The 144,179-nt window shown below is 46.7% G+C and overlaps 1 protein-coding gene across 1 annotated transcript; it reads right to left on the bottom strand.

Annotated features, from left to right (window-relative positions):
* Positions 1–27,788: 27,788 nt before the first annotated feature.
* Positions 27,789–109,943, bottom strand: LOC138732431 (DDB1- and CUL4-associated factor 11-like). The gene is made up of 18 exons (XM_069879046.1): positions 109,918–109,943; positions 108,428–108,547; positions 108,226–108,241; positions 107,600–107,734; positions 104,659–104,841; positions 85,139–85,303; positions 82,300–82,351; positions 82,110–82,204; positions 81,250–81,302; positions 81,059–81,159; positions 80,171–80,317; positions 79,941–79,995; positions 79,636–79,762; positions 32,261–32,441; positions 31,377–31,534; positions 29,859–29,961; positions 28,293–28,399; positions 27,789–27,881 (listed from the first exon to the last, which is right to left on the bottom strand). Exons 1-18 carry the CDS (start codon positions 109,941–109,943, stop codon positions 27,789–27,791), a joined length of 1,917 nt encoding a protein of 638 aa, XP_069735147.1.
* Between the last annotated feature and the right edge of the window lie 34,236 nt (positions 109,944–144,179).

The following is a 144,179-nucleotide window of genomic DNA, read 5'->3' on the forward strand; positions in this document are numbered from 1 at the left end:
GAGACCTAAATATGTCTTCTCTTTTTAAGCCTGGAGTAAACCAGATTCTTGCAGTCTTTTTTGCATGTGTTTTCCTCGCTTATGACATACTTAGACCTGAATCACTCTCCCTGCTGTCCTCTAGATACTCTCCATGTTTCTCCTGACATACAATATCCAAAATCATCCCTGCAAAAACTTTACTGAATAGCTTGGAGGAATTACTTTGTGTCTGGGTACTATACTGATGCCTTTCTAGCTAAATAGACTGTTTATCCATCTCACAACAATATGCTAAGTGTGTTTTAGAAAACCTACACAAAAGGAATTGAAACTGTATTTTAGATTCTCAGTTTGTGAGAAAACAATACATTAAAACTGACTTCTTAAAGAAACGAACGGTAATTTCATACTTCCTCTACTCCAATCTTTTTCCCAGTATTAACTATTTATGCTAGCTTTTTATTTGCTAGTTAAAGCAAACTTGACTTGTTCTTAAAGGCCAGTTATTCCAATACTTCATGTGTTTGAATAGTACTGTAGGATATTTACTGTAGAACAAAGATCTTGAACTTTTAACACAGGAGAAAGGAGGCCACCTGCTGAGGAGTGACAGGAAGTAGTGTACTGGTATAAATGCTTTGTAGAAGGGACAGTTTTATGGTAGAGATAATGTACAAGAAGAAATTCCATATTTAAGTGCAGTCGGGAGTAAATTTGTTATACCCATGCTACAGGAACCACAGTGCTTGATATGATCTTCCAGAAGATTGATGTACTGTGAGTTCAGTTTCTCGTGATGATATCATAGAATCCTAGAATAACCAGGTTGGAAGAGACCCACCGGATCATCGAGTCCAACCATTCCTACCAAACACTAAACCATGTCCCTTAGCACCTCGTCCACCCGTGCCTTAAACCCCTCCAGGGCAGGTGACTCAACCACCTCCCTGGGTAGCCTATTCCAGTGCCCAATGACCCTTTCTGTCATGAAAAGTCATGATTAAATCCGCAACAGAGTGCTAACAGACTTTGTTTTGTTTCCCGGTCCCACCGAGAACATAGACAAGTTCCCACTGCATATAACCATGACTTCAGTATTTGGCCACAGGCAAGGCTACTGTCACAAACCTTCCACATTTCCAGTAAAATCACCAGAAAGCACTTGTATTTTCTGGGCAAATCAAGTTCGCTATGGTAATGCAGAAGCTGTTTCATGCTGTTACACCCCAGAAATATATTATACGTTTGTGTACTGGACCCACTCAGTCACTTAATTGCAAAGCTGAAAAATCAAGATTACAGCTAATTATGGACTCCGATGGAATATATTGGCAACTGGTATTTGTTCTTGATCATGATATTGAGGCAGAGTACTAAGTCATAAAGCACTTTGTAGGCTCAGAGGGGCTCTTGGGCAGGTCATTTTATACCTTTCCCAGTTTGGGTTGCTGTGTACCACACAACCTTCACTTGCATGGTGCTAGGCGGTGTCTCCAGCTCGTGCCTGCATGCAGCGACCAACCGCCACCTCCACCCCAAGATGAACTTCTGTGGAGTGCTGATTTGCTGCCTTTGTGGTTTCAGCGGCTCTTGCGTTACAACCTGGCAGTGGTTTTCGACAATCTTTGAGACAGGATTTCCCAATTTGGCTCCTTACACAAGCCTATCAGCTTTCTTGGAGTTCTTAATGGAACGACTCTGGACAGCTCGTAATCCAAGAAAGAGCTGCTGGAAGAGGGAAGTCTCTACCACTGCACGCCAACAATGACCATTCACAGGAATACTGGTAACCAGAGTGCCCTCCTAAAGCTAACAAAAATAATCATTCCTTATCGCAGTGCAATCTCTGTAATACTACAGGGATCTTCCTTCCTGTGTAGCTTGATTTTTTTCTATCAAATAAAGGCCATCCTCACACTTAAGAGCAAGGGCTTTCCCTGTCCTCTTACTCAGAAAAGAAACCTCAGTCACTCACCAAAGGGCAAACATCAGCCCTAGGTCTTCTGCACTTCCAATGACAGTCAGATAAACCCCAATTAAATTAATATGTTCTGGCTCTTGGGAGGCATATAGAGTAGAAGGTGCTCTTGTCCACATGAGAAAAGTGTCCTGAGATATTGTTTTACTGGAGAAACACAACCGGGCTCATCAGTATCTTTTTCTTAAATTTTATTCCGACAAATGAATTTGAATTCAGCATCAATAACTAAATACGTAACATACACACAGAAACAAACCGCACTTAACATAGTTTACGTTTCTTTACAGACAGACAGAGAAGCTCATCTGCCTCAGCACTAGGAGTCTATGTGCTATTTTGCTGCTTCAGCGGGAGGAAGAAAGGATGTTCCAGAGCTTCTTCCAGAGTAATGCGCTTCTCTGGGTCATACTCCAGCATCTTTTTGATCAGATCAAAGAGGTTCTCATGGTCACAATCGTAGCACATCATGTATTCCTTTGTGAAGAAAACAACAAAACACAGGCTTCCAGTCTTAGAATTGCACTTGGAGCTCCTCTGCCAAGAAGCATCTTCCCCCTGTAATCTTACCTTCAAGGGTTTACAGCACCCTGAGACGTGTTGCCTAGCAGCACTGTATTCATCCCAGAGCAGCCGGCCCTTATAAAAATAATTCTGTTTCCTTAATGAAACAACTCTGTTAATCATTTGCTCTGGCAAAGGCCCCAGCAATCGCTCCATCATCACCAGGTGTTCTATGTCTTCATCAGTCTGGAGAGAAGTCAAGAGAGACATTTTTCATTCTTGGTTATGTGGAAGTTATCAAGAAGCACACACCAGCCTGACTTCATTTTTGACTGTACCCTGCAAGCAATAAGCTGAACTTGGTCAAGGAAAAAGGTGAGGCTCAAGTTCTCTATTTCCTGAAAGAAGTTACTATCTACTGGAGTTTATTCCCCTTCCCCTTCCCCTTGCCTTGGTGGGCTTTTTCTTTTCTTTCTTCAAGTTCAACTTCAGCAATGCTGTTAAGAGGACAGGATTGAGGTGTTTGAGTAGTATTTGCTGATGGTGATAGATGAAGCCACATCTGGTATTTAGGGTACTGTAGGACAGGATTTGGCTAGCTTCAGGAAGACCCCCAGCAGGGACCAGTTGATAAAGGAGGATGTGCTGGATGTGCTGGAACTTGTCGCCGCAGGCCTTGGGAAGAGCGAGATAAGGCTTTTGTTTAGAAGGAACAAAAGAGTCTGGCTATGTGAGGATGAGCACAGGTGTCTGTGGTTGCGAGACAGCTACCTTGATAAGAGGAACTATTGTTGTTGCTGAAGGAAGTAAATGTTTGAAAAAAGCTTCTTTGTATTAACCGATCTGTGATTGCCTAGTTTGGTGTGGGGACCAATCGGTTTGAGACACGCTTCTTGTAGCTAGTATAAATATGTCTGAAGAACACAATAAAATTGACACTTTTTGCTTGTATCAAGTATTGTCCCGTCTCTCAATCGCGGCAATCCACAATACTTTATTATTTCCCAATATGATATTTAGGAAAGCGGTGAAACAGACCACAAGGATAAGAGATGGTATCTACCACGTTCTACAGAAGGAGTGATGTCCACAACCCAGAGCACTGGATCCAAATGTAGATGAGAAACTATGTACTGTAAAGACTACTTATTTTTTAACAAACTGAAAAAAGAAGTTAGCCAGGCGTACTTCTTGCAAGTTGAAATATGCTTTTACTAGCAACTTTTCTTTGTCAGCTCATTTGTTGAAGATATTTTATAAAATTGACTAATCGAGTCAGCATTGTGTGTAGACTTCACAGTCTATCATCAGAAAGAAACAGAACTGAAAATCTCCTCTGTCTGCATTACTTTTAAGTTACCTGGTTTTGCAGTCTGGACAGGAAAGAGTCGTCTTTTGTCATTGTTACGTGTATACATACACTTTTCTAATCTTTAATCACAAATCAGTCAATTAAATCTTGGCACATCGTGTTTCTGTGAAGCTCCCACATTCTTAAAGATACGCATTAATTTCTAAACATGTACCTCCACTTCATTTGTTTTCACATAAAACGAGGTGACAGTTGCTAATCTAGTTCTATATTACACTTCTGCGACAAGCTTAATTGAAAACCCATCTCGCTCAATCAGCAAGAATCAGCAGCAGGGATAGTAAATTCTGCAGCTGGGCACTAGATTGAAGCTAGAAGGCGGTTGCCTGAGCAGGGGAAGCCCAGGAAACCCATGAGAGAGCAAGGGGCAGGTGACTGACTCTTAGAGTGACAGCTGCCGTGTGGTGACTGACGAGGCAGGGGAGTGGGCAAACAATTGTGGGGTGCATCAGAAAAGTAGGGTGCCACAGTTTGTATGGGCAGTGAAGGTGAAGGGGCTGGAGAACAAGTCTTACGAGGAACGGCTGAGGGAACTGGAGAACAGGAGGCTGAAGGGTGACTGTCTACAATTACCTGAAAGGATGTTGTAGAGAGGAGGGTGTTGGTCTCTTCACCCAAGTGATAGGCAATAGGATGAGAGGGAAGGCCTCAAACTGCTCCAGGGAAGGTTTAGAATGGATGTTAGGAAAATTTCCTTCACTGAAAGAGTTATCAAGCACTAAAACTGGGTGCCCAGGCGATTGAGTCACCATCCATGGAGGTATTTAAAAGATGGGTAGATGAAGTGCTTAGGGATATGGTTTAGTAGTGGACAGTTACGGTTGGACTTGATCTCAAAGATCTTTCCCAACCTAGGGATCCTATGATTTCTATGATTCAATGATTTCATTCTTCCTTATAAATGGAGGTCTTTCAAACAAAATCGGTATAACATTTCTTACAATTATAATAACTCTTCTGATGTCATTAATAGGTTGGCGTAACAATAATTGCTGGCTTTGTCACTGCAAACTGTGATGCTTACTTTGGATAACATTTTTATTTAACCGTATTTGTGTCGTATATCATTTGAAAGTGAAAATTCGTGCTACTTATCATGCTAATTATTTTTTTTTCACTGTTTATTCTATTTTAGACTATACTGTGAAATTTAAGATGGAATAAAAGCAAATTCAAGCATATTTGTTGAGTTCAGAAGGAGATGTAAAGCAGCAACACCTGCTGCTAGTATCAACCAAACACTTGCCCAGGTGACTGTCAAATATACAGCTCAATACTGGATCAAAAAATCTTCATAATGGAAATATATTGAAGATAACAAGTGTTGCGGCCATCTTTCTGCAATAGACAACAGCCATTATTGAAGCGGACACATATAAAACAACTTGAGGGGTTGCAGAATAACTAGACATTGACCATTTAACAGTTGACCAACATTTGTACAAAATTTGGAAATCAAAAAAGCTCAGCTAATGAGTGCTACATGAGCTAAATAAAACCAAAAAGAATCACCATTACTTAATCTGCTCTTCATTTCTTTTGCACAATAAATTGATCCATTAGATCATGCTGTGACACATGATGAAAAAGAGATTCTATATGACAACCAATTACTTTCTGCACAGTAGTTGGAAGAGACCCATCGGATCATCGAGTCCAACCATTCCTACCAAAATGACTTCACATCAAACCCCATAATAAAATCACAGCCGAGGGAGGCAAATCGAACTGCAGCACAGACCCCCTTTCTGGCTCCCTACCAAAGGCAGCTCCCGTGAGCTAATCCACGAAGTTGCCATTAACTTATTGTGAAACTAGAAAAAATATCCTCCCTGGTATCCAGTGACAGGACAGGCAAAAGGTTCAAAGCTGAATCAGGGGAAGTTTATACTGGGCATTAGGAAACAATTCTTTATCAACAAAGTGGTTAAACACTAAGACAGGCTTCCTAGAGAGGTGGTCTGTGCCTCAGACCTGCAAGTATTTAAGAGCAACTTGGACAATGCCCTTAACAATATAATTTAATTTATGATCAGCCCTGAGTTGGTCAAGCAGCAGGACTAGATGATTGCTGTAAGTCCCTTCCAAATGATCCATTCTATTCCAATCCATTCTATTCCTTTCCATTCCATCTTAAAAATATATGTATACATTTGGACTGCATTTGAAGGCGTAGAGGATTATAAAATCCCAAACAACCCAAATTAACTAATTGCTACAGCTACATCTTGGTTTAGATAACTCATATGATTAAAAAATTAATTTTTCTTTCTTTGATTTCTAGTATTTAATTTCTGCTTTATTTTTCAGAGTTTAAACCTAGCTTTGCTTTCCAAATTAAGGTTAGATAGTCTCTTCTTCTATGAGAGGTCACTGAATTAAACATTTTAATTTCACCATCCTCCCCATCAATACAATCAATTAAGATGTATTTTTGTTAGGTTTAAATTAATAAACAGCATTAAAAATGAGGTTATAAATCTTACTCTGTTATTTTCTAAGCTAAACAGTAATGAATGACATGATCAAGTTCAGCTATCAAATTCTAAAATAAATAATCTTGGCACTTGTTCCCTACAGAGGAATACATCTTTATTTTTTATATTGCTAAATGATGAATATAGATTGTATTATTTAACTGATTCATGAGAAAAGTCTTCCACTGCTAAAATTGTAATTTCTATTTCTTCAAGTGGCAAATAAATAAAAAAGAATTGCCAGTTTTCATGGACTGTGATTGTTAAGAATGGAAGAACATTTTGTAAATAGATGTAAATACATACTTTTGAGATCTTAAAAAATTGCAACTCAGACTTGTAACTGTTAAATAGCTTATTATTTTTGTTGTTGCTTTGGGTTTTTTGTTTTTTTTTACTGAAAAGTAAAATAACATCTATATATTCTAGAGGAAAAAATCTAAAACACTGGGATTTGATGAAAAGTGATCTAGATCTTGCATCAATTTGCTGATCTCCTTGAGCATCGTTTTTGAAGAGTTACATTTGTTTTCTGAGCAGAACTAGTAAGTAACATTCAAATGTTGCAGCTATCTTCTCCTAATTTTGCAGTTTGTTGGGCTTGCTTTTCCCTATAATTTCCCTAGTTCAAATCTTAAACTGCTTGCTTTCCTATCAGTTTTCTTCTTTGAGTTTAGAAACAATGTGAAAGAAAAAGAATGAAAAGAAATTATTATGCCAGACAGCAGATATAACAAGACCACTGGAGCATCTTCTTTAAATGAGTGTGTAACTATTTTCCTAAAGGAATTAAAAAAACTAAAGATCATACTGGTATCAAGAACAAAGTCTTTAAATTAGTGAGAAAACCAAAACAAACAGGCGGATAATAACAGAACCTGTATGTTCAAGTACCATTTAACTGGATTTTCAAACTCTACTAATTGATTGCCAAATACAATTCTTGACCACCTCATTCTTTACTCTATAAGGCTAATGAAGTAATACAGGTCATTAAACCACACTCTGATAGATGCTGAGCACAATTACTAAGAAAATGCTCTTTTGTTTGTTTTTTTTGGCTAAAGTGTCAGACATTACAGAAACATGCATTTATAGAAACGAAATGGAAAACAATAAAGTAAAATTAAAAATTATTATCTACCTCAGACTATTTAAGCATGCCATTGGATTTGAATGAAAACTATGAAAATATAAGAAGCTACTTACCAGTTGATGACTAACAAAAAGCTCAGAAATATGTAGTCTGTCAGCCTCGGGAGTCTCCACTGAAGATATCAGAAGCCTGACAGTTCAGCAGCTTTCACTGAAACAGAACAACAAACTTTTGAATATGTTCAGATAATAACGTTTTTCTTTGCATGATACTCAATTAAACAAACAACAATGTAGGCATTGGACTGTCCTTTGCAAGAGTATATGAAGACATTAACACGTTTATCCGGACAAGTCAGTACTTCAGTAACGTAAGAATTTTTGTTTGCAAACAGCTGCTCAAAATCAAAACTTTACTTGGAATAACTAAATGTACAGCAATGGTATTTTCAAGGATTGTAACTAGCTTGGGAGTTTCTAATGATTTTATGTCTTTAGCTAAATTTAGGAAAATAAACTGATTTCAATACATTTTCATTTTAGAACAATAATTATTTTCTGCCATAGAAAAACAAGGGAGTATATATTCTGAAAGAAACTAGTAAGTAAACAAGAAAAATACTCAAAAAACAGCAAAAAGTTCTAGTCTTGACCTTGTACAAATTTAGAACCAGATCTGGTTCTGAGAATACTTCATCTATGTGCGTTAGTTCCTCACCAGTCATTCTCAGATATGTAGTACATTGAGTTTTTACTTTTAATAAGTATTGTCACCCAACTAATCTCAGAGTTTTACACAATCAGCTTTATTTTCTGTCACACTAGAAGAGTATGGCATATATGGAAGACTAATGAGTTAAAGGAAAGCATTTGAGAAAGACCACCACTCAACGTACCGTAAATTCTACCAGTAAAATATAGTTATATTTGAACTTCATTTGCAAAGATGGTTTGTTAGCTTTTTTAAATGCTCTCTTCACTTTAAACTACTCATGAATCATTCATGATAAGAAACATGAAAACCACGAGCAAGCCTAGACCTCTGTTCCACGCTCAGATAATTTGGGGTTTTTTGTCATATAAGATGTCATTTCCCAAGTCAAGAAACCTTCTTGCTTTTGACAGGAAATTCATCAGATATGCCACAATGTCTTTGAACAAGTGTTTGGGTCAAAGTATTAGCAGGAGTTGCAGAAATATGTCCAGTATTATGTAATTTTTACTGCTCTCCATTTGCTTCCTTGTAATTTAAACGGTAAGTAACACAGCTCTCTGGTCACCCCAGAGGAGCTATAAACAGGAACAGACTTTACTGAAAACAGTAACAAAAACCCCAGCACTAGAGGTGTTGCACTGTGTAGAAAATAACAGATAAAGTGACAACTGTCCTAGAACCAGGGTTCTGATTCTTGGTTAGGATCAGTGACCTGAGTTTTGCCTGGAACACTTTCATATAGCAGAAACAGCTTTGTTGAGCTTACCCTTTACAAATATTATAATGCTCACAGTCCTACCTATTCTGTTCTGTTTTCACATGATTCTTCAGAATCAGAAAACTTCCTCATTGCTAAATTCTCTGGCTTCATCTTTGTTAACTTTTTATGGGTCAGTTCCACTGATCTTGCCCTTAACCATTCTCCTGCAGTAACATAGCAAGAGGACAGATTTGCTTTCAATATCCCACTGGGATAATTGTTCTCTGTCTGCTCTTGGAGAAACCATCATGAATCATTATACTGTCAGTATGAATGACAGCAGTGCTGTTCTTTGTAAGCATGATTCTGATGTTATGATCATATAAGCATGATCATGATATCAAGGTTCTATTTATACACTGAGATTTGTTAAAGTCATTATGGTTATTATTACTGCCATGCTGATCCTCGGTTGCTATTGTCATTGTGAATACATTCTGTCACATTTTCTACTTCTGGTTTCAGAGCTTGTTTTCCCTAAGCTAAAGGTTTCACATTCAGTGGAACACCAAACATTAAACTTTTGTATTATTTTTTATTCTGTATTTCTGTTGGTGTGTTTTATTGAAGTTGCAAAATTGCCCAGGATTTTTTCTTACTCCTATACACTATCTCTTGGAAACCAAAGATCCAACTTCTGTTCTCGATGAGATGCATAATTACCTGATATTGGACTGATTGTGATCTGTAACAATCTAGTTTTTTCAGGGCTTGCAAGTGTTAAGCTCAATGGTGTTAAAAATAAGCCCAGCACAGATAATAAATTCTGACAAGTATCATGATGGAGAAAAGCTGTCAGTACATGAGAAATTACAGAGTTTTGGTTGAAAAGACTGAGAGACATTAGTGGTCAGCTACCATCTTCCTTTAAACAGAGCAAATTCCAAATTCCAATTAGACATTTCTGTCTGTAAACTTGATTTACTTTTGGCGAGTTTCATCTCTAGCCACCACAGACCTGTAATGGAGTGTTGTCTTTGCTAGTTAGAGGCCATAACCTCTCCACAGAGGCTGTGCAGCCTCCATCCCTCAAAGCTTTTCAAGTCTTGAAAGACAAAGCCTTCTCCTTGATATTAATACAAATAAAACGTGCACATAGACCAGACAATAGAGTCTATCCTCTTTGTCATTATTTCTTTATTAGGGATAACAATAAAAATTCAAATTTGTTCCTGTTTTTTGTTTCATGAAATATTACTGCTGAATTATTGATTCCATGAAACTGGATGGAAAAAATCATAGTAAGTTCGATGTGGAGAATTTTTATCTAGTATGTATTGGACAAAGTCTAGGAGTTACCAATTACAAATGGAAGTCAGTATTCTTTACATATGATACCATGTGTTCATGTGACTATGATTTTAAGCAAATGCCTCCATATACACTGAAAGAGAGAAGCACAAGCCTATTCTGAAACATGTGGGTGCCTACCATTGGAGACACTGCTGGCATGCTCAGCATTAGCTATGGGATAAATTTAGTTTCAGCAGCAGATGATTCAGAAGTTTAAGGATCAAAAATAGACAATATTTAATTAGAAAGCAGAGGAATTACCTTACCAGTAATATCACAAAATATTTCAAATGTTTCTGGTCTCAATCCTGTATCACATATGAAACTGTGAAAAAGTCAGCAAGGACAAAATCAAAAGTTATTGACAGCTATATCTACTAATGCTTTATTAGGATTTTCATTTCTACCTTCTCAAAAGTAAGTCATCTATTAAATCAATATTAGAACTCAGATCTCAGTTAGAGGTCTTTGTTTTATAGCTTAGAATTAAATTGGCCAGAACACAAGCTACTGTATCTTCAGGGCCCAGGAAGGAATTCTCAGTAACTTCAGAGCATTAACACTGTACAAGGAATGTACTGCCATCTTTCAAACTTTCAGTGTCAAAGTTCTACTAAAGCAAACGCTGTCTATAATGGATTTCTACATTCATTATGTTTTAACTCTCCATCAAGATTATTCTTTTATGTGGGCAATACTGTCGACTTGACATCTTAAATAGTGCCGAAACGATGTGGTGGAGAGTGTTAGACAGCTTGACAATCAGAAGAGAACAAAGCAGGAGTGCTCAGGAAGCTTGCTAGAATATTTGGATTGATTTTTTTTTTGTTTTTAGAAGACTTATAAGAACAGTTTACTGAGGGAGAGAAAAAAAGCCTAAAAATGGAGAAAATGGCAAAAGTTGGAGCAGAAGCTGCCCCCATCTACAATACATAAATTCTCCTTCAGTGGATAACTGATGAAAATTATTTTGGAATGGAATTGAACATGATTGAGCCTACATACATGTTTATGTCAATCTTATCATGAGAATGTTTCTCAAATGATGATCTGAGAATTGAGAAGAAGAGAGGAAAGATTTGTTGTAAAAAAAAACCCAAAAAGCAGCAAAGCAGCTCCAGAAAAAGGAAATCCTGCTCAAAAAGTAATAATTGGTTAAACTACACAGTAAATCTAGAAGAAGAGGAGGTGCTTTGCTAAGAATGTGTAATAATAATTTAAAAACAAATTTAAGAAATTTAAAAAAGGAAGGTCTAGGACTCATATAAATTATAAGTGTATTAAGCAGGGAAAAAACTAATAAAAGAATGCCTTAAATTGAAGAGGAAGCACAATAAAACTGTACAACCAGTAGTATATTCATATCTTGTAACACTGGGATGGTGTAATCACAAAATATACTAGAGAAGAGGAGGCTGAGGGGAGACCTTATTGCTCTCTACATCTACCTGAAATGAGGTTGTGGAGAGGAGAGAGCTGTTTTTTTCTCCCAAGTGACAGGGGACAGGACAAGAGGAAATGGCTTCAAGCTTCGCCAGGGGAGGTTCAGGTTTCACATCAGAAAAAATAATTTCACAGAAAGGATCATTGGGCACTGGAACAGGCTGCCCAGGGAGGTGGTTGAGTCACCATCCTTGAGGTATTTAAGAGACAGGTGGATGAGGTGCTGAGGGGCATGGTTTAGTGATTGATAGGAATGGTCAATGATCCTGTGGGTCTTTTCCAACCTAGTGATTCTGTGAATCTGTGAATGCAGTTAATGAAGCTGACAAAACAGCAAAACAGGTAACAAGAATTAGCAGGAATTACCATTTTCAAGATGAAAAGAATACTGAATTTATCAGGCACTCCCATTTCCATTCCAGATTTCTGAAATAAATAGTATGTTAACACATAAAGTATACGCTGAGTTATTTTATCTTGATAGTTCTTTGATAAGGTAATAGATTTTTTAAATGGAACCACCTATCTAGACTTTGGTGGTTCACATCATACAATATGGCATGAGAAATTCTTACTTAAATGGAAGAATATGTGAATTAGTGCAAGAATTTAAAATTAGTAGGGAACTAGTAAAAGAAGAGAATAATGGACTAGTGGTGAAAATGAAGATTAAAGAAAAATTCCTACTAAAGCATCTGAAGGACTTCTATTGGGATTTTTGTATTTCATTAACCTTGCCTAAAAATGCAGTGCTGTTTTAATGAAAAGTACAAATGACACAATTAGGAGTTACTGTCAGTGGGCTGGAATATCATACCTGAAGAACTACACAACCTTGAGAAAGATACTAGACTGCTGTCTACTGCAGACTTGCTTGTTCCTTTCATTGTTTTATCTTCAGCTTGGTATTCTTGCATGAGAACGAACAAAACCCCCAGCAACTGGCTTACACTGCCTCTCTAAATCCTATCTCCATATTTGCCACATATCCCCAAGAGTTTACTTGTATTTTGTGGTATCTGTATACCAAAATCTATGCTGTTCTTTGTCCAGCAATGAAATGTCTCCAGAAGTATGACAATGTTATACACAATGTTATACAGACTACACAGGTACCTAGATACGTAACGTGACAGGCACACATTCTTAGGGAGATCTGTCAACAGTACTCTTCATTTCATTTCACAGGCCCTTAAAATAAAAAACTAACATGAAAAAAGACTACAAAAGGGATGGTATCCATGCACGACATTGCGATTTTATTAAATATCTTTTGATGTTGTGAAATAAGGTTACTTGGGACAACCATTTGCTTACTCTTGATGCTTTTATTTCAATATGGTAGTGAAATATTTCTGGTGAAATTGCCAGTTATGAATAACAGCAAAGGAAACTCATGATTAATTTTCATTACCAGATTATTTAGCTGCATGCTGCAGAAAATTGTACTTAATTGTATATCTAAAATCAATATTCATCTCAATTAGAAAGGAACAGCAATAAACACCTGCAGCGCATGCTCAAGGACAAATGAGACAAATGTTGAATGTAATGAATATTTGCCTATATACCTAACTGCTTTAACACGTTTCAAATTCAAACTTGTATGTGAAAGCAGTATCACTATTTCTCACCAGCAAGATATTTGCTGAGCAAATACAAGAGTGTCTTCTTAAAAACTTAACATCTTTGGTTTTTTACAGTTCTTGGACATAGTCATTAAAAATATAATACAAAATCTATCTGTTAATAAAAATCTGTACCTCACAGTTTCTGAACAATGCAGTAATTTTATTGCTTTTGCCTTTTACCATGAATTTTAGAACATTTTTCCCTATGAAAAACTCTTGATGTCAAAAGAAAGTAATCTTGGGAAACTGAGTTTAAACAGAAGGGAAGGGAGAGCTGAAAACATGATGAGAGTTGGTGTTATCCAAAAGCAAAACCACTGTTCTTCAAAAGTATTTTTCTTTGTCCAACTAGGACCCTCTTTGACATTTTCTGTGCACAGTTCATTTGAGAGTGCTCAGCAGCAGCTGTTTCCAGTAAGCAGATGGATAAATTGCAACCCTGTCCACTCAGAGGGGAAAGGCTGTAGTTGTACAGACGCAAACTGTGCCATGCTGTTTGCTCACAGAATGAGGAAAATGAACCGTAACTTTTTCTTCCACTAATGAAGCCTTCTTAGGAAGCTCATAGCTGAGTTAAGACCGGCCTTAGCTTTTGCCAGCACAACCAAGGAAGCTAACTGAATCTGAATGGACCAGCAACCCGCAACCAACAGACCAGTCTTTTACAGTCAACAAAATCAAGTTCAAGCAGTTCTTTCCTAGTACAATGACACTCCCGACCTACAAATCTCCTAGATTTTTCCCATACACGTGCAAGCTCTTTTCATTCACAGCTGATGTAAAGATGTTAGCAGCACACAGTTACCAAAATAATGCCATAGTTTTTGAGAGGCACTTAGGCTTTATCTTAATACACAAGACAGATGAAGACCCATGAAACAGCCTTATTCACATCTGTAAAGCTCAACTCTCCCCCTTCCAACAAAGTCAGAGAGATGCTGTTCAGCCTGACAGCTGGTAATAGTCTCTGGCCCATGTTATCCCTTGGCCATTCCCATGCACTGGAACAACTGTCTCAGAAATACGCTAATTATTAAAAACTCTGTGAAAACCCTATGCCACTGGTTAAGTCCAGATCGTATTTTGGTAAATTCTATGGACATATTTATTTTAGTTATTAAACTCACCTGTTTTCTGGCAGTGTTATAATTAACTTTTAAATTTTGCCACCTGCCATCTTTATCCTCTGTCAAAAATAATTTCCAATATGAGTGGAAAAGTGAAAAAAATGTCCATTTATTATTTATAGTCTATTATTTGTGTAGATCAGTGATCATGATAAACTTTCTCCCATAATCCACAGACTGTTATCTTCCATAAGAATATAATCATAAAATCAGACTAACTCAGGTTGGAGGACATTTAGGGTGGCACTTCCTAAAAATAACACATTATTCCAGTTCACTGGAAACAAGTAAGTAACAGTTGGTGAAATGGAGAGCTGAAAGAAACAGTGCTGTCACTTCATTGTGTTCAAAATACACAAGCACCTAAAGAGTTTTTACTCATTAATTCAAAGATTGTATTTTCTAGGGATGTCATAGCCACTGCATTCATTTTTCAAGGAGGAAACTGAAATAATGAGAGTATGACTGAATGCTCTTTGCTCACATAATGCTCACATTAGTGCTAAAGTCAAAAGGCTGTAAGAAATAAAGTGATTAATCAGAATGGGCAAGTAGTGTGTGTCCCATGAATAAATTTCTTATATAATTCACCTATATAGTTTAGAAAATAAAGTAACTTAAATTGCTAAAAACTGTTAAAGCTTACAGATTTCTTCCTGTTGGAAAAGGTACAGTATTTTCTTGAAAGGAAAATAGTTCTCTAACTGTGATTTGAAGGAATAGCAGCTGGTTGCCCTCCACATTTTAACATACACTCTAGTGTTTGCTGACCAAGCAATTACCAATAGTTCCGAAAAAATAAAGACATTTGAAATAAATTTACCAAGATACATCTGTTCTTAGAGCTAAGAACATTTTTTCAAAAATATCTCAAGTTTGTTCCATGTCATAAAAGGATGGTTTCAATTTCAGTTCCCTACAGTGTTAACTGCAACCATTTACTTTAAACATTATAGATGTTTTCAAGTTCTTGTTAGCATCAAAAAGAATTGTCATTAACTCATTAAAACATGCAATAAAGTAAGCCATTAGAATGGTATGTGGAAAATAAAACCAACATGAAGAGATGCTAATATGTGTGATAGCTCAAATGAAATAATGAAAAAACTTTGCTCTGGCAGTATGGGCTGATAACTGAGTTCCTCAGTAAGGTCCACTTTCAATTCAATGAGATTCTTAACGCTGATTTTGGTGCTAAGATCATAGCAAAACAGAATATTATGGCTGCAGGGATGACATCATACAGTACACAATATATTATTTTTCATATCACACACATGCTGACAAAAAATCCCAAATCCATAAGAGACGCAAAAACCAAAACAAAACAAAAAAAACCCCACAAAACCCCTCAACACTTTTCCATATTGTTACTATTATGCAATTAAAATGTTTTAGTAAGAAAGTATGAAAACCCTTATTAGGAATCCATAAGATATTAATAACTGCAAAAAAAGTCCTGTAAACTTAAGTAATTTAGCCCTCTATAGACAAAACAGTATTTAAAATACTGGTTTTGGTAGTGAATATGGCTAAAAGACTACAATCCTATCGTCTATATTACACACACACATGCAATTCTTGAAGAAGAAAATGGAGAAATGTTTACTCTTTAAATGCCAATCCTTATATCATTCAAAATGCAATATGTAAACCTGATTAGGTAAATCAAAAGTAGTATGATTAAATGTCCATACTCAGTAACCTAATTACATTAATTAGCAACTCATCAATGCAGAAAGTAACTTGAGTGATCCTACTGTAAAGTTACATAGGATGTAAAGAGAAGAAACCTCACTATTACTTTCCAGCACACTTCTTCCCTGCAGTTCTGAAAGAAAGATCTGGTTACCTGTTTTTTTGAAAAATAAAGAAATCTGGTAGTTGTTAACAAATGTAAAAAGGGGGAAAGAAAGGGAGTTTATCCCTGGAGTCTCTTTCTGCCTTTGAGGACTCTGTTTTAAATGGAAACAAAACCAACAACTTCTTTTGTTAGCTAGTGTTATCTTCATAAAAGTCTATGATAAAATTTTATGCTTTGAAGAAAGAAATTCCTTAGGTAAAATCACAAACATATAGCTAAGTAAACTTTATCAAATGGTCATTTAATATATAGAATTGAATTTAAACTGCACCAAGAGTAATATAAGATCTTGCTTTTCCTCATTCCTCTACCCTGGCTACGACAGTTACCTTCAGGAGTTTCAGGTCAAGTATATTTCTAACTGGATTTTCTAAGTTTTAAATAAAACTGCAATTTCCTTTATAATTTCTATTTTTTTCTATAATTGGTAAGATTTCTGCAACTACTTTTTATCTTACTTAAGGATTCACTGCTACATGCATAGAAATCTGTCCCCTTGTGTAGCAAGCCACAAATCCATCAGCACAGTGTATTATAAGTAAAAACATTAAAACGTAGAGGTCAAAATCATTAGAAAATGAGGCAAGCAGGTTCTTCCATAGTATTGATACTGTCCTGATGTCGGAAACTCAATCTGACTTCAGTGGGGACTGTCATCATTCAGCTCCACTTAAAATTAGGCAAAATAAATTTAATATGGCATCCATTTTAATACATTTTATTATACAATACTTTAGAAAACATGTTACAGCTTCTTCACAAGGCAAAATGCTAACTGGTCCTCCTTAACAACTGAAGAGCCCTCTGGAAGATCATACTCACACTGTAAACATGCACATCTGCTGACTGATCTGTTCTTTTATAGATCTGCAGCTGCTTCACAAATGCTGAGGCAGCAGTTTCATCAGTGCACAGAAGGTCTCCAGAAGTGTTTGCCTGCTCTGATTTTCATGGCAGATTTTATTTTAAAGCGTAGAGAGAGTGCTAGCTGGCACCAAAGTCTATGTCACCGCTCAGTGCTCCTTTCAGATTGTCTTGGCTTTTGCTTTCTGTTATGGCCATCAGGGTGGACAGCCTCGCGAGCCTTCCCACTGTGAAGCCATAGAGAAGCCTAGTGAGTGCTGGTGCTGTAAGCTGCTGATCAAGAAACCTTGCGACCTGCTAACGGACCTTTAGAAATGGCTCTGTTTATTCTCCTCTCTGCATCAGCGTGAACTCTGAAATACAGGATTTCTTGAATGCCTGTGCCTCAGTATCAAGTTTACACCACTTATTACATAAGTGTTCCAAACTCCAAAACAGGAAAGGAAAAGTAAAGCTAAAGTAATTTATTGACCTGTACACACATAAGGGACACGTTTTAAAGCACATGCTGGCTTTGTTTCCTACATTTTATATGACAACCACTTACACAGCTGCAGTTTATTTCCTACAAAGTGTTTATTTACCTGAGAACACTGCCTTCCGCATACGGCACTCCCAACAAGTGCTGCTGGTGGAAGGTTTGGGTCTGAGACGGAAAGCCAGCAAAACTGAAGTCACATCAGAAAACTTCCTGAATGCAATGATTTTCATAGGTAAGCCATTGCTTCCCAATGTTAACAATTTCACTTTCACTCAGTTAAATAAACAATGTGGGTCCCTCTAGTACATCTATTAATTCTTTTTTTCAGAAATTAGCATAAAGAAGCTATTTACAAAATAATTCTCATTCTTCAATGAAAGAAATACTGTAACAGCCAAAGCTCCTATTTTTATAATGGCTAATTATTTTCTCTGTGAAACTCTCATCCACCATCCACCTCTCTGTTGACTTTTGTCCTTCCTCAAAATTACCTTTCTCATTCTTTCTTGTCTGGGATGCTTCATACAGCTCAGCTGATGATATATACTGAGTTTTTATAAAACTCTTCTGAGATAAAACTCAGTATTTACTGGCTGGGGTCTCTTTACCTGTCATACTAATGCGACATCAAATAAAGCCTAAAATAGATGATGTTTGTAAACTGGACAATAAAAGGTCTGTTTATATTGTCTAATTTATTATGTAAGTACACATTTTACACGTCATTTTCAAGTAGCCATCATTTCAGCTTACAGTAAGCTACTGATTACCAACATTAACATTGGGATTAAAATCTCTTCGGAACAGAAAGATTAAAATTTTAATTTGACATGAAAATCATAATCAACTATTGAAGTGTTATCCATTAATATATAGTACTGCTTGGTTTAACAAACTACATGGTGGTATTTTTCCTCTGCTTTACAGCATTTTATTACAGGGAGCAGATAAAATAACACCTTTATGCAATAGTTTGGGGATCCTTTGCTATGAAAGGTGCCACTTAAAGATAAGTAATCTCCTGAAATTAATTTATTGCACTACATTATATCATAAGCATCTAACTAGTTTAAACTGATGTTAATCAGCACAGCTGCCCTTCTCTCCTCCAGTCTCAGTCTGAACTTTTCTACCTTTATAGTGCTCCTTAATTAAAGCTGATGTAAGTTCGTATGATAAACACCATAAACTAGACTAGGCAGCTTTCAGGAAAAACTTTGTTTAAAATTAGTATGTCAACCTCTTCTTTAATCTTCCTGATCAACTAGGAAAACAAAAAAGTTTGTCTTTTTGTCCCACCAGTCAATCCCAATCAAGTTCACTGAGTAGTCATGTGAAAGCTTAGATTAGCTCAAGAGAGAGAGCAAAAAGGAATAAATCGCCATGAGAACAGGCACATCTCATGGTGTCATTACTGGATTAAAGAGGGAGTGAAATAATGGTGTCAGAATGAGTTTAGTCTCGAATGGAAAAAGGAAAATTTCAAAGATAGATAATAAGCAAGATTATCCCAATTTTCCCCTAGGAAAAAGTGGAACACGTGAAGAATTTAATTGTAAGGTCACTTTCTTGATATAATACTATAAAACCTGACTTGACTTTAAAAAAGTAAAACAAAATAAAAAAATAAAGTTTAGGTGAAACATTAGTACAGAAGGGAGAATAGTGAGCCTTGGCCATGGATGAAAGAGACAATTAGTGGTCATAACAAATAGATATAATTAAAAATTCAGTTATATTTTGAACATGGAATTAAAAATAAAGAAAATTAATTAATTTAGTGAAACAAAGAAGAAAAATCTAGAGAAAAAATAACTATAGATATCTGCTAAAAATATAATTTGAAAAGTCTATCAGAGACTACACTACATTGATATTAAATTCCCACAAAAAGCTATAAATTTTAGCACTGAAGTCCTAATTCTTATAAAAGCTTTCTAACATAATAAATGATGATATACTATCACCCACAGAGTTTTGAAGAATATCAATCAACAACATCAAGCAGAGCATTTTAAAGACTTACTAAAGACCTTTCCATTTTTGCCAACATCACAAATCTCTGCAAACTTCTTGACCTTATACACAGCTGATGGCTCATTAGTAAAACAACAAATCGACAAATTTCATGAAAGAACAGAGAAAACTACCAAATCAAATAAACCTATTTTCTTGTTAAACCTAATATTCATACAAGGTTTTGTGTAAATATGCCTTCACAAAACAGAAAAGCAAAAAAGATATAAACTTGCACAATCCAATATCTTTTCAAACAGGTATTCTCCTTTTCACTTGTTTTATATTACTCATAATTGACACAACTAAGCTAAAATTGTTGGATACCTTTGCTATTTTTTCATATTCAGTGTCTCATTTCCAACAAATATTTCTTTTTCCAGAAAATGTAAGAAGCAGTCAAGTATTGGTAAATACAATAAACATAGTCAGGAAATCCAGAAAATTTACCTATCAGTGGGTTATATCCATGTCCCACAACATATTACCACATCCATATTACCATTATGGTCTGCTAGATTATTCAGTGTATAGTTAACACCTTTGTACATAGGTTTTGACAGAAATTCAAATGTCCTGCCAAAACGTATTTTAAAAAAATACTTTAAAATCTAACAAATTAAGGTAAAACAAAATTCATGCTGTCTTGCTAAACACTGCACTTTTCCTGCCTCCATTCTTGTATATTTCTACAGAACTGCTCCAAGAAAAGTATAGTAATGTTAGAAAACCCCCAAACATATCTTTTTCTTCGTTTCTTTCCTTCTTTCTTACACGCACACACATAGCTAGCTAATTTTGGATCATCTTACACAATGACAAAAGATGTCTTCAGTAAACAGAACAAAGTAAACTGGAAGTACTCCTGCAATTATAGATGATGTGGTGGGCAGATCTCTGAAAAGAGACTACATTTCACAGTGAACCCAGTGCTCCCAAGTCTGAAAATATTCCTTAACAACAAAACCTGAGTCCATGAGATATCAGTAATTCATCTTATTAATCTGTGACTTTGTTAGCTACAATTGACCTGGCATGAAATTCACAGTGAAGATAGTAACTATTTCTGCAGCAAATTGTAGGTATATCCAGTGGACAGGTATTCTAATACAGCTACTCTAAATGTAACAAATCTCAGGGACATGTCTGAGACTCCATTCACTGAGTCTGCAGAACCAAAAGGCAATACTGTCAGTTACAATTCTTAACTGCTACAATGAAAACCAGCAGCTTCTCTGCATCCAGACTCCTCATTACTGCCAGAAGTGTACTATGAGATTGTTATATAAAAGCCTTAAGAGTATCTGGGTTTATAACACAAAAAAACCCCTATTACAACTATGGCACTAATTAACTATGTGAAAAAGCCTCCATTATTTCTCCTGCAGCCTCCTTTCCTGGTCTGCCTTTGAGTCAGAGACCTGCCTGACATGTCTTGTGTCTGTGTGAAAGACTATTTCCTTACCTGTTCTTGGCATGGAGACCAGCTAAAAAGTTCATAGACAGAAGTGTCAAGTTTGAAATATCGCAGGACATCTGTGGTGTTGTCTTTAACTATGTTTCTTCTTGACGGCATGAATTAGCCCCAGTCATCATCCTTTTCTGTTTATTATCTTTTATTCTGCAGCATGTGGCATAATAATTCTTGTAGAGATTTGAAACAAGACACAAGGTTCAGAAAGGTCACATTTAATTGCACGCATAGTGAATGTGAAAAATTTCAACCATGAGATTATAAGTGGGGACAAAAGCATCATGGATATCTGGATAAATAAGGACGACCAAAGAGAGTAGAAGAGAAGACACAGTCTATAAAAGCAGTTGAAGCACTAAAATAAGTAAGGCAATAAAATTATTGGGAGTACAAATTAGCTCAGAGAAAATTATCCCTTGCTATGAACCATTTAGAAGAAAGTTAAAACTACGAAAGGTGAAGTAAAATGCAGAAGAAGATCAATTTAATTTCACTTCCAGAATGTGAAGCAACATTTTAAATTGTCATAAACTGCTTGTTGTTAATTGCCATTATTGATCACTTCAGTTAGGCAGTTTCATTCCAAACTCCTCTGTTACTCAGCTGCGCCGAAACATAAGACATTCTTTCATTCATGTATTCTTAAATGGAAACTGAACCCCAAATTTTCAACATCTGCTTACTGTGCCTATCCCACAGTTCAGATTTTCTTAGACCAGATATTCATATTCTCTTCACCCATCTTGAGCAAATTTTGCTATAGCTCATCAGTGAAAAGAAGAAGACATTTGGTTCTCTCTTTCTCCAGGACACTCTGAAGCACCCTGAAGATTGATGCCTGACAAGCAAGCTGACAAGACAGTAATGACATTCATTTAAGAATGTTATTTCTCATGGAAAATGGCTTTGAATTTTTACTTATTTTACTTATTGCTAAACAGTGAGTGAACTGGAGGACTGTAATGCATTTTTCTACTTGATTTTTAGAAAGAAGATAGACTCAGAGGTGTCAGAAATACTGCACACTCAGGGAATTTCTGAATATGTTAACACACAACTCAGACAGAGACTGGTTTTTAAGATATTTAACAGATCATTCTGACAAACAAGAAGTTACTGAGTAGAAATTCAGATATGTATCCAAAGCAGAAACCTACAACAGATATGTGGTAAAGCAAACAGAACTTACTGGACTATTGTAATTTGTGTAAAATTCACACAAAGTATGTTATCATTATACAGACAATGTTTGTGCAAACAGAACACATTGCTGTGTCAGTTATGAAGGTTTTAAATATGTGTTGAGCTACTTGGACAGAAATCCATTCTTGAATTGCAGACAAAAAGCAAAAAGAAAAAGAAACAAAACAAAAAAACCCAGAGACGCTGACACGTGTGCAAAGGAAACGTGACTAAGCGAGGTGCTCATCCAATCAGTAATCTACTGTAGTTACAGAGAAAACATGACATATAGATCCAATTTGACAAAGTAAGACAGTGTCACTTAAGGTAGTACTTAGGACTGCCAATACTGAATATTATTTTTTTTCATATGCAAAATTTAAAATCAAGTGCAACTTGGAGTGACAGGACTGAAAATACAAAGGAAATAGGGAAAAAGAATTACAAATCTCATTTGAAATACTCAGAATTAGGCTGCACTCCAATTCTAGTATTCAAGAGTATTCAAGAAGCAAAATACAAATACTGATCCAAAGATTGGTTTGGGAACTTCTAGCCACCCTTAGCAAGAGAAAAACATGCATTTACTTTTCAAATACTTGAGTAAATATTGTCTCATATTTCTCTAAAGTACAAGAACACATGCATCTGTCTCACAAATCTAAGCGAGGGGAATTTAGCCATTAATTTGGGATGGGTTGACTTCAGGGAAAAGTCAGGTGAGTTTTGGTATATCTTCACAGAATAATTAAAAATTGTGTTATCCCAATATACATCTTCTCTCATGAAATTTCTCAGCAACTCGGTACTGGCATGACACGTCACATGGCTGTTGCGCACTTTAATCTGCCTCCAGTAGCTGGCGAAGAAAGACTCCAGATTAGCCATAAAGTGCTGGGGTGCATATATAGCTTCTGCTTTACAGATGTACTGCATGCAAGATGGCTCATCAGGCTGAGGCAGTCATGAATTTAAGTTGGATATTTCATACTAAAACCACCGAAGATGCTTTTGCCATGAGCATCTGTACATACCTAAAAGCCCAATGTTTCTTCTCCAGCCTAATTTAAAACATACATAACTGAATCCAATTCACAGAAATACATTTTGGAGGAGTAGTAAGGGTACTACTGTAAAAGAAAGGGATTGACAAAGACATTAATTGCCACATTGAAAGAATCTCCCCTCACATCATAAATTCACATTCTGGATTGCAAGGTCCAGAAGAACAGAATTGGAGTTTGCACTTGGGTAACGTTATCACGTTACCTCATTCAGACTTGCAGGTGTTAAGACTAGAAAAATTTTGGAGCCTTGTGACAAGAATTACAAAACAGAAGTAAGCAGAGCATCTCTAGGTGGGTATGGGAAGAAAGAAACGTCTCCATCCCATCTGGAGGCAGATTCTGCCAGGCATCATTCCAAATGACTGCACGTGCAGGGGAGTGAAAATAAAATATTGTCCGATTAAGATCTGTGCTTCGGGCCAGACCGAGATACAGAGATCTGATGGAAAGGTGGCAGAATCCCATGACGCTATTGAACTTTTTTTGGTTTTTCTCAAACTAGCACCTTAAACATATGTGGTTGCTGGACAGCAGGACACGGCATTCAACTTCTTCTCTACAACCCTACCTCCCAAATCAGAGCCAAAAAGCCTAGAACCAGGGCAATAAAGCGTTACAACACAAAAAGCAATTTTCTACTCATTTTGTTTTTTAATTCAGTTTTGTCCTTTTCCAGCTAAGTTAGATTCCTTGGAGCAAATCCAGTAACGCTCTAAGGATAATCAGAAGAGAGTCCTGTAGTCCTGGCCATAGAGCTGTGTCAGTACACGAACAGGAGCCCAAGCGCTGCAAGTCCCCCAGCAGGCAGAGTGCTAACCCACGGTCCTAGGGTGGGAACAAGCATGTGTCGGGGTAGGGGCAGAGTTTAGGGCTCGTTTGTCTGTTTGCTTTTTGTCAATATCTACACGGCTAAAATAACAGAAAAAACAACCCCAAGCACAAACAAACAAACAAACAAAAACCAAACAAAAGCCCACAAAAAGAATACCTGGAAACAGAACATCTGTTCCAGATTGAAATGTTCAAACCTGCGGTCATGTCCTAAAGTTATTGACAGGCCAGCCGTACAACACAGGTAGATCTTTACTGCCTTTTTGGCAGATGCTGCACTTACGTTCTTCTTAATTTGCACTTGTTACATAGTTCTGACAGCTAAATGCCATTGAAATCTTAAGAGACGTGCACCTTTACATTCTTTTCGCAAGCTTCAGTACAAGGCATAAACCCACCTTCTGCACATGTCCAAACAGCTGGGAACATCCACCCTGAGGAAGACTTTGCTAGCATAGATCCATGTTTAGTTTGAACGATCACAACCTCGAACATGGTTCAAGAAGATAAAAAGCCATTCCTGCCTCAACCTGCTTTCAGTGCAGTTCAGGTCACATTCAGGTTCATCGTGATGGCACCTGAAATCCTGCAGCTACTAAATATCGACAGAAGATGCTGCTGCCCTAAGTGTTCCATCAGAGGAGCAGATGAGTCCCAAGTCCTGACAGGACGTTACTGAAAGCAGACCGTATCAAAATACCCTCTAACCACCCGCATGCTCAAGCTCAGGAATGTCTGTGTGGCAGAAAAGATAAGCCAAGACAAACATCCCTTTTTGCGTCATATTTTAAGGCACATCTGATTATAAAAAAGCATACATTATTTAAGAAAAGGGAAAAAATACATGTGTATGCATACCTGCTGTCAAATACACAAACACAAGTAGAAATACATGCTATGAGATATTTAGATCCAAATCACCCCTTTCCACTCACACTTTTTAAGCAATCGTGTTTTTCCCTCAGTTTGTACCCAATGCAACAGAATCAGAAGTAAAATGTCATGATTGCCGTAACGTGGGTTTTGAAATACTGGAGCCAGCTCCTAGCCTTTCTCTGAGGAAACCCTTCTAGTGTCCTGGAGGTCCCAACTGGAAGCTGTGGATACTTTTGAAGAGGACAGGATGCCAGGCAATGGATAAAACACTGACATCTGTTCATCTAATTAATCCAACCCCCCTGACAGTAATCCAGATGGGCAGAACACAGAGTGATTTTGGGGGACAGGAGAATAAAAACCCTAGTACTCCTGAACCACAGATTTCAAACGGCTTTTAGCTTTGCTGCTTTTATACGAGTAAGCTGTTTCCATATGAACCAGCTCGTTAGCAGGTCCCAGCTGCTCCATTAACCAGTACGGGGAGATTTGGTATCACCCTAAGAAAACAATAAACTGCTACAGAAAGAGCTTTCTGGACCAACGGAGCAGCCTCACTGGCCTCTTCCAGAAGGAAACCTACCTCTCAGACTTCTCCGCAGGAAGGTTTAAAGCATTACAAAGTTCACAGCAGAGTTGAATATGTACATAAATACACGTTCAGATGTATTCACTAAAGCAAGAAGGACTAAAAATAAGCTTACTACACAGTTGAGGCTGCAGTGGTCAGGCTCTGTTCTAAAAAGCAAAAAACCAGTTCCATCTGCAATGCCTTTGATAGTTCACTAATTGATGATCAAAAATGCATGTGCTTCAGCATCATTTTATGCTTTTATATGGATATCTTATTTCATTATAATTATCACAGACCATAGAAGTCTATCAGGGCCAATCATTTCTTAATGCAATTAAATTCCCAGGGGAACAATATGAAGTAGTTTATATTGGGGAAATCTAGGAGAGCTTATAACCAAATGGGAGCCTACTAGTCTACTGCAATTATTCCAAACTAGAAAAGTAAAACAAACTGCATGAATTTTTAACAGATTTTCTGGAATACTTGAATTAAAACAATCAGTAGGTGTCAGAAGTTGCAATATGAGCTCATCTTCAGACTCCTCCTACATCCTCTAGCACTCACCTCTTCGGGGAAAGGATTATGCAGCCGCCTTCTCCTCCTGGATGAAATCCCCCACTCTCAAAAGAGCTCTCTGGGCTATTCGTCTGCTTCCCAGTCCTGTTAACACAACAAGTAATCACTGTGAGAACATCTCGTCGCTGCCACTGTTTTAGTTCCATTTGCTCCCCCTCGTAAGAGCCATGTTTGATTTAACATCTTGCATTTATCCAAGATAATACTGAGGTGTTCTAAAAAATGTTGAATTTTGAGAAATAAATCTTCAGCACATCAATCTACATTGGGCAGCAGTTTGCACAGCTCTTTCCAAACAACACACAGTTCCACTATTCCTTACATCATTTGCTTGTCTAAGCATTTTGTAGTTCCATTGAATAAAGCCCAGTACCTGTTATGACGTACAAGGCTAACTTCATAAAGGAACTTCAAAGACAACTTAGTCCTAAAGAAGATATCTTACCTCTTCTTAACAAACACAGACCTAAGAAAATTGTCTGTAGAAGAAGAAAAGGCAGATTAAGGAAACACCAGCCAGCATTAGCTGAAGTGAATAGCCTCTTTCTCCAGGCACCTACGCCAAGTGCAGAAAGCAGCACACCTCTGCTGGGATATTTTCACCAGGGAAGATTTTATAGCAGGAGTTCAGGAGAGCAGGGGCAGACAGTGGGCACTTGGAGCCAGGAGAGCTTCGCTGCTGTCAGCTGCCAAGCGGGAACAGAGTAGGAGAATCACCAGAGAGGTGGAGCAGAAAAAGGTTGGCTTCAATAGAACTCAGCCTTCTCTGATTGTTCCTATGAATTACAGAAGAGAAATATCATAACAGTAAATCATGACTAGCAGTGAACTATTTTCCTAAGTACACTGAAGAGCACAGAATATAAGAATTTCTTCTTGCGTCAATATTCCACGGCAATAGCTTTTCTCCCGAGGCTTAGAGAAATCCTTCCTCCTCTAATCCTGTTTTCCAGTGACAACTTAAGAACTGAAATGGCAACAATTACCCCTTTCTAGTGCTAATTCACAAATTGCCAAGATTTCGTGAGTGGCCCCCCCCCCTGCCCCACAGACCCCCCCTGCCCCATAGATCCCCCCCCCAGCCCCACGGATGCCCCCTAAGTGACCCCCCCCCCCTTCTTAGACCTTCAGCCTCCTTCTCGCCTTCGTCTTCGCCTTCGATGCCTTCGTCACCTGCCGAGCCAAGATGGCACCCGCCGGGGGGCAGGGTGGGTGTGGGGGGGGATCTATGGGGCAGGGAGGGGTCTATGGGGCAGAGGGAGGGATCTATGGGGCAGAGGGAGGGATCTATGGGGCACACCACCCCCTTTCTCCCCCCAGATGCCGACTCCTCCTGAGGCGACGGCCCTGCCCCACGGCGCTGCCCCATAACCAGCCACCCCCCACCCCCCCGCCCAGCCCCATAAGTGTGGGGCGAGCGTCAAGATCTCAAAGCTTCTCCGCGGTCGTGGTCTGTGTGGGGATCTATGGGGCTGGGGAGGGATCTATGGGGCTGGGGAGGGATCTATGGGGCAGAGAGGGGGGATCTATGGGGCAGGGGGCTCACAGGCCGCCGTCTGCCCCCCAATTAAGAGCCCGGGCGCCACTTGTGGGGCAGAGGCCTTTATTGGGGGGCGCCTTCCTCCTCCTCCTCCTCCTCCTCGTCCTCTTCTGCTTGGGGGCTGTGGTAGCCCCAGAGGCGCACGGTGCCGTCCCACTGTGGGGCAGAGCCAGAGGGCCTGCCCCACACATCCCAGCCCTGCCCCATAGATCCTCCCCCTGCCCCATAGGGACCCATAGAACCCAATAGAACCCAATGGGGACCCATAGAACTCAATAGGGACCCATAGAACCCAATGGGGACCCCAATAGGGACCCATAGAACCCAATGGGGACCCCATAGAACCCAATGGGGACCCCATAGAAACCAACAGAACCCAATGGGGACCCACAGAACCCAATGGGGACCCATAAAACCCAATGTGGACCCAATAGAACCCAATAGAACCCAATGGGGACCCCATAGAACCCAATGGGGACCCCATAGAACCCAACGGAAAGCACCGGAAGCCGATGGGGCCCCCCGGCTGCCCCATAGCTGCCCCATGGCGCCCCCCCAGGGGCGCACCGAGGCGCTGGCGAGGCGCCAGGGCTGGGGTCCCCAGCAGACGTCGCGCACGCAGCCGCGGTGCCGGCTGAGCCGCCGCAGCACCCGCCCCGTCAGCACGTCGTACACTGCGGGGGGGGGGCCGGGGGGGGAACGAGGGGGTCAGGGGGTGCCCTCTGCCCTATAGATCCACCCCCCGGACCCATAGAGACCCACCCGGACCCATAGAGACACGCCCCGCCCCCCCTCCATTTTATGCCGTTGCTGCGCTGCGGTCACGTCCTCTGCCCCATAGATTCCCTCCCTCTGCCCCATAGATCCCTCCTTCTGCCCCACAGACCCCTCTTCTGCCCCATAGATCCCTCCCTCTGACCCATAGATCCAATCTGTGACCCATAGACCCCCCTCTCTGCCCCACAGATCCCTCTGTCTGCCCCATAGACCCCTCCCTGCCCCATAGACCCCTCCCTGCCCCATAGACCCCTCTCTCTGCCCCACAGACCCCTCTCTCTGCCCCACAGACCCCTCCCTCTGCCCCACAGACCCCTCCCTCTGCCCCATAGATCCCTCCCTCTGCCCCATAGACCCCTCCCTGCCCCATAGAACCCTCTGTCTGCCCCATAGACCCCTCCCTGCCCCATAGACCCCTCTCTCTGCCCCATAGATCCCTCTCTCTGCCCCATAGATCCCTCTCTCTGCCCCACAGACCCCTCCCTCTGCCCCATAGACCCCTCTCTCTGCCCCACAGACCCCTCTCTCTGCCCCACAGACCCCTCCCTCTGCCCCACAGACCCCTCCCTCTGCCCCATAGACCCCTCCCTCTGCCCCATAGACCCTCTCTCTGCCCCATAGACCCCTCTCTCTGCCCCATAGATCCATCCTTGTGCCCCATAGACCCCTCTCTCTGCCCCATAGACCCTCTCTCTGCCCCATAGACCCTCTCTCTGCCCCATAGACCCCTCCTTGTGCCCCATAGACCCTCTCTCTGCCCCATAGATCCCTCCCTCTGCCCCACAGACCCCTCCCTCTGCCCCACAGACCCCTCCCTCTGCCCCACAGACCCCTCCCTGCCCCATAGACCCCTCTCTCTGCCCCATAGATCCCTCCCTCTGCCCCATAGACCCCTCCCTCTGCCCCATAGACCCCTCCCTGCCCCATAGATCCCTCTCTCTGCCCCACAGATCCCTCCCTCTGCCCCATAGACCCCTCCCTGCCCCATAGATCCCTCTCTCTGCCCCACAGACCTCTCTCTCTGCCCCACAGACCCTCTCTCTGCCCCACAGACGCCTCTCTCTGCCCCACAGACCCTCTCTCTGCCCCACAGACCCCTCTCTCTGCCCCACAGATCCATCCTTGTGCCCCATAGATTCAATCTCTGCCCCATAGATTCCTCCCTCTGCCCCACAGACCCCTCCCTCTGCCCCATAGATCCCTTCCTCTGCCCCATAGATCCCCCCTCAGCCCCTTTTCCCGCGCTTTCCCCTCACACCCTTTTCCCGCGCTTTCCCCTTCCCGCCCGCGTCGCTCCCCGATGACGTCAACCCCCGCGTCGCTCCCCGATGACGTCAACCCCCCCGCGTCGCTCACCGATGACGCCTCCCGAGGCGCACCCCGCCCCCAGCGCGCGCCCCCCGGCGGGCGCCAGGCGGCAGCGCAGCAGCGTGTGCAGCACCACGTGACCCCGGAACGTCTGCAGCGACGGGTCCCCCGGAAGCAGCGCCGCCGCCGCTGGGGGGTGACGTCATCACGTAAAAAGGGGGGCGTGGCCACGCACGCGCGCGCGCCCCCCCCCCCCCCGCGCGCGGCCGCCATGGCAACAAAAAGGGCGGGAAAGGCGAGGCGGGAAATGGAGCGTGAGGAGAGGGGGCGTTAATTAAAGGTAATTAAAGGTAATTAAAGGGGAATGGGGCGGTTGTTGAGGTAATTAAAGGGGTAAATAGGGGGATAGAGGCGGGATATGGGGTAATTAGGGGTGATTAAGGGCGAATTGAGAGGTTATGGGGGTAATTGGGGGGGAAAAGGGTTAATAGAGGTTTAATGAAGGGGTAATTAGTGGAAAAATTAGGGCAATTAAGGGATTAGGAGAGTCATTAAGGGATTAGGGGAGTCATTAAGGGATTATGGGAGTAATTAAGGGTGATTAAGGGAAAATTCAGAGGTTATGGGGGTAATTGGGGGGAAAAGGGTAATAGACGTTTAATGAAGGGGTAATTAGTGGTAAATTGAGAGGTTATTGGGGTAATTAAGGGGTTAGGGGAGTCATTAAGGGATTAGGAGAGTCATTAAGGGATTAGGGGAGTCATTAAGGGTAATTAACGGCGGATTAAGGGCGAATTCAGAGGTTATGGGGGTAATTAAGGTGTCATCGGGGTAAATAGGGGTGAATCCCAGTCCCCCCTTTTCCCCTCCCAGTTCATCCCAGTTCCCCCTTTCCCCTCCCCAGTGACTCCTTTCCCCCTCCCAGTGCCTCCCAATCCCCCCTTTCCCCTCCCATTCCTTCCCAGTGCCCTTCAGTCCCCTTCCCAGTGCCTCCCAGTCCCCCCATTCCCCCTCATTCCCCCCCAGTCCACCCTTTCCCCCTCCCAGTGCCTCCCAGTGCCTCCCAATCCCCGCCCAGTGTCTCCCAGTCCCCTCTTTCCCACTCCCAGTTCTTCCCAGTCCCCTCCCAGTTCTTCCCAGTCCCTCCCAGTCCCCCCTTTCCCCCTCCCAGTTCATCCCAGTCCCCCCTTTCCCCCTCCCAGTGCCTCCCAGTCCCCTCCCAGTTCATCCCAGTCCCCACTTTCCCCCTCCCAGTCCCCTCCCAGTTCATCCCAGTCCCCTCTTTCCCTCTCCCAGTTCTTCCCAGTCCCTCCCAGTCCCCCCTTTCCCCCTCCCAGTTCATCCCAATCCCCCCCAATCCCCTCCCAGTGCCTCCCAATCCCCTCCCAGTTCATCCCAGTCCCCCCTTTCCCCCTCCCAGTGCCTCCCAATCCCCTCCCAGTTCATCCCAGTCCCCCCCAATCCCCTCCCAGTGCCTCCCAATCCCCCCTTTCCCCCTCCCAGTTCATCCCAGTGCCCCCCAATCCCCTCCCAGTGCCTCCCAATCCCTCCCAGTGCTCCCAGTGCGTACGGGGGGGGCGCCTCCTCCCAGCGATAGTCCCAGCTCTGGGTGGCCACAGCCCTCCTGGCGGCGGCCACGGCCCCGTCCCCCGCCGGGCGCCTCAGGTTCCACAGCTTCGCCGTCTGGTCCTTGGAGTTGGACACCAGGTGCCGCCCCCGTCGCCCTTGGTGGGGGGGGACACAAACCAGTATAAACCAGTACAAACCAGTATAAACCCCCTTCACCCCACCCCCCAGGCCCCAAATCCCAGTCCCGAGCTCCCAGTTGCCTCCCCGAGGCCCCTGAAAACCATCCCACCCCCGCTCCTCCCACCCCAGTTGCCTCCCAGTAGCTCCCAGTTCAGCCCAGTCCCCTCGCTCCCCCCGCCCAGTGCCTCCCAGTCCCTCCATACCCCCTCCCAGTGCCCCCAGTTCCCCTCCCAGTTCATCCCAGCACCCTCCTAGGGCCCCCAGTTGCCCCCTCCCCCCCTCCCATTCCCCCTCCCAGTGGCCCCATTCCCCCTCCCAGTGCTCCCAGTGCCCCTCCCAGTGCCCCCATTCCCCTCCCAGTCCCCCCAGTTCTGCTCCCAGTGGCCCCCAACCCCCTCCCAGTGCCCCTCCCAGTGCTCCCAGTCCCCTCCCAGTGCCCCCCAATCCCCTCCCAGTGACCCCAGTCCCTCCCAGTGCCCCCATTCCCCCTCCCAGTCCCTCCCAGTGCCCCTCAGTCCCTCCCAGCGCTCCCTGTGCCCCTCCCAGTCCCCCTCCCAGTGCCCCCAGTCCCCCTCCCAGTGTCCTCCTTCCCCCTCCCAGTGCCCCCCAATCCCCTCCCAGTGCCACTCCCAGTGCTCCCAGTCCCCCCCAGTGCTCCCCAATCCCCTCCCAGTCCCTCCCAGTGCCCCCCCTCACCGGGCTGTGGATGAAGGTGACCCCCCCACGGTGCCCGGCCAGGCGGCAGACGGGGCGGTGGCCGCGGTGGCCAAGGCTCCGTCGGTCCCAGAGCCGCACCAGCCCGTCGTCCCCCCCGCTCAGCACCAGCTGCCCCCCTGCGTCCGCCAGCGCCACCGCGTTCACGTCCGCCTCGTGCACCTCCACCTGACCCCCCCAGTAAGCACCAGTTCACACCAGTTCACCCCAGTCCCCCATAACTACCTCCCAGTCACCCCCAGTCCCCCTCCCAGTGCTCCCAGTAGCTCCTACAGCATCTCCCAAGCTTCTGAAGACCATCCCACCACGGGTTCCTCCTCCCTATCTCCCTCCCAGTAGCTCCCAGTTGCTCCCAGTTCACCCCAGTCCACCCCAGTGCCCCATAACTACCTCCCAGTCCCCCTCCCAGTGCTCCCAGTTCCCCCCCCGGCATCTCCAGACCTTCTGGCCACCATCCCAGTTCCACCATCTCCACATTCTTTGCGTCTTCTTCCCCCCCCGAATTCCCAGATTTTGCTTCAAAATTCCCTGATTTTCCCCCCAATTCCCTGATTTTCCCCCCAATTCCCTGATTTCCCCCCCAAATTTCCCCATTTCCCCCCCAAATTTCCCCAATTTCCCCCCAAATTCCCCAATTTCCCCCCAAATTCCCCAATTTCCCCACAAATTTCCCCATTTTCTCCCCCAAATCCACATTTTCCTCGCAAATTCCCCAATTTCCCCCCCAAATCTCCCCATTTCCCCCCCAAATTTCCCCATTTTCCCCCAAATTTCCCAATTCCCCCCCACAAATTTCCCCATTTTCTCCCCAAAATCCCCATTTTCCTCGCAATTTCCCCATTTTCCCTCCAAATTCCCCATTTTCCCTCCAAATTCCCCATTTTCCCCCCAAATTTCCCCATTTTCTCCCCCAGATTTCCCCATTTTTCCAAATTCCCCATTTTTCTCCCCAAATTTCCCCATTTCCCCCCAAATTTTCTCCAATTTCATCCCAAATTCCCAAATTTTCCCCCTCAAATATCCCCATTTTCCACCCAAATTCCCCATTTTCCACCCAACTTCCCATTTTCATCCCAAACTCCCCAAATTTCCCCCAAATTCCTCAATTTCCCCCCCAAAACTCCCCAAATTTCCCCCCAATTTTGCAATTTTCCCCCTAATTCCCCAAATTTTTCTTGCCAAACCAGAAGGATGGATGCTGACAGGGTTATGGGGGGTCCTGAAAGAGCAAGGTTGTCTTTGAGTTTTTGTTGCGGCGAATGAAGCAAACGGGGGCAGCTTGTATGAAAGTTTTGGAATTCCCACTCCAGAAAGTCCTTAGTTTGTTTTGGCCTGAAGGAGAAACCTCATCCCTTCTCTGGGCAACTTCTTTTCATCTGGCTGTGGAATGGGAATTGTTTTACTCTTGGTATTTTGCACTCTTTGGAAAACGCTTTTGCTTCTCCAGCTGTGTTTCACTTGGGTTCCTCTCTGCTTTCAAGCCTTAAAGTGTCTTGGCAATGGCAGGAAGGGGTATAACCGACTGCAGCCAAATTCCTGATCCAGGTTTAACTTCCAAAGGTGTTCTCGTCTTGGATCTAAACCCATCTAAAATGGGTTTAACGAAACTGGATTTTGTGGGGAGGGGAGAAGGGTGAGGCTGCAGGGTTTGGCTGGTGCAGAAGGAGCCCTCCTGTGCATATCCCCAGCAGCGAGGGGTATTTCTGTGTTTGCTTGCCTCTTCCTTTCTTAAGCCAGGTAGGCTCTGAATTTGGGTACTCAGGAGGCTGTTGGGGGAGCACCGTTTGGATCCTCCATTCTTCCAAAGTGGTCACTTCAGCTTGTGTGCTCTTGGAGTGGAATAAAGTTGAGCTCTGTCAGCTGCGTGCCCTGACCTGGAAATAATCGCTGCAACAGGCAGAAACACAGCAGAGAGCTGAGAGTGCTGCCGAGGGAGGGGCAGCCCAGGAAAGGAACCCTTTCTTGATATTATTTGAGCTCAAAACTGATCATTCTGGCTATCTGTTTTGGGAGAGGGGAAAAGAACCTTTTCGAGTTGAACTTGCTGGTCACTTCAGGCTCCTTGTAACTATTTTTTATTTCTGTTTTCCATGTCGGAATGCTTCTGTTTGGTTTGCATTTTGCCTTTTGAGCTTGTCTTATTGCTTGCCTGGAGAGGGAGTAGAGCTGTGTGCATTTCAGAGCAGGGTGGCTGCACGCTGGGTGCCCGGGCATCACCAGGGATGTGCAGAGAAATGCCCTGGGGAGCCCAGGACCTGGAACACTGGGATTAGCAGGATCAGTGAATGGTGTTTTATGCTGATAGGAAGGTGTTTATCCCAAATTATGCCAATATTGGGAGTTGGAAATATTTTCTTCCTGGCCAAGGCTTCTCTGCCAGCGCTTTTCATTGTATGTGCAATACTGACCATCACTTCTGTGTGGTTGCTTGGGAAGGCTGTGTGTGTGTTTGTTTTAATTCTTAATTTTACTAATAATTTCTCCAGTGGCGAAGGGCTCGGATTGCCGCTTGCAAAATGACCCTCACCTTCCAGCCACCCCATTGACGTGTTTCACACTGCAACCTGCTTCTCTGGGTTGCGCAGCTATTTGTCCATGTGGCAATTTTCTCTCCTCCCGCCCCTTCGTCTGGGTTTGAACGGAGCTTAATCCGCCCCGGTGCTCCAGGAGGAAACTCCCCAGCCCGTGCTGCAGCTCCTGAGCCCAATCCAGGCTGCGCGGAGCCCTCTGCCTCCGATCAGCATCCCTTTCGAGATGATGCCGCGTGGAGCTGCCGATGCAGCCTCGCAGGAGCCTGTGCCGGCAGCGCGTTGCGCTGCGCTCGATGCCGGGCTCGATTCCTGTTTCTATTCTGGTCTCGAGCTGCTCAGCTCTGCTTCCTGCCTGCACGCCTCGCACAGATTCCCCTAACCCCCAGCCTTTCGTTTCCTTAGGAGCGATGTCTGATACGGAGACTACTGAAAAAGAAGACGGCGACCTCCGTGTGGAGGTGGGCAGCAGGGACGCCTGGCAGCTTGCTCGGGAGAGGACGGGCTCGTTTTCTTTTGAGCCTGGCCGGCGTGAGAAGGCGGGTCAGTGTTTAATCAGGAAATTGCTGTAGGGTGACCAGTTCTGGTCTGGGATCCTGAACAATAGCCGTGTGCCCCGTCACACGCATCCCCTGCGCTGCCGCAGCCTGGGAATACGGAGCCACTCCCTGCGCCGTGGCTGCTGAAGCACGCACCTCAGTGGTGACCCTCGCTCTTGAGCAGCTCGTTGTTGTAGAGCAGGGAAATCAGTTTGGCCCTTCCTTTTTGCTGCTCACTTGGTGTCATTGGAGACACTTGAAATGGTGCGGAAGCCTCTTGTCAGTCTGTCGGGCACACTAACCTCGACCTCTTCCCTTTCCATTCAAACTTAACCTGCCAGAGGTCCTGCACCATGTGAGGGAGGGAAAGCCCGTGGTGGTGTGACCTTCAGCTACTGCGTGGGGCAGTCGCAGGGGAAAACAAAGGTGTTTAACTTCAGCTGACAGCACTTCATGTGTGTTAAACGCTGCCACACCTGAGCTTTTGGTTCATGGGAATCATTTTCCTTTTGGCGGGCTGGATTGACTCGTCTTGGAGACGTGCACGATCATAAATGCCCTGGAGAAAACTGCTTCCACATGAAGCTCAAATGTGGGACATGGCAGGGGCCCAGGGCTTGGCTGCTCTGCTCCGTCCTGCAGCGGCTGCGCGGCTCGGATGGGCCGGTGCCTGCGCCCTTGTGGGTCCAAAGTTCATGCCGTGATTTCAAACAAGGCCGCGTAATTGGAGGAGGAGCTGTGTCACTGGGTTTGGTTATGGTTTTGAATAGGATTTTACATGAGAAAATAGAAATGTGTATTGAAAGGAGAAGGGAGCAAGCGGGGCGAAAAAGGAGAAGGGGGAGAAGGGGGCGAAAAAGGAGAAGGGGGAGAAGGGGGCAACTTTTAGGGATTGACTGTTCTGGCACCCTGGCCCAAGGGGTAGCACTGGGCATACATCAATGTCTGGCATGGGCCAGGTTCCCATGGTTGTGCTACCCCTTCCTCTGCGCTGAGGAAGGGTGAAAGGAGAATTCCCTTAGTTCTTTCCTAATGTGTTTGCAGTTTCTCCATGCTCCCTGGGTCAGCAGGTGCATTTTTGCAAGCAGATCCTTGCACACAAATGGTTTTTTCCAGAGCCACCCCAGCTGGCAGTGTCCAGGGTCTCAGCTGTAGCCCCTCAGCTTGCTCCATCACTGCATCCCTGCTTTGGGAGGACTTTGGAAAGGAGCTGCCAGCTTTCAGCTCTCTCCCTAGCAGCTTTTTCCAGCGAAAGGACTGCCCGAGCCATCAGGCTGCAGCACTTGGGCCCAGTCTGGGCTGTGCAGAGCCCTCTGCCACTGCCACCAGTTAATTTCTGGTACCTTCGAAACCTTATTCTCTCCTAAAATCTTTCCTCCTTCTGCTTATTTCAGGAATTCTGTCACTCGGTTGTTTCAAAGAGGCAGGTAACAATACCAAAAGCTGAATTGTCTCAAAATCCCAAGCGTTGCACTGAGCAGACGCCTGTCTAAGTTTGTGATTATTCAGCCTCTTGCCTTTGCTCCGGTACTTTGCCCACCCAAGCTGCTGTGGTTGGCATGGTGGCACCATCACATGCCGAGATAACTCAACGCTTTGGAGTCTAAATTGAACATGTTGGAGATGAAAGTGCCTTCCAGAGGAAGCACTGCTGGGGAGTTGGGAGATCCTTATGGCTGGCAAAAAGAGGGGAGCTTCCTGCCTCTTGGGTGATGTAGCATTGCGAAGGGGCTGGAGTTTGTCCTCAGAGTGAAGCGGGGTACTTAAAAACCTTTAGAAGGAAGAGAAAAGCTCTTTAATAAATAAGTGACTGTAGTCTGTCGTCTCAGACCCACGCTAGTCCCTCACAGGCACTTTCCTTTCCAAGGCCTGATACCTGAGCAGCCTTCCTGATGGATGCGATCGACTCTTTGATCCTGTTCTCCTCAGGTGTCCCTACCACGCTCCCAAAAAGCGGTGCTACTGAGGGCACCCAGAGAGTGCAGGGATAGGACAAGGGGGAATGGTTTTCAGCTGGACGAGGGAAAACTGAGGTGAGATCTTAGGAAGAAATATTTTCCTGTGAGGGTGGGGAGGCCCTGGCCCAGGTTATCTGGATAAGTGGTTGCTGCCCCATCCCTGGAGGGGTTCAAGGCCAGGTTGGATGGGGCTTGGAGCCCCTAATCCAGTGGGAGGTGTCCCTGCCCGTGGCAGGGGTTGGAACTGGATGGGCTTTGAGTTCCCTTCCGACCCAAACTATCCCATGACTCTGTGCTGCTGTGATGTTGCTGCTCATTGTGCCTTGGGTCTTCCCTGCCTCTTCCCTGCAACTTAGTTTAGGGTGAGCGTTCCTGTTGAAGCCTCAGGGTTTACCCTTTCAGGTGCCAACACCACTGCTTGGTGGGCAGGCCAACATTTGGAATCGTAGAATGCTTTGGATTGGAAGGGACCTTGACAGGTCATCTAGTTTACATCTAGTTTACGCCCCTTCTGAAGCTCCTGCTTGGAACACTGAGTTGCATCTGTATTTAGATAACCCTAGGAGTGCTTTTTAGAAGCCAGGCATCTTTCAGAGGGTTAATGATAACTCTTTTCTGGGGAGTTTTGCTGCTGCATCTCCCAGGGTCCTGCAGAAGACCTCGGCGCTCCATGTTCTCCAAGTGGGAACGCCAGCCTTCCACAGGCTGGATTTTCCCTTCAGCGACATCTTGTTCTGTGGATGAATCACGTTGCTCCGTCTGTGCTTAGTGCTGCAACCACAGCGCTTGAATCTCTCCTCTGCACAGAGCAAGAGTACAGAATCTTTCAGTGTTCGGAGCGGGAGGAGAGCCCCCTTCCCCCCCCTTTTTATTTTAAATTTTATTTGGAGGGGAAGCGATGGAGGAGAGCGGCACAGGGCAGGAGCAGGAGATGTGATTAAAGCTTGTGCCGAGCGGATCTGTGGGAGTGGAGTATCGACCTCTGAAAAATCAATGGCTGCTGCGGTAGCAGAGCTGGCTGTTCTGCAAGGTCTCCTCTTGCAGGAAGGTAGTAACGCCAGCAGCGCTTCCTTCTGCCGTCCTCCCTTTTCATCCTGTACCTGCTTTCTGCCAAGCAACCAGACTCATCTCGGTTTACTGAGATGGGTTAGAACAGCAGCTTATTTTTGCAGTCAGAGTGAAATTTCTGGTGTGCCGCTCGGCCCCTCCTCCCAGCAGCCTCCTTCCCAAACGCTCTTTTTCCTGCAGTGCAGCTACAGCCGGCAGCTTCCACCAGGCAAAGCTATGAATGTATATGTTATTTCATAAAGCACAGAAGTGTCCTGTGCAGCAGTGATCTCCTTCCTCAGCACAAGAAGCACATGGGTCTATTAGAGTGAGTCCAGAGGAAGCCATGGAGATGATCCGAGGGCTGGAGAGCCTGCCGTACAAGGACAGCCTGGGAGAGTTTGGGTTGTTCAGCCTGGAGGAGAGAAAGCTTTGGGGAGACCTTAGAGCGGCTTCCAGCGCTGAAAGGAGCTCCAGGGAAGCTAGGGAGGGTCTCTTGATCACGGAGGGCAGGGATAGGACGAGGGGGAAGAGTTTTGGGCTGCAAGAGGGGAGATTGAGATGAGATCTCAGAAAGAAATGTTTTGCTGTGAGGGTGGGGAGGCCCTGGCCCAGGTTATCTGGATAAGTGGTTGCTGCCCCATCCCTGGAGGGGTTGAAGGCCAGGCTGGATGGGACTTGGAGCCCCTGATCCAGTGGGAGGTGTCCCTGCCCGTGGCAGGGGTTGAACTGGATGGGCTTTGAAGTCCCTTCCAACTCAAAGCATTCCATGATCTGTGGAAATGTCAGGTCAGCTTTGCCAGGTGCTGCCTTGGATGAGAAGTTTGGTGCGGACAGAGCATGGCAAGATCTCCAGGTCTCTTTGTGTTTATCTCTAAAGTGTTTTGTGAAGCATGAGATGCAAGATTCTGTTTTCTGTGCCTTAGAAGGAGAAACAGGTCTACCCGTTTCCCCAAAATTGCTGCCAGTCAGCTGTGTAATTTGTGATAGAGGAGATTGAGGTATTTTGGGTGTGGAAATAAAGGGGAAGGAAAGGACAAGCTTGTGATTTCCAAGTGTTGATAGTTCTTGAATTAAGTGGAAAAGAAACTGCAGTGAAAATGAAATTGTAATAGAAAGTAGGTGTTTCAATTAGTCAGAGGCAATGAAGCAGCTTTTTTCCCTTTCAGAAAGAATGAGGGAATAAATTTAGCTATTGTTCTCTGGTTTTGCTTGTGAGCGCCTGTATGGAAACAACCGGCCTTATGGAATTTCTAAGCTCTGCCGCATGCTCGTCTCCTGATCATCATTTCCTTGAGTGCTATCTAGTGATCTGACGGCGTCGTCCGGCTCCTTCCCTCGCCATCCACTCTTAGGCTGGAGATCATAGAATCCTAGAATCTACAGGTTGGAAGATACCCACCGGATGATGGAGTCCAACCATTCCCATCAATCACTAAACCATGTCCCTCAGCACCTTGTCCACCCGTCCCTTAAACCCCTCCAGGGAAGGTGACTCAACCCCCTCCCTGGGCAGCCTCTGCCAGTGCCCAGTGACCCTTTCTGTGAAAATGTCCAGCCTGACCCTCCCCTGGTGGAGCTTGAGGCCATTCCCTCTCATCCTGTCCCCTGTCTCTTGGGAGAAGAGCCCAGCTCCCTCCTCTCCACAACCTCCTTTCAGGTAGTTGGAGAGAGCAATGAGGTCTCCCCTCAGCCTCCTCTTCTCCAATGAGCAGGGAAGGCTGCAAACCCCAGCGAGGAGATCCCTTTGCTTTCTGGTCAGTCTTCCCACTGTTGAGGCTCGGTGGGCTGGGCTGGAGCGGAGCCTTCAATCCCTTCTCCTCAAAGGTTTTGATGTGAAGTGTTTCTTGTTGTTTCATCCCTGTTTAACAAACCAGCTGCTATCACATAGCAAACTGGTGGTTCCTCTTTTCATAGAAAAGAAACGTGGCGGTTTCCAGCATCAGGCTCCCTTGGGCTGGTCATGCCAGGACTTGCAACCCTTTCCCTGAGGCGGAAGAACTCCCTGCCTCCTCCGTTGGGTACCGGATTGTGTGATTCCAGGCATGGTTTTTGTTGTGGTGTGAACAGGAGGCGTTAGCTGCTGAGTCCCTGTTTGTCAGCAGCACTGACAAACCCGTGCTGGCATCAGCCAGCGCTGGGCAACCAATCGCAGCTGGAACGATTATCGTTTCAGGGTCCCCGTGGGCTTCCGCTATCAGGTCACATCCCAAAGTAACACTGGGCAGTATTTCAAGTGAAGAAACTCAGGCTTTGGGGCTGCAGCCAGCCGGGAGTGTGAGATTCTGTGTGAAATAGTTGGAATCCCTCCAGCATTTTTGATCTGCAAATGAGCAATAAAATGCATAGAAACCACATTGGAAACACGTGAGGAAATTCTCCAGCCCCTGACGTTTCCTTCAAGTTGGCAGAGTTACCGCTGTGGAGCCTCACCTCCCGGCTCGGCTCGATTGGCTGCGCTGGCGGGAGGAGGGGAGAGGAGAGCCCTTCTCCTGGGGCCACCGTCTAGTTCCAGGTCCCCTCCTGATGCTCTGTGGGAGGCAAATAAAACCTTGCTGGCCCTCTCCTCTTGGGCTCGATCCAGAACCTGCTGCCGGCAGCGGGACTCCATGACTTCAATGAGATTTGCTCTATTTGAAAGGCTTCTCTGTTTCTCTACAGACCATTTTATGGGTAGCCTTGAGTTCTATTTCCCCTCTTGAGTAGATGGGAGCTGGATGGCACCCGTCAGGTTTGGTTAAAAACTCTACTCTGTGCCTTGACGGTCGGCATCCTGGGAAAATTACTTGATAGATGGGGAAAAAAATGACTTGATAGGTTGAAAAGAGTCCCTTATGGATGTGCTGGTTGCTTTTAGGTGTTCCAGTCCTGGCTTCTCACCTTCCCCTTGCATCAGTCTCGCTTCCAAGAAACTTAGTCCTGCTGGATAACACTTGGTAAACGCTGCTGTGCTGGCATCTTAGCTGGGAAATGGCTTTATTGTTTGAATGTGTAAAACTTACTGATCTTTAGAGGTGAAAGTCACTTCACCAGTTGATTTTGATGGTCCTGTTTGTGATCTCAGAGCTGAAAGGCTGGTGTCTTCCTGGGTACGAGGTCCATGATGGTGCGCTAGCAAGGCAGGGATCCCTCGCTTACACGTCTAAAGCAACCCTATATTAACCTGCTTAATTAAAACAGCGTTTTTAAATGACTCGCAGTACTTAGGTTAAGCCTTGATGCATAGGTGAAGTTGACGAGATCAGCTTTAAAGGTCGTTAGCTGGTGGGTTAGGAGGTAATTTTCAAACTGTTTTTAACATTGTTTGGCTTCACATCTTGCAGATCTTTTCCTGCCTGGCGTTACTAAGCTGTATCCCCTCGTTCTGCCTGGTTCATGTATGAATATTCCTGGTTCCAGTGACCCCTCTCAGATCCTGGAGGCAAACCTTCTCCTTTGCCTCTCGGAGAAGCAGGCTGCTCACTCCTGCTAATGGAAGGGGATATTCACGTTTCACCTTGCACCGTTGCTGTGTATCTGTCCTTTCAGGCTTATATTTTCTTTGGTGTACATTTATATTGTGTTTTTTCCTCTGAGCATAGAAATAGCTCATCTCTGTAGCTTTGGGCTCTGCCCCTCTGGGCTTGAGGATTTGATAGCTCTGAAATGCCACGAGCTCTTGGGGCGGGGATTTTAAAATCTCCTGCAAAGGGGTTTGGCCTCCAGCTTTGTTTCAGTGATGATGAAAACCGCATTTGGCGATTCAGACTAAAAATACCTTAATGTGTTTAAGGGAAATACTGTTTTTTACCGTCTCATCTTAGCTTGGACTGAATTGGCTTCTGGACATTCTGATCCCTTCACTACTCAGAGGGGAGCTGAGAGGTGGGTCTCACACCGGAGGCAGAATTAGGTGCAGCGAGTCCCAGGGAGAGGAGTGTTTTGGTCTCGGTTGTTTGTGTTGGTTGATGCTTTTTAATGCAAAATGTTGAAAATACTGTCTTTTTACTCCCACTTCCAGTGGTTTCCATGGGAGGAATGTGGGTTTTGTCAAAGTTGACCAGGAGGAAAAGAAAACAAGGAGCTGCGTAAATGAGCAACGTTTTTGATGTTACAATGGAAGGCAGTGAAAATTGCAAGAGATCTTAGACGCTATTTTTAGGCTTTTTAGGCATTTTTTTAGCCTTCATTGAAATAAAACGAAGGGTTTTTTTCCAGGAAGGTAATGTTTGAACAAATCTACCTCCAAGATAGCTGTGCAGGAAGTGATCTCTAACAGAGGCAGTAATGGAGAGGAGGAAGGACGGGCGATGTGCTAAGTCACCCCACTGACAGACTGGCATTTTCAGCTCAAACGTAGCATTTGCCGGTGTTTGTAGAAGCATTTTGATCAAATTTCACTGTTAAAATAGACAAGATGGTTCTGCTGCAACCAACAACGGAATGTGATGCAGCTGGTACCCCCCATTTGTCCTTCCCAATGTCACTGTCCAACCTCCCCTCTCCACCAGGGGAGATTTAGGCTGGACATTAGGAAAAAATTCTTCACAGAAAGGGTCATTGGGCACTGGCAGAGGCTGCCCAGGGAGGGGGTTGATTCACCTTCCCTGGAGGTGTTTAAGGCACGGGTGGACGAGGTGCTGAGGGACATGGTTTAGTGTTTGATAGGAATGGTTGGAGTCGATGATCCGGTGGGTCTCTTCCAACCTGGTTATTCTATGATTCTATGATCTCTACAAATAAACTCTTCTCACAGGGCTGAGGTGTTTGCAGGTCTGTTCTTCCCTGTGAAGACAACAACTAGAATGAAGTTTGTTTTACGGGTGCAGCAGAACAAGACCGATGGTGAAAAGGTTCAGAATTGAGCTCCCTCTTGCAAGCTAGTTTACATCCCCTTTTCTGTTGAGAATGAGACTCTAGCGCAGCTGAACTGTCAGGTAGCACCAGTCTTTTGCTGGAGAAGGAAGCTGGGGAAAGTCAGTTCTCCACATCCTTTGTAGACTTCTCTTAGCAAACCTGCTTCTTTTGAGGACAAGATCTTAATGCTCAGTATTTGGAGTGAATGTCTTTTATCCTTGCTTTCTCTAGGCCTCCTGGTTATCCCAACATGAACCAAGGTGGGATGATGGGCACTGGACCTCCTTACGGACAGGGAATTAACAGTATGGCTGGCATGATGAACCCCCAGGGCCCGCCCTATCCGATGGGTGGGAACATGGCTAATAACTCTGCAGGTAAGCCGGTACCATCTGTCAAATGTTGCATTGATTTCGTTGTCCCATATTGAGAATCGGTGTTAAAGATTCTTCTGACTTCCTAGGGATGGCAGCAAGCCCTGAAATGATAGGCCTTGGGGATGTCAAATTAACACCCGCAACTAAATTGAACAATAAGGCAGATGGGACACCCAAAGCAGAATCCAAGTCAAAGGTAAAATGTTTTCGTTTTTCTAATGACTTCCATCCTTGTCAGCATCCAGGGAGATAAAACCATGACACAGTAACTGGAACAGTGCATCTGTCTAGTGGTGACTGTGGTTCCTGAGAGAACACGATTGGGTTCCTCCTCCTTACCCTGGACAGACTTCTCGCTGTAGAGAAGTTGTCCTTGTAGCGTGTGATCCGATTGCTCCTTGCAACCAGGATTTTAACTTGAGTGTGATGAGTGAGTAGGACACTCATTTCAAAGAAATAATTGTCTTGACAAGTGTGTTTTGGAGAGGGCTCTGCAATAAACCACTAAATCCAGGTGTAATAAGTTCTGTGGAGGAGCCTGAATGGTGAGGCTGCCATACCCACCGACCCTCATTAAGGCCAGGAAAGGGACTTCTCTATCAGAATTCTTGTGTCCTCCCCTCTTTGTGACTCAAGAGTTCAAGCCTCTCTAGAATTCCTGATGGATGCCTGGCACACTTTATTTTTACATTCTCGTTGCACTTTTGGGCCTTTGATAAGTGGGGAGAAGGTACCTGCACAGGTGGACCTGTTGGGTCACCTTTCCCAAGTCCCCGGGTCCTTTGAATACCTAATCAGTGTAGTGTGTGGCTTGAATCCAAAGTGTAAAGGTAGAAACCACCTTGTTGAAGTGCTCAGTGTAGGAAAATTGAATTATACTTGATGTGGCCAGCCCTGGCTGGGCTTGAACTGTACCTAGAACAGATCCATCTTGGAACAGTGGTTCAACAGTGTTTACAAGAGGTTTTTTAGGATTTATGAGGGAACAATTGAGAGGTTTGCTTCTGGATTCATAAACCGTTGAGAAATGAAGAGGAGCATTTCCCAGCCCTTTGGGAGCAATCAATTACACTTGCAAAATGATTCAGTATTAGGAATTATCACCTGCCAGAGTGAAACTGCCCAAAGGAGCGTGAACAACGCGGGGTTTGTTTCTGGTGTAGGCTTGGAGCTACTTGGTTCTCATCTCTCAGCTGGGAGGTGGGACTCTAAAGTGTTACAGTTGTTTCCCAAACAAACCTCTTCCTAATCCTGTATTAAAGCCAGAAGAGGGAGGCAAACAGGTTCTTCAGGGAATGTTTTTCTTTGCATTGCTGCTACCAGTCTCAAAAGAGCCAGCAAAACAAGCAGTTTCTGAGCCCATAGTCTCTACTTGAAGGACAGCAAATGCTCTGGAAGTTTGATACTTGTGCTACCAGCTGCCTGCGAGAACGTTGAGAAGATCTCTCACTTCTGCTCGTGTTATGGCTTCTTAGTATCATAGAATCATGGAATAGTTTGGGTTGGAAGGGACCTCAAAGCCCATCCAGTTCCATCTTGTGCCATGGGCAGGGACACCTCTCACTCAAGACCAGGTTGGATGGAGCTTGGAGCCCCTGATGCAGTGGGAGGTGTCCCTGCCCATGGCAGGGGTGGAACTGGAGGGGCTTTGAGGTCACAGGTGCTTCAAATCTTAGCTTTCCTTTGAGGCATGCATCTCCCTCTTGAGTAGGAGAAGAGGCTGACCAGAGGCAGCTCTCACCCTGGCAGGGTGCAGTAGCCAGGGGGAAACTCCTTTGCAGTTGAATTAAATGTTTTCTCCTGTATTTAGCAAATGAGCCCACAAAGGATGCCTCAAAGAGATGGCTCTCTGCAAGGACTCCTTGAGGTTTGTTTGGTTTCTGTGGCATTCCTGAAACCTTTCACTTTTGAAAACTGTGAATTCCTTGAGTAGCAGCTGATTTTTGAGATACCTTTGTCGAATAATGCCTGCCTGATGTTTGTCTGATACAAGTGTGGGTCTAATATAAAGCTGTTCTTGAGCAGAACTTGGAGCTCTTCCCTGACTGCCTTTTTGAAACCCTCTCTGCTGTAAGCCAGCTGGTTTTGTGCTGCTCAGTGCTGGTATCTCTTTCCTTCTCCTAGAAGTCCAGTTCCTCTACTACAGCCAATGAGAAGATCACCAAACTCTACGAGCTGGGTGGTGAGCCCGAGAGGAAGCTCTGGGTCGATCGTTACCTGGCCTTTACTGAAGAGAAGGCCATGGGCATGACAAATCTGCCAGCGGTGGGCAGGAAGCCCTTGGTCCTTTACCGGCTCTGCATCTCAGAGAAGGAGATCAGAGGACTGACTGAGGTGGGTGACCAGGTGTCTGTGGTCAGAGCTGCTTCCTGTCTGGCAGTCACAAGTCAATGGGCCACACGATTCAAAGTAGCTTTGTAGCTCTGGGGTAGCCCTGGCTTCCCACTTACCTGTTTATTTTGCTTTTACTTTTTTAAATAATGCTAATAATAATTTTAAAAATGCTTTTTAATGCTTCCTTAATAGGCTGGGTTGTTCAGCCTGGAGAGAAAAGGCTCCGTGGAGACCTTAGAGCAGCTTCCAGTGCTGAAAGGGGCTCCAGGAAAGCTGGGGAGGGGCTCTTGATCAGGGAGTGCAGAGATAGGACAAGGAGGCATGGTTTTCAGTTGGAAGAGGGGAGATTGAGATGAGATCTTGGAGAAGTGTTTTCCTATGAGGGTGGGGACACCCTTGCCTAGGTTGCCCAGAGCAGTGGTGGCTGCCCCATCCCTGGAGGGGTTGAAGGCAAGGTTGGATGGAGCTTGGAGCCCCTGATCCAGTGGGAGGTGTCCCTGCCCATGGCAGGGGTTGGAACTGGATGGGCTTTGAGGTCCCTTCCAACCTGAACCACCCCATGATTCTATTGACTTTGCATCAGGCTGTCAACTGATCTCATGGCTAATTTGATTTGCAGTCTGTCCCTATTCAAATGATCTCTAGGTGGGGAAGAGAGTTTACTACTAGTTCTGAGTTTGAACACAACTGTGTCTGCCTTGCTTAGCCCTTAGAGCGTCCTTTGTTTTAGCTGGGGAGTGTTGCTTTCTTCCTAGAAAATGTATTGGAGGAGAAGGAACTTGGATATTGAGTTTAGAGCCTCTTGGTTGGTTGTGCAGGTCAGCAAAAACAAGAAGTGGTGTGAGTTAGCCACCAATCTCAACGTGGGCACGTCCAGCAGCGCAGCTAGTTCTTTGAAGAAGCAGTACATCCAGTGTCTCTACGCCTTCAAGTGCAAGATAGAGCGAGGTGAAGACCCCCCTCCGGATATCTTTGCAGCTGCCGATTCAAAGAAATCTCAGACGAAGATCCAGCCTCCGTCTCCAGGTGAGTTCAGACTTGGGTTTAGGGTGTGCAATGGATGCTTGCGCCAGAGGAGACAGTGAGAACTTGGAGGCTTTGTGCCCAGAGAGCTCCACGAGCCTATTACGGGTTGAGTGCTCTAGAATTCAAGCCCTTTCAAATGAACTGCTGTTTCAGATTTGATGGGAGGCTCCGGTTTTGGAATAATTAAGCATAGTGTTCAATGCAGAAGTTAAAGGAGGACGTGAGGTCCAGGCCAACAGTGCCTGCTGTGCATTTTGGTCTTCATGAAGTCTGATCCACTCTGTCTTATTTGCTTTAGGTTCATGACTTGAATCACTGCTGAGCTTGCCAACCCTTTAAGCTTCAGATTTTCCACTTTGTCTTATAAGTAAAACGTTCAGATGCTTTTTTTTCTGGTCAGGAACCTGTTCCTATACGTGAAGTAAGCTTTATCTGCTGTGAAGTTCCTGTAATTTTTGCAAAAAATGCCTTTTTGGTTCAGAAACCCAGCATTACCTTTGTCTGGCTTCTGAGGAAGGGGAATAATGAACCCTTTTTTGATTGTGCTGCAGTTGGGTTTCAGCCCCGCTAAGCCCTTGATCGACAGCGTGCTTGTCCGAATAATCTGTTGGCAACTACATTTATCTGCTCAGTTAGAGTGGTGGTTTTTATAAAGAACTAAATCGTGTTGTTTCGCTCGTCAGGAAGCCTGTCCTGGTGTAGCTCCAAACCTGGTGTATTTTGTGAGATAAAGCAACTTGTGTGTCATTAGAGCGACCTGTCTAAAGCGGTGTCTGAGTTCTGCTTAAACTAGACTACAGATCCATCCCCACCTCCTTCTAAAAACTTTCTTGCCCTCTGAGATGCCAGGAGGTGAACAAAGATGTTCAGAGCATTTGGAGCCTGGGACTTGTAGGATGTCAGCCAAGATGCCTGTCAGGATGGATGAGGTGGTGCATCATATTTTGTTTTGTTTTCGCCGATACAGGAGTGTGTGAAGGTGGTGACTCTGCCTTCAAGGGCCGTGGTGCAGGTGATCTGTGAACTGTTCCCCCACATCCTATCCCTGCACTCCCTGATCAAGAGCCCCTCCCCAGCTTTCCTGCAGCCCCTTTCAGTACTGGAGGGCTGCTCTGATCCTTTAAGCTGTATCAGTCCATGTTCATCCTCCTCTTCTGCTTCCTTTTTCCTCCTTTCTCTCTCGCTCCTCTGGATCAGCCCAAACAGAGGGAGTAGTACACAACACAAATCGCATTCTCAACTTCATCTCCAGACTCCAAAGCCTTCCCTGTTTGAAAGCCAAGTGGACAGCAGCTGAGGCTCTTAATCAGGGAGTGCAGGTATAGCATGAGGAGAAATGGTTTTCAGCTGAAAGAGGGGAGATTGAGATGAGATCTTAGGACGAAATGTTTTGCTGTGAGGGTGAGGAGGCCCTGGAACAGGTTGTCCAGAGCAGTGGTGGTTGCCCCATCCCTGGAGGGGTTCAAGGCCAGGTCGGATGGGGGTTGGAGCCCCTGATCCAGTGGGAGGTGTCCCTGCCCATGGCAGGGGTGGAAGTGGTGGGCTTGGAGGTCCCTTCCAACCCAAACTGTTCCATGATTGTATGATTTTGAAGTCCCGTCACTTGGACAAAGGGCTGAGGCATCCCACGCAGACACCACTTTGTGCTTCTTGCGGACTTTATAATCCATTGGTTTTGATTTTCCTTCGTTCCAGCCTGTTGTGGCCCTTGGAACTTTGTGAATTGAGGATCGCGCGGCATGATTCCACATTGGCTGCTTTTTGAGGCTGCAGAGCATCCAAAGGCCTTGCAGGATAATGCTCTAGGTAGAGGTCTCGGTGCTGGAGCTGTTTTCCATGTAGTGTGCATTCATAACCCTCCAAACCCAAACGTATTCACAGAAGGGCCTTGGCTGGGCCGGGTGGTGCCGCGCAGGCACGTGGCGCGGGTTTCCTGCAGCCCAGCTTGGGTTCCTGCTCACAAACTGCGGCGCATCCCCGGGGTGCGGAATCAGTCTGCCGTTGGGTTTTAATTCCCAGAGTAATGGAACTGGCCTGGCTCCAAGCGTGTGTGAATTTGTGAGTGGGAGGGACAGCAGGGGGTGGGGACAAGCACCAACTGGCAGCGAGGTGGGGAATGTCTCGAGGCCTCTTCCTGCCGATGCCAGCGTTCCAAACGGTGAATTTCTGGGGGAAGCGAGCGGAGCTGAACGGGAAGGAGAACGGCGGGGAGGGCCCATGAATGAAACTCCCCGCTGAGCTTGCCTCTGCTCCTCCTTCTGCCAAGGCCTCCCTGGGCTGGGAGGGAGCCGTGAAGAAGAGGACAGGGTGCCAGGAAGGTGGGGTGTAAACAAACATGGCCTGGACGTGACCTCGGTGGATTTTAATGAAGAGCTGAAATGACTCATCAAGCAGCAGGGCTGAAGCCGAGGGATATCGCGTGCTGGGGATGGTAACTAATGGAAACATTAATGAAGAGTTCAGCTCTTGCCAGCTGCGAGGAGTGTATGAACCTGAGAGCTGGCAGTGTCACAGTAATCTGGGGCAGGGAGAGCTCCTCGAGCCAGTGGCACAGCTGGATCACACATGATGGCCTGAGATTTTTTCATGAAAGCTTACTGTAGTGTAAAGCAACCTGTATGGAGCCAGGGAACTTGCTGGACGGGTTTGGTTGTTCAGTGAAAGATCCATCATCTCCGGCATTCCCTGTTCCAGGAATCCTTGGGAGTGGTGCTTGAATTGACCTGCATGAATTAACCCCTCTGGAAGGGCAGAGCCTTGTTCAGAGTTAACTTGGTGATTTCCGCTTACATCCTGGAGTTTCTATCACTAAAAAGATGGTGAGGCTTCCAGGAGAGGGCTCGCGCTTCCAGGAGAGGGCTCGCGCTTCCAGGAGAGGGCTCAAACCCGCCTTCTTTCTCGATAGAAAGAGAACATGAAGGTGCACTGTAGAGCATCAGCCTTTGGAGTGAGATGTCCTGGGCAGCACAACATGGTGCCATGGTGGTGGCGCCTTGTGTAAAAGAACGTGGTAAAGAATAAAGTCACAATGAGAGCAAACATGTCCTCTCAGCTTTATGCTACTGCACGTGGTTCTTCTGGGAAGTCTGGCCCAGGTTCTCCTTGCAGCGTTTTGCTCCTTGTACTTCTTTGGCCGTGGTTCATCTCTGTCTCTTGGAGGGCTCTCTGCTCATGCGTTTCTGTTCTTGCAGCGGGTTCAGGCTCCATGCAGGGCCCTCAGGTGCCTCAGTCCACCAGCAGCTCCATGGCAGAAGGAGGAGACTTGAAGCCACCAACTCCAGCGTCTACGCCACACAGCCAGATGCCCCCTTTGCCAGGCATCAGGTATGAAACCATCGCTCCCAGTGTGACTGCAAGGGTGCTGCTGGGTCCCTACCACAGATGGCTCTTGTGGTGGGGCTCCCTGGCTTTGCTCCTTCGTTCATGGCTTACAGCAACACCGTTGGCTCTGGATCTGTGTGAGAATAGTGATTCCTTTGGGTTTGGGGTCAAGGACAGTTTTGTAGAAGGGCAGTTCTTTGTGACTTTGTTGGAGGAGTGTGACTGTGATCCTAGGGGACAGCAACACCTGAGAAAAAACATGGGGAAAGGTATCCTGAGGAGCATGGTGGACCTCTATAATCCTGTTGTGGTTTTTTTTTTGGATCAGGAGTAACTTGGTGGGCCTTCAGGATGCCTTTGCTGATGGTAGTGATCCTACGTTCCAAAAGCGGAACTCCATGACTCCAAATCCAGGGTACCAGCCCAGCATGAATACCTCTGACATGATGGGTCACATGTCTTATGAGCCAAATAAAGATCCTTACAGCAGTGTGAGGAAAGGTGAGGAGGTCCTCGTGTGCTCCTTTCCCTCATCTTGAGTACTAATCCCTGTCTGTCTATGCTGGAATTAGGTGTAGGAGACCTTCTGCTTGCCCTCCTTCCCCAGGAGACAGGGCCTGTCTACGTCTGCGTTAGAAAGATGTGTTTACTGGTGGTTCTTTCCGTGTTTCAGCTCCTGGAAGCGATCCCTTCATGTCCTCAGGGCAGGGCCCCAACAGTGGTATGGGTGACCCTTACAATCGTGCTGCAGGTCCAGGGATGGGTAATATGGCCATCGGACAGCGGCAACACTATTCCTACGGAGGTCCTTACGACAGAGTGAGGTGGGTGCTTGAACCTCGTGAAACGATCGCTTTCACTTCCCATTGTGACTTTCCTGATCCATTTGAGGAGCGAGGGTGAATTCAAGTTGGACGTGTGCGGTCTTTGTGTTTGCTTCCCTGTAGGACGGAGCCCGGCAGGGGACCTGAGGGCAACTTAGCAAGCGGAACTCCGCAGCCCAACATCATGCCTTCCAGCCCGGAGTCGGGGATGTATTCTCCCAGCCGCTACCCGCAGCCGCAGCAGCAACAAAGGTCTGTGCGGGGTGTTCCCAGCAGCAGCTCGGCCCGGTTTGGGAGCTCTGGGATTGTGAGAGTGGTCACACAAGTAATGCATCTGTTTCTTCTCCAGACGTGATTCCTATGGCAATCAATTCTCCGCTCAAGGCACATCCTCCGGCAACCCCTTCCCTCGCCAGCAAACCACCATGTATCAACAGCAGCAGCAGGTGAGTTGTTGGCAAGCTTCTCGTTTGCTGGACTGAGGGACAGAAGAATCTGTGAAATTTCTTAGAATCATAGAATCTTGAAGGTTGGAAAAGACGTCACAGCTCATTCAGTCCAATCGTTACCCCAACCCCACTGTGCTGACTAAACCATGGCCCAGGTGCCACATCTACGTGCTTTTTGAACCCCACCAGGGATGGAGGGTCCACCACTGCCCTGAGCAGCCTCTGCCAGGTTTTCACCACCCCTTTGGTAAAGAAATCTTCCCTAATATCCAATCTAAACCTTCCCTGGTGCAGCTTGAGGCCGTTTTCTCTCATCCCATCGCTTCTTACTTGGGAGAAGAGCCCAGCACCCACCTGGCTCCAACCTCCTTTCCAGGAGCTGTAGAGAGCAATGAGGTCTCCTCTCAGCCTCCTCTTCTCCAGGCTAAACAGTCCCCGGTCCCTCAGCTGCTCCTCATAAGACTTGTTCTCCCGACCCTTCCCCAGCTTCGTTCCTGTCTCTGAACTATACGCCAGCCCCTCAATGTCCAACTCAAATTTGTGTTGAGGGGAGGATGAAAAAGCTTGGGACTCTGTGTTTATGAATGTGTAGAACTAAGTACTTTATACAGGAGACGCTTTTTCCTAGTTTCCAGATAGTTTAGATAAGCTTTAATTAGCGTTCCCAGTGCTAGCAAAACAACGTTCTGAGAACGGAGGCTGTGCAGTTGGCAGGTGTGCATGTTCTGGTCAGGCAGCAGGAGATCAGGAAGCTTTACTGGGCTTCCCTTCCCCCCTGGAACATCCCAAACTCCATAACGCTTGGGGCCCAAGTGGTGGGATGAGGTTGGAGTCAGTTCTTGATCATTTGGGGGAGCTGTGGGTCATTCTGCACCACAATGCGGAGCTTTTTGTTGTCTTTGCCTTGCTGAACCTGCAGACAGAGGCTCCAGACCTGCCTCCTCTCCTGACTGCCCTGCTGCCTCCTACTCCTTGTTCCCCAAACCAGCAGGTTTGTTTCAGGACAGAGTTCGAATGAACATAAATCTCTTTCAAGAATCCTTGCGTATGACTTGCTCTCTGTATCCGTGCCGAGACCCGTAAATGTTTTTCTGATAATTTTGAGTCCTCTGGTTTAGGAGAGCATGGAGAGGGCACTTGCTGAGCTGTGCTAAGAATAATTCCAACTGCTCTGCAGTTTGGCTCTGCAACCAGAGCCACAGGGCTCCAAGCCAAGAGTTCGAGTTACTCTGGCGCTCGGCATCTTTGAAGCCCTAGAGCTCCATCTGAAGCCAGTCATGACCGTGGAGCTTCCAAGGAGACTGTGTAGCAGCTTGGTCGACCCTTGGATGCAAGAGAGAGCTCGGGTTTTAATTCTATCTCAGCAACTGACTGTTTTCTCCATTTGCACTTAAAAGGAGGAGGAGGGAAGAATCTTTCTGGTTCCTTTCAGGGTTGTGTGAATAACCCTGAGATCACCTCTTAGAACTGGTTTTAACCTTTAGCCGCAGCCCGAGCGCTGCCACGTGTGTATATATATATGACGTTGTACATTGCACATACCCTGAGATCCCCTGCAGTTTTGTCCCCCTCTCCTCCCCCTTTATAGTATGACGAGTTACCGAGTTGATGACCTGCAAAAGCGAGACACAATTGTTTAATCTCTTGCCAGACATCCCTCCCTGGAGGATGCTGTACCGGTCTCTGTGGATAAAGTCATTGCTGTCTCAGCAGCCAATCAACTTATAGTGTATTTTTTTCCTGTTTTTTGTTTTCTTTCTAATCGAGGTGTGAAAAAGTTGTAGGTTCAGTTGAAGTTCCTGATGAAGAAACGCAATTGAGATTTTTCAGTGATGAATTCTGCATATTTGTATTTCAGACAATGTAGCTAAAAACTTGATGTAAATTCCTCCCTTTTTTCCTTTTTTGGCTTAATGAATATCAGTTATTCAGTATGAAATCTTTAAACTATATGTTCCACGTGTTAAGAATAAATGTACATTAAATCTTGGTAAGATGTTTGTAAGGGTTTTTTTATGAGCAGGACAGGGAGGTGACTTCGGTGCCGGCAGGTCTTGGTGCTGTGATGTTGTAGGTCGGCTCCTTGCACGGAGAACCTTCAAGGTCCTGTGCTTTCCAGCAGCTTTGGAGGCTGATAGCGTGTGGTCTGGCTTTGTTTTCTCCCTTTGGCTTGTTTTGGTGATGGAGGCTTTTGGTTTGTGCTGCGTAGGCTCAGGTAGGAGAGGATTTGTAGCAGGAGATGAAGCTGAGGCAGAGATGTGTGCTGTGCAGGGTGGAAAAGTCTCGGAAGGGAGGTGGTTCCCTCTGAGCTCTATAAAATGGACCATTTCATCTCCTTTGCGTTTTCTTAGAAGCTTGGTGTGGACTCTGACTTGAGAGGAGAGGGGGTTTCAGCAAAGAGCTAAAGTCCAGGTTCTTCCTGTCCAAATCTGCTCATTTCCATGGGTGTTTCATCGAGTCTGGAGCTTTATCCTCAGATAGTTGTAGGAGCCGGCTGGCTGAGCCGTACCAGGTTCGGTTAAAGAAGAAGGAAAAGCTTTTTTTGAAAGGCAAAGGTAATTTTTGTTCAAGCAATGTCCTTCTTTTATCCTGCTAGTCCTCTCCTAGGAAGCTCTTGGTTCCCAGAACCATCATTTGACTGTGTTCCCTAAACTTCAGGTTCCTAGAAGTCATGGTCTTTTTCTGAAGGGCCAGCTGGAAGTTCTGGAGTTCTTTGCCTGGCAACATGAATTTCTGAAGAGGCAGGAATGGTGCTGGGCTTCCTTAGCTTTAAAAATATTGAAACCAAGTTAGGAGATAGGAAGTCTGTGGGCATGTGCCATTCTGCAACAATGTTGATTTAAGCACAACTTCTCTCATCACTTCAGTCTGTACTCTGCGAGCTCTGGTTGATCTGATAATGTGAAAATCTTGTAGTGTGTTTTTTGGTTTTTGTTGTTTTGGTTTCTTTTTAACAGAACCTCAACACCAAGGCTGGAGAATCACAGGATTGTGGAATGGTTTGGGTTAGAAAGGACCTCAAAGCCCATCCAGTTCCACCCCTGCCCTGGGCAGGGACACCTCCCACTGGATCAGGGGCTCCAAGCCCCATCCAGCCTGGCCTTGAACATCTCCAGGGCTGGGGCAGCCACCACTGCTCTGGGCAACCTGGGCCAGGGCCTCCCCACCCTCACAGCACAACATATTTCTCCCTAGGATCTCATCTCAATCTCCCCTCTTTCAGCCCAAACCCTCTCCCCCTTGTCCTATCCCTGCCCTCCCTGATCAAGAGCCCCTCCCCAGCTCTCCTGGAGCCCCTTTCAGTACTGGAAGCTGCTCTGAGGTCTCCCTGCAGCCTTTTCCAGGCTGAGCAGTGCCAACTCTATCTCTGTCCTTATACAGAAATTGCTCCAGCCCTTGGATCATCTTTGTGGCTCCTCTGGGCTCGCTCCGATCAATCTGTTCCCTTGCAATTAGATGCAAGATACTTTGTTTTAATTTAGTTCACACAAAATAATAATCTTGCTTCTTAAGTAATGCTACAATAGCAATTAATGGTTGCAGAGCTCTGGAACAAAGTTTTACCTATTTTTGTATCCTATTAACTAACAGGAGAGGCTGTAGATGAAAAATAAACTCTTTTTCAAGGACTAATGGAAGAAGAAATGGATCGTTGTCAAAGGTGCTTGTCATGGCTTTGGATGAATTAACATCTTACTCTAATAATTGAGCCTGTTTTTAATTTTAAGGATAGTTTAAAAAGCTAACTGATTTCTTTTTACATGTTTTCAATAATAAACAGGACTTCTGTATGACTTGTGTGGTTTTCTCCCTCACTTTTTTCCTCTTGCTTGTTCTCTCTCCAGGTTTTCCTGATTTTTATCCAAACTCTTTAAACTGCACTTGGACAACTGAAGTGTCACCTGGCAAGGGTAAGAATCTAATGGGAGTTGCATCTGCCTACATAATGTCTGTGTTTAAAAAATTGAAACACAGAAACGCAATAAAATCCCTTTTATGTATTAAATTAGTGCTTTCTGCCAGTCTTCTGAGGAAGAATGATTTTGCAAAATAAATATCTTTGAATGCGGTGTTAAAATGTTGTGTTTATTCCGCAAAAGAAACATTCTTTAAATTATTAGCGGAACAAATGTCTTTTAGTCTCTTTTAGGAAAAGTAGAAGAGGTAAAATACATTAAAATAATAGTTACTTATTAAATAGCACAAAAGGTTTGGTGAAAGCTGTGGGGATCCTGTTGGTTGTTCTTCTGCATGATTATTAAGCGTGAAGAAGCAGATTTGATCTGTTGATTAGGAACCTTAGATTTCAGATTTAAATCTGAATTTAAATTATATATATTTAGGCAATACATATAGTAAAGTGGCATTTGGATGCTATTATGTGTGATTATATATATAACTATATATAATAGAATCATAGAATCATGGAATAACCAGGTTGGAAGAGACCCACCGGGTCATCGAGTCCAACCATTCCTATCAATATATATATATAACTATATATGATATATATAACTATATTGGAAGTTTCTGCTGTTTAAAATCTTCTTACAGGCTGGGTTTTTGTTTAAAATGTATATGGCATTTTAAATGTAAATCGTACGAGAAGCCTTTCCATGAAGAACGTTATTCCCTACAGTAAATAATTGTATTTGAAAACCTAATGGAAATTCAAAATTGAAAAAACAGGCATGACTTGAGTAAAAGATTGGTCCCAGAAAATATGAATCTGTATATATGGAAGACTGTTCACAAATCTTGTATCTGTGGGCACTTCCTGGAAGGTTAGAATAAAAGATAGAATTCTGTTGGACAAAAATGCAAAATATAAAACCTGAATACAAAGTCTTAGCCAATTATTAATGTACATCTCCTGGTTTAATAGTAAGACTATGACAGAGGTTATAAATGAAGGAGACATAGAGGAACTTGAATAAAATCTGTACCATACAAATTTGGATTTTCAGAGTGCTGTATACAAATAGCTCTGAATTCCATCAGTCCTCTGAGGGGAGGGATTGATTTACAGCGAGCTAAACAAACGTCCACACTGCACATTTGGATTGGTTAAGCCCGAGTTCTTTCTGCAAGTTTTATTTTCTGCATGTTTTCTTTTCTGTGTGTCATGTTTGGATTCCGTGTGTGACTTTTTCTAAAACTCTTTCTATATACTGTAAGTTTTGCTTTCTGTGTCACCTCTTTATAAAGGAAGAGAAAAAAACTTCCCTTTTAATGCTTGTCTTTTCCCCTTTTTAATATTTTTAAAGGTGTCCAGCTGTTTTTTCACACCTTTGACCTGGAGAGCTCTCATGATTATTTGCTCATTACTGAAAATGCAAATTTTACTGCGCTTTGATTTATATCTGATTTTTCGATTTCTCATGAAGGCTTCAGCATCACATTTTCAGGTAAGAAATTCAATTCTGCTACGTGTCTGGAAACTGTTTTCAGATATTTTTAGTTGTAGATGGCAAAAACTTTATGAAGAATCAGGGAAGAAAAGAGCAATATAAATTATATAGTCCTTACTGTAGAAAATGGGCCAAGGTTTATAGGGTGGCGAACAGATAGACAAGAATGTTTGTTATGACTCTTTTAAGGAAACTCAAGCACATTTTTTGAAAATGTGGTCATATATCTTTTCATTCACCCTTTATTTGACTTCTTGTTACATTTTTCTTCATATATAATTTGTTTTTTTTAACTCATTAGACTTTTTGTTACATCTTTAATAGAATCCTAGAATAACCAGGTTGGAGGAGACCCACCGGATCATCGAGTCCAACCGTTCCTATCAAACACTAACCCATGTCCCTCAGCACCTCGTCCACCCGTGCCTTAAACCCCTCCAGGGAAGGTGACTCAGCCCCCTCCCTGGGCAGCCTCTGCCAGTGCCCAATGACCCTTTCTGTGAAGAATTTTTTCCTACTGTCCAGCCTAAACCTCCCCTGGGGGAGCTTGAGGCCGTTCCCTCTTGTCCTGTGCCCCGTCACTTTCTTCATATATAATTTAGTTTTTTTAACTCTCTCACTTCTAAATCTGTTTGGGGGTTGAAATGAATCACGAGTTATGTGTACAAGGCTTATAAATAATTAAAGAAAATGATAAACTATTAAAACTTTTACAGTACAAGCTGATTGCAGCCCTAGAAAATAAGAAAATAAATGCAATGTTGGTGGGACACAATAGACAGCTAATTACCGTAGATGTAGCCATAAAGACACACAGAAACAGGACTGAGTATCAGTAGAGGAGACAACTCTGAAATGCACATTTTCCAAGTGTTCCGTACTGACACAATGCAACTGGGCTGGTTTTAAGGGTCCTTTTTCATATTGTGTGTTCATTCTTTTAACTCTTACCCGGCTTGTTTTGGTTTGGCTTGTTTTGTTTACATTTTAAAACCTGTAATACAGCGTCGTGAACTACAATATTTAAACATAATGTCTTGTTGTTCAAAGTCAGCTCCAGGTCAGCGAATAGTTCTTTTCTGGGAAAAACCCTGGGGCTGGAAAAAACACCAAGTTTTATGAATCCAGTTTTGGTAGCCTTTGGTAGCCTTTTTTAATCCTTTTTGTTATCTTAAGAGACACTTTATGTAGATTAGTGTGAAAATTCGATTTGAAGTTGTAAGTTTCCTTATAGTGAAGGTGGGAAGGAAATAAAAATGAGAGACCCCTCTCTATAAATATAAATCAATAAGTATTGACTTTATTAGTCTAGACATTCCTAACTTTGTTGTTACACGTGTTCTTTTTAACAAGACTGAATTACACCATGAAAGAAATAAGCAAACCTTTAAGAATCCCCTACGGGATTAGAAAGTTACAGTCAAAAGAACAGCATTTTCTCCATCTTTACCCACAAAATTGTTGATACTAAACACCTCCATGCTTGTGTGGACACAGTGAATTAAACACTGCCAGACCGCGGCCTGTGGTTTTTCTTTTAGATCAAAATGAATTGAGTAAGTGGGCAAAATACGAGGTGTGTATTGTCCCTTGGTCGATATTGTCCCCTCCCGTGGTCTGACAGTGCAGGCAAAGACTTCAACTCCCCACCGAGCTTCTCGGCTGTGGTCCCTCAGGCTGCCAGTAGCTTTGCACGTATGTAGCTCAGTGCACTTGCCCTGATTATAGCAATCGGTAATTTATTGAGGTCACGCAAGCTTGGCCACTGTCTGTGCTCCATCGCCCCTACGGTCCCTCAGGCTCCTGGTGGGTTAAGTTAAGCAGCACTTTGCCGTCTCTTCCACCTGCTGCTACCGTGTTGTCTTTGAAATCTGCTAGTCCTTTAAATTAATTAATGCTGCTAGAAACTTACTCGCTGCCATCAAATCGTGGAAGTTCACTGTGTACTGCATGAAGAAGTCATTGTTTTTATTTCTTTGAAATCCACATTCTTAATTGATTAATGAAACATCCGGTTTCATTAAGTGCCCTTTGCTCTAACAGTGCTGGTTTGATGAACAGTTTTGCAAGCTTGCTCTCCAATACCTTCATGATTTTGTAAACTTCGATCATATCCCTTCTCAGCCTTCTCTTGTCCAAACTGAGTCTCTGCTTCTAAAACATAAACCCCTCAACAATTGCCCGTGTCTGTGATTTCTGCAGCTCTGCTCTGTTCTTCCACACTTGCACAGACAGCTCAAGAAATGGGCACTAAAAGTCAATAAGCAGAGGCAAAGAAATGCCCACCGTTTTGTTTTTAAACCTCATTCCTCTACAAACTCTCATATTTCAGGGCTAAATCATCTTTAGGACTAATTGTCAATTTTGTTTGTACACGTGTGAATTGATGTTTTCTCCTTCATACAAGGTCATGTATTTTTCTTCTTCAGAAATTTATCAGAAGTCACTATTGCGTTCCTTCTCCATTTTGTTTTTTAATTTTTTTTTTGCAAAGAAAGTAGCCTTTTAAATATCAGTTAGGCAAAAGGAAAATGTCTTATGGTCTACAGCACCTAGTTTTTCAGCAAAAACGAGTTCACTCTCAACTGACATAACATAATCCTCCCCTCCCTTTTGGGAGAGCTGTGGGCTTCTGAAGTTTTCTTCCTTACCTTTTTGTATCCTAAATATGGGCACAATATGTTATAAGCCTGAGTTTTCTGTCTTGTGTCTGCACAGGGGAAAGTCCCAAGATGACCTTGCAGGCAACTTGCAAGGGATGCACTAAGGATGCAGAATATTTATAAAACCTCTGAAGGAAAGAAGCGTGAGGAAAGAATCTTGATAACGCCAAGGTCAACTCAACATGAGTGTCTTACGGTGTATATAGCATCGCTATTAGTTTGAGACAGGAGCACTAAGAATTCCGTGAGGACGTAATTAAGAGATTTTGGAATATATATAGGAAGGTGCATAAAAATGTCAGGAGGCTATACAGGAATTATCCCTCAAACCATAAAAGCTTTTAAAATACATTCCCCTTTGGGATGATTTTATGCCATTAAAATCTCTGCAATCAAAGAAAATTGAAAAGTTTATTTGTAAGTAATTTCTCTTTACTGTCAGAATGAGAAACGGGAATTGAAGAAAATCCAGCCAGCCTTTCCCTCTCCTTCAGGGGAGGGTCTGATTTTATATTCTCACAGCAGATGCAGAGAAATTAGCACCGTTACTACCTCAGGAATAATTGTAGCACTGTCCTCGTGCCTACATATTTTGATCCCAGCAGTAGAGCAAGCACTTCCCTTTCAGTTCATCAAAAATAACACTTGCAAGGGTGTTTCTGACCTCAGTAGGAATGTGAGGGGGAGTCAAAACTCATGTTTTCAAGGAGAATTCAGGCAGGTTAATGACTGAGTAGCAGGCAAAGTTTTCTGCAGCTGTGGCAAAGTCTGTACTTGAATTAGCAGGGAAGAAATCTGAACTCAAGTAAAGAAATAGAAACAGAATCACCATTTTGAGGCATATGGCAAAACTGAGTACCTGGATTATCTGTTTATTTTAAACCTTATCCTTTCTCATCACTAACACTTCAGTTTCCCGATCTCCCTGCTGTAATTCCCACTCGAAATTTCATAATTCTTTAAAGTGGCCACTTACAGTGAAATCTTTATAATGCAATCGCTGTGAATTTGTCACAGGTAAGAGGAAAACCAGGATGTTATTCCACGTCTTTCATCTATTTGGCCATATAGACCTTCTCTTTGTGGTCATGACAGAGAAAATAGTAATCGTAACATGTGAATGTCAAATGGATCCTCCTAAATGAGTTAAAAATGTGGGATCTAATAGTGATAATGTCTAGATTCATGTGTTAAATGTGTTCTCCAATTGTCTAATTTACTTTCCCAGGGGTGATTCAAGCTAGTTATCAGTTTAGTCCACGGAGATTCAATGCAATATTATTTCAATTACTAGACTAGACATGTGCCTACTTATATCTGTAATGTTAACAACAACTGGATAAGTGTCCCCAGTTAAAAATTGTTAGGGTTTTTTGCATCTACTGTCATATGATACGTCTTATCTCATTTTTACTTCATCAAACAATGTTTTCATTTGTGTCTGGATTCATCTTGAGAGATGCAGTATTAGAAAACTGTTGGAAGAGGATGTCTAAGGAACAGTGTTAGTCGTCGGCTGATTTGGGGTTTTGTCTTTTCTATTTTAAGGTGAAGAAAAATCACATTTTTAACATAGTTGTGATACTTTATTAATGACTACTAAAAATAGATTATTCCATTCCTCAATCCAAGTAAATTTTCTCTGTGTTTTTGCATAATATGTGTGACCAGGATGTTATTAAACAATAAATCTTACGATGAACAAATGCTTACTTATTTTGTACAGTGGTTTTACAGTTCTGATAAATAAAGTGTAATCAATCCATGAAAGATCTGTAGTTCTGGCCTAGGACAATGGTAGAAGCCAGGAAGCATTTTTTCAGATGCTCTTAGCACAGCTTAAAGTCATATTTCTGCCTACAGGTAGACATTAAATACGTGTTAGTGCTGGCACAAATCTTAAATACAATTGATTGTCTCTTCTGAGAGCTCATCCACGTGGCCTGATATAAGACAATCTTTCCTTAGTAATAAAGACAGAAAGCATTGTTCTATTAATGGCTAGCATCATGTATTATTTTTCAAAAGATTCTTTTATGGAAGGTAGTTATTTATATTTGTTTATGTTAATTAAACTAAATTTAGGCTTTTAGCTTAAAAAAAATCTCTGTGCATGCTGGCTTTATTAGTTTATTTTGCTAGTGTCAGCACTGGAAATGAATTAAGAGCTTAAGATACTGCAGTTGTGTCTTTTATACTAGTTATCTGCGGTCACTCTCACCTGTATGACATCAGGGTAAATTATCTTTTATTTCATATTAGAAGAAAGCTGTTCAGACTGATTCTTTGCTTTTCCATAAGCATTCCCATGATGCATGGTATATGCTTGGAATTATGAAACACACTTCATATTTGTTTATTTTTCCATGATAAAGTACAGGTGATTTATTTAATTTAAAGAAGAAGTTATCTTTTTTTTTTTAATTCATTTTGATTACAAAACAAAAACCCAAACCCAAACAAACAGAAAAACCCTTAGAGGACTGTTTCGGTACTTTATGGCTTTCAAGGTTTTGCAATAAGCAAAACTGAATTGTCAAGCCCTAGCCAATTCTTTGTGCTTGTCGTGTGCTGGTGAACAATCTAAAGAAACTCTTATTCATTCTGTGACTGGAGGTTAATAGTGTTGATTTTGTCTCTCATTGAAAGTTTTTAATAAAATAACATAAGTAAAGGAGATCATCTCTACACTTAGGCTGGAAATAGACTCAAACCTTTATTAAGACCTTTCTTTCTTTATTAAAACCTTTAGTAAGATAAAAAGTTGCTGTAGGTTTAGAGTCTGAAATAAGCAGTGACAGATTGACTTTAATACGTCTCCCTCAGCTCTGGTGTTAATATCTCCGGACACTAGAAAACAGAGCAGTTACTTACTTCAGTGGTGATTTCAGAGGTCATGCTTCTGTCAGCCTTTGTGAATAATCTTGATAAATAATTTGATTTTATGAAACCTCAGAAGGTGGGCTTGCTTATAAATACTAATTCCATTCAAAATGGCCTCACAAAACTGAAAAGGAAAAAAGCCTGGAAAACATCTTAACAGTGACAGAATATTTTATATTTCACTGAACTGCGTAACCAAGCCGTATGTACCTGACACAACGGAAACCGTGATGCTTTTGGAGAAACTATTGGCCATACAGAGCCGACTTTGGAAGTGTTGTATAAGGATAAACTCATATTTTTCAGATATTTAGATAAGATGTCCAGTTCAATGCTATTATTGTTTTCCACAGTGTATGATGGAAAAGACAGTTCTGCGCACTCTCTGGGAGCCTTCACCAAAATGACTTGATGGGAGTTATGCTGAATAGCACCTCTAACTGTTTGTGGATAGAGTAGAATACCAACAGATCTGATACTGCCCAAGGATCTCAGCTCGCTCACACAGTAAGTAGCTCACAAAAATTGTTCTGATCGACTGTTAAGTGGGGAAAGTTGTATTTCCAGCTGCAGTGATTCTCATGGAATGGTAAAGATAATATCCTAGAACGTACTGAAGTTCAGAGTCTGATTTTACTTGTCTACACGTGTGGATAAGTTTCAGTAATTAGAGAGCATTACTAAAGAAAAAATTGTAAGCTTTCACATATAGAAAGCATTGTTAGTTTGAGGATTTAGCAGTGGGGTTTGAATAAGAGTGCATTGTGACATCTGTGGTTGAATATATTAGTGTTGTACTGTAGCAGATGCAGAGCCAGGTATTAAAAATATAACGTTTAATTCCTGCCGACAAATTAAAAAATACAAAAGAACAAATGAGAATAAAAGAATGCAGTGTGCCTGAGTGAACTCTCTGTATGTCTGCTTGTCAGGATCAAGGTGAGTTTGCTGGAAGGAGAGCTGAGTAAAAAAGTTTTGACTAGGGGTGCACTTGTCCTACAGCTTGGATGTAATTAATGAAGTACTTAAGCTGGCAAAACAATGAGTCTTTTGGAAAGGAAACTATGGGGAGAGCTAGTTTGTTTCCATCACACAGAATGAAATTTTGTCCACCTTTCAAGGAATCTTCAAGTTCCCTTTGCATTCAATTTGTCGTCTTTTTTATCAGTTTCCGTGAACCTCTACTAAATCCTTCGGAGTAGAGCAGCACATCATATGTGACATAGAATGGAATCAGGCTGTTTCTAATACTCTGCTGATTTCCCTTTGGATAGGAGCCAGCTGTGAATAAGCGGAAATATTTTAATAATGTGAATAAGCAGAAATAATAAGCAGTGTGCCCAGGTGGCCCAGAAGGCCAGTGCATCTTGGCCTGTATCAGAAGCGGCGTGGCAGCAGGTCCGAGGGAGGTTCTTCTCCCTCTGGACTCGGCACTGGGGAGACCGCTCCTCGAATCGTGTGTTCAGTTCTGGGCCCCTCCCCCAAGAAGGATGTAGGCTCTGGGAGAGTCCAGAGAAAAGCAACAAAGCTGTGAGGGGCTGGAGAACAGGCCTGATGAGGAGCGGCTGAGAGAGCTGGGGTTGTTAGCCTGGAGAAGAGGAGGCTGAGGGAGACCTCATTGCTCTCTACAACTACCTGAAAGGAGCTTGTGAGAGGAGGGTGCTGGCCTCTTCTCCCAAGTGACGGGGGACAGGACAGTGGGATGGCCTCAAGCTCACCAGGGGAGGGTCTGCGTGGACATTAGGAAACAATCTTTCACAGAAAGGGTCACTGGGCACTGCAGAGGCTGCCATGGAGGGAGTTGAGTCACTTCCCTGGAGGTGTTTGAGGGACGGGTGACGAGGTGCTGAGGGACATGGGTTAGTGATTGATGGGATGGTGGACTGGATGATCCGGTGGGTCTCTTCCAACCTGGTTATTCTATCTAAGAATGATTTTTACTGCTATTATAAGCTTCCCAACAGACATATCTCACTGAATTGTACCAGTGTCCTTGTCTGCCCTACTACATTCCTCAGAGAAGGAAAACTATAAACAAAGAAGGGATAACAGGGAGACCCGTCTGCTCAGCACTACTGTAGCTGGCACAAGATGTTCACTTTCCTTAGTGAGAGACTGGCCGAAAAACAGAGGTGTCAGGGAGGTCCAGCCCAAAGCCAGCCTCCAGAACCTGCTTCTGTCTCACAAGAGCCAGCAGGGAGTGTCCTCTTTCTGCCAGGGCTCCCTCAGGGGAGGGTTGGCCTGCAGCTGCAGGAAGCACCATCCCAGGACAATGCCAGAGTGGCCAAGGGATTGTCTCTCCTACATGGGTGCCAGGATCCCTTTATCCTTCCCCACAAGGAAGCTCAAGCCTGCACGACCTTTGAAGGCAATTTTGAGTCCAGCATTTTCAAGGAGCAGAGAGAGACATCCCCCAAGAGGTGGAGGGGAAAGCGGAGGGTGGCCGCTGCCTTCTCCCAAGGGATGAGCTCTGTGGGGCACGCCATCTCCCACAGGCAGAAGTTACCACGTCCAAGTGGTCGCCAAGTCACGTGCACCTTTACTTTTATGTAGAATGCTCCTGGAGCAGAACGAAGGTGCCGAGTCTCGACCTGGACCCCTTGCCCAGGAAAAGACAAACCGGCCGCTGGGGAATACACTGGTTGTTACTGGTGCTTAATTGATGCCAGGAAAAAGACAAACCGGCCGCTGGGGAATACACTGGTTGTTACTGGTGCTTATTATTGTTAGGGTCCAGACTCTTAAGAACGAGACGGCACGGCAAGCTGGTACAAAAATAAAGTACAGTATTTATTCTCTTGCGCAAGAGGTTAAAAAACCAGACTGGCCGCCAGGGATGCTCTTCAAGGGGAGCGACCCCGGCTGTGCCTGTGGAGTTACATTTATAGTAAAAGTAGGCACATACAAAATAGTTAGTTGCAATCTTCTTGGCTGGTCTAGGGGTACATTCGGTGTAGTCGTGTTACATTCTGATGGACTCCAGCAATCTCTTATTGTCTGTGTATTCTTGCCCCAGGGGGTGTGTGCAGCACCCTCCCATCCAAGCATCATCTCAGGGGGCGGAGATGTGCCAGCAGCTGCCAGCCCGGCCGCCCCCTGCCAGAATGGCTTTCACATTCCTGCCTTTTCTTTGCTTAAGGACCCTCACAATTATTTCTCCCGGGCTGCAGGGAATGCCAGAGCCTGTCCCTGAGAAGTGGCAGCAGCAGGCAGAGCGGCTGGGAGAGAGATGGCAACAGGGTGAGAGGCTGGTGGCAGAGCGGCCTGAGGAAGGAGATAAAGCCTGGAGACACAGGGGTGTCCTGTCTGCCACAAATGGGATTCTAGATTGTCACAGTCTCGTTGTTGCTTTTTCCAGGTGACTGAGTCATGGCCGGATTCCCCAGCTTCGAGACGTGAGTGAAGCCTCTTATCACAAGGTGGCCTTTTCCTGCCCTTCTCTTTGCTTTTTGATGTGACGTTTGCAGAAGGTGCCTGCTTGTGACAGGCTTGGCTCCAGCTCCTGCAGACCCCTTGGTGACTGGGCTCTGTGGTCCTTTCAGGCTGCGGGGGGCAGTGGTTTCCTTCTGCTAGGGGACGAAGAAAGCCTATTTTGCCAGTGGGACATTGCAGTCCTGATGTGCACTAGGCTGATAGAAATAACCTTGGCTGAAGGCGGTGGATCTTGCTGGAGTCAGCTCCCATCCCAGTTACCGTGGGTAACCACAGTGCTGGGGGAAGACCAGGGCAGAGCACAAGGGCATGAGGACCCTGCCAGTTTCCATCCTCTTGCTGAACGTGTGAAATGTCTGGAGTCAGGACTCCCTCAGGGGGAGTAGCCCTGGCCTCTGGAGGGGATTGCTGCAGGGACAACTGCCTGAGGAGCAAAGACCTTTATTTAGGCTTAATGGCTCCTTTACATATGTTAACTGGTGAGAACAGGCGATGTATTCTTTACAGTGAGTGGGTTTTGCTACTTGTTCCCCCCCTAGGTCAGGAATATTATTGGCTGAGATGAACTGTTGCTGCGCCGTGGTGTTTCTTCTTGTTACTTTGCTTGTCCTTCTCCCAGCCAAAGTCTTTTCAAGGACAGCCTCCATTTGCCTGTGTCCTTCAGCCTGCAAAAACCTTCACAGCCTCTGAAGGCTGTAGGCCCTGTGATAATTGTTTAAGATTTAACAAAACGAATTGCATGAGTGTTTTGGGTTGGAACAAGGTGTGGGAGCCTTAGAAGGGTGTTCTGGTTGCAGCCTGCGGGATGCTGCCAGCTCTATGGGGGAATCGCCCTGGGCAGAGCGGAGTGGATGTGCTTTATCCCGATCACTGGTTTCTCAGATATCTGTTTAAATCTGCTTTTCTCACATGACTGCTGGGTGTCCAACCGTGTCGATGACTGAGGTGGGCTCTGGAGCAGAAAATTGCCAGCGAAAGACCCGTAACAATTGGTTAAGGATTGCCCTGGGCTGCCCAGGAGCTGGGGAACACATCAGACAAGCATACAAGTAACTAGCAACATGCTGCAGCCACTGGCATCCTTACAGCGGCTGATTTAAGGCTTTCAGAGGAAAAATCCAAGTCTTAAATTTACAGACATAATGAGAGGCTGCGAGGTAACGTTTACAGGTCAGGAATGAGACCAGCGATTCCAGCAGAGGCTTCCACAAAAGCGTAAGCTCACTCCTTAAAGCCCGGGTGTTTCACCCCTAGCAGGGGCAGTACAGGTGGCACCAGGCTGCCGTGTATTTGGCAGCGAGGCTGTGTGTGTGTGGGGGGAAGGTGGCGGAGCCCAGGTACCCAAGGCCCTGACTGGAGGGGCCTGTGTGAAACGATTAAGTAGCCAATGTCACACGACTCACAGCAAGGCAAAGATTCCTGCTTCATTATCTAAAAGAAACGTGGAAACTTGCAGTTGAGTCCCAGGGACAAGTTCGGACAAGGTCCAAAAGCCTTCTCATAATTCACAAGGTGAATGCAGCGCCCAAGCGGTTACTTACAACAGAGTTTCACAGATATTGTACCCGCTCCTAACCGCCACATTTGATGGCCTTCTCTCTCATGCCGATGACCTGTGATTACAAGGGGACTGTCAGACAAAGCCCATGAGAAAGGGCTATGTGAGCACTCTGGAAAACTCTGAAAGAAAAGCACCGAGGAAAGCTTCCGGTGAGAAATGAGAGAAGTACAAGACAGAGCAACTTTCTAATGATACAGAGAGAAACCTTAAAGACAATGTGTCCTTTCCAGTGATTAATTCTTTTGCAAGGCTAGCTTTATTCAGGTGCAAAAGGTGGGTTGTGCACATGAAAATATCCCTGCCCATTTTGATCTGAAAACTCCTCAACAGCTTGTCTCATATGATATAGTGTTAGAATCATAGAATACACCCCAGGAACACATGGACACCCACCCACAGGACAGCCCACCCATGAAGCACACCCCCCTCCACCAGGTGTGGATTCCCACCCCCGGGACAGCTCTCCCCCAGCAGACAATGATGCCCACCTAGAGGCCACAACCCCCCAACAGACACAGACACCCATCCATGGTGTAGGAAACCAAGGGACATGCAGATGCCACACAAGGGCACAAACACACACTCATGCTTTCATTTCAACTTGATTGATGGTCATGGCATTGCAGTGTCTGTAATTCTCCAGGACACTGCTTCCACAGACACCCAGTGCTGGGGTCAGCGGCGACGGGTGCGTGTCCTCGGCCGGCGCCGGTTCACTCCAGCCTTGGATCTGGGTGCCCCAGTCGGCCGGCGCCTCCTCGCATTCTGGCGCTGTTCAGGATGACCCTGGAGGCGCCTTGGGCTGCGCTTCTATTTTGCCTGATTCCGGGCATTTGTTTGCTTCCACAACTTCCTCTTGACGCTCAAAGACAAGTACAAAAGACAGAGTTCCCTGCAGTACAGGAACCTAAGGAAAATGGGGCACATTCAACCCTCGTGTCATATGCAGTATCTGTTCTTGCCTTCTTTGCTGGTGGCTCGTCAGGGTCCGGCGGAGCGGACCCCAGACACACTCCAGCAAGGAAGACATTCTGCAGGAAAATGTAACAAAGACTGCTCTTTATGCAAATTCAAACAAAGACAATTAGATCTTTTAGTTCTGCATTAATTCGTTACCCGTCAAACACAAAAGATACTGCCACTCCGTCTTCCGCATTGTGACAACAGCAGTTTCAAAATTTCTTACTCTTAAATAAAGCTTAACTTACTGTTCATCGAAATAAAAGCAGTGTTCGGGGTTTTCTTTTTAAATCTTAAATATTTATATTTTTTTTTCCAGAAAAAAATAAGTGTTTCACAGAATAAGTTGTGGGTTGCCCATGTTGCTCAAACTGATACTAATTAGTATTTCAGCAGAGATGGAGAACACCGATGATAACAATTCCCTGGCAACAGATCGCATAATTAATTCACGTGACAAGTACCATTTCTAAATGCGTGCACAATCGGTTCTATAAAAAATGGACAGAGGTTATTGCAGAACTATACTAATGGCTTTTAGTAGGCATTTCCTCTTTCTTTTTTCCACTTTACAGTCCATAGTTAATTACCCACATTCAATTACTTACAATTAAGTTTCCAATTACTCTAGACTCTCCTAAATGCTCCACATTCTAGAGGAAACATATTTTGTTAAAGCACAATGCTCCGTAATAGTCGTGCAAGAATAAACAATACAAGCAGGTATGCCAAAGTTTGCAACCCAAGTGTTCTCCAGCAGTAAATCAACCTGCTCGTCTCACAGAGACTGTGAGCACAGGCTGCTGAAAGGAAGAACGGCAAAGCCGTGAGCAGTGTCGGATCAATCTAAGACCAAATAGCTTAAGTTTCCACACAGTGTAAATCAAGATGAAGGGCTTTGAGATGCAAGTGGGTTTCACTTCAGGGAAGAATGATAGGCACACAGCTAATACTAGAAAAAAAAAACCAAAACCAAACACAAAAAAACCCTGCATGAAAACAAACAAAATAACCCCAAACAATAAAAACCCACCAACCCCCATAAAACTACATAACTGAATCCAATTCACAGAAATATGTTTTGGAGGAGTAGTAAGGGTACTACTGTAAAAGAAAGGGATTGACAAAGACATTAATTGCCACATTGAAAGAATCTCCCCTCACATCATAAATTCACATTCTGGATTGCAAGGTCCAGAAGAACAGAATTGGAGTTTGCACTTGGATAATGTTATCACGTTACCTCATTCAGACTTGCAGGTGTTAAGACTAGAAAAATTTTGGAGCCTTGGGACAAGAATTACAAAACAGAAGTAAGCAGAGCATCTCTAGGTGGGTATGGGAAGAAAGAAACGTCTCCATCCCATCTGGAGGCAGATTCTGCCAGGCATCATTCCAAATGACTGCACGTGCAGGGGAGTGAAAATAAAATATTGTCCGATTAAGATCTGTGCTTCGGGCCAGACCGAGATACAGAGATCTGATGGAAAGGTGGCAGAATCCCATGACGCTATTGAACTCTTTTGGTTTTTCTCAAACTAGCACCTTAAACATATGTGGTTGCTGGACAGCAGGACACGGCATTCAACTTCTTCTCTACAACCCTACCTCCCAAATCAGAGCCAAAAAGCCTAGAACCAGGGCAATAAAGCGTTACAACACAAAAAGCAATTTTCTACTCATTTTGTTTTTTAATTCAGTTTTGTCCTTTTCCAGCTAAGTTAGATTCCTTGGAGCAAATCCAGTAACGCTCTAAGGATAATCAGAAGAGAGTCCTGTAGTCCTGGCCATAGAGCTGTGTCAGTACACGAACAGGAGCCCAAGCGCTGCAAGTCCCCCAGCAGGCAGAGTGCTAACCCACGGTCCTAGGGTGGGAACAAGCATGTGTCGGGGTAGGGGCAGAGTTCAGGGCTAGTTTGTTTTCTTGTCAATATCTACACGGCTAAAATAACAGAAAAAACAACCCCAAGCACAAACAAACAAACAAACTAACAAAAAACCAAACAAAAGCCCACAAAAAGAATACCTGGAAACAGAACATCTGTTCCAGATTGAAATGTTCAAACATCTGGTCATGTCCTAAAGTTATCGACAGGCCAGCCGTACAACACAGGTAGATCTTTACTGCCTTTTTGGCAGATGCTGCACTTACGTTCTTCTTAATTTGCACTTGTTACATAGTTCTGACAGCTAAATGCCATTGAAATCTTAAGAGACGTGCACCTTTACATTCTTTTCGCAAGCTTCAGCACAAGGCATAAAACCACCCTCTGCACATGTCCAAACAGCTGGGAACATCCACCCTGAGGAAGACTTTGCTAGCATAGATCCATGTTTAGTTTGAACGATCACAACCTCGAACATGGTTCAAGAAGATAAAAAGCCATTCCTGCCTCAACCTGCTTTCAGTGCAGTTCAGGTCACATTCAGGTTCATCGTGATGGCACCTGAAATCCTGCAGCTACTAAATATCGACAGAAGATGCTGCTGCCCTAAGTGTTCCATCAGAGGAGCAGATGAGTCCCAAGTCCTGACAGGACGTTACTGAAAGCAGACCGTATCAAAATACCCTCTAACCACCCGCATGCTCAAGCTCAGGAATGTCTGTGTGGCAGAAAAGATAAGCCAAGACAAACATCCCTTTTTGCGTCATATTTTAAGGCACATCTGATTATAAAAAAGCATACATTATTTAAGAAAAGGGAAAAAATACATGTGTATGCATACCTGCTGTCAAATACACAAACACAAGTAGAAATACATGCTATGAGATATTTAGATCCAAATCACCCCTTTCCACTCACACTTTTTAAGCAATCGTGTTTTTCCCTCAGTTTGTACCCAATGCAACAGAATCAGAAGTAAAATGTCATGATTGCCGTAACGTGGGTTTTGAAATACTGGAGCCAGCTCCTAGCCTTTCTCTGAGGAAACCCTTCTAGTGTCCTGGAGGTCCCAACTGGAAGCTGTGGATACTTTTGAAGATGACAGGATGCCAGGCAATGGATAAAACACTGACATCTGTTCATCTAATTAATCCAACCCCCCTGGCAGTAATCCAGATGGGCAGAACACAGAGTGATTTTGGGGGACAGGAGAATAAAAACCCTAGTACTCCTGAACCACAGATTTCAAACGGCTTTTAGCTTTGCTGCTTTTATACGAGTAAGCTGTTTCCATATGAACCAGCTCGTTAGCAGGTCCCACCTGCTCCATTAACCAGTACGGGGAGATTTGGTATCACCCTAAGAAAACAATAAACTGCTACAGAAAGAGCTTTCTGGACCAACGGAGCAGCCTCACTGGCCTCTTCCAGAAGGAAACCTACCTCTCAGACTTCTCCGCAGGAAGGTTTAAAGCATTACAAAGTTCACAGCAGAGTTGAATATGTACATAAATACACGTTCAGATGTATTCACTAAAGCAAGAAGAACTAAAAATAAGCTTACTACACAGTTGAGGCTGCAGTGGTCAGGCTCTGTTCTAAAAAGCAAAAAACCAGTTCCATCTGCAATGCCTTTGATAGTTCACTAATTGATGATCAAAAATGCATGTGCTTCAGCATCATTTTATGCTTTTATATGGATATCTTATTCCATTATAATTATCACAGACCATAGAAGTCTATCAGGGCCAATCATTTCTTAATGCAATTAAATTCCCAGGGGAACAATATGAAGTAGTTTATATTGGGGAAATCTAGGAGAGCTTATAACCAAATGGGAGCCTGCTAGTCTACTGCAATTATTCCAAACTAGAAAAGTAAAACGAACTGCATGAATTTTTAACAGATTTTCTGGAATACTTGAATTAAAACAATCAGTAGGTGTCAGAAGTTGCAATATGAGCTCATCTTCAGACTCCTCCTACATCCTCTAGCACTCACCTCTTCGGGGAAAGGATTATGCAGCCACCTTCTCCTCCTGGATGAAATCCCCCACTCTCAAAAGAGCTCTCGGGACTATTCGTCTGCTTCCCAGTCCTGTTAACACAACACCTTTAACTCTTGCTCTTTCACAACGCCATGACAATTCCTATTAAAACGAGCCTTGAAAACCACTCCTCTACAACGCAAATAATTATTAGTTCTTTCACCCAAAGGTATTAACATGAAGATTGGAGCAGAGAAACAATAAGAAGTCTCTAGGGATGGATTCTATCTACATACATCTTACCCTGTTCTTTTAGTCATTTTTAGAACACCTCCAACCCGGAGCTGGTAAAACAAATTATTCTCTTTCCCATTCTTTCACTCCCTCTCTGCTGACATCCTGACGGTGATGCTTTTCTTCCTCTGCCCACACAAGAACCTTTCAGGCTTTAGTATGCTCTTTACCCCAAGACCTGCTTAAGAAAAGCGATACATAGCACGCTGATGGGGGCCAGAACGTGATTTATTTCCCATTTCATGGTTTTCCCCGAGGACCCAAGTAATCACTGTGAGAACATCTCGTCGCTGCCACTGTTTTAGTTCCATTTGCTCCCCCTCGTAAGAGCCATGTTTGATTTAACATCTTGCATTTATCCAAGATAATACTGAGGTGTTCTAAAACATGTTGAATTTTGAGAAATAAATCTTCAGCACATCAATCTACATTGGGCAGCAGTTTGCACAGCTCTTTCCAAACAACACACAGTTCCACTATTCCTTACATCATTTGCTTGTCTAAGCATTTTGTAGTTCCATTGAATAAAGCCCAGTACCTGTTATGACGTACAAGGCTAACTTCATAAAGGAACTTCAAAGACAACTTAGTCCTAAAGAAGATATCTTACCTCTTCTTAACAAACACAGACCTAAGAAAATTGTCTGTAGAAGAAGAAAAGGCAGATTAAGGAAACACCAGCCAGCGTTAGCTGAAGTGAATAGCCTCTTTCTCCAGGCACCTACGCCAAGTGCAGAAAGCAGCACACCTCTGCTGGGATATTTTCACCAGGGAAGATTTTATAGCAGGAGTTCAGGAGAGCAGGGGCAGACAGTGGGCACTTGGAGCCAGGAGAGCTTCGCTGCTGTCAGCTGCCAAGCGGGAACAGAGTAGGAGAATCACCAGAGAGGCGGAGCAGAAAAAGGTTGGCTTCAATAGAACTCAGCCTTCTCTGATTGTTCCTATGAATTACAGAAGAGAAATATCATAACAGTAAATCATGACTGGCACTGAACTATTTTCCTAAGTACACTGAAGAGCACAGAATATAAGAATTTCTTCTTGCATCAATATTCCACGGCAATAGCTTTTCTCCCGAGGCTTAGAGAAATCCTTCCTCCTCTAATCCTGTTTTCCAGTGACAACTTAAGAACTGAAATGGCAACAATTACCCCTTTCTAGTGCTAATTCACAAATTGCCAAGATTTCGTGAGTGGCCCCCCCCCTGCCCCACAGACCCCCCCTGCCCCATAGATCCCCCCCCCAGCCCCACGGATGCCCCCTAAGTGACCCCCCCCCCCTTCTTAGACCTTCAGCCTCCTTCTCGCCTTCGTCTTCGCCTTTGATGCCTTCGTCACCTGCCGAGCCAAGATGGCACCCGCCGGGGGGCAGGGTGGGTGTGGGGGGGGATCTATGGGGCAGGGAGGGGTCTACGGGGCAGGGAGGGGTCTATGGGGCAGAGGGAGGGATCTGTGGGGCAGAGGGAGGGATCTGTGGGGCACAGAGAGGGATCTATGGGGCACACCACCCCCTTTCTCCCCCCAGATGCCGACTCCTCCTGAGGCGACGGCCCTGCCCCACGGCGCTGCCCCATAACCAGCCACCCCCCACCCCCCCGCCCAGCCCCATAAGTGTGGGGCGAGCGTCAAGATCTCAAAGCTTCTCCGCGGTTGTGGTCTGTGTGGGGATCTATGGGGCTGGGGAGGGATCTATGGGGCAGAGGGAGGGATCTATGGGGCAGAGAGGGGGGATCTATGGGGCAGAGAGGGGGGATCTATGGGGCAGGGGGCTCGCAGGCCGCCGTCTGCCCCCCAATTAAGAGCCCGGGCGCCACTTGTGGGGCAGAGGCCTTTATTGGGGGACGCCTTCCTCCTCCTCCTCCTCCTCGTCCTCTTCTGCTTGGGGGCTGCGGTAGCCCCAGAGGCGCACGGTGCCGTCCCACTGTGGGCAGAGCCAGAGGGCCTGCCCCACACATCCCAGCCCTGCCCCATAGATCCTCCCCCTGCCCCATAGGGACCCATAGAACCCAATAGAACCCAATGGGGACCCATAGAACTCAATAGGGACCCATAGAACCCAATGGGGACCCCAATAGGGACCCATAGAACCCAATAGGGACCCAATATAACCCAATGGGGCCCCCATAGAACCCAATGGGGCCCACATAGAACCCAATGGCGACCCTAATAGGGACCCATAGAACCCAATGGGGCCCCCATAGAACCCAATGGGGACCCACAGAACCCAATGGGGACCCCACAGAACCCAATGGGGACCCCAATAGGGACCCATAGAACCCAATGGGGACCCATAGAGACCCCAATGGGGACCCTATAGAGCCCAATGAGGACACTATAGAGCACAATGGGGACCCACAGAACCCAATGGGGTCCCTATAGAGCCCAATGGGGACCCCATAGAACCCAATGGGGACCCACAGAAACCAATGGGGACCCTATACAGCCCAATGGGGACCCATAGAAACCAATGGGGACCCATAGAAACCAATGGGGACCCAATAGAAACCAATGGGGACCCATAGAACCCAATAAGAACCAATAGAACCTAATGGGGAACCCATAGAACCCAATGGGGACTCAATGGGGACCCATAGAACCCAATGGGGACCCAATGGGGACCCCATAGAGACCCCAATAGGAACCCCATAGAACCCAACGGGGACCCATAGAACACTATAGAACCCAATGGGGACCCACAGAAACTAATGGGGACCCTATAGAGCCCAATGGGGACCCTATAGAACCCAATGGGGACCCATAGAAACCAATGGGGACCCCATAGAAACCAATGGGGACCCCATAGAAACCAATGGGGACCCATAGAACCCAATAAGAACCAATAGAACCTAATGGGGAACCCATAGAACCCAATGGGGACTCAATGGGGACCCATAGAACCCAATGGGGACCCATAGAACCCAATGGGGACCCCATAGAGACCCCAATAGGAACCCCATAGAACCAAACGGGGACCCATAGAACCCTATAGAACACAATGGGGACCCAATAAAGACCCATAGAACCCAATGGGGACCCAATACAACCCAATGGGGACCTATAGAACCCAATGGGGACCTATAGAACCCAATGGGGACCTATAGAACCCAACGGAAAGCACCGGAAGCTGACGGGGCCCCCTGGCTGCCCCATAGCTGCCCCATGGCGCCCCCCCAGGTGCGCACCGAGGCGCTGGCGAGGCGCCAGGGCTGGGGTCCCCAGCAGACGTCGCGCACGCAGCCACGGTGCCGGCTGAGCCGCCGCAGCACCCGCCCCGTCAGCACGTCGTACACTGCGGGGGGGGGGGCCGGGGGGGGAACGAGGGGGTCAGGGGTTGCCCTCTGCCCTATAGATCCACCCCCCGGACCCATAGAGACCCACCCGGACCCATAGACCCCTCTTCTGCCCCATAGATCCCTCCCTCTGCCCCACAGATCCCTCTTCTGCCCCATAGATCCCTCCCTCTGCCCCACAGACCCCTCTCTGACCCATAGATCCAATCTGTGACCCATAGACCCCTCTCTCTGCCCCACAGATCCCTCTCTCTGCCCCGTAGATCCCTCTCTCTGCCCCGTAGATCCCTCTCTCTGCCCCGTAGACCCCTCTCTCTGCCCCGTAGACCCCTCTCTCTGCCCCGTAGACCCCTCCCTGCCCCATAGACCCCTCTCTCTGCCCCATAGACCCCTCTCTCTGCCCCACAGACCCCTCTCTCTGCCCCATAGATCCCTCCCTCTGCCCCACAGACCCCTCCCTCTGCCCCACAGACCACTCCCTCTGCCCCACAGACCCCTCTCTCTGCCCCACAGACCCCTCCCTCTGCCCCATAGACCCCTCCCTGCCCCATAGACCCCTCTCTCTGCCCCATAGACCCCTCTCTCTGCCCCACAGACCCCTCTCTCTGCCCCATAGATCCCTCCCTCTGCCCCACAGACCCCTCCCTCTGCCCCACAGACCACTCCCTCTGCCCCACAGACCCCTCTCTCTGCCCCACAGACCCCTCCCTCTGCCCCATAGACCCCTCTCTGACCCATAGATTCCTCCCTCTGCCCCACAGACCCCTCCCTCTGCCCCACAGATCCCCCCTCAGCCCCTTTTCCCACGCTTTCCCCTTCCCGTCCCCGTCGCTCCCCGATGACGTCAACCCCCCCGCGTCGCTCACCGATGACGCCTCCCGAGGCGCACCCCGCCCCCAGCGCGCGCCCCCCGGCGGGCGCCAGGCGGCAGCGCAGCAGCGTGTGCAGCACCACGTGACCCCGGAACGTCTGCAGCGACGGGTCCCCCGGAAGCAGCGCCGCCGCCGCTGGGGGGTGACGTCATCACGTAAAAAAATGGGGGGCGTGGCCACGCACGCGCGCGCGCCCCCCCCCCCCCCCCTCCCCGGCGCGCGGCCGCCATGGCAACAAAAAGGGCGGGAAAGGCGAGGCGGGAAATGGAGCGTGAGGAGAGGGGGCGTTAATTAAAGGTAATTAAAGGTAATTAAAGGGGAATGGGGCGGTTGTTGAGGTAATTAAAGGGGTAAATAGGGGGATAGAGGCGGGATATGGGGTAATTAGGGGTGATTAAGGGCGAATTGAGAGGTTATGGGGGTAATTGGGGGGGAAAGGGGTAGTGAAGGTTTAATGAAGGGCTAATTACTGGGAAATTGAGAGGTTATTGGGGTAATTAAGGGGTTAGGAGACTCATTAAGGGATTAGGGGAGTCATTAAGGGTAATTAACGGCGGATTAAGGGCGAATTCAGAGGTTATGGGGGTAATTAAGGTGTCATCGGGGTAAATAGGGGTGAATCCCAGTCCCCCCTTTCCCCCTCCCAGTGCCTCCCAATCCCCCCTTTCCCCTCCCATTCCATCCCAGTGCCTCCCAGTCCCTTCCCAGTGCCTCCCAGTCCCCCCCATTCCCCCTCCCAGTTCATCCCAGTCCCCCTCATTCCCCCCCAGTCCACCCTTTCCCCCTCCCAGTGCCTCCCAATCCCCTCCCAGTGCCTCCCAGTCCCCTCTTTCCCCATCCTAGTTCATCCCAGTCCCTCCCAGTTCTTCCCAATCCCCTCCCAGTGCCTCCCAATCCCCTCCCAGTTCATCCCAGTCCCTCCCAGTGCCCCCATTCCCCCTCCCAGTTCATCCCAGTCCCCCCCAATCCCCTCCCAGTCCTTTCCCAGTTCATCCCAGTCCCCCCTTTCCCCCTCCCAGTGCCTCCCAGTCCCCTCCCAGTTCATCCCAGTCCCCTCTTTCCCTCTCCCAGTTCATCCCAGTCCCTCCCAGTCCCCCCTTTCCCCCTCTCAGTTCATCCCAGTGCCTCCCAATCCCCCCTTTCCCCCTCCCAGTTCATCCCAGTGCCCCCCAATCCCCTCCCAGTGCCTCCCAATCCCCTCCCAGTCCCTCCCAGTGCCCCCCCTCACCGGGCTGTGGATGAAGGTGACCCCCCCACGGTGCCCGGCCAGGCGGCAGACGGGGCGGTGGCCGCGGTGGCCAAGGCTCCGTCGGTCCCAGAGCCGCACCAGCCCGTCGTCCCCCCTGCTCAGCACCAGCTGCCCCCCCGCGTCTGCCAGCGCCACCGCGTTCACGTCCGCCTTGTGCACCTCCACCTGACCCCCCCAGTAAGCACCAGTTCACACCAGTTCACCCCAGTCCCCCATAACTACCTCCCAGTCACCCCCAGTCCCCCTCCCAGTGCTCCCAGTAGCTCCTACAGCATCTCCCAGGCTTCTGAAGACCATCCCGCCGCGGGTTCCTCCTCCCTCTCCCCCTCCCAGTAGCTCCCAGTTGCTCCCAGTTCACTCCAGTTAACCCCAGCGCCCCGTAACTACCTCCCAGTCACCCCCAGTCCCCCTCCCAGTGCTCCCAGTAGCTCCTACAGCATCTCCCAAGCTTCTGAAGACCATCCCACCACGGGTTCCTCCTCCCTATCTCCCTCCCAGTAGCTCCCAGTTGCTCCCAGTTCACCCCAGTCCACCCCAGTGCCCCATAACTACCTCCCAGTCCCCCTCCCAGTGCTCCCAGTTCCCGCCCCCGGCATCTCCAGACCTTCTGGCCACCATCCCAGTTCCACCACCTCCACCTTCTTTGCGTCTTCTCCCCCCCCGAATTCCCAGATTTTGCTTCAAAATTCACCGTTTTCTCCCCGAATTCCCCATTTTCCCCCCAATTCCCTGATTTTCCCCCCAAATTTCCCCATTTTCCCCCCAAATTTCCCCATTTTCCCCCCAAATTTCCCCATTTTCCCCCCAAATTTCCCCATTTTCCCCCCAAATTTCCCCATTTTCTCCCCCAAATCCCCATTTTCTCCCCCAAATCCCCATTTTCTCCCCAAAATTTCCCCATTTTCTCCCCAAAATTTCCCCATTTTCTCCCCAAAATTTCCCCATTTTCTCCCCAAAATTTCCCCATTTTCCCCCCAAATTTCCCCATTTTCCCCCCAAATTTTCCCCAATTTCATCCCAAATTCCCAAATTTTCCCCCTCAAATATCCCCATTTTCCCCCCAAATTCCCCATTTTCCACCCAACTTCCCATTTTCATCCCAAACTCCCCAAATTTCCCCCAAATTCCTCAATTTCCCCCCCAAAACTCCCCAAATTTCCCCCCAATTTCGCAATTTCCCCCCAAATTTCCCTCAAGGTTCCCCCCAAATTTTGCAATTTCCCCCAAATTTTCACAATTTCCCCCAAATTCCCCAAATTTTTCCCCAAAATTTGCGAAATTTCCCCAAAATTTGCCAAATTTTCCCCAAAATATGCCAAATTTTCCCCAAACTTCCCCCCAAATTCCCCAAATTTCTCCCTAATTCCCCAAATTTCTCCCTAATTCCCCACATTTCCCCTAAAATTTCACAATTTCCCCCAAATTCCCCAAATTTTCACCCAAGTTTGCCAAATTTTCCCTGAAATTTGCCAAATTTCCCCCAAAATTCACCAAATCGTCTCTGAAATTCCCCAGATTTTCCCCAAAATTCCCAAATTTCCCCCTAAATTTCACGATTTCCCTCAAATTTTCCCCAAATTCGCCAAATTTTCCCCAAAATTCCCCAAATTTTCCTCGCAATTCCCAATTTCGCTGACCCGGAGGACGCGGCGCTGGCCCCCTCGGTCGTAGACGTAGACGCAGCCGTTGTTGGCGCCGCCCCAAACCTCCTGCCCCCCCGGCCCCACGGCCAGAGAGAAGAGCGCGAAGCGCCGATCCGGGGGGCTGGGGGGGGACACAGGGGGGGCTGCCCCATAGAAAGGGGACCCTGCCCCATAGCGAGGAGATCCTGCCCCATAGCGAGGAGATGGGGCCCCGTAGAGGGGGTCCTGCCCCATAGAGGGGTCCTGCCCCATAGAGGGGGTTCTGCCCCATAGAAGAGGGGTCCTGCCCCATAACTCACCGCAGATCCATGGCCATGTGGGTCTCGTCCTCCCCATGGATGTTGAATGTGTGAACTGGGCGGGGGGAGAGACCCATAGGGACCCCCCGGGACCCATAGAGCCCATAGGGACCCGTAGAGACCCCATAGAGACCCCATAGAGACCCATAGAGACCCCGTAGAGACCCCGTAGACCCCATGGAGCCCCCATAGAGACCCCCTTGAGCCCCGTTCCCGCCCCCCTGGCTGACCGTAGGGGGACCAGCTGCAGTAGAGGCCATGGCGGCCGTCGGGGGTGAAGGCCACATCCAGGATGCTCCAGCCCACGTCGCGGCCCCGCGTGGAGCGCAGCAGCCGCAGCCCCCGCCCCGCCGCCCCGTACACACGCAGGGAGTGGTCTCGGGGGGGGACAGGGGAGCCCCCCGGCGGTCAGCGGGGACCCACAGGGGCCCGCAGGGATCATAGGGACACACAGGGATCAATAGGGAGTCAAAAGGATCAATAGGGAGTCATAGGGATCAATAGGGAGTCAAAGGGATGAATGGAGACCCATAGGGATCAATGGGGACCCACAGAGATCAATGGGAACGCCATAGGGATCAATGGGAACGCCATAGGGATCAATGGGGACCCATAGGAATCAATAGGGACCCATAGGGACCCACAGAGACCCCATAGGGATCAATATGGACCCATAGGGACCCCATAGAAGCCAATGGGGACCCACAGAGATCACTAGAGACCCATAGGGAACCAACAGGGACCTATAGAGACCCTGTAGGGATCAATGGGGACCTATAGAGACCCCATAGAGCCCCATAGGGATCAATGGGGACCCATAGAGGCCCATAGAGACCAATGGGGACCCATAGAGGCCCATGGAAACCAATGGAAACCAATGGAATCAATGGAATCAATGGGACCAATAGGAATCAATAGGGATCAATGGAACCAATAGGGATCAATAGGGATCAATGGGAGCCCCATAGTGCCCCATAGAGACCCATAGAAGCCAATGGGGACCCACAGAGCCCATAGAAGCCAATGGGGACCCATAGGGACCACGGAAACCAATGGGATCAATGGAACCAATAGCGATCAATACCGATCAATAGGGACCAAGGGAGCCCCCCAGGTACCTTGGCAGGCGGAGACGAAGAGGGAGCCGTCGCCGTTGAAGACGCCGCAGAAAGCCTTGTGGGGGTAGGTGGCCGCGAACACCTCGGCGTTGGGCAGGAATCTTTGGGGGGGGCGGGGATCGATCACCCCCTGCCCCACGGATCAATAACCCGCCCCCCACCCCCACCCCCGGCCCCAGAGATCCCCTCACCGAGAGCTCAGGCGGTTCTGCTCCACGGCCGAGAAGCTGCGGCCCCACTCGCGCTGCGGGGAGAGAGAGACCCCCAGGGACCCATAGAATCCATAGGGGCCCATAGGGACCCCATAGGGACCCATAGAAACCAATGGGAACCAATAGAATCAATAGGGATCAATAGAGACCCATAGGGACCCATAGAAACTAATGGGAACCAATAGAATCAATGGGAACCAATGGGAACCAATAGGGATCAATAAGGACCAATAGGGATCAATAAGGACCAATAGGGATCAATGGGAGCCCCATAGTGCTCCTAGAGACCCCATAGAGACCCCATAGAGACCCCCTAGAGACCCCATAGGGACCCATAGGGACCCAGAGAGACCCCATAGAGACCCATAGGGACCCATAGGGACCAATAGAGACCCCATGGAGACCCCATAGAGACCCCATAGGGACCCATAGAGACCCATAGGGACCTATAGAGACCCCATGGAGACCCCATAGAGACCCATAGGGACCCATAGGGACCCCACGGAGACCTATAGGGACCCCACGGAGACCCATAGAGACCCACAGGGCACCATAGAGCCATAGGGACCCCATAGAGACCTATAGGTACCCATAGAGACCCCATAGGGACCCATAGAGCCCATAGGGACCCATAGGGGCCCCATAGAGACCCCATAGAGACCCATAGAAACCCCATAGAGACCCACAGAGACCCCATAGAGACCTATAGAGACCTATAGAGACCCACAGGGACCCCATAGAGACCCCACAGGGACCCCATAGAGACCCCATAGGGACCCATAGAGACCCCATAGGGACCCATAGGGACCCCATAGGGACCCCATAGAGACCCTAGAGACCCCATAGAGGCCCCGCCCACCTGTTGCAGCCTCCGGGTCACGTGATCGGGGTGGGGGCCCGCCCCCCCGCAGCTCCAGCAGGAAGGGGGAGGGGCCTGTGGGAGGGAGTAACATGGTTAGAAGAGGGGGCGGGGCTTGCAGAGGCCACGCCCCCCCCATCAGCCCCCCCACCCCACCCACCCCCCCTCACCTGGATCGGCCCTTCCCCCCTTGGCTTCCAGCTCCGGGGGATCCACCGGGACCTATAGAGAACAGAGACCTATAGGGGCTATAGAGACCCATAGGGACCCCATAGAGACCCCACAGAGACCCAATAGGGACCCATAGAGACCCCATAGGGACTCTATAGGGGCTATAGAGACCCATAGGGACCCCATAGAGACTCCACAGAGACCCAATAGGGACCCATAGAGACCCCATAGGGACTCTATAGGGGCCCATAGAGCCTATAGGGACTCATAGAGACCCCATAGAGCCCATAGAGACCCCATAGACTCTATAGGGACCCCATAGAGACCCCACAGAGACCCCATAGAGGCCATAGTGACCCTATAGAGCCCATAGGGACCCACAGAGACCCCATAGAGCCCATAGTGACCCCATAGAGCCCATAGTGACCCATAGGGACCCTATAGAGCCCCCATAGAGCCCCCATAGACCCCATAGAGACCCCATAGAGCCTATAGGGACCCATAGTGATGGGAGTCTGTTACAGACCACCCAACCAAGGAGAAGCAGCTGATGAGCTCTTCTATAAACAGCTGCGGTCAATCTCTAGATCGATGCCTCTCATTCTGGTGGGAGACTTCAATCTGCCTGATATCTGCTGGGTGTACAATAGAGCAGAAAGGAAGCAGTCTAGGAGGTTCCTGGAGGGCGTGGGAGACAACTTCCTCGCACAGTTGGTGAATGAACCAACGAGGGAGGGTGCCCTCCTGGACCTGCTGTTGGTGAACAGAGAAGGCCTTGTGGGGGATGTGGCGGTAGGTGGACGCCTAGGACTAAGCGACCATGAGATGATAAAATTTTCTGTTCTAGGTGAAGTGCAGAGGGTGGTTAGCAAGACGGTAGCATTAAATTTCCAGAGGGCAGACTTTGATCTCTTCAGCAGGCTGGTTGGTGAAGTCTCATGGGAGACAGTACTCAAGGGCAAGGGAGCCCAGGAGGGCTGGGAGCTCTTCAAAAGGGTGGTCCTAGCAGCTCAGGAGAAAGCCATCCCCGTGGTCCGGAAAAAAAGCCGGCAGGGGAGAAAGCCAGCTTGGTTGAACAGAGAGATCTTGAGGGATATCAAGAAGAAGAGAAATGTTTATGGGCTCTGGAAGAGGGGATGGGCCTCTTGGGTGGACTACAGGAGGGAAGTGAGATTGTGTAGGGAAAAAATCAGAAGGGCTAAGGCTCAACTAGAGATTGGATTGGCCAAGTCAGTGAAAGATAACAAAAAATCCTTCTGTAAATATATAAATAATAAAAAGAGGACTAGGGAGACCATACAGTCCCTATTGGACACAGAAGGAACAACAGTAACAGGGGATGAGGAAAAGGCTGAGGTACTTAATGCCTTCTTTGCCTCAGTCTTTAGTTGTAAGGAGGGTCGTTCCGTCTGTGTACAAACCCAGGAGCTAGAGGAGCATAATGAGGCTCCCGTAATCCAAGAGGAGGTGGTCAGAGCCTTGCTAGCCCGACTAGACACCCACAAGTCTATGGGGCCGGACGGGATTCACCCTAGGGTACTGAAGGAGCTGGCGGATGTGCTGGCCAAACCCCTTTCCATCATCTTCCAACAGTCCTGGAAGACTGGGGAAGTCCCACTGGACTGGAGGCTGATGTTGTGCCCGTCTACAAGAAGGGTCACAGGGAGGATCCAGGAAACTACAGGCCGACTGACAGCCGACTGAATATGAGCCAGCAGTGTGCCCAGGCGGCCAAGAAGGCCAATGGCATCTTGGCTTGGATCAGAAACGGCGTGACCAGCAGGTCCAGGGAGGTTATCCTCCCTCTGGACTCGGCACTGGTGAGACCGCTCCTCGAATCCTGTGTTCAGTTCTGGGCCCCTCCCCACAAGAAGGATGTTGAGGATCTGGAATGAGTCCAGAGAAGAGCAACAAAGCTGGTGAGGGGGCTGGAGAACAGGCCTGATGAGGAGCGGCTGAGAGAGCTGGGGTTGTTTAGCCTGGAGAAGAGGAGGCTGAGGGGAGACCTCATTGCTCTCTCCAACTACCTGAAAAGACGTTGTAGAGAGGAGGGAGCTGGCCTCTTCTCCCAAGTGACAGGGGAGAGGACAAGAGGGAATGGCCTCAAGCTCCGCCAGGGGAGGTTTAGGCTGGACGTTAGGAAAAAATTCTTTACAGAAAGGGTCATTGGGCAGTGGCAGAGGCTGCCCAGGGAATTGGTTGAGTCACCTTCCCTGGAGGTGTTTAAGGCATGGGTGGATGAGGTGGTGAGGGATATGGTTTAGTGTTTGATAGGAACGGTTGGAGTCGATGATCCGGTGGGTCTCTTCCAACCTGGTTATTCTGTGATTCTGTGATTATTTCCTGTTTTGGGCAAATTCCTCCACAACACAAGAATATACCAGAGAGATTCCAGCAGAGCCTTGATTTTATTCCCATTTGTGGGGGTTTTTTTGGTGTTTCTTGCTGTTTCAGGAGTTATCTCAAGACTCGTTTGGGTCCCAGGCGTCGTCTGCTCCCTCAGTGGCTTCCAGTAAAGGGCAAGAAGATATGAACTTGGCTCTTCAGTCCAGGCCTTCTAGCCTGCCGGTGAGTGGGGAGCTGATCTAGAAGTGAACGGGGCGAGGGCAATCAGAAGCACAGCAGGATAAATTAGCACTGGTAGTATTCTACATGGAGATGGGAATGATGGAGGCTGCCTGTGCTTTTTACTAAGTCATTAGCTTCTGGCTTCCCACTGGAGATGAAATGTAATTTACAGAAGTAATGGATTTGTGAGTAACGTTTAACCCTGAATGGTCTGGTCTGCGTGTTGGAGCTAAGAGGGTGTCTGAGCTTTGTTTGCAGTGTCTGAAGTACCTGACTGCTGTTGGAATAGGCCCTGACCTGTGGTGATGGCATCTCGTTTATGTCCCACTCGGGTTCCTTGCCCGGTGTCGCAACGGTGGGTAGCGAGTGGCCGTGTGCTTCCCTGTCGGTGTTGTTGGATCCTTGAACTGCTGGTTTCAGCTGCTTTGGCCCAATCTAACGGAACAATTGTTGAAAAAGACAAGTTTCTTAGTACCCAGGGTGAGGAAGATCAGCGCCAGGTAGAACCTTCCTTGGCGGAAGGAGAATTAAGTTGTCTTTTCTGTACTAAATCTGCTTGCTGTGTGTATGGTGAACAGCTGGGTGTGAGGTTGGTGCCTGATGTCCTAGCAGGTTTGGGACTTGGGTGGCTTGAAACTTCACCAAGAAAACAGAGCAGGATTCAAAGTTGGATTGATTTGCACAGGCTAGTCTGTGCCTCTGCCTCAGAGGATGAGTTTTGAGCTGTCAAGTTCCGATTTTGCTGCTTTCTTTCATAGTAACCCATAGAAAGTGAGTGAGCTTTTATTTTTGTGTTTCAGCACTGGCTGAGGTTTCAGAGCTGCAGTTGGATTGGGCAGAGGAGAGCGAGCTGTGTACATAGCAAAGTTATTTTAGCTCGCGGCAGCAAGAAGGGCTTTGTTGTGAGCCCCTTCAAATAACTCCTTCAGAGTGTGGGTACAAATTGTCACCCCAAATACAAAGTGATTCTGGTTCTGACCACCTAATGGGACTAGTTGTGGGTTGTTTCTTTCTTTCTTTTTCCTTTTTTTTTTCTTCCTCCTTTTGGACCCCGATTACAAAGATTTAATTTGTTCTGAGGCCTAGGGAAAAAAAAAATCCTTTTAAATAGCTTTTCTTTCCACTCTGCCTCTGCACAAGTTCTTCCATGTGACCCATCTTCTGGTGAAGAACGTAGGAAAAGCGAAGCTGCTGAAGTAATTGAAGCAATTGCTCTAGCTCAGAACGGTGGGAAGTCCTGTTCAGCAGCATTGTTGATGGAGCCTTCCTGAATCCTACCAATCAGCGCCCTCTGACTCAGATTGTAGGAGTTAGTTGCTCTGCTTAGCAGAAGTGGCTCCTTCTAAGTACCAAGTGGGAGTTTGTTTTATACCTTGTGGTTTAATATATTTGGCCCCTTTCAAGTTTTCCCAAGCAGTTTAAGAAAAGAGCCATCTGCGCTGTAAAGGTGAAGGAACCTGGAAGTAAGGGAATCTGATCCAGTTTAAATGTTTGAAATGTCCACCAGTTTTTAATAATGCGCTAAAGAGGTTTGCAAAAAAATCAGTGCAGCTTTTAGACTAGCTTGGCTGTAAAGCTTATTTATGTTTCAAACAGGCTTTCTTTCCAGTTATCTTCTTTTCTTGGCTTTATCACCAAATAATTTGCATTTGAGGATCATAGAATGATGGAATGGTTTGGGTTGGAAGTCCCTCAAAGTTCCAACCAGTTCCAACCCCCTGCCATGGGCAAGGACACTTCCCACCAGATCAGGTTTTCAGCTTATAACTGCTTGCCCTTGTTTTATCCCTGCCCTCCCCAGCTTTACTGGAGCCCCTTTCAGTACTGGAAGCTGCTCTAAGGTTTCCCCGGAGCCTTCTCTTCTCCAGGCTGAACAACCTCAATGCTCTCAGCCTGTCCTTGTACAGGAGGTGCTCCAGCCCTTCAGGTCATCTCCGTGACCGTAAAGACAGAAGCCAGATGCTCTTTAGCTCACCCTGCCCCGTTGTGCTTTTGGGCCTTCTCTTCCACACTAAGTCAAAAATGGGAAAAAAAAGGAGCCCCTGTGCAGAAACTCCCCCTTATTCTTGCACGTGTTTCATCGTTCCTTGCCCTCCAGCTGCGATCTGGTAGAACAAGACCAACACTGTGTGTGTAAATGGAGAAATGGATCAGAGGGCGATGTCGTGGAAGGGGTGACCACCGAGGTGTGTGTCAGCCAGCTCTGTTTCAGGCATCGATCTCTTCACAAAGTTTGGCTTGTGGGTGCTTAGAAACAAAAGAGCGGTGGGGAAGGGTGCTATCAATTTCTTTTTATCTTCCTTATATTGCTCAGTCTGTCTGGTTTAGAAAGTTTTATCCTACTCAGGAGGCTTCCTTCATCCCTGTTCTGCTGTTATGTCTGACTTACAGAAGCACAGTTCATTTGTGGGCTTTTAATTTTTTTTTGTGGTGTTCTTAGGCCTTTTCTAAGCCTCGGAATAGCTCGTTGGATATCTTGGAATCGGGGTGAATTGTGCCATCCATCATCTTTAATTAAACATGGATCAGCTGCAGCAGGGGAAGGAGATTGCTGCTTTTTAGGTACTTAGGAAGCGTTAAATTAATGTGCCTGGTGCCTTTGCGAGTCTTTGGCCTTAACATGTGAATAATGTACAGCAACATTAATGTTGGAGTTCAAAGCAACGAAGCGGGGACTCTTTCCATCTTGAGTTGGTGATTTGGATGGGGATGTGGCTGGTTGTTCAGGTCCTGCTCTTGCTGCTTTTGTTAGGATCTGCTTGAGGGACCTCTCGTTGGTTGTTCTGGGTGGGTGGCTTCAGGTATCTTCCTGGTGGTGATTTTTGTATCAATCACTCAACTTTTTCCTGATGATGTTCCCATATTCGGTCTTTGAACAGCAGAAGAGTCAAATTACTGAGCTCTCAAACGCTTTGTCTGTAAGTAGCAAAATGTCTGGTCTCCCATTTCTGCTTGTGTTGTCGGCTGTTCTGGCTGGGACGTTTCCTCCCTCGTTTGTTCCCTCTCTGAAAATGATCCTTGCTGTGTTTTTGGGGATAACGCTGCTGCAAACTTAAACTCCCTGGTGCCTCTTAAAGAGCAACGAATCCGTGCGAGTGTCCCGGCTGCAGCTCTTCTCCTGTAACGCGCTAAGGGAAGGATTTGCTGTTCCCTAGGGAGGCTCTGTCAGGATTGCAGCTCAGCTGCACTGAGATTGCTGTTGTGTATGGGAGAAGTGTGTTCTTTGGTGTCTGGCTGTAACCGAGGAACAGTAATCCTTAGTATAGAATCTTTCTCCCAAGGGATTCCCTAGTCTCTTCTCTTTCGCAAAGAATTCTTCCTGGTGAGTCGTATCCAGTTTCTTTGGTGCCTTTATGTTTCGAGGCTTGGATTCTGCGTCTGTAGGAGTCAAATATTTCCAGCTATTAATTGCCTTCTGCTTAGACGTGGAAGGCGCTGGCAGAAGATAGAGGGGAAGCAAACAGGGTGCTAGGACATCCATTTGGGCTTGGCAACAGAACTGATTTACAGTCCAAGTTCTCTGGAGTTCTAGGCTTGTTGGGAGGAATTCTGTGTCTCGTGATGGAAGAGGCGACAGGTTGGTATCTTACCCCAGTCTCCTTGTCTTTTATGGACTGCCTGGAAGGAAGTGAATGTGAGAATTCCTGATGTCTTTGAGGGGGATGTGGAGCAGAGCATCAAGGCAGTGGTTGCCCTGCCAGGGTGTTTCCATCCACCTTCCCCACCGCAGAGGTTGCTGGCTGTGGCATTAGGACATCCAGGCTGGCCCCAGAAGCCGTTTATAATGCAAAGCCAATTTGATACCAGCGAATACTGGATCGTGTTTGCTTTTTGCTGCATCTTCTGGGATTCCTCTGAAGTTTCCCTTGTGGGGGCTGTGGAAAAAAACTTTAGTAAGAGGTGTTGTTTTCAGCAATGTTTCAATGGGAAAGGTTCTGCATGGGATGGGATTTCTTGCCAAACCAGAAGGATGGATGCTGACAGGGTTATGGGGGGGTCCTGAAAGAGCGAGGTTGTCTTTGAGTTTTTGTTGCGGCGAATGAAGCAAACGGGGGCAGCTTGTATGAAAGTTTTGGAATTCCCACTCCAGAAAGTCCTTAGTTTGTTTTGGCCTGAAGGAGAAACCTCATCCCTTCTCTGGGCAACTTCTTTTCATCTGGCTGTGGAATGGGAATTGTTTTACTCTTGGTATTTTGCACTCTTTGGAAAACGCTTTTGCTTCTCCAGCTGTGTTTCACTTGGGTTCCTCTCTGCTTTCAAGCCTTAAAGTGTCTTGGCAATGGCAGGAAGGGGTATAACCGACTGCAGCCAAATTCCTGATCCAGGTTTAACTTCCAAAGGTGTTCTCGTCTTGGATCTAAACCCATCTAAAATGGGTTTAACGAAACTGGATTTTGTGGGGAGGGGAGAAGGGTGAGGCTGCAGGGTTTGGCTGGTGCAGAAGGAGCCCTCCTGTGCATATCCCCAGCAGCGAGGGGTATTTCTGTGTTTGCTTGCCTCTTCCTTTCTTAAGCCAGGTAGGTTCTGAATTTGGGTACTCAGGAGGCTGTTGGGGGAGCACCGTTTGGATCCTCCATTCTTCCAAAGTGGTCACTTCAGCTTGTGTGCTCTTGGAGTGGAATAAAGTTGAGCTCTGTCAGCTGCGTCCCCTGACCTGGAAATAATCGCTGCAACAGGCAGAAACACAGCAGAGAGCTGAGAGTGCTGCCGAGGGAGGGGCAGCCCAGGAAAGGAACCCTTTCTTGATATTATTTGAGCTCAGAATTGATCATTCTGGCTATCTGTTTTGGGAGAGGGGAAGAGAACCTTTTCGAGTTGAACTTGCTGGTCACTTCAGGCTCCTTATAACTATTTTTTATTTCCTTTTTCCATGTCGGAATGCTTCTGTTTGGTTTGCATTTGGCCTTTTGAGCTTGTCTTATTGCTTGCCTGGAGAGGGAGTAGAGCTGTGTGCATTTCAGAGCAGGGTGGCTGCACGCTGGGTGCCCGGGCATCACCAGGGATGTGCAGAGAAATGCCCTGGGGAGCCCAGGACCTGGAACACTGGGATTAGCAGGATCAGTGAATGGTGTTTTATGCTGATAGGAAGGTGTTTATCCCAAATTATGCCGATATTGGGAGTTGGAAATATTTTCTTCCTGGCCAAGGCTTCTCTGCCAGCGCTTTTCATTGTATGTGCAATACTGACCATCACTTCTGTGTGGTTGCTTGGGAAGGCTGTGTGTGTGTTTGTTTTAATTCTTAATTTTACTAATAATTTCTCCAGTGGCGAAGGGCTCGGATTGCCGCTTGCAAAATGACCCTCACCTTCCAGCCACCCCATTGACGTGTTTCACACTGCAACCTGCTTCTCTGGGTTGCGCAGCTATTTGTCCATGTGGCAATTTTCTCTCCTCCCGCCCCTTCGTCTGGGTTTGAACGGAGCTTAATCCGCCCCGGTGCTCCAGGAGGAAACTCCCCAGCCCGTGCTGCAGCTCCTGAGCCCAATCCAGGCTGCGCGGAGCCCTCTGCCTCCGATCAGCATCCCTTTCGAGATGATGCCGCGTGGAGCTGCCGATGCAGCCTCGCAGGAGCCTGTGCCGGCAGCGCGTTGTGCTGCGCTCGATGCCGGGCTCGATTCCTGTTTCTATTCTGGTCTCGAGCTGCTCAGCTCTGCTTCCTGCCTGCACGCCTCGCACACATTCCCCTAACCCCCAGCCTTTCGTTTCCTTAGGAGCGATGTCTGATACGGAGACTACTGAAAAAGAAGACGGCGACCTCCGTGTGGAGGTGGGCAGCAGGGACGCCTGGCAGCTTGCTCGGGAGAGGACGGGCTCGTTTTCTTTTGAGCCTGGCCGGCGTGAGAAGGCGGGTCAGTGTTTAATCAGGGAATTGCTGTAGGGTGACCAGTTCTGGTCTGGGATCCTGAACAATAGCCGTGTGCCCCGTCACACGCATCCCCTGCGCTGCCGCAGCCTGGGAATACGGAGCCACTCCCTGCGCCGTGGCTGCTGAAGCACGCACCTCACTGGTGACCCTCGCTCTTGAGCAGCTCGTTGTTGTAGAGCAGGGAAATCAGTTTGGCCCTTCCTTTTTGCTGCTCACTTGGTGTCATTGGAGACACTTGAAATGGTGCGGAAGCCTCTTGTCAGTCTGTCGGGCACACTAACCTCGACCTCTTCCCTTTCCATTCAAACTTAACCTGCCAGAGGTCCTGCACCATGTGAGGGAGGGAAAGCCCGTGGTGGTGTGACCTTCAGCTACTGCGTGGGGCAGTCGCAGGGGAAAACAAAGGTGTTTAACTTCAGCTGACAGCACTTCATGTGTGTTAAACGCTGCCACACCTGAGCTTTTGGTTCATGGGAATCATTTTCCTTTTGGCGGGCTGGATTGACTCGTCTTGGAGACGTGCACGATCATAAATGCCCTGGAGAAAACTGCTTCCACATGAAGCTCAAATGTGGGACAGGACAGGGGCCCAGGGCTTGGCTGCTCTGCTCCGTCCTGCAGCGGCTGCGCGGCTCGGATGGGCCGGTGCCTGCGCCCTTGTGGGTCCAAAGTTCATGCCGTGATTTCAAACAAGGCCGGGTAATTGGAGGAGGAGCTGTGTCACTGGGTTTGGTTATGGTTTTGAATAGGATTTTACATGAGAAAATAGAAATGCGTATTGAAAGGAGAAGGGAGCAAGCGGGGCGAAAAAGGAGAAGGGGGAGAAGGGGGAGAAGGGGGCAACTTTTAGGAATTGACTGTTCTGGCACCCTGGCCCAAGGGGTAGCGCTGGGCATACATCAATGTCTGGCATGGGCCAGGTTCCCATGGTTGTGCTACCCCTTCCTCTGCGCTGAGGAAGGGTGAAAGGAGAATTCCCTTAGTTCTTTCCTAATGTGTTTGCAGTTTCTCCATGCTCCCTGGGTCAGCAGGTGCATTTTTGCAAGCAGATCCTTGCACACAAATGGTTTTTTCCAGAGCCACCCCAGCTGGCAGTGTCCAGGGTCTCAGCTGTAGCCCCTCAGCTTGCTCCATCACTGCATCCCTGCTTTGGGAGGACTTTGGAAAGGAGCTGCCAGCTTTCAGCTCTCTCCCTAGCAGCTTTTTCCAGCGAAAGGACTGCCAGATCCATCAGGCAGGAGCACTTGGGCCCAGTCTGGGCTGTGCAGAGCCCTCTGCCACTGCCACCAGTTAATTTCTGGTACCTTCGAAACCTTATTCTCTCCTAAAATCTTTCCTCCTTCTGCTTATTTCAGGAATTCTGTCACTCGGTTGTTTCAAAGAGGCAGGTAACAATACCAAAAGCTGAATTGTCTCAAAATCCCAGGCGTTGCACTGAGCAGACGCCTGTCTAAGTTTGTGATTATTCAGCCTCTTGCCTTTGCTCCGGTACTTTGCCCACCCAAGCTGCTGTGGTTGGCATGGTGGCACCATCACATGCCGAGATAACTCAACGCTTTGGAGCCTAAATTGAACATGTTGGAGATGAAAGTGCCTTCCAGAGGAAGCACTGCTGGGGAGTTGGAAGATCCTTATGGCTGGCAGAAAGAGGGGAGCTTCCTGCCTCTTGGGTGATGTAGCATTGCGAAGGGGCTGGAGTTTGTCCTCAGAGTGAAGCGGGGTACTTAAAAACCTTTAGAAGGAAGAGAAAAGCTCTTTAATAAATAAGTGACTGTAGTCTGTCGTCTCAGACCCACGCTAGTCCCTCACAGGCACTTTCCTTTCCAAGGCCTGATACCTGAGCAGCCTTCCTGATGGATGCGATCGACTCTTTGATCCTGTTCTCCTCAGGTGTCCCTACCACGCTCCCAAAAAGCGGTGCTACTGAGGGCACCCAGAGAGTGCAGGGATAGGACAAGGGGGAATGGTTTTCAGCTGGACGAGGGAAAACTGAGGTGAGATCTTAGGAAGAAATATTTTCCTGTGAGGGTGGGGAGGCCCTGGCCCAGGTTATCTGGATAAGTGGTTGCTGCCCCATCCCTGGAGGGGTTCAAGGCCAGGTTGGATGGGGCTTGGAGCCCCTAATCCAGTGGGAGGTGTCCCTGCCCGTGGCAGGGGTTGGAACTGGATGGGCTTTGAGTTCCCTTCCGACCCAAACTATCCCATGACTCTGTGCTGCTGTGATGTTGCTGCTCATTGTGCCTTGGGTCTTCCCTGCCTCTTCCCTGCAACTTAGTTTAGGGTCAGCGTTCCTGTTGAAGCCTCAGGGTTTACCCTTTCAGGTGCCAACACCACTGCTTGGTGGGCAGGCCAACATTTGGAATCGTAGAATGCTTTGGATTGGAAGGGACCTTGACAGGTCATCTAGTTTACATCTAGTTTACGCCCCTTCAGAAGCTCCTGCTTGGAACACTGAGTTGCATCTGTATTTAGATAACCCTAGGAGTGCTTTTTAGAAGCCAGGCATCTTTCAGAGGGTTAATGATAACTCTTTTCTGGGGAGTTTTGCTGCTGCATCTCCCAGGGTCCTGCAGAAGACCTCGGCGCTCCATGTTCTCCAAGTGGGAACGCCAGCCTTCCACAGGCTGGATTTTCCCTTCAGCGACATCTTGTTCTGTGGGTGAATCACGTTGCTCCGTCTGTGCTTAGTGCTGCAACCACAGCGCTTGAATCTCTCCTCTGCACCGAGCGAGAGTACAGAATCTTTCAGTGTTCGGAGCGGGAGGAGAGCCCCCTTCCCCCACCTTTTTATTTTAAATTTTATTTGGAGGGGAAGCGATGGAGGAGAGCGGCACAGGGCAGGAGCAGGAGATGTGATTAAAGCTTGTGCCGAGCGGATCTGTGGGAGTGGAGTATCGACCTCTGAAAAATCAATGGCTGCTGCGGTAGCAGAGCTGGCTGTTCTGCAAGGTCTCCTCTTGCAGGAAGGTAGTAACGCCAGCAGCGCTTCCTTCTGCCGTCCTCCCTTTTCATCCTGTACCTGCTTTCTGCCAAGCAACCAGACTCATCTCGGTTTACTGAGATGGGTTAGAACAGCAGCTTATTTTTGCAGTCAGAGTGAAATTTCTGGTGTGCCGCTCGGCCCCTCCTCCCAGCAGCCTCCTTCCCAAACGCTCTTTTTCCTGCAGTGCAGCTACAGCCGGCAGCTTCCACCAGGCAAAGCTATGAATGTATATGTTATTTCATAAAGCACAGAAGTGTCCTGTGCAGCAGTGATCTCCTTCCTCAGCACAAGAAGCACGTGGGTCTATTAGAGTGAGTCCAGAGGAAGCCATGGAGATGATCCGAGGGCTGGAGAGCCTGCCGTACAAGGACAGGCTGGGAGAGTTCGGGTTGTTCAGCCTGGAGGAGAGAAAGCTTTGGGGAGACCTTAGAGCGGCTTCCAGCGCTGAAAGGAGCTCCAGGGAAGCTAGGGAGGGTCTCTTGATCACGGAGGGCAGGGATAGGACGAGGGGGAAGAGTTTTGGGCTGCAAGAGGGGAGATTGAGATGAGATCTCAGAAAGAAATGTTCTGCTGTGAGGGTGGGGAGGCCCTGGCCCAGGTTGCCCAGAGCAGTGGTGGCTGCCCCATCCCTGGAGGGGTTCGAGGCCAGGCTGGATGGGACTTGGAGCCCCTGATCCAGTGGGAGGTGTCCCTGCCCGTGGCAGGGGTTGAACTGGATGGGCTTTGAAGTCCCTTCCTGACGGAGACCAGCTCACAGGGACGTCTTAGAGAGACTAGACGGACTACTGCTCTGGTGGCAAGTAGCAATTCTTTATTCCTCAACCAGAGTTTTTATACTCTCCTGGGAGAGCTTGTCAGTTTCTACCAAGCTTGAGTGCGCTGTTTACATTACGGCTGTTCTTACCGTGAGAATACAAGTTCTGCAAGTTCTACAAGTGAGGGACTACGTGTCTGTTCGAGGATTCACACATTCTTCTGTTTGTGCTGGTCTTATCTTAGACCTGCAGGTGTTCTTGAAATATATTTAACTCGGGCCCTGGAATGATGAGAAACTAAGCATGTTGCCAAGAGCCCTGATAGTCCACATCCTCCCTGTCAGGAGGAGCAGCTTTGTTGTTGGCATGATATTCTGTTCCTGACCCTTCCAGGCCAGACAGAATATTGCTCTCCAGGCTCTTGGCTTTCATTATTCTGTCTTTGACCCTTTCAGGCCCCCAGAATGTCTAATAGTTCTCCTCAGGGGAACATAGGTAAACGAGGCTACTGCACTTGAGTAAAAGGATTCCTACTGACTGGAAAAGTGGAAACATGAGTTCCTGTACCCGGGTCAGGGGTCAGGGCAATCCCAATCACAGATAGAGGCTGGGCAGAGAATGGATTGAGAGTGGCCCTGAAGGGAAGGACTTGTGGCCGTCGGTGGATTGGCAGCTCAACGTCATTGCAATGTGCACTTGCAGCCCAGAAAGCCAACCATATCCTGGGCTGCATCAAAATAAGTACAACCAGCAGGTCAAGGGAGGTGATGCTGCTCCTCTACTCTGCTCTTGTGAGACCTCACCTGGAGTGCTGTGTTCAGTTCTGGAGTCCTGGGCACAGAAAGGGCATGGATCTTTTAGAGTGAGTCCAGAGGAGGGCCACAAAGATGATCAGAGGGCTGGAGTGCCTCCCCTGTGAGGGCAAGCTAAGAGGTTTGTGATTATAGAGCCTAGAGAAGAGAAGTCTCTGGTGAGATCTTCCATCAGCCCAGGGGAAACCTGAGTGGGGGGCCGTTTATCAGGGAGTGCAGTGATAGGACAATGGGTAACGGTTTTAAGCTGAAAGAGGGGAGATTTAGATTAGATATTAGGAAGAATTTTTTTCTGTGAGGGCGGCGAGGCACTGGAACAGGTTGCCCAGAGAAGTCTTGGATGCCTCAAGGCCAGGTTGAATGAGGCTTTGAGCAAGCTGACGTAGTGGAAGGTGTCCCTGCCCGTGGCAGAGCTGTTGGAACTGGGTGACATTAAGGTCCCTTCCAACCCAAACTGTTGTATGATTCTGTGATGTGGAAGGTAGCTGTGGAAGGCAGGAACTTGTTGATTCTCAGCTACCTCACAACCTGTGCACTTCCTTGTCTTTATGAAGTTCTGAAGTTTTCACTTGTGTGTTGTGTGGCTCTTTTGTGTATGGCTCTTTCACGAGTTACACAAGAAGGTGCTGTTTCAGTGGTTTAGAAGTCTACCCAGCAGTTGTTTTAAAACTTTTTGGTACTTCCCTATGGAGTTAAATGTAGGTAGTTGCAGACAGAGATTGCAGGTCTTCTGTGTGTGTGTGTTTAAAATCTGAAAATTAAGAAGCACTACTTCAGATTTTTATATGTTTTCTTTCTAGTGGCGACAGAACCCTTGATAAAAGCAGTATATATACTAACCTATACCAGCAAAGGAATCTTCTCTTTCCGGTTCGTACGTTGCTTTTGAAATTTTTTAGCAGAGTTTACCAAAGAGAAGATTTAAGGACTGAAAGAATCAGGTAAAAACTCTTTGCTTATTCTTTTTCATTTCAAGATGAAATGAAAAGCCTGTCACTGAGATTTGAAGATGTAGGTTTGCTGTGGTGGCCTTTGGTGGTTCTGGCAGTGTCTTTTATACTTATTTATTTCAAGGAAAGTGGTTCTGAAGAGACTAGGTTAAATAAAATGGTTCTATGGCTTGAATGGTTGGGAAGAGTTTTTCATTTTGTCAGAAATTAAGGTGCAAACAATTGAGGCTTGTCAGTGATGTACTGTTCACATTCTTGAATAGGGACAGGATGAGAGCGAATGGCCTCAAGCTCTGCCAAAGGAGGTTTAGGCTGAACATTAGGAAAAAATTTCTCACGGAAAGGTTCATTGGGCACTGGCAGAGGCTGCCCAGGGAGGTGGTTGAGTCACCTTCCCTGGAGGGGTTTAAGGGACGAGTGGACGAGGCGCTGAGGGACATGGTTTAGTGATTGATGGGAATGGTTGGACTCAATTATCTGGTGGGTCTCTTCCAACCTGGTGATTCTATGATTGAATCTTCATGTTGTTTGGGCACTATTTCAACAAAATAAGAGAAGCAAGAAGAAGACACTTACAGCTGTACATCATTTGTAAATTTCCGGGTTTACTTTATTCTGATGCCTAAATGTTGCAATTTTGAGAATATCTTTGTCATTTAAAGTATGTTCTCAGGATGGACACCTGCCCTTGTAAACATGCACATGAAATAAGTTTTCAGAAAAAAATTGCCAAGAGAACCAATTCCTTGTTTTGTTCCTCTAATGCTAGAGAGTAATAAGGGGCGCACATTTTACTGGATGAGTAATGCAAAAAATTGGGACAGCCCTTCAAAAGGAACCAAGATGTAATTGCATCCATCAAAAGCTCCTATTTTACAACATCAGGTTGCAAAAAAAGTTGTGCAGAGGCTGGCCTGAAATGTCTGCAGGTGTTACATGTCCCACTGATGTATAAGATATATAGGAAGAAAAAGGTGAAATGTGACCTGTCACCTCAAGAGATTTTAATGGGAAAAGCCATGTGAATACCTCACCCAGCACTCCCTACAGTCAAGCGTAAAACTAAAAGATAATGCTTAATAAAACTTTTAAGGACTTTCTGCAGACTGCTCAAAAATATTTTACCGTTACCCACTGCCAAAGTTTGCCATTCATGGAAATCAGGAGACAGAGCCTACATTTAGGTGTGCCAGTGGGCTCTGCCAGGGCCATGGGCTCCAGCTGCACTGGAAAGGAACTTATTTTACTGGTAATTAATAATGCTGGAGTCATGTGCAAGGACCTGCATGGAGGATCCATGCTTCCCAGGGTAAAAGCATAGGACATTCAAAAGCAATTAGGACTGTGAAGAGCTTTTTGTTGTCTTAGGAACTGAGGGAAAAGAAATTATGACATGCTGAATAAGACAAAATAGGTTTAGTCCTCATTGCAGTGTAGAAAAGCACTCAGAAAAGTTAATTAAGCCGAGGAAATAGACAACAAGATAATTAAGATTAAGCCTAATTTTACACAGCAGGCATTTTGTGATGTTTTCTGAGAGACTACATATCTTCAAATGTAAAATTGTGCCATAGATGTAAGCAAGGACTCAATACATAGTTTATTATTACTGGCAGTGAGATATCTAAGTGAACCTATGGCTGAAAACTGATGAACATTAACACAAAAAACCTGGATGCCTTTGTTGATTATCATGCCAGACTAAAGCCTACTATGCAGTACTGCAGTCATTACAGAGCCACCAAAACATTAGTGTTTAAAGCAGCTGAAAAAATTTAGTTCTGTGTAAGTGGCAAGCCTAAGTTTAAGGCTCTAACATATAAACCTTAAAAAGAGGACAAAAACCTTTCCAGAAAGCAATAAACTGCTAACAAGGGTCTTTTGTTTAAGTTAGGTATATAGTGTTCATTTTCCTTACTATTGGGGACCCCTGATATAGTCTGTAGTATTCCATGTGCTGCCTGGTATAGCTAGAAAACGAAAATCCATACAAAGGATGACACAAAACCTAATTACCATCTTATCCACTTCAAATTTTTATTACTAGGTACACGAGAAATCTTAGAAATGAAAATGAGGAATAAATTACATTGAACTGTGGATTCTGGTTATTTGTTCTTTGAAATGCTTGTACTAATTCTGTGCATAGCAAATTAGTCTCACTTCCTATTAAGCTCAAATCAAGCACTTGTATTTTTTATGCCTAAGCTCATATACCAGAACTGTCAAAACTTTCTGTGTTCTGGGTAATTGATCCTAGAATATCTTTTATAGTTTCTTTAACATTTTCCATCTTCCAGCTTTTGATTATATTGATTCTGTGCTTTCTCGTGTACATGGAAGTCTTGGTTATTTTTGTATTTATGTGCCCTTCCTAAGGAAAGAAATAAGCTGATGAAAAGTGGGTTTTATATTTGTTGTTTTTGAAAAGTAAATAGATTCTCAAAGTGCAAATAAACATAGGTAAAGTTTCATTTTTTTAATAAGTACGAATACATAAAAGCCTTAAGATACCTTAAGATGATGATGAAAAATTAGGAGTTTTAATGCCTGGTGTATGCGTGTCAAACAAATACCAAAACCCCAACAACCTGCAGGTGGATTAAACCCTCTGTGTGATGCCAGTACTGTAGTAGTACGAAACGGCCACGTTTGAGATGTGTGATACACACACAGATGTGTCAGATTATTGGATTATTTCACCTACATCCATGCCACAGTACTGGCATCACAGAGAGGGTTTAATCCACCTGCAGGTTGTTGGGGTTTTGGTATTTATCACACATCTCAAACGTGGCCGTTTCGTACTACTACTTTTCTTACAGCTTATGTTCATGGGCTCATGGTTACATGTAAATTTTAGCTGTGATCCTAAAAATATGTCTTGTTCTCAATCTTTAGCAAATACATTGAAAACATGACTAGAACTGGTTCTTAGAGGAAGCAAGTACTTTGGACTAAGGTACCCATCTGGCCTTTCTGTAGTTATATATATGGATATATATATATATAAATATGGAGCACAGACTTCTTAACAGCGCATGTAGCAATAGGACTTGATGATTCTGTCGGTCTATTCCAACCTAGTGATTCTGTAATTCTGTAGCTTATTCAGTTGCTGAAAGCTAGTTGATCAGCTGTCATTTTAGTTAAAAACTTTTTATTCCACTATTACAAAAATTAAGTGTTTGTTTTAATGTTGACATAATAGAGAACATTCAAAATTACTGTGTTCTTCGCAGCTTGTCAGAGGAAAAGGAAAACAAACAGTCACTACATTTCTTAAGGAATCCAAGCCTTGATTTATTTTAACTTGTGAAATAAAAACCTCTACCAGCAAACTCTCTGGAAATCTATTTGTGTCCTTGAACTCATAGAATCATAGAATAGTTAGGGTTGGAAGGGACCTTAAAGATCATCTAGTTCCAAGACCCCTGCCATGGGCAGGGACATCCCCCTAGAGTTGGTAGAGACCCCCACCCAAGAAGATGCAATACTGGACCTTATTATCAGCAATACAAGCAAACTCATCAATGATATTAGGATTGGAGGCAGCCTGGGCTGCAGTGATCATTCACTGGTGGAGTTCAAGGTCCAGGGGGACATGGGACAGGCGAGGAGTATAGTCAGGGAACTAAATTTTAGGAAAGCAGACTTCCAGCTCTTCAAGGAGTTACTCAGTAGGATCCCTTGTATCAGGGTCCTCTGAGACAAGGGAGTGGAACAGAGCTGGAAAATATTCAAGGATGCTTTCCATAAACTGCAAGAACTCAATACTGTCATCTTTATAGTATTAACCATATCCTTGGTATAAAATAAAATGAGTGGACTTAAGCATTAAAAAGGAAATGGAAATTTAACTACACTACAGGACCAGCTCCTCTTCAAAACAAAATCCCATAAGTTGCCAGCTATGTGTCACACAGAAAGAGCCTCTCTTCTCTGTGCCTTGAAACTTCTTCTTCATTCATTTCTGCTGTTTGTAAAGTTCATTGTTCTTCCCTGGAGGCCCTCCTCACTTTGGACATTTTAAGTAGCCTGGTTTGGAAGATGCAATGTGATTATCTGGAGTAGTGTTGAGAGTCAAATGTTGATTCTCTGGAGCAGTGTTGAGAGTCAAAGCAGGTTTATCTTTAGAAACAGTGCTCCTAAGGCAAATGTGCAAAATGAGTATACAAAGCTACTGTCAGCAGTTCTGTTCCTCCTATATGCCCTCTGAGTGTTAATATTTTAAGTGCCAATTATTGTAACATCACTTTTGTCCTGTTTGTACAACAAGGCTCAACTAAATGTACTTACTGTACCTTGCTTGCATATATTGTATTTTCTCATTGTGGTAAAAGCTGTGTCTTCACCACTATCCTCATTCTTCTAGACTCAGCATTCAACCTACACCTCCTATATGGCAGCTAACATTTTCCCCTTTGAACCTGAAAGATTTTGTTTTCACAACATAATGTTGAATGAAGCATTGTATCTTGTGGGTGGCTTGAAATTGGACTCTTCTTTTAGTAGAATATCTTACTCTTTTTTTGTGAGTATGTGACCTGCATCTCTGCACTGAATGTTAACAGCACAAGAAATCTCATTAACAATGTGTTCATAAAACATTGTTAATGAGATTTCTTGTGCTGTTATTACTTTCAGGGGTGGCTTGACATATTTACGTGCTCCATGCAGCTGTCAAGAGGCCAAAATTTTAGCTGCTGACCTAGCTTTGTCTTCTAGCTTCTTGTGGTACTGTGATAGAGTGATACAGCTGAATTCTTGCCTAGATTGTAGAAACATGCTGATAGTGAACAGTCATCTGTTGTCAAAAACACCCTGTTTCTGAAATGTTGCAAACACTCCCCATCAGGGAGTGTGAGAGGGAGCTAGACCAGTGGAGCAGGGCCCTCTCACTAACTCAGCAACCTGCTGGAGCTGGTGTGTCCAAACACCGTCCACCTGCAAACTGCAAGGTTGGGGCTACAAATGATGGGGAATGGCAGCAAGTTCCTGCCAGACGAAAGAAACCTGCTCCCCTCACCCAGACACCAAAACCCCAGATCCCCCTGGTGAACAAGTACCAGGTGCTGCAGGTGGAAACTCTCCATGAGGATGATGGTTCCAACAGCCTAGAATCCTTCCCTAGGCCGCACCATCGTCAGAGAAAGATAAAAACATCCTCCATCAAAAAGAAGAGGAGGGTGATTGTTGTAGGGGACTCCTTCCTAAAAGGAACGGAGGGACCCATTTGCAGACCGGACCCGCTCCACAGAAAGGTCTGCTGCTTACCGGGGGCATCAGTGAAGGAGGTAGCTAGAAAACTTCCTTCCCTAGTCCATCAAACAGACTACTATCCTCTGATAGTAGTCCAAACAGGTAACGATGGTCTAGTAAACAAAAAGACCAAAACCATCAAGAATGACTTCAGGGCCATTGGGAAAATGATGGAGGGCTCTGGGGCACAAGTACTATTCTGCTCCATCCCAAGGCTAAATAGAGAGGAGCAGGAAGTCAGGAAGAAGAATTCGATTAATGCCTGGCTCTGAGCCTGGTGCGAGGAGAGGGGCTTTGGCTTCTTTGATCATGGGGGGGCTCACGCACCCCCAGGCTTTATCGCTAAGGATGGGACACGTGTGTCTCCCTAGCTAAGCTCATAAATCGAGCTTTAAACTAGATGTGAAGGGGGAGGGGGTTGAGCCCAGGCTAGACAGGAACGAGCCTGGACGAGGGGCAATGGTGATTGGGAGAGGGTGTGCTGGTGTGGACCACCAGTACCTCACCACACAGAAAGTGGGGGAGAACACACCTCGGGGTGCTAAAAGAGATAGAGGCACTCTGGAGCCAGCTACTCCAGTAGCAGTTGGGAACGAACCCTGTTCCCTCTAAGAGGGCTGAAGACTCGGCAGCTCAGCTGAAGGGCATTTACACCAATGCACACAGCATGGGGAATAAGAAGGAAGAGCTGGAAGCTGTCGTAGGGCAAGGGGCCTATGATGTTGTTGCCATCACAGAAACGTGGTGGGACGACTCATATAACTGGAGTACGACTATGGTGGGGTATAAGCTCTTCAGGTGGGATAGGAAGGGTGGGAGAGGAGGCGGGGTAGCCCTCTTTGTAAGGGAGGACTTGGACACCGTTGAGATGGATTGTGGCCATCAGGAGGTTGAGTGCCGGTGGGTTAAAATCATAGGAGCCCGTAAGAAGGTAGATTTTGTGATGGGAGTCTGTTACAGACCACCCAGCCAAGGAGAAGCAGCTGATGAGCTCTTCTATAAACAGCTGGGGTTAATCTCTACATCAATGCCTCTCGTTCTTGTGGGAGACATCAATCTTCCCGATATCTGCTGGAAGTACAAAAGACCAGAAAGGAAGCAGTCTAGGAGGTTCCTGGAGTGCGTGGAAGAATTCTATGATACTATGATTCTAATTTTCGTCTAAACTTATATATTACACGTGGTAGCGGTGACGTGGAGCCAGGGGTGCCCCTGGGGGCTGGGGGCAGCCCGTTGCGGTGGATCTCGGGCACACCCACGGTCACCCACGGTCACCATGGAGCCATTGTGATGTCACCGCTCGGTCGCCCAGGTAACACGCTGATGTCACCAAGGGCCTCGCCCTGGCACCCCTATAAAAGCGAGAGGGAGGCCACAGAGCTCCAACAGCCCGGACCAAATATTTGAGGTCTGAAAGCTGCTAGAGCAGCCAGGCAAGTGTCCGCTCATCTTTGAAGTGGACAAGATTAGGGACGAGAGCAGAAGGGAACAACATGGATCCCACGCGTAGTTCCCTACCAGGGAACAGCCAGAGCAGCCAGGTGGGTGGCTGCTCACCTTTGAAGCAAAACGCATTGGCTTTAGATCACGAAAAGAAAAGCGTGGAGTCCAGTGCTGTGTCCATGCCAGGGAGCAGCCAGGGGAGTGGTTGCTCACCTTTGAAACGGAGAGCGTTAGATACAAGTGCAGAAGAGAACAACATGGATCCCAAGCGTAGTTCCCTGCCAAGGAACCAACAGAGCTGGTTGGAGAGTGGCCGCTCAGCTCAGGAAGGGAAGAGCGTGCAGTCCAACGCTGTGTCCATGCCAGGGAGCAGCCACTCCCTGCACTTCTCCTGGAAGCGGAGAGAATTGGCTTTAGGTCGGAGAGGGAAGGGTGTGGAGTCCACCCGTGTCTCCAGGCTAAGGAAGAGAAGACTCTGGAGAAGACAAGTAAGACATGCTCTCACTTCTCTGTTGAGGCGTGGTGTGAACCCCGGGCATGACCACGCACCAGAGGACACTGAGGAGCCAATGGAGGTGGATCCACCTGACGACAGTGAGGCGCCTATGGAAGTGGATCCACCTCAATAAGAATCATCCACAGCAGTGGGTCCACTGCCCCAGCCATCCCCCGAACTGTTACAAACAACATTTTTCAGAAGACAATAGGCATTCAAAGCGGGGAAATTTAGACAGAAAAACCAAAGAACTAATAAATGAGACATTAAATATAACCATAGTCTACCTCTTGTATCTTATGCCATAATAGCATTGTGATACTTGTACAGTCCTGCTTTTCAGGGTTGCTTGTTTTAAGTAGGTACTTATGGGTGAATTGCCCATTTCCACCTTTTTCTGTGACTGTTTAGAAGAGCTCTGATCTGTAATGTCTCCAGTTTTCTCTCCATTATTTAAGATTCAATTCTTGATCTGCTCTCTCTGTAACTAGAAAATTAGCTCCTTTCTTGCATCTCTTTAGTGTGACTAAATTTTTGATCATTTTTCTTCCAGTAATGAAGAGAGCACGCTTGGAAGTCTTTATAATGTTGACCCTCTTTTTTATGAATAGCTTTTAGAATTGCTTCGGATTTTAAGCTTGTCTTGTTTATATGAAGGAATTCAAACAATGGGAATTGTTAGCAAGATTTCTTATTATATTAGTTATTTCTTATATTAGTTTAGTTAGCAAGAGTTCATAAAGATGTAATTGTTATTAGTTTAGTTATTTCTTATATTAGTTTAGTTAGCAAGAGTTCATAAAGATGTAATGTTAAGAATAAGCCCGTGAGAAATTTCCATGTGAAAATTTCTCGTGGACAAAATTTCTCGTGGACAGTATTTCTTAAACAACTGTCCACAAGAAATTTTGTCCACGAGAAATTTTCACATGAAAAGCATGTGAATTGGATAGGTTGATGCTCCTACACGTGGTAGTGGTGACGTGGAGCCAGGGGTGCCCCTGGGGGCTGGGGGCAGCCCGTTGCGATGGATCTCAGGCACACCCACGGTCACCCACGGTCACCATGGAGCCATTGTGATGTCACCGCTCGGTCGCCCAGGTAACACGCTGATGTCACCAAGGGCCTCGCCCTGGCACCCCTATAAAAGCGAGGGGGAGGCCACAGAGCTCCAACAGCCCGGTGGCACAACACTCGGCCAGACTCAGCATGGCCCGGTACCGGCGCAGCACATCTCGCAGCCGGTCCCGCCGCCAACGCAGGCCGTCCCGCCGCCAGGGTCATCTCAACAGCGCCAGAATGCGAGGAGGCGCCGGCCGACTGGGGCACCCAGATCCAAGGCTGGAGTGAACCGGCGCCGGCCGAGGACATGCACCCGTCGTCGCTGACCCCAGCACTGGGTGTCTGTGGAAGCAGTGTCCTGGAGAATTACAGACACTGCAATGCCATGACCATCAATGAAGTTGAAATGAAAGCATGAGTGTGCGTTTGTGCCCTTGTGTGGCATCTGCATGTCCCTTGGTTTCCTACACCATGGATGGGTGTCTGTGTCTGTTGGGGGGTTGTGGCCTCTAGGTGGGCATCATTGTCTGCTGGGGGAGAGCTGTCCCGGGGGTGGGAATCCACACTCGCTTCAACAGCGAGTAGACCTGACGGCCGGGTTTCGTCCTCCCCACCCCTGGCCCCGGTTCCTGCCTTGGTCTGGGTAGACGTGGCCGCCTGCTTCAACGGCGGAGGGGCGGGTAGACCTGACGGCCGGGTTTCGTCCTCCCCACCCCTGGCCCCGGTTCCTGCCTTGGTCTGGGTAGACGTGGCCGCCGGCTTCAACGGCGGAGCGGCGGGTTGACCTGACGGCCGGGTTTCATCCGGTTTTCACCCACTGAAAAAACATGTCATTTCAGGCTCTTTGCAAACACAGGCTAACAATAATAATTGTCACAGCGACAACAACCTTAACTGCTGTGAGAAAGCCAGATTAAAACATCATTGCCTCAAGGATTGCGGCTGTTGCTAAGCTGAAGCAGACTTGAGCTGGAGACACTGCATGACAATGCCCAGGCCCAGATGGGTGAAGCTGTGGAGACACGACAACCTGGACTGACGAAGCTATAAAAGCATCCAAAAAACTCGCACGCTCGCCTCTGCCTACCACTAACTCTTCGCGGGAGCCCTGACTTTTCACCAGGCTGCTGAGACACAGACCCTTGAAGACCCATGGTGGGAACTATTCTTGCAATCCTATTCTGAACTCTCGCCTGAGTTTCTATCTTTGTTCCTCACTTTCCTATCACTGCTCATGTTACCTTGCCTTTCATCTTCTGCCTTTTTTGCAATAAAGAAAACCCTTTTCATTTACAGCAATTGACCTCGTTTTTATATCGTCTGGGGGATTCCAAACAAAACCCTCCGGGCTTCGGCTTGGGACCCTTACAGCCGCCCAGTACACCAGCAAACTGCCACCCATTTTGCTGCATAACCAGTCCTAAATACTTCTCTCAAGCCCTTGCAGCCGGCAGCTGAAGTCAGATTTACCCCAGGGAAGAACAAATTCTAAGCAAGAGAATTCTGTAAATCAACCCCACGGCACGAGGACTCCAGCCATGATGGAGGAGTTTGTACCTTCATCCCGGTTCATGGGGATATCCACAGTCCCTGGGGATGATACAACAGCAGAGAGGCAGAGAAAGCTCAAAGGCAGCACTCCTACACCTCCCACAAAGAAAAGCAGGTATTCTGCACACAGGCAACTGCATGCACAGCACAGGAGGCTTTGCAGGCGCTGTGCCCCTCCTGACCTCGCTGCTGATGCACTTCCAGCCGAGCTGCAGCACCCTGGTACTGCAGGGACTCACACTCCACCAAGAACAAGACAAAACTGTATTCAATTTATCCAACATTTCTATTCCACTGTCAGTTCCCCCGTGCTCCTCAGCAGAAACCGCCTAGTGTGGCGGAAGCTGTGCAGAGGAGCTCTCACTGGCAGAGCTCCCTACTCCACACACTCACCCGCTCAAGGGTAAGACAAGGGACAAAGTATTGGACATCAGGGCTCTCTGGGGTTGCCTCGCCCTGCTTCTCTTTGTAGCCATGTTCATATGTCACTCTGCTGCCTCTCTAAAATTGAAGAGCGGCACTTTGCCTTTCCTGGGTACAAGTTTATCTCCTCCATCCCAAAAATGAACACTATTTGTTACTAATAAATCATATTTTAAAGGCACCAGTTTATTTGGCAAAGCTTGTCTCAGTGACATGAAGCTCGTGTTGCTTGGTTGCTTGCAGAATTGCCTTAAGCCAGCAAAATTTTTACCCTAAATATTAATGATGTTAAATCATTTCTCAGTCTCTCCAAAGAAACAGATAATTCCACAAGCATGGGGAGCTAGAGATCACAGGGTACTTTCTCTTTAGTTCTCTATATCCATGCTGTTTGAGGGTAGCACAAGTTGCAAAACTAAATCTAAACACCAAATGAAAGATGAGAAAACAGGTATTCCCAAAGAGATCTTGCCCCTGTGGCCTGGTGCAGAAACATCTGCTGGCTCAAAGTTATCCAACAGAGCCATGCTAAGAGGTAGCAGGATGTTGCCTGGTTTTGTTCCCCTGCAATGCTTCCTCCCTTCCACCCCCTGCACTAAATCCTCCTCCGGTAACTGGCCAAGAGAGCAGCATTGACCCCTCACGGCACAGCACTGAGATTCAGACACGCAAGGATCACAGCACTGACAGTCAAACCTCTGAGCAAAAGCCATGCGCATTTGGCATGGAATAGGGGCCTGGAGGCAGAGCAACCCCAATTCCGTGCATGAAGACACAGGCACAGCAAGACAGCTGCCCTCAGGCTCTGGGGTGATGTGTCTGCCTACTTATTCCTATACACGCCCTTCCAGGCAGGCATCTCAAAGCCATCAGCAGCACAGCAACCTCGCTGGAGCTAAGGACATGGCCCAGCACTGAGGGATAAAAGCAATCTGAAACACTGAAGAGCCTTCAGACTGCGAGAGCAGCATCTTCGCGACACGGACAGAGGTTCCCCCAGTTCTACATCCAGTACCACCCCACTAAAACCAGTGCAGTTCCCCAAACCAGATGCCCTGTTCCAAAGCCAGCCCTGGAGGTTCATCTTCCACTGAAGGCACGACCCTCCTGGGGCCTCCACTCTCACCTGCTTCTCCTCAGGGATGAAAAGGATGTGGAAAGTTGCAGTCCTGCCAGGTGGTACCTTGTGCCAGGCAAGATCGTGATTGACCAACTTGAAATACGGTGAGATCTCCGTGGTGACCTTCACCAGCCGAGGAACCTGAAGGAATGACAGGAAACCATAACTTTGCCACTCATGGAAACACAAGAAGAGACCTGGACACACCCTGGCAAAATCCTTCCTCAGCCTCCCTGCCAGAGCACCTTTCACTCCAGAGGGAAGTGTGCAGACCACGCAAGGGTGGGCTCAAATCCCTTCTGCCTGGGCAAACAGCTCTCGGCCAGAGGCAGCCGGGCAACACCTCTCTGGGAAGGAAGCGCCAAGCAGGGAAGACACCAGCAGTGCGGAGTTACAGTCACACCATCAACCAGCCCAAAGATCCTGCTTGCTTCTGCCTACACACATCCATGCAGTCACACCTCCAAAGGGGGAATGCGTTCTCTGAAGGTCAAACAGTATCTCTTATCCTGGAGGAAGGAAAAAAGTCCCTTGTAACAGACCGGGCGTGAGTGAGGCAGTCAAGCCGCGGTGCCACACAGCCACGCAGGCGCAGCAGCGAGAGAAGGAGACCACAGACACCACGGCCTTACTGGCAATAAAAGCAAGCTTAAGAAGAGAAGAAGGAGGAACACAGGAAAACAGAGACACGAGTAGACGTCGTACTTGGGGACACGGTCTACTGTCAGACTTAGCAGGGCTGGATCGATGATTGGACTCAATGATCATAAAGCTCTTTTCCAAGCAAAACCATTCTGGGATTCTGTGATCAAACCTTCCTGTCCCAGCACTTACTCATTGTTTCTCAGAACCACCGCCTCTTCATAGACCTCAGGGGCGACGAAGTTCTGAAATACCAACCAACTCCGCCGGGAAAGGCTGGAAGAAGCTCTTTCGCCGGTCACCTGCTGAGAACTGGAGACACAAGACAGACAGTGGTGAGTGGTTCAGCTGCTGGGACAAAGATTCATGAATGAGAATCCAAGGCTGGTCTCCACAGAAGTACAGTGTGCCTTGGGAAGCGCATTTGCCTGGCTCACTCTGGGGAAACAGGAGCTTACCCATCCATGTTCTGAGGTGATCAATAATTTCTGGACCGCTTTAAGCAGGCTCAACCTAACAATCACACAGGTGGGTCCCCTGCTCCTCCACAGAGACCCTGGTCATGCTGAAGCCAGTGGCTGCAGCATGTTGCTAGTTACTTGTGTGCTTGTCTGATGTGTTCCCCAGCTCCTGGGCAGCCCAGGGCAATCCTTAACCAATCGTTACGGGTCTTTCGCTGGCAATTTTCTGCTCCAGAGCCCACCTCAGTCATCGACACGTTTGGACACCCAGCAGTCATGTGAGAAAAGCAGATTTAAACAGATATCTGAGAAACCAGTGATCAGGATAAAGCACATCCACTCCGCTCTGCCCAGGGCGATTCCCCCATAGAGCTGGCAGCATCCCGCAGGCTGCAACCAGAACACCCTTCTAAGGCTCCCACACCTTGTTCCAACCCAAAACACTCATGCAATTGGTTTTGTTAAATCTTAAGCAATTATCACAGGGCCTACAGCCTTCAGAGGCTGTGAAGGTTTTTGCAGGCTGAAGGACACAGGCAAATGGAGGCTGTCCTTGAAAAGACTTTGGCTGGGAGGAGAAGCAAAGTAACAAGAAGAAACACCACGGCGCAGCAACAGTTCATCTCAGCCAATAATATTCCTGACCTAGGGGGGGAACAAGTAGCAAAACCTACTCACTGTAAAGAATACATCGCCTGTTCTCACCAGTTAACATATGTAAAGGAGCCATTAAGCCTAAATAAAGGTCTTTGCTCCTCAGGCAGTTGTCCCTGCAGCAATCCCCTCCAGAGGCCAGGGCTACTCCCCCTGAGGGAGTCCTGACTCCAGGCATTTCACACGTTCAGCAAGAGGATGGAAACTGGCAGGGTCCTCATGCCCATGTGCTCTGCCCTGGTCTTCCCCCAGCACTGTGGTTACCCACGGTAACTGGGATGGGAGCTGACTCCAGCAAGATCCACCGCCTTCAGCCAAGGTTATTTCTATCAGCCCAGTGCACATCAGGACTGCAATGTCCCACTGGCAAAATAGGCTTTCTTCGTCCCCTAGCAGAAGGAAACCACTGCCCCCCGCAGCCTGAAAGGACCACAGAGCCCAGTCACCAAGGGGTCTGCAGGAGCTGGAGCCAAGCCTGTCACAAGCAGGCACCTTCTGCAAACGTCACATCAAAAAGCAAAGAGAAGGGCAGGAAAAGGCCACCTTGTGATAAGAGGCTTCACTCACGTCTCGAAGCTGGGGAATCCGGCCATGACTCAGTCACCTGGAAAAAGCAACAACGAGACTGTGACAATCTAGAATCCCATTTGTGGCAGACAGGACACCCGTGTCTCCAGGCTTTATCTCCTTCCTCAGGCCGCTCTGCCACCAGCCTCTCACCCTGTTGCCATCTCTCTCCCAGCCGCTCTGCCTGCTGCTGCCACTTCTCAGGGACAGGCTCTGGCATTCCCTGCAGCCCGGGAGAAATAATTGTGAGGGTCCTTAAGCAAAGAAAAGGCAGGAATGTGAAAGCCATTCTGGCAGGGGGCGGCCGGGCTGGCAGCTGCTGGCACATCTCCGCCCCCTGAGATGATGCTCGGATGGGAGGGTGCTGCACACACCCCCTGGGGTAAGAATACACAGACAATAAGAGATTGCTGGAGTCCATCAGAATGTAACACGACTACACCGAATGTACCCCTAGACCAGCCAAGAAGATTGCAACTAACTATTTTGTATGTGCCTACTTTTACTATAAATGTAACTCCACAGGCACAGCCGGGGTCGCTCCCCTTGAAGAGCGTCCCTGGCGGCCAGTCTGGTTTTTTAACCTCTTGCGCAAGAGAATAAATACTGTACTTTATTTTGGTACCAGCTTGCCGTGCCGTCTCGTTCTTAAGAGTCTGGACCCTAACAATAATAAGCACCAGTAACAACCAGTGTATTCCCCAGCGGCCGGTTTGTCTTTTTCCTGGGCAAGGGGTCCAGGTCGCAGGACTCGGCACCTTCGTTCTGCTCCAGGAGCAATTCTACATAAAAGTAAAGGTGCACGTGCTTTGGCGACCAGCTGGACGTGGGTAACTTCTGCCTGTGGGAGATGGCGTGCCCCACAGAGCTCATCCCTTGGGAGAAGGCAGCGGCCACCCTCCGCTTTCCCCCTCCACCTCTTGGGGGATGTCTGCTCTCTGCTCCTTGGAAAATGCTGGACTCAAAAATTGCCTTCAAAGGTCGTGGCAGGGCTTGAGCTTCCCTTGTGGGAAGGGATAAAAGGGATCCTGGCACCCATGTAGGAGAGACATCCCCCTTGGCCACTCTGGCATTGTCCCTGGGATGGTGCTTCCTGCAGCTGCAGGGCCCAACCCTCCCCTGAGGGAGCCCTGGCAGAAAGAGGACACTTCCCTGCTGGCTCTTGTGAGACAGAAGCAGGTTCTGGAGGCTGGCTTTGGGCTGGACCTCCCTGACACCTCTGTTTTTCGGCCAGTCTTCTCACTAGGAAAGTGAACATCTTGTGCCAGCTACAGTATGTGCTGAGCAGACGGGTCTCCTGTTATCCCTTCCTCTTTGTTTATAGTTTTTCCTTCTCTGAGGAATGTATAGTTGGGCAGACAAGGCAACTGGTACAATTCAGTGGAGATATGGCTGTTGGGAAGCTTATAATAGCATTAAAAATCATTCTTAGATAGAATAACCAGGTTGGAAGAGACCCACCGGATCATCCAGTCCAACCATTCCCATCAATCACTAACCCATGTCCCTTCAGCTCCACCCGTCCCTTAAACACCTCCAGGGAAGGTGACTCAACTCCCTCCATGGGCAGCCTCTGCCAGTGCCCAGTGACCCTTTCTGTGAAAGATTTTTTCCTAATGTCCAGCCAGACCCTCCCCTGGTGGAGCTTGAGGCCATTCCCACTTGTCCTGTCCCCCGTCACTTGGGAGAAGAGGCCAGCACCCTCCTCTCCACAAGCTCCTTTCAGGTAGTTGTAGAGAGCAATGAGGTCTCCCCTCAGCCTCCTCTTCTCCAGGCTAAACACCCCCAGCTCTCTCAGCCGTTCCTCATCAGGCCTGTTCTCCAGCCCCCTCACCAGCTTTGTTGCTTTTCTCTGGACTCTCTCCAGAGCCTCAACATCCTTCTTGGGGGGAGGGGCCCAGAACTGAACACAGGATTCGAGGAGCGGTCTCCCCAGTGCCGAGTCCAGAGGGAGAAGAACCTCCCTGGACCTGCTGGCCACGCCGCTTCTGATACAGGCCAAGATGCCACTGGCCTTCTGGGCCACCTGGGCACACTGCTTATTATTTCTGCTTATTCCACATTATTAAAATATTTCCGCTTATTCCACAGCTGGCTCCAATCCAAAGGGAAATCAGCAGAGATATTAGAAACAGCCATGATTCCATTTCTATGTCACATTATGATGTGCTGCTCTACTCCGAAGGATTTAGTAGAGGTTCACGGAAACTGATATAAAAGACGACAAATTGAAGGCAAAGGGAACTTGAAGATTCCTTGAAAGGTGGACAAAATTTCATTCTGTGTGTTGGAAACAAACTAGCTCTCCCCATAGTTTTCCTTTCCAAAAGACTCATTGTTTTGCCAGCTTAAGTACTTCAATTAATTACATCCAAGCTGTAGGACAAGTGCACCCCTAGTCAAAACTTTTTTACTCAGCTCTCCTTCCAGCAAACTTCACCTTGATCCTGACAAGCAGACATACAGAGAGTTCACTCAGGCACACTGCATTCTTTTTATTCTCATTTGTTCTTTTGTATTTTTTAATTTGTCGGCAGGAATTAAACGTTAAATATAATACCTGGCTCTGCAACTGCTACAGTACAACACTAATATATTCAACCCACAGATGTCACAATGCACTCTTATTCAAACCCCACTGCTAAATCCTCAAAATAACAATGCTTTCTATATTTGAAAGCTTACAATTTTTCTTTTAGTAATGCTCTCTAATTACTGAAACTTATCCACACGTGTAGACAAGTAAAATTCAGACTCTGAACTTCAGTACGTTCTAGGATATTATCTTTACCATTCCATGAGAAATCACTGCAGCTGGAAATACACGTTTCCCCACTTAACACTCGATCAGAACATTTTTGTGAGCTACTTACTTGTGTGAGCGAGCTGAGATCCTTGGGCAGTATCAGATCTGTTGGTATTCTACTCTATCCACAAACAGTTAGAGGTGCTATTCAGCATAACTCCCATCAAGTCATTTTTGGTGAAGGCTCCCAGAGAGTGCGCAGAACTGTCTTTTCCATCATACACCTTGTGGAAAACAAATAATAGCATTGAACTGGACATCTTATCTAAATATCTGAAAAATATGAGTTTATCCTTATACAACACTTCCAAAGTCGGCTCTGTACGGCCAATAGTTTCTCCAAAAGCATCACTGTTTCCGTTGTGTCAGGTACATACGGCTTGGTTACGCAGTTCAGTGAAATATAAAATATTCTGTCACTGTTAAGATGTTTTCCAGGCTTTTTTCCTTTTCAGTTTTGTGAGGCCATTTTGAATGGAATTAGTATTTATAAGCAAGCCCACCTTCTGAGGTTTCATAAAATCAAATTATTTATCAAGATTATTCACAAAGGCTGACAGAAGCATGACCTCTGAAATCACCACTGAAGTAAGTAACTGCTCTGTTTTCTAGTGTCCGGAGATATTAACACCAGAGCTGAGGGAGACGTATTAAAGTCAATCTGTCACTGCTTATTTCAGACTCTAAACCTACAGCAACTTTTTATCTTACTAAAGGTTTTAATAAAGAAAGAAAGGTCTTAATAAAGGTTTGAGTCTATTTCCAGCCTAAGTGTGGAGATGATCTCCTTTACTTATGTTATTTTATTAAAAACTTTCAATGAGAGACAAAATCAACACTATTAACCTCCAGTCACAGAATGAATAAGAGTTTCTTTAGATTGTTCACCAGCACACGACAAGCACAAAGAATTGGCTAGGGCTTGACAATTCAGTTTTGCTTATTGCAAAACCTTGAAAGCCATAAAGTACCGAAACAGTCCTCTAAGGGTTTTTCTGTTTGTTTGGGTTTGGGTTTTGGTTTTGTAATCAAAATGAATTAAAAAAAAAAAAAGATAACTTCTTCTTTAAATTAAATAAATCACCTGTACTTTATCATGGAAAAATAAACAAATATGAAGTGTGTTTCATAATTCCAAGCATATACCATGCATCATGGGAATGCTTATGGAAAAGCAAAGAATCAGTCTGAACAGCTTTCTTCTAATATGAAATAAAAGATAATTTACCCTGATGTCATACAGGTGAGAGTGACCGCAGATAACTAGTATAAAAGACACAACTGCAGTATCTTAAGCTCTTAATTCATTTCCAGTGCTGACACTAGCAAAATAAACTAATAAAGCCAGCATGCACAGAGATTTTTTTTAAGCTAAAAGCCTAAATTTAGTTTAATTAACATAAACAAATATAAATAACTACCTTCCATAAAAGAATCTTTTGAAAAATAATACATGATGCTAGCCATTAATAGAACAATGCTTTCTGTCTTTATTACTAAGGAAAGATTGTCTTATATCAGGCCACGTGGATGAGCTCTCAGAAGAGACAATCAATTGTATTTAAGATTTGTGCCAGCACTAACACGTATTTAATGTCTACCTGTAGGCAGAAATATGACTTTAAGCTGTGCTAAGAGCATCTGAAAAAATGCTTCCTGGCTTCTACCATTGTCCTAGGCCAGAACTACAGATCTTTCATGGATTGATTACACTTTATTTATCAGAACTGTAAAACCACTGTACAAAATAAGTAAGCATTTGTTCATCGTAAGATTTATTGTTTAATAACATCCTGGTCACACATATTATGCAAAAACACAGAGAAAATTTACTTGGATTGAGGAATGGAATAATCTATTTTTAGTAGTCATTAATAAAGTATCACAACTATGTTAAAAATGTGATTTTTCTTCACCTTAAAATAGAAAAGACAAAACCCCAAATCAGCCGACGACTAACACTGTTCCTTAGACATCCTCTTCCAACAGTTTTCTAATACTGCATCTCTCAAGATGAATCCAGACACAAATGAAAACATTGTTTGATGAAGTAAAAATGAGATAAGACGTATCATATGACAGTAGATGCAAAAAACCCTAACAATTTTTAACTGGGGACACTTATCCAGTTGTTGTTAACATTACAGATATAAGTAGGCACATGTCTAGTCTAGTAATTGAAATAATATTGCATTGAATCTCCGTGGACTAAACTGATAACTAGCTTGAATCACCCCTGGGAAAGTAAATTAGACAATTGGAGAACACATTTAACACATGAATCTAGACATTATCACTATTAGATCCCACATTTTTAACTCATTTAGGATCCATTTGACATTCACATGTTACGATTACTATTTTCTCTGTCATGACCACAAAGAGAAGGTCTATATGGCCAAATAGATGAAAGACGTGGAATAACATCCTGGTTTTCCTCTTACCTGTGACAAATTCACAGCGATTGCATTATAAAGATTTCACTGTAAGTGGCCACTTTAAAGAATTATGAAATTTCGAGTGGGAATTACAGCAGGGAGATCGGGAAACTGAAGTGTTAGTGATGAGAAAGGATAAGGTTTAAAATAAACAGATAATCCAGGTACTCAGTTTTGCCATATGCCTCAAAATGGTGATTCTGTTTCTATTTCTTTACTTGAGTTCAGATTTCTTCCCTGCTAATTCAAGTACAGACTTTGCCACAGCTGCAGAAAACTTTGCCTGCTACTCAGTCATTAACCTGCCTGAATTCTCCTTGAAAACATGAGTTTTGACTCCCCCTCACATTCCTACTGAGGTCAGAAACACCCTTGCAAGTGTTATTTTTGATGAACTGAAAGGGAAGTGCTTGCTCTACTGCTGGGATCAAAATATGTAGGCACGAGGACAGTGCTACAATTATTCCTGAGGTAGTAACGGTGCTAATTTCTCTGCATCTGCTGTGAGAATATAAAATCAGACCCTCCCCTGAAGGAGAGGGAAAGGCTGGCTGGATTTTCTTCAATTCCCGTTTCTCATTCTGACAGTAAAGAGAAATTACTTACAAATAAACTTTTCAATTTTCTTTGATTGCAGAGATTTTAATGGCATAAAATCATCCCAAAGGGGAATGTATTTTAAAAGCTTTTATGGTTTGAGGGATAATTCCTGTATAGCCTCCTGACATTTTTATGCACCTTCCTATATATATTCCAAAATCTCTTAATTACGTCCTCACGGAATTCTTAGTGCTCCTGTCTCAAACTAATAGCGATGCTATATACACCGTAAGACACTCATGTTGAGTTGACCTTGGCGTTATCAAGATTCTTTCCTCACGCTTCTTTCCTTCAGAGGTTTTATAAATATTCTGCATCCTTAGTGCATCCCTTGCAAGTTGCCTGCAAGGTCATCTTGGGACTTTCCCCTGTGCAGACACAAGACAGAAAACTCAGGCTTATAACATATTGTGCCCATATTTAGGATACAAAAAGGTAAGGAAGAAAACTTCAGAAGCCCACAGCTCTCCCAAAAGGGAGGGGAGGATTATGTTATGTCAGTTGAGAGTGAACTCGTTCTTGCTGAAAAACTAGGTGCTGTAGACCATAAGACATTTTCCTTTTGCCTAACTGATATTTAAAAGGCTACTTTCTTTGCAAAAAAAAAATTAAAAAACAAAATGGAGAAGGAACGCAATAGTGACTTCTGATAAATTTCTGAAGAAGAAAAATACATGACCTTGTATGAAGGAGAAAACATCAATTCACACGTGTACAAACAAAATTGACAATTAGTCCTAAAGATGATTTAGCCCTGAAATATGAGAGTTTGTAGAGGAATGAGGTTTAAAAACAAAACGGTGGGCATTTCTTTGCCTCTGCTTATTGACTTTTAGTGCCCATTTCTTGAGCTGTCTGTGCAAGTGTGGAAGAACAGAGCAGAGCTGCAGAAATCACAGACACGGGCAATTGTTGAGGGGTTTATGTTTTAGAAGCAGAGACTCAGTTTGGACAAGAGAAGGCTGAGAAGGGATATGATCGAAGTTTACAAAATCATGAAGGTATTGGAGAGCAAGCTTGCAAAACTGTTCATCAAACCAGCACTGTTAGAGCAAAGGGCACTTAATGAAACCAGATGTTTCATTAATCAATTAAGAATGTGGATTTCAAAGAAATAAAAACAATGACTTCTTCATGCAGTACACAGTGAACTTCCACGATTTGATGGCAGCGAGTAAGTTTCTAGCAGCATTAATTAATTTAAAGGACTAGCAGATTTCAAAGACAACACGGTAGCAGCAGGTGGAAGAGACGGCAAAGTGCTGCTTAACTTAACCCACCAGGAGCCTGAGGGACCGTAGGGGCGATGGAGCACAGACAGTGGCCAAGCTTGCGTGACCTCAATAAATTACCGATTGCTATAATCAGGGCAAGTGCACTGAGCTACATACGTGCAAAGCTACTGGCAGCCGGAGGGACCACAGCCGAGAAGCTCGGTGGGGAGTTGAAGTCTTTGCCTGCACTGTCAGACCACGGGAGGGGACAATATCGACCAAGGGACAATACACACCTCGTATTTTGCCCACTTACTCAATTCATTTTGATCTAAAAGAAAAACCACAGGCCGCGGTCTGGCAGTGTTTAATTCACTGTGTCCACACAAGCATGGAGGTGTTTAGTATCAACAATTTTGTGGGTAAAGATGGAGAAAATGCTGTTCTTTTGACTGTAACTTTCTAATCCCGTAGGGGATTCTTAAAGGTTTGCTTCTTTCTTTCATGGTGTAATTCAGTCTTGTTAAAAAGAACAGGTGTAACAACAAAGTTAGGAATGTCTAGACTAATAAAGTCAATACTTATTGATTTATATTTATAGAGAGGGGTCTCTCATTTTTATTTCCTTCCCACCTTCACTATAAGGAAACTTACAACTTCAAATCGAATTTTCACACTAATCTACATAAAGTGTCTCTTAAGATAACAAAAAGGATAAAAAAAGGCTACCAAAGGCTACCAAAACTGGATTCATAAAACTTGGTATTTTTTCCAGCCCCAGGGTTTTTCCCAGAAAAGAACTATTCGCTGACCTGGAGCTGACTTTGAACAACAAGACATTATGTTTAAATATTGTAGTTCACGACGCTGTATTACAGGTTTTAAAATGTAAACAAAACAAGCCAAACCAAAACAAGCCGGGTAAGAGTTAAAAGAATGAAAACACAATATGAAAAAGGACCCTTAAAACCAGCCCAGTTGCATTGTGTCAGTACGGAACACTTGGAAAATGTGCATTTCAGAGTTGTCTCCTCTACTGATACTTAGTCCTGTTTCTGTGTGTCTTTATGGCTACATCTACGGTAATTAGCTGTCTATTGTGTCCCACCAACATTGCATTTATTTTCTTATTTTCTAGGGCTGCAATCAGCTTGTACTGTAAAAGTTTTAATAGTTTATCATTTTCTTTAATTATTTATAAGCCTTGTACACATAACTCGTGATTCATTTCAACCCCCAAACAGATTTAGAAGTGAGAGAGTTAAAAAAAATAAATTATATATGAAGAAAGTGACGGGGCACAGGACAAGAGGGAATGGCCTCAAGCTCCGCCAGGGGAGGTTTAGGATGGACATTAGGAAAAAATTCTTCACAGAAAGGGTCACTGGACACTGGCAGAGGCTGCCCAGGGAGGGGGCTGAGTCACCTTCCCTGGAGGGGTTTAAGGCACGGGTGGACGAGGTGCTGAGGGACATGGGTTAGTGTTTGATGGGAATGGTTGGACTGGATGATCCGGTGGGTCTCCTCCAACCTGGTTATTCTAGGATTCTATGAAAGATGTAACAAAAAGTCTAATGAGTTAAAAAAACCAAATTATATATGAAGAAAAATGTAACAAAAAGTCAAATAAAGGGTGAATGAAAAGATATATGACCACATTTTCAAAAAATGTGCTTGGGTTTCCTTAAAAGAGTCATAACAAACATTCTTGTCGATCTGTTCGCCACCCTATAAACCTTGGCCCATTTTCTACAGTAAGGACTATATAATTTATATTGCTCTTTTTTTCCCTGATTCTTCATAAAGTTTTTGCCATCTACAACTAAAAATATCTGAAAACAGTTTCCAGACACGTAGCAGAATTGAATTTCTTACCTGAAAATGTGATGCTGAAGCCTTCATGAGAAATCGAAAAATCAGATATAAATCAAAGCGCAGTAAAATTTGCATTTTCAGTAATGAGCAAATAATCATGAGAGCTCTCCAGGTCAAAGGTGTGAAAAAACAGCTGGACACCTTTAAAAATATTAAAAAGGGGAAAAGACAAGCATTAAAAGGGAAGTTTTTTTCTCTTCCTTTATAAAGAGGTGACACAGAAAGCAAAACTTACAGTATATAGAAAGAGTTTTAGAAAAAGTCACACACGGAATCCAAACATGACACACAGAAAAGAAAACATGCAGAAAATAAAACTTGCAGAAAGAACTTGGGCTTAACCAATCCAAATGTGCAGTGTGGACGTTTGTTTAGCTCGCTGTAAATCAATCCCTCCCCTCAGAGGACTGATGGAATTCAGAGCTATTTGTATACAGCACTCTGAAAATCCAAATTTGTATGGTACAGATTTTATTCAAGTTCCTCTATGTCTCCTTCATTTATAACCTCTGTCATAGTCTTACTATTAAACCAGGAGATGTACATTAATAATTGGCTAAGACTTTGTATTCAGGTTTTATATTTTGCATTTTTGTCCAACAGAATTCTATCTTTTATTCTAACCTTCCAGGAAGTGCCCACAGATACAAGATTTGTGAACAGTCTTCCATATATACAGATTGATATTTTCTGGGACCAATCTTTTACTCAAGTCATGCCTGTTTTTTCAATTTTGAATTTCCATTAGGTTTTCAAATACAATTATTTACTGTAGGGAATAACGTTCTTCATGGAAAGGCTTCTCGTACGATTTACATTTAAAATGCCATATACATTTTAAACAAAAACCCAGCCTGTAAGAAGATTTTAAACAGCAGAAACTTCCAATATAGTTATATATATCATATATAGTTATATATATATATTGATAGGAATGGTTGGACTCGATGACCCGGTGGGTCTCTTCCAACCTGGTTATTCCATGATTCTATGATTCTATTATATATAGTTATATATATAATCACACATAATAGCATCCAAATGCCACTTTACTATATGTATTGCCTAAATATATATAATTTAAATTCAGATTTAAATCTGAAATCTAAGGTTCCTAATCAACAGATCAAATCTGCTTCTTCACGCTTAATAATCATGCAGAAGAGCAACCAACAGGATCCCCACAGCTTTCACCAAACCTTTTGTGCTATTTAATAAGTAACTATTATTTTAATGTATTTTACCTCTTCTACTTTTCCTAAAAGAGACTAAAAGACATTTGTTCCGCTAATAATTTAAAGAATGTTTCTTTTGCGGAATAAACACAACATTTTAACACCGCATTCAAAGATATTTATTTTGCAAAATCATTCTTCCTCAGAAGACTGGCAGAAAGCACTAATTTAATACATAAAAGGGATTTTATTGCGTTTCTGTGTTTCAATTTTTTAAACACAGACATTATGTAGGCAGATGCAACTCCCATTAGATTCTTACCCTTGCCAGGTGACACTTCAGTTGTCCAAGTGCAGTTTAAAGAGTTTGGATAAAAATCAGGAAAACCTGGAGAGAGAACAAGCAAGAGGAAAAAAGTGAGGGAGAAAACCACACAAGTCATACAGAAGTCCTGTTTATTATTGAAAACATGTAAAAAGAAATCAGTTAGCTTTTTAAACTATCCTTAAAATTAAAAACAGGCTCAATTATTAGAGTAAGATGTTAATTCATCCAAAGCCATGACAAGCACCTTTGACAACGATCCATTTCTTCTTCCATTAGTCCTTGAAAAAGAGTTTATTTTTCATCTACAGCCTCTCCTGTTAGTTAATAGGATACAAAAATAGGTAAAACTTTGTTCCAGAGCTCTGCAACCATTAATTGCTATTGTAGCATTACTTAAGAAGCAAGATTATTATTTTGTGTGAACTAAATTAAAACAAAGTATCTTGCATCTAATTGCAAGGGAACAGATTGATCGGAGCGAGCCCAGAGGAGCCACAAAGATGATCCAAGGGCTGGAGCAATTTCTGTACTAGGACAGAGATAGAGTTGGCACTGCTCAGCCTGGAAAAGGCTGCAGGGAGACCTCAGAGCAGCTTCCAGTACTGAAAGGGGCTCCAGGAGAGCTGGGGAGGGGCTCTTGATCAGGGAGGGCAGGGATAGGACAAGGGGGAGAGGGTTTGGGCTGAAAGAGGGGAGATTGAGATGAGATCCTAGGGAGAAATATGTTGTGCTGTGAGGGTGGGGAGGCCCTGGCCCAGGTTGCCCAGAGCAGTGGTGGCTGCCCCAGCCCTGGAGATGTTCAAGGCCAGGCTGGATGGGGCTTGGAGCCCCTGATCCAGTGGGAGGTGTCCCTGCCCAGGGCAGGGGTGGAACTGGATGGGCTTTGAGGTCCTTTCTAACCCAAACCATTCCACAATCCTGTGATTCTCCAGCCTTGGTGTTGAGGTTCTGTTAAAAAGAAACCAAAACAACAAAAACCAAAAAACACACTACAAGATTTTCACATTATCACATCAACCAGAGCTCGCAGAGTACAGACTGAAGTGATGAGAGAAGTTGTGCTTAAATCAACATTGTTGCAGAATGGCACATGCCCACAGACTTCCTATCTCCTAACTTGGTTTCAATATTTTTAAAGCTAAGGAAGCCCAGCACCATTCCTGCCTCTTCAGAAATTCATGTTGCCAGGCAAAGAACTCCAGAACTTCCAGCTGACCCTTCAGAAAAAGACCATGACTTCTAGGAACCTGAAGTTTAGGGAACACAGTCAAATGATGGTTCTGGGAACCAAGAGCTTCCTAGGAGAGGACTAGCAGGATAAAAGAAGGACATTGCTTGAACAAAAATTACCTTTGCCTTTCAAAAAAAGCTTTTCCTTCTTCTTTAACCGAACCTGGTGCGGCTCAGCCAGCCGGCTCCTACAACTATCTGAGGATAAAGCTCCAGACTCGATGAAACACCCATGGAAATGAGCAGATTTGGACAGGAAGAACCTGGACTTTAGCTCTTTGCTGAAACCCCCTCTCCTCTCAAGTCAGAGTCCACACCAAGCTTCTAAGAAAACGCAAAGGAGATGAAATGGTCCATTTTATAGAGCTCAGACGGAACCACCTCCCTTCTGAGCCTTTTCCACCCTGCACACTACACATCTCTGCCTCAGCTTCATCTCCTGCTACAAATCCTCTCCTACCTGAGCCTACGCAGCACAAAACAAAAGCCTCCATCACCAAAACAAGCCAAAGGGAGAAAACAAAGCCAGACCACACGCTATCAGCCTCCAAAGCTGCTGGAAAGCACAGGACCTTGAAGGTTCTCCGTGCAAGGAGCCGACCTACAACATCACAGCACCAAGACCTGCCGGCACCGAAGTCACCTCCCTGTCCTGCTCATAAAAAAACCCTTACAAACATCTTACCAAGATTTAATGTACATTTATTCTTAACACGTGGAACATATAGTTTAAAGATTTCATACTGAATAACTGATATTCATTAAGCCAAAAAAGGAAAAAAGGGAGGAATTTACATCAAGTTTTTAGCTACATTGTCTGAAATACAAATATGCAGAATTCATCACTGAAAAATCTCAATTGCGTTTCTTCATCAGGAACTTCAACTGAACCTACAACTTTTTCACACCTCGATTAGAAAGAAAACAAAAAACAGGAAAAAAATACACTATAAGTTGATTGGCTGCTGAGACAGCAATGACTTTATCCACAGAGACCGGTACAGCATCCTCCAGGGAGGGATGTCTGGCAAGAGATTAAACAATTGTGTCTCGCTTTTGCAGGTCATCAACTCGGTAACTCGTCATACTATAAAGGGGGAGGAGAGGGGGACAAAACTGCAGGGGATCTCAGGGTATGTGCAATGTACAACGTCATATATATATACACACGTGGCAGCGCTCGGGCTGCGGCTAAAGGTTAAAACCAGTTCTAAGAGGTGATCTCAGGGTTATTCACACAACCCTGAAAGGAACCAGAAAGATTCTTCCCTCCTCCTCCTTTTAAGTGCAAATGGAGAAAACAGTCAGTTGCTGAGATAGAATTAAAACCCGAGCTCTCTCTTGCATCCAAGGGTCGACCAAGCTGCTACACAGTCTCCTTGGAAGCTCCACGGTCATGACTGGCTTCAGATGGAGCTCTAGGGCTTCAAAGATGCCGAGCGCCAGAGTAACTCGAACTCTTGGCTTGGAGCCCTGTGGCTCTGGTTGCAGAGCCAAACTGCAGAGCAGTTGGAATTATTCTTAGCACAGCTCAGCAAGTGCCCTCTCCATGCTCTCCTAAACCAGAGGACTCAAAATTATCAGAAAAACATTTACGGGTCTTGGCACGGATACAGAGAGCAAGTCATACGCAAGGATTCTTGAAAGAGATTTATGTTCATTCGAACTCTGTCCTGAAACAAACCTGCTGGTTTGGGGAACAAGGAGTAGGAGGCAGCAGGGCAGTCAGGAGAGGAGGCAGGTCTGGAGCCTCTGTCTGCAGGTTCAGCAAGGCAAAGACAACAAAAAGCTCCGCATTGTGGTGCAGAATGACCCACAGCTCCCCCAAATGATCAAGAACTGACTCCAACCTCATCCCACCACTTGGGCCCCAAGCGTTATGGAGTTTGGGATGTTCCAGGGGGGAAGGGAAGCCCAGTAAAGCTTCCTGATCTCCTGCTGCCTGACCAGAACATGCACACCTGCCAACTGCACAGCCTCCGTTCTCAGAACGTTGTTTTGCTAGCACTGGGAACGCTAATTAAAGCTTATCTAAACTATCTGGAAACTAGGAAAAAGCGTCTCCTGTATAAAGTACTTAGTTCTACACATTCATAAACACAGAGTCCCAAGCTTTTTCATCCTCCCCTCAACACAAATTTGAGTTGGACATTGAGGGGCTGGCGTATAGTTCAGAGACAGGAACGAAGCTGGGGAAGGGTCGGGAGAACAAGTCTTATGAGGAGCAGCTGAGGGACCGGGGACTGTTTAGCCTGGAGAAGAGGAGGCTGAGAGGAGACCTCATTGCTCTCTACAGCTCCTGGAAAGGAGGTTGGAGCCAGGTGGGTGCTGGGCTCTTCTCCCAAGTAAGAAGCGATGGGATGAGAGAAAACGGCCTCAAGCTGCACCAGGGAAGGTTTAGATTGGATATTAGGGAAGATTTCTTTACCAAAGGAGTGGTGAAGACCTGGCAGAGGCTGCTCAGGGCAGTGGTGGACCCTCCATCCCTGGTGGGGTTCAAAAAGCACGTAGATGTGGCACCTGGGCCATGGTTTAGTCAGCACAGTGGGGTTGGGGTAACGATTGGACTGAATGAGCTGTGACGTCTTTTCCAACCTTCAAGATTCTATGATTCTAAGAAATTTCACAGATTCTTCTGTCCCTCAGTCCAGCAAACGAGAAGCTTGCCAACAACTCACCTGCTGCTGCTGTTGATACATGGTGGTTTGCTGGCGAGGGAAGGGGTTGCCGGAGGATGTGCCTTGAGCGGAGAATTGATTGCCATAGGAATCACGTCTGGAGAAGAAACAGATGCATTACTTGTGTGACCACTCTCACAATCCCAGAGCTCCCAAACCGGGCCGAGCTGCTGCTGGGAACACCCCGCACAGACCTTTGTTGCTGCTGCGGCTGCGGGTAGCGGCTGGGAGAATACATCCCCGACTCCGGGGTGGAAGGCATGATGTTGGGCTGCGGAGTTCCGCTTGCTAAGTTGCCCTCAGGTCCCCTGCCGGGCTCCGTCCTACAGGGAAGCAAACACAAAGACCGCACACGTCCAACTTGAATTCACCCTCGCTCCTCAAATGGATCAGGAAAGTCACAATGGGAAGTGAAAGCGATCGTTTCACGAGGTTCAAGCACCCACCTCACTCTGTCGTAAGGACCTCCGTAGGAATAGTGTTGCCGCTGTCCGATGGCCATATTACCCATCCCTGGACCTGCAGCACGATTGTAAGGGTCACCCATACCACTGTTGGGGCCCTGCCCTGAGGACATGAAGGGATCGCTTCCAGGAGCTGAAACACGGAAAGAACCACCAGTAAACACATCTTTCTAACGCAGACGTAGACAGGCCCTGTCTCCTGGGGAAGGAGGGCAAGCAGAAGGTCTCCTACAGCTAATTCCAGCATAGAGAGACAGGGATTAGTACTCAAGATGAGGGAAAGGAGCACACGAGGACCTCCTCACCTTTCCTCACACTGCTGTAAGGATCTTTATTTGGCTCATAAGACATGTGACCCATCATGTCAGAGGTATTCATGCTGGGCTGGTACCCTGGATTTGGAGTCATGGAGTTCCGCTTTTGGAACGTAGGATCACTACCATCAGCAAAGGCATCCTGAAGGCCCACCAAGTTACTCCTGATCCAAAAAAAAAACCACAACAGGATTATAGAGGTCCACCATGCTCCTCAGGATACCTTTCCCCACGTTTTTTCTCAGGTGTTGCTGTCCCCTAGGATCACAGTCACACTCCTCCAACAAAGTCACAAAGAACTGCCCTTCTACAAAACTGTCCTTGACCCCAAACCCAAAGGAATCACTATTCTCACACAGATCCAGAGCCAACGGTGTTGCTGTAAGCCATGAACGAAGGAGCAAAGCCAGGGAGCCCCACCACAAGAGCCATCTGTGGTAGGGACCCAGCAGCACCCTTGCAGTCACACTGGGAGCGATGGTTTCATACCTGATGCCTGGCAAAGGGGGCATCTGGCTGTGTGGCGTAGACGCTGGAGTTGGTGGCTTCAAGTCTCCTCCTTCTGCCATGGAGCTGCTGGTGGACTGAGGCACCTGAGGGCCCTGCATGGAGCCTGAACCCGCTGCAAGAACAGAAACGCATGAGCAGAGAGCCCTCCAAGAGACAGAGATGAACCACGGCCAAAGAAGTACAAGGAGCAAAACGCTGCAAGGAGAACCTGGGCCAGACTTCCCAGAAGAACCACGTGCAGTAGCATAAAGCTGAGAGGACATGTTTGCTCTCATTGTGACTTTATTCTTTACCACGTTCTTTTACACAAGGCGCCACCACCATGGCACCATGTTGTGCTGCCCAGGACATCTCACTCCAAAGGCTGATGCTCTACAGTGCACCTTCATGTTCTCTTTCTGTCGAGAAAGAAGGCGGGTTTGAGCCCTCTCCTGGAAGCGCGAGCCCTCTCCTGGAAGCGCGAGCCCTCTCCTGGAAGCCTCACCATCTTTTTAGTGATAGAAACTCCAGGATGTAAGCGGAAATCACCAAGTTAACTCTGAACAAGGCTCTGCCCTTCCAGAGGGGTTAATTCATGCAGGTCAATTCAAGCACCACTCCCAAGGATTCCTGGAACAGGGAATGCCGGAGATGATGGATCTTTCACTGAACAACCAAACCCGTCCAGCAAGTTCCCTGGCTCCATACAGGTTGCTTTACACTACAGTAAGCTTTCATGAAAAAATCTCAGGCCATCATGTGTGATCCAGCTGTGCCACCGGCTCGAGGAGCTCTCCCTGCCCCAGATCACTGTGACACTGCCAGCTCTCAGGTTCATACACTCCTCGCAGCTGGCAAGAGCTGAACTCTTCATTAATGTTTCCATTAGTTACCATCCCCAGCACGCGATATCCCTCGGCTTCAGCCCTGCTGCTTGATGAGTCATTTCAGCTCTTCATTAAAATCCACCGAGGTCACGTCCAGGCCATGTTTGTTTACACCCCACCTTCCTGGCACCCTGTCCTCTTCTTCACGGCTCCCTCCCAGCCCGGGGAGGCCTTGGCAGAAGGAGGAGCAGAGGCAAGCTCAGCGGGGAGTTTCATTCATGGGCCCTCCCCGCCGTTCTCCTTCCCGTTCAGCTCCGCTCGCTTCCCCCAGAAATTCACCGTTTGGAACGCTGGCATCGGCAGGAAGAGGCCTCGAGACATTCCCCACCTCGCTGCCAGTTGGTGCTTGTCCCCACCCCCTGCTGTCCCTCCCACTCACAAATTCACACACGCTTGGAGCCAGGCCAGTTCCATTACTCTGGGAATTAAAACCCAACGGCAGACTGATTCCGCACCCCGGGGACGCGCCGCAGTTTGTGAGCAGGAACCCAAGCTGGGCTGCAGGAAACCCGCGCCACGTGCCTGCGCGGCACCACCCGGCCCAGCCAAGGCCCTTCTGTGAATACGTTTGGGTTTGGAGGGTTATGAATGCACACTACATGGAAAACAGCTCCAGCACCGAGACCTCTACCTAGAGCATTATCCTGCAAGGCCTTTGGATGCTCTGCAGCCTCAAAAAGCAGCCAATGTGGAATCATGCCGCGCGATCCTCAATTCACAAAGTTCCAAGGGCCACAACAGGCTGGAACGAAGGAAAATCAAAACCAATGGATTATAAAGTCTGCAAGAAGCACAAAGTGGTGTCTGCGTGGGATGCCTCAGCCCTTTGTCCAAGTGACGGGACTTCAAAATCACACAATCATGGAACAGTTTGGGTTGGAAGGGACCTCCAAGCCCACCACTTCCACCCCTGCCATGGGCAGGGACACCTTCCACTGGATCAGGGGCTCCAACCCCCATCCGACCTGGCCTTGAACCCCTCCAGGGATGGGGCAACCACCACTGCTCTGGACAACCTGTTCCAGGGCCTCCTCACCCTCACAGCAAAACATTTCGTCCTAAGATCTCATCTCAATCTCCCCTCTTTCAGCTGAAAACCATTTCTCCTCATGCTATACCTGCACTCCCTGATTAAGAGCCTCAGCTGCTGTCCACTTGGCTTTCAAACAGGGAAGGCTTTGGAGTCTGGAGATGAAGTTGAGAATGCGACTTGTGTTGTGTACTACACCCTCTGTTTGGGCTGATCCAGAGGAGCGAGAGAGAAAGGAGGAAAAAGGAAGCAGAAGAGGAGGATGAACATGGACTGATACAGCTTAAAGGATCAGAGCAGCCCTCCAGTACTGAACGGGGCTGCAGGAAAGCTGGGGAGGGGCTCTTGATCAGGGAGTGCAGGGATAGGATGTGGGGGAACAGTTCACAGATCACCTGCACCACGGCCCTTGAAGGCAGAGTCACCACCTTCACACACTCCTGTATTGGCGAAAACAAAACAAAATATGATGCACCACCTCATCCATCCTGACAGGCATCTTGGCTGACATCCTACAAGTCCCAGGCTCCAAATGCTCTGAACATCTTTGTTCACCTCCTGGCATCTCAGAGGGCAAGAAAGTTTTTAGAAGGAGGTGGGGATGGATCTGTAGTCTAGTTTAAGCAGAACTCAGACACCATTTTAGACAGGTCGCTCTAATGACACACAAGTTGCTTTATCTCACAAAATACACCAGGTTTGGAGCTACACCAGGACAGGCTTCCTGACGAGCGAAACAACACGATTTAGTTCTTTATAAAAACCACCACTCTAACTGAGCAGATAAATGTAGTTGCCAACAGATTATTCGGACAAGCACGCTGTCGATCAAGGGCTTAGCGGGGCTGAAACCCAACTGCAGCACAATCAAAAAAGGGTTCATTATTCCCCTTCCTCAGAAGCCAGACAAAGGTAATGCTGGGTTTCTGAACCAAAAAGGCATTTTTTGCAAAAATTACAGGAACTTCACAGCAGATAAAGCTTACTTCACGTATAGGAACAGGTTCCTGACCAGAAAAAAAAGCATCTGAACGTTTTACTTATAAGACAAAGTGGAAAATCTGAAGCTTAAAGGGTTGGCAAGCTCAGCAGTGATTCAAGTCATGAACCTAAAGCAAATAAGACAGAGTGGATCAGACTTCATGAAGACCAAAATGCACAGCAGGCACTGTTGGCCTGGACCTCATGTCCTCCTTTAACTTCTGCATTGAACACTATGCTTAATTATTCCAAAACCGGAGCCTCCCATCAAATCTGAAACAGCAGTTCATTTGAAAGGGCTTGAATTCTAGAGCACTCAACCCGTAATAGGCTCGTGGAGCTCTCTGGGCACAAAGCCTCCAAGTTCTCACTGTCTCCTCTGGCGCAAGCATCCATTGCACACCCTAAACCCAAGTCTGAACTCACCTGGAGACGGAGGCTGGATCTTCGTCTGAGATTTCTTTGAATCGGCAGCTGCAAAGATATCCGGAGGGGGGTCTTCACCTCGCTCTATCTTGCACTTGAAGGCGTAGAGACACTGGATGTACTGCTTCTTCAAAGAACTAGCTGCGCTGCTGGACGTGCCCACGTTGAGATTGGTGGCTAACTCACACCACTTCTTGTTTTTGCTGACCTGCACAACCAACCAAGAGGCTCTAAACTCAATATCCAAGTTCCTTCTCCTCCAATACATTTTCTAGGAAGAAAGCAACACTCCCCAGCTAAAACAAAGGACGCTCTAAGGGCTAAGCAAGGCAGACACAGTTGTGTTCAAACTCAGAACTAGTAGTAAACTCTCTTCCCCACCTAGAGATCATTTGAATAGGGACAGACTGCAAATCAAATTAGCCATGAGATCAGTTGACAGCCTGATGCAAAGTCAATAGAATCATGGGGTGGTTCAGGTTGGAAGGGACCTCAAAGCCCATCCAGTTCCAACCCCTGCCATGGGCAGGGACACCTCCCACTGGATCAGGGGCTCCAAGCTCCATCCAACCTGGCCTTCAACCCCTCCAGGGATGGGGCAGCCACCACTGCTCTGGGCAACCTAGGCAAGGGTGTCCCCACCCTCATAGGAAAACACTTCTCCAAGATCTCATCTCAATCTCCCCTCTTCCAACTGAAAACCATGCCTCCTTGTCCTATCTCTGCACTCCCTGATCAAGAGCCCCTCCCCAGCTTTCCTGGAGCCCCTTTCAGCACTGGAAGCTGCTCTAAGGTCTCCACGGAGCCTTTTCTCTCCAGGCTGAACAACCCAGCCTATTAAGGAAGCATTAAAAAGCATTTTTAAAATTATTATTAGCATTATTTAAAAAAGTAAAAGCAAAATAAACAGGTAAGTGGGAAGCCAGGGCTACCCCAGAGCTACAAAGCTACTTTGAATCGTGTGGCCCATTGACTTGTGACTGCCAGACAGGAAGCAGCTCTGACCACAGACACCTGGTCACCCACCTCAGTCAGTCCTCTGATCTCCTTCTCTGAGATGCAGAGCCGGTAAAGGACCAAGGGCTTCCTGCCCACCGCTGGCAGATTTGTCATGCCCATGGCCTTCTCTTCAGTAAAGGCCAGGTAACGATCGACCCAGAGCTTCCTCTCGGGCTCACCACCCAGCTCGTAGAGTTTGGTGATCTTCTCATTGGCTGTAGTAGAGGAACTGGACTTCTAGGAGAAGGAAAGAGATACCAGCACTGAGCAGCACAAAACCAGCTGGCTTACAGCAGAGAGGGTTTCAAAAAGGCAGTCAGGGAAGAGCTCCAAGTTCTGCTCAAGAACAGCTTTATATTAGACCCACACTTGTATCAGACAAACATCAGGCAGGCATTATTCGACAAAGGTATCTCAAAAATCAGCTGCTACTCAAGGAATTCACAGTTTTCAAAAGTGAAAGGTTTCAGGAATGCCACAGAAACCAAACAAACCTCAAGGAGTCCTTGCAGAGAGCCATCTCTTTGAGGCATCCTTTGTGGGCTCATTTGCTAAATACAGGAGAAAACATTTAATTCAACTGCAAAGGAGTTTCCCCCTGGCTACTGCACCCTGCCAGGGTGAGAGCTGCCTCTGGTCAGTCTCTTCTCCTACTCAAGAGGGAGATGCATGCCTCAAAGGAAAGCTAAGATTTGAAGCACCTGTGACCTCAAAGCCCCTCCAGTTCCACCCCTGCCATGGGCAGGGACACCTCCCACTGCATCAGGGGCTCCAAGCTCCATCCAACCTGGTCTTGAGTGAGAGGTGTCCCTGCCCATGGCACAAGATGGAACTGGATGGGCTTTGAGGTCCCTTCCAACCCAAACTATTCCATGATTCTATGATACTAAGAAGCCATAACACGAGCAGAAGTGAGAGATCTTCTCAACGTTCTCGCAGGCAGCTGGTAGCACAAGTATCAAACTTCCAGAGCATTTGCTGTCCTTCAAGTAGAGACTATGGGCTCAGAAACTGCTTGTTTTGCTGGCTCTTTTGAGACTGGTAGCAGCAATGCAAAGAAAAACATTCCCTGAAGAACCTGTTTGCCTCCCTCTTCTGGCTTTAATACAGGATTAGGAAGAGGTTTGTTTGGGAAACAACTGTAACACTTTAGAGTCCCACCTCCCAGCTGAGAGATGAGAACCAAGTAGCTCCAAGCCTACACCAGAAACAAACCCCGCGTTGTTCACGCTCCTTTGGGCAGTTTCACTCTGGCAGGTGATAATTCCTAATACTGAATCATTTTGCAAGTGTAATTGATTGCTCCCAAAGGGCTGGGAAATGCTCCTCTTCATTTCTCAACGGTTTATGAATCCAGAAGCAAACCTCTCAATTGTTCCCTCATAAATCCTAAAAAACCTCTTGTAAACACTGTTGAACCACTGTTCCAAGATGGATCTGTTCTAGGTACAGTTCAAGCCCAGCCAGGGCTGGCCACATCAAGTATAATTCAATTTTCCTACACTGAGCACTTCAACAAGGTGGTTTCTACCTTTACACTTTGGATTCAAGCCACACACTACACTGATTAGGTATTCAAAGGACCCGGGGACTTGGGAAAGGTGACCCAACAGGTCCACCTGTGCAGGTACCTTCTCCCCACTTATCAAAGGCCCAAAAGTGCAACGAGAATGTAAAAATAAAGTGTGCCAGGCATCCATCAGGAATTCTAGAGAGGCTTGAACTCTTGAGTCACAAAGAGGGGAGGACACAAGAATTCTGATAGAGAAGTCCCTTTCCTGGCCTTAATGAGGGTCGGTGGGTATGGCAGCCTCACCATTCAGGCTCCTCCACAGAACTTATTACACCTGGATTTAGTGGTTTATTGCAGAGCCCTCTCCAAAACACACTTGTCAAGACAATTATTTCTTTGAAATGAGTGTCCTACTCACTCATCACACTCAAGTTAAAATCCTGGTTGCAAGGAGCAATCGGATCACACGCTACAAGGACAACTTCTCTACAGCGAGAAGTCTGTCCAGGGTAAGGAGGAGGAACCCAATCGTGTTCTCTCAGGAACCACAGTCACCACTAGACAGATGCACTGTTCCAGTTACTGTGTCATGGTTTTATCTCCCTGGATGCTGACAAGGATGGAAGTCATTAGAAAAACGAAAACATTTTACCTTTGACTTGGATTCTGCTTTGGGTGTCCCATCTGCCTTATTGTTCAATTTAGTTGCGGGTGTTAATTTGACATCCCCAAGGCCTATCATTTCAGGGCTTGCTGCCATCCCTAGGAAGTCAGAAGAATCTTTAACACCGATTCTCAATATGGGACAACGAAATCAATGCAACATTTGACAGATGGTACCGGCTTACCTGCAGAGTTATTAGCCATGTTCCCACCCATCGGATAGGGCGGGCCCTGGGGGTTCATCATGCCAGCCATACTGTTAATTCCCTGTCCGTAAGGAGGTCCAGTGCCCATCATCCCACCTTGGTTCATGTTGGGATAACCAGGAGGCCTAGAGAAAGCAAGGATAAAAGACATTCACTCCAAATACTGAGCATTAAGATCTTGTCCTCAAAAGAAGCAGGTTTGCTAAGAGAAGTCTACAAAGGATGTGGAGAACTGACTTTCCCCAGCTTCCTTCTCCAGCAAAAGACTGGTGCTACCTGACAGTTCAGCTGCGCTAGAGTCTCATTCTCAACAGAAAAGGGGATGTAAACTAGCTTGCAAGAGGGAGCTCAATTCTGAACCTTTTCACCATCGGTCTTGTTCTGCTGCACCCGTAAAACAAACTTCATTCTAGTTGTTGTCTTCACAGGGAAGAACAGACCTGCAAACACCTCAGCCCTGTGAGAAGAGTTTATTTGTAGAGATCATAGAATCATAGAATAACCAGGTTGGAAGAGACCCACCGGATCATCGACTCCAACCATTCCTATCAAACACTAAACCATGTCCCTCAGCACCTCGTCCACCCGTGCCTTAAACACCTCCAGGGAAGGTGAATCAACCCCCTCCCTGGGCAGCCTCTGCCAGTGCCCAATGACCCTTTCTGTGAAGAATTTTTTCCTAATGTCCAGCCTAAATCTCCCCTGGTGGAGAGGGGAGGTTGGACAGTGACATTGGGAAGGACAAATGGGGGGTACCAGCTGCATCACATTCCGTTGTTGGTTGCAGCAGAACCATCTTGTCTATTTTAACAGTGAAATTTGATCAAAATGCTTCTACAAACACCGGCAAATGCTACGTTTGAGCTGAAAATGCCAGTCTGTCAGTGGGGTGACTTAGCACATCGCCCGTCCTTCCTCCTCTCCATTACTGCCTCTGTTAGAGATCACTTCCTGCACAGCTATCTTGGAGGTAGATTTGTTCAAACATTACCTTCCTGGAAAAAAACCCTTTGTTTTATTTCAATGAAGGCTAAAAAAATGCCTAAAAAGCCTAAAAATAGCGTCTAAGATCTCTTGCAATTTTCACTGCCTTCCATTGTAACATCAAAAACGTTGCTCATTTACGCAGCTCCTTGTTTTCTTTTCCTCCTGGTCAACTTTGACAAAACCCACATTCCTCCCATGGAAACCACTGGAAGTGGGAGTAAAAAGACAGTATTTTCAACATTTTGCATTAAAAAGCATCAACCAACACAAACAACCGAGAGCAAAACACTCCTCTCCCTGGGACTCGCTGCACCTAATTCTGCCTCCGGTGTGAGACCCACCTCTCAGCTCCCCTCTGAGTAGTGAAGGGATCAGAATGTCCAGAAGCCAATTCAGTCCAAGCTAAGATGAGACGGTAAAAAACAGTATTTCCCTTAAACACATTAAGGTATTTTTAGTCTGAATCACCAAATGCGGTTTTCATCATCACTGAAACAAAGCTGGAGGCCAAACCCCTTTGCAGGAGATTTTAAAATCCCCGCCCCAAGAGCTCGTGGCATTTCAGAGCTATCAAATCCTCAAGCCCAGAGGGGCAGAGCCCAAAGCTACAGAGATGAGCTATTTCTATGCTCAGAGGGAAAAACACAATATAAATGTACACCAAAGAAAATATAAGCCTGAAAGGACAGATACACAGCAACGGTGCAAGGTGAAACGTGAATATCCCCTTCCATTAGCAGGAGTGAGCAGCCTGCTTCTCCGAGAGGCAAAGGAGAAGGTTTGCCTCCAGGATCTGAGAGGGGTCACTGGAACCAGGAATATTCATACATGAACCAGGCAGAACGAGGGGATACAGCTTAGTAACGCCAGGCAGGAAAAGATCTGCAAGATGTGAAGCCAAACAATGTTAAAAACAGTTTGAAAATTACCTCCTAACCCACCAGCTAACGACCTTTAAAGCTGATCTCGTCAACTTCACCTATGCATCAAGGCTTAACCTAAGTACTGCGAGTCATTTAAAAACGCTGGTTTAATTAAGCAGGTTAATATAGGGTTGCTTTAGACGTGTAAGCGAGGGATCCCTGCCTTGCTAGCGCACCATCATGGACCTCGTACCCAGGAAGACACCAGCCTTTCAGCTCTGAGATCACAAACAGGACCATCAAAATCAACTGGTGAAGTGACTTTCACCTCTAAAGATCAGTAAGTTTTACACATTCAAACAATAAAGCCATTTCCCAGCTAAGATGCCAGCACAGCAGCGTTTACCAAGTGTTATCCAGCAGGACTAAGTTTCTTGGAAGCGAGACTGATGCAAGGGGAAGGTGAGAAGCCAGGACTGGAACACCTAAAAGCAACCAGCACATCCATAAGGGACTCTTTTCAACCTATCAAGTCATTTTTTTCCCCATCTATCAAGTAATTTTCCCAGGATGCCGACCGTCAAGGCACAGAGTAGAGTTTTTAACCAAACCTGACGGGTGCCATCCAGCTCCCATCTACTCAAGAGGGGAAATAGAACTCAAGGCTACCCATAAAATGGTCTGTAGAGAAACAGAGAAGCCTTTCAAATAGAGCAAATCTCATTGAAGTCATGGAGTCCCGCTGCCGGCAGCAGGTTCTGGATCGAGCCCAAGAGGAGAGGGCCAGCAAGGTTTTATTTGCCTCCCACAGAGCATCAGGAGGGGACCTGGAACTAGACGGTGGCCCCAGGAGAAGGGCTCTCCTCTCCCCTCCTCCCGCCAGCGCAGCCAATCGAGCCGAGCCGGGAGGTGAGGCTCCACAGCCGTAACTCTGCCAACTTGAAGGAAACGTCAGGGGCTGGAGAATTTCCTCACGTGTTTCCAATGTGGTTTCTATGCATTTTATTGCTCATTTGCAGATCAAAAATGCTGGAGGGATTCCAACTATTTCACACAGAATCTCACACTCCCGGCTGGCTGCAGCCCCAAAGCCTGAGTTTCTTCCCTTGAAATACTGCCCAGTGTTACTTTGGGATGTGACCTGATAGCGGAAGCCCACGGGGACCCTGAAACGATAATCGTTCCAGCTGCGATTGGTTGCCCAGCGCTGGCTGATGCCAGCACGGGTTTGTCAGTGCTGCTGACAAACAGGGACTCAGCAGCTAACGCCTCCTGTTCACACCACAACAAAAACCATGCCTGGAATCACACAATCCGGTACCCAACGGAGGAGGCAGGGAGTTCTTCCGCCTCAGGGAAAGGGTTGCAAGTCCTGGCATGACCAGCCCAAGGGAGCCTGATGCTGGAAACCGCCACGTTTCTTTTCTATGAAAAGAGGAACCACCAGTTTGCTATGTGATAGCAGCTGGTTTGTTAAACAGGGATGAAACAACAAGAAATACTTCACATCAAAACCTTCGAGGAGAAGGGATTGAAGGCTCCGCTCCAGCCCAGCCCACCGAGCCTCAACAGTGGGAAGACTGACCAGAAAGCAAAGGGATCTCCTCGCTGGGGTTTGCAGCCTTCCCTGCTCATTGGAGAAGAGGAGGCTGAGGGGAGACCTCATTGCTCTCTCCAACTACCTGAAAGGAGGTTGTGGAGAGGAGGGAGCTGGGCTCTTCTCCCAAGGGACAGGGGACAGGATGAGAGGGAATGGCCTCAAGCTCCACCAGGGGAGGGTCAGGCTGGACATTTTCACAGAAAGGGTCACTGGGCACTGGCAGAGGCTGCCCAGGGAGGGGGTTGAGTCACCTTCCCTGGAGGGGTTTAAGGGACGGGTGGACAAGGTGCTGAGGGACATGGTTTAGTGATTGATGGGAATGGTTGGACTCCATCATCCGGTGGGTCTCTTCCAACCTGTAGATTCTAGGATTCTATGATCTCCAGCCTAAGAGTGGATGGCGAGGGAAGGAGCCGGACGACACTGTCAGATCACTAGATAGCACTCAAGGAAATGATGATCAGGAGACGAGCATGCGGCAGAGCTTAGAAATTCCATAAGGCCGGTTGTTTCCATACAGGCGCTCACAAGCAAAACCAGAGAACAATAGCTAAATTTATTCCCTCATTCTTTCTGAAAGGGAAAAAAGCTGCTTCATTGCCTCTGACTAATTGAAACACCTACTTTCTATTACAATTTCATTTTCACTGCAGTTTCTTTTCCACTTAATTCAAGAACTATCAACACTTGGAAATCACAAGCTTGTCCTTTCCTTCCCCTTTATTTCCACACCCAAAATACCTCAATCTCCTCTATCACAAATTACACAGCTGACTGGCAGCAATTTTGGGGAAACGGGTAGACTTGTTTCTCCTTCTAAGGCACAGAAAACAGAATCCTGCATCTCATGCTTCACAAAACACTTTAGAGATAAACGCTAAGAGACCTGGAGATCTTGCCATGCTCTGTCCGCACCAAACTTCTCATCCAAGGCAGCACCTGGCAAAGCTGACCTGACATTTCCACAGATCATGGAATGCTTCGAGTTGGAAGGGACTTCAAAGCCCATCCAGTTCCACCCCTGCCATGGACAAGGACACCTCCCACTGGATTAGGGGCTCCAAGCCCCATCCAGCCTGGCCTCGAACCCCTCCAGGGATGGGGCAGCAACCACTTATCCAGATAACCTGGGCCAGGGCCTCCCCACCCTCACAGGAAAATATTTCTTCCTAAGATCTCACCTCAGTTTTCCCTCGTCCAGCTGAAAACCATTCCCCCTTGTCCTATCCCTGCACTCTCTGGGTGCCCTCAGTAGCACCACGTTTTGGGAGCGTGGTAGGGACACCTGAGGAGAACAGGATCAAAGAGTCGATCGCATCCATCAGGAAGGCTGCTCAGGTATCAGGCCTTGGAAAGGAAAGTGCCTGTGAGGGACTAGCGTGGGTCTGAGACGACAGACTACAGTCACTTATTTATTAAAGAGCTTTTCTCTTCCTTCTAAAGGTTTTTAAGTACCCCGCTTCACTCTGAGGACAAACTCCAGCCCCTTCGCAATGCTACATCACCCAAGAGGCAGGAAGCTCCCCTCTTTCTGCCAGCCATAAGGATCTTCCAACTCCCCAGCAGTGCTTCCTCTGGAAGGCACTTTCATCTCCAACATGTTCAATTTAGACTCCAAAGCGTTGAGTTATCTCGGCATGTGATGGTGCCACCATGCCAACCACAGCAGCTTGGGTGGGCAAAGTACCGGAGCAAAGGCAAGAGGCTGAATAATCACAAACTTAGACAGGCATCTGCTCAGTGCAACGCTTGGGATTTTGAGACAATTCAGCTTTTGGTATTGTTACCTGCCTCTTTGAAACAACCGAGTGACAGAATTCCTGAAATAAGCAGAAGGAGGAAAGATTTTAGGAGAGAATAAGGTTTCGAAGGTACCAGAAATTAACTGGTGGCAGTGGCAGAGGGCTCTGCACAGCCCAGACTGGGCCCAAGTGCTCCTGCCTGATGGCTCGGGCAGTCCTTTCGCTGGAAAAAGCTGCTAGGGAGAGAGCTGAAAGCTGGCAGCTCCTTTCCAAAGTCCTCCCAAAGCAGGGATGCAGCGATGGAGCAAGCTGAGGGGCTACAGCTGAGACCCTGGACACTGCCAGCTGGGGTGGCTCTGGAAAAAACCATTTGTGTGCAAGGATCTGCTTGCAAAAATGCACCTGCTGACCCAGGGAGCATGGAGAAACTGCAAACACATTAGGAAAGAACTGAGGGAATTCTTCTTTCACCCTTCCTCAGCGCAGAGGAAGGGGTAGCACAACCATGGGAACCTGGCCCATGCCAGACATTGATGTATGCCCAGCGCTACCCCTTGGGCCAGGGTGCCAGAACAGTCAATCCCTAAAAGTTGCCCCCTTCTCCCCCTTCTCCTTTTTCGCCCCCTTCTCCCCCTTCTCCTTTTTCGCCCCGCTTGCTCCCTTCTCCTTTCAATACACATTTCTATTTTCTCATGTAAAATCCTATTCAAAACCATAACCAAACCCAGTGACACAGCTCCTCCTCCAATTACGCGGCCTTGTTTGAAATCACGGCATGAACTTTGGACCCACAAGGGCGCAGGCACCGGCCCATCCGAGCCGCGCAGCCGCTGCAGGACGGAGCAGAGCAGCCAAGCCCTGGGCCCCTGTCCTGTCCCACATTTGAGCTTCATGTGGAAGCAGTTTTCTCCAGGGCATTTATGATCGTGCACGTCTCCAAGACGAGTCAATCCAGCCCGCCAAAAGGAAAATGATTCCCATGAACCAAAAGCTCAGGTGTGGCAGCGTTTAACACACATGAAGTGCTGTCAGCTGAAGTTAAACACCTTTGTTTTCCCCTGCGACTGCCCCACGCAGTAGCTGAAGGTCACACCACCACGGGCTTTCCCTCCCTCACATGGTGCAGGACCTCTGGCAGGTTAAGTTTGAATGGAAAGGGAAGAGGTCGAGGTTAGTGTGCCCGACAGACTGACAAGAGGCTTCCGCACCATTTCAAGTGTCTCCAATGACACCAAGTCCGCAGCAAAAAGGAAGGGCCAAACTGACTTCCCTGCTCTACAACAACGAGCTGCTCAAGAGCGAGGGTCACCAGTGAGGTGCGTGCTTCAGCAGCCACGGCGCAGGGAGTGGCTCCGTATTCCCAGGCTGCGGCAGCGCAGGGGATGCGTGTGACGGGGCACACGGCTATTGTTCAGGATCCCAGACCAGAACTGGTCACCCTACAGCAATTCCCTGATTAAACACTGACCCGCCTTCTCACGCCGGCCAGGCTCAAAAGAAAACGAGCCCGTCCTCTCCCGAGCAAGCTGCCAGGCGTCCCTGCTGCCCACCTCCACACGGAGGTCGCCGTCTTCTTTTTCAGTAGTCTCCGTATCAGACATCGCTCCTAAGGAAACGAAAGGCTGGGGGTTAGGGGAATCTGTGCGAGGCGTGCAGGCAGGAAGCAGAGCTGAGCAGCTCGAGACCAGAATAGAAACAGGAATCGAGCCCGGCATCGAGCGCAGCACAACGCGCTGCCGGCACAGGCTCCTGCGAGGCTGCATCGGCAGCTCCACGCGGCATCATCTCGAAAGGGATGCTGATCGGAGGCAGAGGGCTCCGCGCAGCCTGGATTGGGCTCAGGAGCTGCGGCACGGGCTGGGGAGTTTCCTCCTGGAGCACCGGGGCGGATTAAGCTCCGTTCAAACCCAGACGAAGGGGCGGGAGGAGAGAAAATTGCCACATGGACAAATAGCTGCGCAACCCAGAGAAACAGGTTGCAGTGTGAAACACGTCAATGGGGTGGCTGGAAGGTGAGGGTGATTTTGCAAGCGGCAATCCGAGCCCTTCGCCACTGGAGAAATTATTAGTAAAATTAAGAATTAAAACAAACACACACACAGCCTTCCCAAGCAACCACACAGAAGTGATGGTCAGTATTGCACATACAATGAAAAGCGCTGGCAGAGAAGCCTTGGCCAGGAAGAAAATATTTCCAACTCCCAATATTGGCATAATTTGGGATAAACACCTTCCTATCAGCATAAAACACCATTCACTGATCCTGCTAATCCCAGTGTTCCAGGTCCTGGGCTCCCCAGGGCATTTCTCTGCACATCCCTGGTGATGCCCGGGCACCCAGCGTGCAGCCACCCTGCTCTGAAATGCACACAGCTCTACTCCCTCTCCAGGCAAGCAATAAGACAAGCTCAAAAGGCAAAATGCAAACCAAACAGAAGCATTCCGACATGGAAAACGGAAATAAAAAATAGTTACAAGGAGCCTGAAGTGACCAGCAAGTTCAACTCGAAAAGGTTCTTTTCCCCTCTCCCAAAACAGATAGCCAGAATGATCAGTTTTGAGCTCAAATAATATCAAGAAAGGGTTCCTTTCCTGGGCTGCCCCTCCCTCGGCAGCACTCTCAGCTCTCTGCTGTGTTTCTGCCTGTTGCAGCGATTATTTCCAGGTCAGGGCACGCAGCTGACAGAGCTCAACTTTATTCCACTCCAAGAGCACACAAGCTGAAGTGGCCACTTTGGAAGAATGGAGGATCCAAACGGTGCTCCCCCAACAGCCTCCTGAGTACCCAAATTCAGAACCTACCTGGCTTAAGAAAGGAAGAGGCAAGCAAACACAGAAATACCCCTCGCTGCTGGGGATGTGCACAGGAGGGCTCCTTCTGCACCAGCCAAACCCTGCAGCCTCACCCTTCTCCCCTCCCCACAAAATCCAGTTTCGTTAAACCCATTTTAGATGGGTTTAGATCCAAGACGAGAACACCTTTGGAAGTTAAACCTGGATCAGGAATTTGGCTGCAGTCGGTTATACCCCTTCCTGCCATTGCCAAGACACTTTAAGGCTTGAAAGCAGAGAGGAACCCAAGTGAAACACAGCTGGAGAAGCAAAAGCGTTTTCCAAAGAGTGCAAAATAGCAAGAGTAAAACAATTCCCATTCCACAGCCAGATGAAAAGAAGTTGCCCAGAGAAGGGATGAGGTTTCTCCTTCAGGCCAAAACAAACTAAGGACTTTCTGGGGTGGGAATTCCAAAACTTTTATACAAGCTGCCCCCGTTTGCTTCATTCGCCGCAACAAAAACTCAAAGACAACCTTGCTCTTTCAGGACCCCCCATAACCCTGTCAGCATCCATCCTTCTGGTTTGGCAAGAAAAATTTGGGGAATTAGGGGGAAAATTGCAAAATTGGGGGGAAATTTGGGGAGTTTTGGGGGGGAAATTGAGGAATTTGGGGGAAATTTGGGGAGTTTGGGATGAAAATGGGAAGTTGGGTGGAAAATGGGGAATTTGGGTGGAAAATGGGGATATTTGAGGGGGAAAATTTGGGAATTTGGGATGAAATTGGGGAAAATTTGGGGGGAAATGGGGAAATTTGGGGGGAAATGGGGAAATTTGGGGAGAAAAATGGGGAATTTGGAAAAATGGGGAAATCTGGGGGAGAAAATGGGGAAATTTGGGGGGAAAATGGGGAAATTGGAGGGAAAATGGGGAAATTGGAGGGAAAATGGGGAAATTGGAGGGAAAATGGGGAAATTGGAGGGAAAATTGGGGAATTTGCGAGGAAAATGGGGATTTTGGGGAGAAAATGGGGAAATTTGTGGGGAAATTGGGAAATTTGGGGGAAAATGGGGAAATTTGGGGGGGAAATGGGGAGATTTGGGGGGGAAATTGGGGAATTTGCGAGGAAAATGTGGATTTGGGGGAGAAAATGGGGAAATTTGTGGGGAAATTGGGAAATTTGGGGGGAAATTGGGGAATTTGGGGGGAAATTGGGGAAATTTGGGGGGGAAATGGGGAATTTGGAGGGGAAATGGGGAATTTGGAGGGGAAATGGGGAATTTGGAGGGGAAATCAGGGAATTCGGGGAGAAAACAGTGAATTTTGAAGCAAAATCTGGGAATTCGGGGGGGGAGAAGACGCAAAGAATGTGGAGATGGTGGAACTGGGATGGTGGCCAGAAGGTCTGGAGATGCCGGGGGGGGGAACTGGGAGCACTGGGAGGGGGACTGGGAGGTAGTTATGGGGCACTGGGGTGGACTGGGGTGAACTGGGAGCAACTGGGAGCTACTGGGAGGGAGATAGGGAGGAGGAACCCGTGGTGGGATGGTCTTCAGAAGCTTGGGAGATGCTGTAGGAGCTACTGGGAGCACTGGGAGGGGGATTGGGGGTGACTGGGAGGTAGTTACGGGGCGCTGGGGTGAACTGGGAGCAACTGGGAGCTACTGGGAGGGGGAGAGGGAGGAGGAACCCACGGCGGGATGGTCTTCAGAAGCCTGGGAGATGCTGTAGGAGCTACTGGGAGCACTGGGAGGGGGACTGGGGGTGACTGGGAGGTAGTTATGGGGGACTGGGGTGAACTGGTGTGAACTGGTGCTTACTGGGGGGGTCAGGTGGAGGTGCACGAGGCGGACGTGAACGCGGTGGCGCTGGCAGACGCGGGGGGGCAGCTGGTGCTGAGCAGGGGGGACGACGGGCTGGTGCGGCTCTGGGACCGACGGAGCCTTGGCCACCGCGGCCACCGCCCCGTCTGCCGCCTGGCCGGGCACCGTGGGGGGGTCACCTTCATCCACAGCCCAGTGAGGGGGGGCACTGGGAGGGACTGGGAGGGGATTGGGGAGCACTGGGGGGGACTGGGAGCACTGGGAGTGGCACTGGGAGGGGATTGGGGGGCACTGGGAGGAGGATTGGGGGGCACTGGGAGGAGGATTGGGGGGGGAAATGGGGGCACTGGGAGCATTGGGAGGGGCACTGGGAGGGACTGGGAGGGGGAATGGGGGCACTGGGAGGGGGAATGGGAGGGGATTGGGGAGCACTGGGGGGGACTGGGAGCACTGGGAGTGGCACTGGGAGGGGATTGGGGGGCACTGGGAGGGGGACTGGGAGGGGACTGGGAGGGGGACTGGGAGGGGGACTGGGAGGGGGACTGGGAGGGGCACAGGGAGCGCTGGGAGGGACTGGGGGGGGGATTGGGGGCACTGGGAGGGACTGGGGTCACTGGGAGGGGATTGGGGGGCACTGGGAGGGGCACTGGGAGCACTGGGAGGGGCACTGGGAGGAGAACTGGGGGGACTGGGAGGGGAATGGGGGCACTGGGAGGGGCACTGGGAGCACTGGGAGGGGGAATGCGGCCACTGGGAGGGGGAATGGGAGGGGGAATGGGAGGGGGGGAGGGGGCAACTGGGGGCCCTAGGAGGGTGCTGGGATGAACTGGGAGGGGAACTGGGGGCACTGGGAGGGGGTATGGAGGGACTGGGAGGCACTGGGCGGGGGGAGCGAGGGGACTGGGCTGAACTGGGAGCTACTGGGAGGCAACTGGGGTGGGAGGAGCGGGGGTGGGATGGTTTTCAGGGGCCTCGGGGAGGCAACTGGGAGCTCGGGACTGGGATTTGGGGCCTGGGGGGTGGGGTGAAGGGGGTTTATACTGGTTTGTACTGGTTTATACTGGTTTGTGTCCCCCCCCACCAAGGGCGACGGGCGGCACCTGGTGTCCAACTCCAAGGACCAGACGGCGAAGCTGTGGGACCTGAGGCGCCCGGCGGGGGACGGGGCCGTGGCCGCCGCCAGGAGGGCTGTGGCCACCCAGAGCTGGGACTATCGCTGGGAGGAGGCGCCCCCCCCGTACGCACTGGGAGCACTGGGAGGGATTGGGAGGCACTGGGAGGGGATTGGGGGGCACTGGGATGAACTGGGAGGGGGAAAGGGGGGATTGGGAGGCACTGGGAGGGGATTGGGGGGGACTGGGTTGAACTGGGAGGGGATTGGGAGGCACTGGGAGGGGGAAAGGGGGGACTGGGATGAACTGGGAGGGGATTGGGAGGCACTGGGAGGGGATTGGGGGGGATTGGGATGAACTGGGAGGGGGAAAGGGGGGACTGGGAGGGACTGGGATGAACTGGGAGAGGGAAAGAGGGGACTGGGATGAACTGGGAGGGGACTGGGAGGGGGAAAGGGGGGACTGGGATGAACTGGGAGGGGACTGGGAGGGGATTGGGGGGGACTGGGATGAACTGGGAGGGGATTGGGAAGAACTGGGAGGGGATTGGGAAGAACTGGGAGGGGATTGGGAAGAACTGGGAGGGGATTGGGAAGAACTGGGAGGGGGAAAGAGGGGACTGGGAGACACTGGGCGGGGATTGGGAGGCACTGGGAGGCACTGGGAGGGGGAAAGGGTGGACTGGGGGGGAATGAGGGGGACTGGGATGAACTGGGAGGGGGAATGGGGGGACTGGGAGGCACTGGGAAGGGGACTGGGAGACACTGGGCGGGGATTGGGAGGCACTGGGAGGCACTGGGAGGGGGAAAGGAGTCACTGGGGAGGGGAAAGGGGGAACTGGGATGAACTGGGAGGGGGAAAGGGGGGACTGGGATTCACCCCTATTTACCCCGATGACACCTTAATTACCCCCATAACCTCTGAATTCGCCCTTAATCCACCGTTAATTACCCTTAATGACTCCCCTAATCCCTTAATGACTCCCCTAATCCCTTAATGACTCCCCTAACCCCTTAATTACCCCAATAACCTCTCAACTTACCACTA

Source organism: Phaenicophaeus curvirostris, chromosome 31 (assembly GCF_032191515.1).
Source record: "Phaenicophaeus curvirostris isolate KB17595 chromosome 31, BPBGC_Pcur_1.0, whole genome shotgun sequence".
Taxonomy (NCBI): Eukaryota; Metazoa; Chordata; class Aves; order Cuculiformes; family Cuculidae; genus Phaenicophaeus; species Phaenicophaeus curvirostris.

Bases quoted from the DNA above. Each gene is read 5' to 3' on its own strand.
- LOC138732431 (XM_069879046.1), bottom strand. From the start codon at position 109,943: ATGGCCGGATTCCCCAGCTTCGAGAC. The intron at 85,304-104,658 runs GTACCGGGCCAT...TTGTTCCGTTAG, and splicing joins CTGCGAGATGTGCTGCGCCG to ATTGGGCCAAAGCAGCTGAA. The intron at 79,763-79,940 runs GTGAGTTATGGG...GTCCCCCCCCAG, and splicing joins CACATGGCCATGGATCTGCG to CCCCCCGGATCGGCGCTTCG.